This window comes from Symphalangus syndactylus, chromosome 1 (genome assembly GCF_028878055.3).
Source record: "Symphalangus syndactylus isolate Jambi chromosome 1, NHGRI_mSymSyn1-v2.1_pri, whole genome shotgun sequence".
In the NCBI taxonomy this organism is placed as follows: domain Eukaryota; kingdom Metazoa; phylum Chordata; class Mammalia; order Primates; family Hylobatidae; genus Symphalangus; species Symphalangus syndactylus.
This window is the reverse complement of record NC_072423.2, coordinates 87895557-87997209: the sequence shown is the minus strand read 5'-3', so window position 1 is coordinate 87997209 and position 101653 is coordinate 87895557. Positions and strand designations below refer to the sequence as shown.

General features: G+C 43.6%; 3 protein-coding genes and 9 non-coding genes across 12 annotated transcripts; 6 read left to right on the top strand and 6 right to left on the bottom strand.

Moving 5' to 3' along the window:
* Positions 1-6413: 6413 nt before the first annotated feature.
* OSBP (oxysterol binding protein) lies at positions 6414-47096 on the top strand. Its single transcript, XM_055271208.2, has 14 exons — positions 6414-6775; positions 11463-11671; positions 13322-13572; positions 20530-20728; positions 20983-21085; positions 21476-21530; positions 21722-21853; positions 28169-28414; positions 28693-28813; positions 39889-39992; positions 41181-41276; positions 43148-43329; positions 44455-44675; positions 44761-47096. The coding sequence occupies exons 1-14, from the start codon at positions 6414-6416 to the stop codon at positions 44901-44903; spliced, it is 2424 nt and encodes an 807-aa protein (XP_055127183.1). The 3' UTR covers positions 44904-47096.
* Positions 47097-55474: 8378 nt separating this feature from the next.
* On the top strand, positions 55475-55547 carry TRNAF-GAA (transfer RNA phenylalanine (anticodon GAA)). The gene has a single exon. It is a non-coding gene; the product is annotated as a tRNA-Phe (tRNA).
* Positions 55548-61410: 5863 nt separating this feature from the next.
* TRNAK-UUU (transfer RNA lysine (anticodon UUU)) lies at positions 61411-61483 on the top strand. Its single transcript has one exon. It is a non-coding gene; the product is annotated as a tRNA-Lys (tRNA).
* A 1492-nt stretch (positions 61484-62975) lies between these two features.
* LOC129461494 (U7 small nuclear RNA) lies at positions 62976-63035 on the bottom strand. Its single transcript, XR_008650572.1, has one exon. It is a non-coding gene; the product is annotated as a U7 small nuclear RNA (small nuclear RNA).
* Positions 63036-64262: 1227 nt separating this feature from the next.
* On the top strand, positions 64263-64335 carry TRNAF-GAA (transfer RNA phenylalanine (anticodon GAA)). Its single transcript has one exon. It is a non-coding gene; the product is annotated as a tRNA-Phe (tRNA).
* A 1002-nt stretch (positions 64336-65337) lies between these two features.
* On the bottom strand, positions 65338-65410 carry TRNAK-UUU (transfer RNA lysine (anticodon UUU)). The gene has a single exon. It is a non-coding gene; the product is annotated as a tRNA-Lys (tRNA).
* A 4414-nt stretch (positions 65411-69824) lies between these two features.
* TRNAL-UAA (transfer RNA leucine (anticodon UAA)) lies at positions 69825-69907 on the bottom strand. Its single transcript has one exon. It is a non-coding gene; the product is annotated as a tRNA-Leu (tRNA).
* Positions 69908-70282: 375 nt separating this feature from the next.
* Positions 70283-70368, bottom strand: TRNAR-UCU (transfer RNA arginine (anticodon UCU)). The gene is given in 2 exon segments: positions 70283-70318; positions 70332-70368. It is a non-coding gene; the product is annotated as a tRNA-Arg (tRNA).
* A 238-nt stretch (positions 70369-70606) lies between these two features.
* On the top strand, positions 70607-70679 carry TRNAV-UAC (transfer RNA valine (anticodon UAC)). Its single transcript has one exon. It is a non-coding gene; the product is annotated as a tRNA-Val (tRNA).
* A 284-nt stretch (positions 70680-70963) lies between these two features.
* TRNAV-UAC (transfer RNA valine (anticodon UAC)) lies at positions 70964-71036 on the top strand. The gene has a single exon. It is a non-coding gene; the product is annotated as a tRNA-Val (tRNA).
* Positions 71037-88022: 16986 nt separating this feature from the next.
* LOC129488661 (olfactory receptor 4D9) lies at positions 88023-89223 on the bottom strand. Its single transcript, XM_055291191.2, has 2 exons — positions 88968-89223; positions 88023-88735 (listed from the first exon to the last, which is right to left on the bottom strand). Exons 1-2 carry the CDS (start codon positions 89221-89223, stop codon positions 88023-88025), a joined length of 969 nt encoding a protein of 322 aa, XP_055147166.2.
* Positions 89224-99315: 10092 nt separating this feature from the next.
* Positions 99316-100251, bottom strand: LOC129490261 (olfactory receptor 4D11). The gene has a single exon (XM_055293976.2). The coding sequence runs from the start codon at positions 100249-100251 to the stop codon at positions 99316-99318; it is 936 nt and encodes a 311-aa protein (XP_055149951.2).
* Positions 100252-101653: the final 1402 nt, after the last annotated feature.

Sequence of the window (101653 nt, the reverse complement as noted above, 5' to 3'; positions counted from 1 at the left end):
CAGGACTTTATCCTGTAGACCAGAAGGGGTCATTGAGGATTACGGAGCAAGAAACTCAGGTAAGGAACAAACTATTTTAAGAAAATCCTGGCCGGGCGTGGTAGCTCACGCCTGTAATGCCAGCACTTTGGGAGGCTGAGGCAGGTGATCGCTTGAACTCAGGAATTCAAGACCAGCCTGGGCAACATGGCAAAAACCTGTCTCTACAAAAAATACAAAAATTAGCAGAGCGTGGTGGCATGCACTTGTGGTCCCAGCTACTTGGAAAGCTGAGGCCCAAGAATCACTTCAACCAAGGAGGCAGAGGTTGCAGTGAGCCAAGATTGTGCCACTGCACTCCAGCCTGGGCGACATAGAGAGAATCTGTCTCAAAAAAAAAAAAAAACGATCCCTTTGGCAGTTGTGAGGAGAATTCTGGAAGATAGACTAGAGGCAAATAGACAAGTTTAAAAGTGAGAAGAAAGCATAAGAATCCAGGCCGGTAAAGAAAGGGGTGCATAAAAGATCATCCAGTTTTTTGTTACTGACTGGATATAGGGATGAGGACAATGACTTCCTGAGAAAAATAAAACACCAATTTTTTAAAGTTGTAATTATTTCACACATTAAGCATTAACTGAATCACTATCATGTGCCCAGTCCTATCAGTTATATCTCCAAATATATGTGGAATGTATCCACTTCTCTCCATCCCTGTTTCCACCACATTCAACCAAGTCATCAATATTTCTCTTCTAAAAGATGGTAGAAGGCCAGGTGTGGTGGCTTACATCTGTAATCTCAGCACTTTGGGAGGCCGAGGCAGGCGGATCACATGAGGTCAGGAGTTCCAGACCAGCCTGGCCAACATAGTGAAACCCCATCTCCACTAAAAATACAAAAAAATTAGCCAAGTGTGGTGGCAGGTGCTGGTAATCCCAGCTACTCTGGAGGCTGAAGCAGAAGAATCTCTTGAACCTGGTTGCAGTGAGCCAAGATGGTGCCACTGCACTCCAGCCCAGGTGACAATTCGAGACACCACCTCAAAAAAAAAAAAAAAGATGGTAGTAGTTTCCTAATTGCTGTCCCTCTTCACTCTTTTGACTCCACACATCAGCCAGTGATAATTTTAAACAAGAATTGAGGCCAGGCACGGTGGGTCCACTCCCAACATTTTGCGAGGCTGAGGCGGGAGGATAACTTGAGGCCAGGAGTTTGAGACCAGCCTGGGTAACATAGCAAGACCCTGTCTCTACAAAAAATAAAAAGTATCTAGGCATAGTGGTACATGCCTGTAGCCCTAGCTATTTGGGAGGCTGAGGCAGGAGGATTGCTTAAGCCCAGGAGTTCGAGGTTGCAGTGAACCATAATTAATTACACCATTGTACTCCAGCCTAGATGACAGAGCAAGGCCCTGTCAAGAAAAAAGACAGAGAGAAAGAAAGAAAGAAAAGAAAAGAAAAGAAAAGAGAGAGAGATAGAGAAAGAAACAAACAAAGAATGAATGAATGAATTGGGGTCACTTGCCCTAATCCCTTTGATTGCTTCCTGTTGCAATGAAAATAAAACTTGAACTTCTTATGAGATCTCTCAGCCCTTTGGGGTCTTCACTCTCCATGCCTTATGTACCCACCTCAGTTACTTCCTCTCTTTTCCTCCTCAGTCCTTCGCAGAAAAATGACTGATTTTAGCTACAGAGGGAAAAAAAGGAAAAGAAAAAAAAATGACTGATTTATTTCCTTTGCTTACTCCTCCCCAGTCCCCAGATGGCAACTTAAACAGTTTATCCCTCTTTGAAACAGGTTAGGGCCAGGCGCAGTGGCTCAAGCCTGTAATCCCAGCACTTTGGGAGGCTGAGGCGGGCAGATCACGAGGTCAGGAGATAGAGACCATCCTGGCTAACACGGTGAAACCCCATCTCTACTAAAAATACAAAAACAAAAAATTAGCCGGGCGTGGTGGCGGGCGCCTGTAGTCCCAGCTACTCGGGAGGCTGAGGCAGGAGAATGGCGTGAACCCGGGAGGTGGAGCTTGCAGTGAGCCGTGATCATGCCACTGCACTCCAGCCGGGGCAACAGAGCAAGACTCCATCTCAAACAAACAAACAAACAAAAAAGAAACAGGTTACACCTGTTGTCCTCCATATTACTGTGCATATGTGTATAATTACTGTACATATTTTTTCACTACAAATACTGTGTACATCCCTAAGATCCTTTACATTTCATGAGGAGCCAGAGCCTATTTGTACATTCACTACTTTGTCCCTAAGACTTGGCTCAGGCCTGAAGATATATAATAGATACTTGAAAATTTTTGTTAAATAGATGAATATGCTAGGTTGTGTGCTGTCACGGGGGAAACAAAGATGAAATAGATACAGGTTATACATTAGAGAAATTGACCCTCTGGTAGGGGAGATATGATTGAAACATAGATAATTATAAGGCAAGACAATTAACATCACAGGAAACTCTGCAAGTCCTGAGGAAGGGGCATTATGTCTAGCCAGGAAAATTTGAGGAAATTCTGTGGAGGGAGTTCACTGGGCATTTAATGGAGGGAAAGCATACACAAAGGCATAAGTTGGAGAAAGTATAGGGTGAATGTGGAAAAAAACGCGTGGATCAATTTAACTGGAACACAGAGTACACCAATAGAAAAGAGAGAGGCCAGGCGTGAGCCTATATACTTACCACATAGATTTAACAATTAACATTTTGCCATATTTGCTTGATAGGTAGGGAGGGAGGGAGGTAGACAGACAGACAGATAGATGTGTGTGTATGCATTTCAAAGCCACCACTTGGTGGCTCACGTCTGTAATCCCAGCACTTTGAAAGGCCAAGGCAGGCAGATCACCTGAGGTCAGGAGTTCGAGACCAGCCTGGCCAACATGGTGAAACCCTGTCTCTACTAAAAATATAAAAATTAGCTGGACGTGGTGGTGCATGCCTGTAATCCCAGCTACTCTGGAGGCTGAGGCAGGATAATCACTTGAGATTGTGCCACTGTACTCCAGCCTAGGTGACAGAGTGAGATTCTGTCTAAAAAAAAAAGGACTAGAAAGGAGAGGTGACATCAGATTGTCATGGGTCTCATTTGCCAGGCCAAGAATTCTGGTCTGTAATCTGGAGGCAGTGTTAGGTAACAACAGTAGGTCAAACTAGCCTCTCAAAACCTTTTTTAAAATTATTATTCCAAATATACAATAAAAGTAGAAATAATAGTACAGTAAACACCTATATACTTACCACATTTTGCCATATTTGCTTGATAGGTAGGTAGGTAGGGAGGTGGACAGACAGACAGACAGACAGGTGTGTGTGTATGCATTTCAAAGTATTTATCTTTCCTTGGCTGTGTGTGTGTGTGTGTGTGTGTGTGTGTGTGTGTTTGTGTGTGAGTGAGATAGGGCCTCACTCTGTCACCCAGGCTGGAGTGCAGTGGCACAATCACAGCTCACTGTAGCCTCGACCTCCTGGGCTCAATCAGTCCTCCCACCTCAGTCTCCCAAGTAGCTGGAACTACAGGCACATGCCTCCATGCCCAGCTAATTTTTTTGTTTTTTTTTTTTGCTTTTGTTTTTAGTAGAGACAGAGGTTTAACTATGTTGCCCAGACTGGTCTCTTTATCTTTCTTTTTTGCTGAACCATTTCAAAGAGAGTTACCGATAACTCTTCACTCCTACCTTTGTCCAAGTTGTAAAGATGTTTTCCCCTATGTCCAGCATACCATTATTACAATGAACAAATGTAACAACTAACAACATCTGATACCAGTCCATTTTCAAATTTCCCCAATTGTCTCAAAAATGTCTAAAAGCCTGCTTTTTCAGAACCAGAATCCAATTAAGCATTTGATTATATCTTTTTAAGTTTTTTTTTCAAATTAAGAACAATCACCCCTGGCCATTTTTATGACATTGATTTTCCTTGATCTTTATGTCTTATCTTCTATAAAATAGTTGTCTTATAGAATGCTTCACGTTCTTGATTTATCTGATTATCTCCTTGGGGTTATGGTTCAACTGGTTCTTCCAGCCCAGTAAACTGGAGTTTAGATCCAAAGCCTTGATTAGATTCACTTTCAGTATTTTTGGCAAGAAAACACCATTAAGTGATGCTGTATACTTCATGCCGCAGCACACTGGGAACCTCATAAAAATGTTGGTTGTCCAAGGGTTACTGATAACTAAATTGGATAACTGGGTTAAGGTGGGGACTGCCAGATCTCCCCGTTGTAAAAGTATGTTTCTCCTTTGTGATGGCAAGTAACCTGTGAGATGTGTTTGGCAACACAACTCACATGTTTGTAGCTATCTGCAGTTTATCAAACACATTCAAATGCACTTAATCACAACAGCATCCCTGTGAGGTTTTATTCCTGTTTAACGGAAGTGAAAACTGAGACTTGGAGTGCTTAAATAATTTTCTCAAAGTCATAGACCCAGTAAGTAGCAAAAGCAGGAGTCAAGCCTAAATGGATTAACTCTAGCTCAGTTAAAAAAAAATTAATCCCAAATAGCCTACATCTAACAGCAGATTTTATTTTGCTCTACACATTCAGAGAAATTCACTAGTAATGAGCTATACAAATGAACCCTGATAGTAAAAATTGCAGATTTTTAAAGAGTATTCTCTCTCCAGAATTCAATACATACTTCTCTTCTTTTAAAACCATTTTCTAAAAAAGGATACTCTAATTTATTGACACTGGGAAGCACATTGGCAAAGAAAGTCAATTTCTTTTATGGTATTAATAGCTATTTCTATGGCCTGTTCAAACTAGCAAAATGTAACAGATGCTAGATTCCCCAAAGTACAGCGCTTTAGGCTACATTTGCAACAATAGCTTACATCTAAATGTTACATTAGTTACTGAAGTTGTAATCTTCACAAATGTGTGAATAGTCAGCTGATCAAAAATAACAATTTCCTGCTACAAGAGAACGCATAGCAGAAAATCTTCCAACACAAAGATAATGTTTGAGATGATGGATATCCCAATTACACTGATTTGATAATTATACATTGAATACATGTATCAAAATATCAGATGTATCCCTGAAAATATGTACAACTACGATATATGTTTAAAGATATAAAAAAAATTTTCTGTCCAAAGTTAAATATGTACAACTACGATATATCAGTTTAAAGATACAAAAAAATAATTTTCTGTCCAAAGTTAAGCATATACGTGGCACCTATGATGCTAAAACCAACGGCCTTTAGGTCTGGAAGAGACACGTAAAGTAAGGTCCTCGCGAATCTACTTCTGAAGGGGACATAATCAGTATAGGCATATGACAGTCTGGAATCAAGACACAAGGGGTGTGGAGCGATAAAGAGCAAACAGGGAAGGGAACTAGGGGGACCATGGATCCAGGAAGGGACTGGAAAAGCTACTTCTGGGCACCCCTGGAATCTGGGTGACCAGCTTCGAGTTAGAAGGGGGTCCTTCAAGGGAGCCTTAGGCAGGGACTGACTGCCGAGAGTTACTCTGTCCTCCAGGTTCTTCCTAACAAGAAGCTACAAAGGTCTTAATTCAGAAAAACAGAACACGACATCACACCCATGTCAAAAAAACTCTTTTAAGAGGCCGAGTCACTTTCACCTCCCACCAACTTCCCAAAGGCTGAAAGCAGGCGGACACGCCCCCAAGCGCTCTTCTCGTATTTCATTGGTTGCCCCGGCCTGCCCATCTCTCATTAGGTCTCTCTCATTGGTCAGCAATGCTGCTTTCACAGCCAAGGTCTCACAACCAATCATCTCCAACTATTGCCCCGCCTCTCCACCACGTGAGTGGCATAGGTGCCAACCAATAAAAAAAGAAAATAAGGATGTAAAGACGAGACTCCTTCCCTTTTTCCTCAACTCGTTCAGTAAATGGTAGAAAAGGTGAAGCAGCTGATACCAACCACCAATCCATAAGGGCGGAAAAGGATGATGAGAAGAGTGATGGGAGGGGGTGACGTGGCAGTGACAGGAGCATAAACTGAAATGAATGGCGGAAACACCAGCCAATCGGCGATCAGATTGGTCGGGCACTCCGCATTCTCCCGTCCTCCCTGAGCGCTGGAAACTTCAGGAAAGCACCAATGAACTTCCCCAAAAGTCTGATTGGCCTTTATAAGAACCAATCAACGGCGGGTCTGGCGGACGCGTCCCACCCCAGGCTCTCACTGGGTGCTGTAGATTGACAGGCCCGAGAGAAATGCCAATGTCCGCAGGGTCTTCCTCAAGTGACACTCAGCGGCACCAATCGACGTCCTTCTTCCCGGCGGCCGATCCCTCCTCCCCGCGGCTGGCCTGGCGGGGCGGGGACGCTGCGCGACGGTGGCTGATGCGGTAGCCGTGTGGGGCGCTCCGGGCGGCGACGGCGGCTCTCGTAGGCGGTTCCGGTCCTCTATCTCCAGGCGGCGGCGGCTCATGGCGGCGACGGAGCTGAGAGGAGTTGTGGGGCCAGGCCCGGCAGCCATTGCAGCACTTGGCGGCGGCGGCGCCGGTCCCCCACTGGTGGGAGGAGGCGGCGGCCGCGGAGACGCGGGGCCAGGCTCCGGGGCCGCGTCAGGGACGGTGGTCGCGGCGGCGGCGGGAGGCCCGGGCCCGGGGGCCGGGGGAGTGGCGGCGGCTGGCCCGGCCCCTGCGCCGCCGACTGGGGGCTCGGGCGGCTCGGGCGCTGGGGGTTCGGGCTCGGCTCGAGAGGGCTGGCTCTTCAAATGGACCAATTATATCAAAGGCTACCAGCGGCGGTGGTTCGTGCTGAGCAACGGGCTCCTGAGCTACTACAGGTAACTGCTTCCGGGGCGCCGTCGCTCACCTTGTCTCCCCAATCGCTGACAACAGTCCCAGCGCCCGCATTACCACCAGCCGGCACCGCAGCCAGGGTTGCCCCAGGCCCCTTTTCGTCATCTGTGCGGATTGACAGCCCAGGGGTCGGAGCCCACTGTCACGAAAGTGAAAAGCCCCTGGACGTGCACCTCCCCTCCCCTCGGGTTACCCACTCTTTGTGCCTTGTCTTCCCTTCGCTCCCAGCTTTTCCAGTCAGCAGTTGTATGGAGAGCGTCTGTTCTTCCATTGTATTTCCACCGCACATGGGTGCAATTATTAATTCTGCAAGCAAGGCACTGGTGTAGGTACTAAGGGAACACATACAGCAGAGCAAGCCCGAGGCACTCCTCCAAAGGAACTTACAGTGGAAGTCCCAAGTTTTAGCTGTCAGTGCCCAGTCTCCAAAACTCAAGGTTATTCGTAGCTCTTGATGTGCCCGTCCTTGCTCCCTTCACATTCAGACACAAGGACATCACACACACAGGGTGACTTCGGTATTCCGTCCGCTTTCTGTCTTATCTCTCCAAGACTTTGCATATGCTTTCGCCCCTGGACAGCCCAGAATGGAGATGTGCACCCCGGTGCTGCTTTTATTTTTGCTTGCCCCACCTCCTCCTGTAGAAATGATTAAGTGTTTTATCCGGTATTTCTGTGATTTTTTTGGTTAGTTAGGATTAACTTTTATTAAAAGAAGAATCCGTGTCTTTGGTATGATTACTTCTGTTGAACAAGGTTTATTTCGGACTGTTTAATACATATTTATGGTGACTCCTAACCTGGCCATCCCATAGCATGCTTTTGGGCTAAAATGGATAGAGGAGTTAAGAAAGATGATTTGGGGACAGGGCGTAAACATTTCCTGAGGGCTGGACAATGTGTCTAGGTGTTTTATATACAGTATTTCATTACGGTATTTTGTTGACTCCCAACAACAACCCTAGGAGTTGGGAAATATTCCCATCTTACTGATGAGGAAAACAGACTTAGCATGGGCAACTTTCCCAAGGTTTTGGAGGAGTTGGGGTTTGAAACTACTTCTGTTCACACTAATCTAACCTAAAACTCAGGTTAGTGTTAAATGAATCAGTCAGTTACAGAGATAATTGCTTATCAATAGCAAGTAATTTTATGGATCATGCTTACTATGTGTATTTTATGCAAAAAGTATAAAAGTCTCCTTTAAGGGATATTTAGCTTAATGACATTCCAATTGAAATATTTTTTTCCGGAGACCGTCCTCTTTGAGACCCAAAACACTGATGTTGAAGAGCAGCTCACTCTATATTTCTTTTCCTTCACCAGGAATCATTCTGCTACCCAGAGAGGCTGAACAAGTCTCTTTTCCATCAACTCCACTGTATTGGCTCTTAGAGAATTTTGAGGAGAAATTGAAGGTGGGAGTTGGAGGTTGTTGGCAGGAACACATTTTTAGCTGTCCTCTTACAGGGCAAAATGCCTTAGATAGCGCATCCTCACTGCTTAATCAACAGTTGTGAATAATTGTATATTTCATTTGCATTACTGTATTCAGAATTGATTTTAATTATAACCCTTTCTAACTACTTATCCAGGACCATCCATTTAAACTTAGATTACAAATCTAAAATTTTAATTTCCCCAGATTTTTCTCTCATTCAAGTTCATGTTTTCCTGTTATTATTGACCATCATTTTAATGTTTAATTGATTTATATCCTGACTTGTGTCGCAAGTCAATATTAATACTGTTTTTGCATTTTCAAAAATTGTATATCACCTCAGGGCCTTCATATGTGGTCATTTCTCATCCGAGTTCTTACCAGATCCACTTTCCAGGCCAGTTGATTCTTTGATCAGTACTAGTGTTGATCAATAGTGATCTTAGACACTAAAATAATTTATATGTTGCTGTCTCTTTAAGTATTTGTTACCACTTTTAACTTCTCCCTTACAAGAGCTAGTGGTACCTGTCTGACTACATATAAAACTCCTTCCAAAACATACCAAACCACATATTGGGAAATACGCCATAGGCCTGCACTAGTCAACTTAGATGGTCCCACCTATAAACAAACCAGCGGGATCCAGAGTTATCAATCTGTGCACTACCTTCAAAATTGCACTGAAATACTTCCTATCAAGTATACTGGCAGTTTATTTTTTCCTGCAGGATTCTTCTGGTCCTCATCTTCCTCCAAGAATTATTTAGACAAGTTGTCATTCCTCCTGCTTTTCATACCTCCAAAACCTGCAGTTTCTTATATATGCTGTTTCCAAAATACTGTTTTCCTTTTAAGTGGGATTGTGTACTTCCTAGACCCATCCTCAGATGAGCTGTCCTAATAAGCCTTGGCAAACCACTTCCTTTACCTATCCTGGGCTTCCTTATGTACCCAGTTACTTAGATGTCCCATTACTTAAAACCTTATATAGAATCCCAGCTCTCCCAGAAACATTGTGACAGGCCATAGTATTAGTTTTCCTGGCTAGCTTCTAGAGATTGAATTACTATTTCAGCTAGCCTTTTCAGGGAAGAACTTTCTGGCCAGAAAATACCACCTAATATCGTAGTGCCTGAAGAAGCTATCTTGTACCCTGAGAGTCATGTCTTTCCAGCTTCTGCACTAATCATTTATAATCATAAGTGTATCTGCCCAAACCCAAGAGCTCCGAGATCAAGCCTGCCCTACTCCCAGAGTTCCTTGGTATTTTTTAAACTGCTACAGACTTTTTGTAATATGAGAAACTTCTGTAGTTTACAATGATGACCCAGGCAGAAGAGATTCCTAAGAAGTGGTTTCTGAAAAGCTCCAATAAGGAGGAATGTGGAGGAAGGTCCAAGTAGTATACTTGGAGTAGGAAACATGAGCGAGCTGGCCTGTCAGCTGTGCATCTGTAATTCAGCCTGCATTATTCATAATGTAACTGAAGCTTGGGGGTGGGGAGGTAAGAATAGAAAAAACGGATTCATGTTACAGTGTGGCAGGTGCAGGAGATGGAAAATGGCCCAGTCCATTGAGACCCCTCTGGCCTTCCCATACTATTCAAGTGTGCATTTGAGGAAGGAAGAACAGTTCATGTGAGAAATTGAACGACAACAAACCTGTCTTCCAGACTTTCTCAAATATACCAAACCTTATGGGGTGTGTGCCATTTCTGGCATGCAGGAATTCTGGATATGCCAGGTGTGTTTGGCTGCTTGACTCCACTAAAAGGGAAATGGCTCTGCTTTGTACTGTGGCAGTTGGCAAAGGACTTTGACCTCTGTGTTCCAATTTGGACAGGGAAGACTGCAGTCTCAACATGCAGGTTCCTGGGCATAACCAGCGGGTGGTAGGGAAATGACACAGTTTGTGTTAGACACTCAATTGTGCTAGAAGCTTGATATTTTATGTGAAGCTTGGTATTTTATGTGAAGTGTCTTATAGCTTGTCACCAAGTAATGCTGTAAAGTTCAAAAGTTAGTCTATTAATAGAACTGTCAGTCACTAGAGATTGGGAAAATTTTTACACCCAGTTCTCTGAGAGCAGATCTGCTGAATCTTTCCTAGCTATTAATAGATGGCTTAGGAGTTCCCACCAGTAGAGTATGGTGGACCTTAGGAATGAACATATTCCAGAAAGATTAAAACACTTGGTGATTCCTTTTTACTTCCCCAGAGAGGTAGTTATTCTTATTTCGTATCATTTGAACCATAGCCAATATTTAATACTCTAAACATTTAAGGGTGCTTTTTTTACACTTCTGTGATATAATTCTAAGCATGGTGTAACATTGGGCTGAGTTCTTATTTGGGCTGAGTTACAGTCAGGAGCGAGATGGTTTGGTATATATAAAATGGAGCTATTCTTAGGAAATGAGAATGTTGCATGAGGTTATAGGGCAATTTATAATTATAACTTGCTAAGTAAAAGATAATTCCTGACTGCAAAAGGGCATGAGGGAACTTACTGAGATGATAGAAATGTTCTACATCTTGATTGTGGTGATGGTTATGCACTTGTGTACATTTGTCAACACTCATTCAGTTGTACCTTTAAAATTGCTAAATTAACGTTGCATGTAGTTATACCTCAGTATAGCCTATTTCTTTCTTTCTTTCTTTCTTTCTTTTTTTTTTTTTTTTGAGACGGAGTTTCGCTCTTGTTGCCCAAGCTGGAGTGCAATGCTGGGATCTCAGCTCACTGCAACCTCCGCCTCTTAGGTTCAAGCGATTCTCCTGCCTCAGCCTCCTGAGTAGCTGGAATTACAGGCACACGCCCCCACGCCTGGCTAATTTTTTGGATTTTTAGTAGAAACAGGGTTTCACCATGTTAGCCAGGCCGGTCTGGAACTCCTGACCTCAGGTGATCCGCCCACCTCAGCCTCCCAAAGTGCTGGGATTACAGGCGCCTGGCCTGTGAAGCCTATTTCTAAAAAGAAAATGGTAAGAGGGACAGCAAAGCAAAAAAAAAAAAAAATCTGACTCAGAAACAACACTGACAGGCTCTGAAAGGAAATCCCCACTAATTGTTTCTTGAATTTTAGGGACCCGTTTGAGGGACCAGAACTTGCTGATTCCTAAGACTATCATATTTTCAGGGAGCTCAGAGTTATGAAAAGAAATGGAATGTGATAAAGATAAACCGTCAATTTTCTGTTTAAATTGTCTTTGTCTTGTTATTACAGATCAAAGGCAGAAATGAGACATACCTGCCGTGGTACCATCAACCTCGCCACAGCCAACATCACCGTGGAGGACTCCTGCAACTTCATCATTTCCAATGGGGGTGCTCAGACCTACCATCTGAAAGCTAGTTCAGAAGTTGAGCGGCAGCGCTGGGTGACGGCCCTGGAACTGGCCAAGGCCAAAGCTGTGAAGATGCTGGCAGAGTCAGGTCAGGAGCAAAGAACACCTGCCTGGGGAACTTTCTGTTTGCCCCTTTTATGCACAGATTTTGTTTGTCATCGTTATGCTTTGTCATTTGATTATCACCTATTTCCTAGGGGTCTCAAGCTTCTCATCTTCATGCAGTATTTCTGCTGGAGTGATGGTTCTCAACCAGGGTTGATTCTCTTCCCCAGGGGACATTTGGCAGTGTCTGGAGACATTGTTGGTTGTCACAGCTAAGGGAGGGAGGTGCTATGGCATCTAGAGAGTAGAGGCCTGGGATGCTGCTGAACCTCCTATAATATACCAAACAGCTGCCAAAACAAAGAATTATCTGGCCAAGGTTGAAAAATTCTATCCTAGAGGCATGACAGTTGTTCTTTTGCCTTTTAATTGGCTACCTTAAAATTTTGAGAAATAATTATTTTATTGGTGGGTCAGTCTTGGGAATATTATACCTCAGAATTTGGATCTATTCATGATACCTTCTTTTTCTCCTGATACCTTCTTACTTAACTCTTTGTTAGTTAAGTTGAAACAATTTTAGGAGACTGCCAAAAACTGTAAATGTGATATTTTCTATGAAAAATCTTCATTTTGCTGCATTAGTTAACTAAAAGGAGCAATCAAGTTATGTTTCGACTATTCTTCAAGGAAAATGGTAGGATTTTCCGCTGATATATTGATAGTTTAATCATACTGAGCTTGTTTACCTAGAACTGACCAAGATGGTCATCTGCTGACTTTGTTATCTTATCCCCTGTCATTTCCCATACTGTATGTTCATTCATCAGTGAAAGGAGAATTCATTGGTTTGTAAATTGTTTGGTAGTAAGTTATATTTTGACTTTGGCCCCATCTCTCTGTCTAGCAGAAAGGACAGGTCTTTTCTCTTTTTTTTTTTTTCTTGCTTTCAGTTCCGATGTTAGCTCCTCCAAAGGAAGTGACACTGCTAGAAAAGCACTTTGCAGTTACAAAGTGTTGAGTGTGAGAGGTACAACATAGCTTCTGTACTTGACTTATTATTGGAGAGCTATTTAAAGTGAGTTTTTGCGTTCTTTTCATGGTGGCTTTACTCATAAAGTTTCTGAGCTCTCTTTCAGAAGACAAATTAATGGCCTTTTTTGTGATGTGGACTTTGTCTACAAAATGCTAGACTGTGATTCTCAACTCATTTAATATAGGTCCCATCAGTCACCTATCAGATGATAGTGGATTTGCAGTAATAGTTAGCTTGGACTAGATAGGAATCCTCAAGCTAGAGTTAAAGAGCTCAGTAATTAATTCCCAATTCCAAGAGCCTTTCAGCTTTTCCATTCTGTCTTGTAGGTCAGTGGTTTTCAAACTTCAGTGTGTGTCAGTTACCTGGGCAGCTTATTAGAAAGGCAGATTCCTGGGCTTTGCCTCACACCAGCTAAATGAAAGTCTCTAGGGGTGGGCCTAGAGACTCTGCCCCTTTAAGAAGGACCTGGGGTGTTTGTGGTGCAGGTGATCTGTGGACCACACTATAGAGAAACCATCTGGTAATGGCAAGTTTTCAGTGAGTCAGAATGCACACAGCATGAGGAATGTTGGTTTGTTTCTGGACAGAGTAGGTAGGGTTCCAACTCTCACTCCTGGCTCTGGAATCATATAACCTTTCTTTTCATTCCTGCAGATGAATCAGGAGATGAAGAGTCTGTCTCACAAACTGACAAGACTGAGCTGCAGAATACGCTTCGGACCCTCTCCAGCAAAGTAGAGGACTTGAGCACGTGCAATGACTTGATAGCTAAGCATGGCACAGCTCTGCAGCGTTCCCTCAGTGAGCTGGAGTCCCTGAAGTTGCCTGCTGAGAGCAATGAAAAGATCAAACAGGTCAACGAACGAGCCACACTATTTAGGATAACATCCAATGCCATGATCAACGTGAGTGTAGATGGTGTCTGTTGCTTTTTGATTCATTCCCTCTTTGAAACATAATTTTCCCCAAATGCCTAAAAATTGTAATTGATAAAGCACAGAACATTAGGGCCTGCTTCACTGCTCAAGGGCTTTACGTTACATTGTTTACTGCATGAAATAGAACAGGCTGTACAGATTGAATGACTTTCATGCTCTGCTCAAGTGATCAGGAGGTCTTTGCTTCAGCTGGGAATCAGGAGTCCAGGGTTCCCTCACTGACTGCTCTGCAACCACTAGGACATCTGATCAGTATTAGCTGAGTCCCTTAATTTCTCTAGGTCGTGATTTTATTTATTTATTTATTTATTTATTTATTTATTTATTTATTTATTTTTGTCTCATTTCATCTGTTGGAACTAAAAGATCTCCCTGAGTCCCTTCCATTGTCATGTTCTTTGAGCTTTAAGTTAGAGTCATCTCCTTACTTTACTAATGCATTCAGGCATAAAAGGTGGTAAGTGGAGGCTAGATCAGGTACTAGTGAGAACCTTATAATACTTGTTATTCCCATCTTTAGTCCTTGAATTCAAGGATAATTTTGGTGATAAGACAAAATATTCAACTTTGGGCACCTTTCTTTAAAAAGAGTGGTAAAACTTCAGCCTCCTTATGACTCCTAACTTGGGTGACTGTTGTTGGTTTGCAGAACATTTTAGCTGCTTGGGTACAAGACTCTGAGTAAACAGATCACCCCTGGTATTACCGATGTATTGATACGTAAGAAATGAATACATGGTTTAAACAGTGCTGCTTTTCCTCTACTGATTCTCGCCTGGCAGGTTGTTTTAGTTACCTTCTGCATAAAAACATTCAAAGGCATTTCATAAGTGAGAAGGGTACTCTGTGAGAAATTATGCGGGGTAGATTTTTTTTTTTCCTAATTAAATGGGGTGAAATTACCTCTCTAGTGCCAGACTTTCCCATGACCATGGGAAAGTATCATTTTTCTCATTTAACCCCTTTCTTACTTAATAGAAAGTTGGATAAACTTTATTTTAACATCATTTTTCTGATGTGTTTAACACTTCGTTCAGTGCTGTGATTCACAGAAGGTAAAAAGACAAATTACATTCTCCACTTAGGGACTGTGGGAAAATTATCTCCTAGGACTGACCAGTCAGCCAGTCATGGTGCTTGTGTTTCTCATGTCTGGTCATGTATTCCTGGAGACTCTGTGTCTGGTTTTCCAGTCCCCTTGTGATCAGGAAAACTTCATTAAGTCATACAGTCAATTAAATAGTAAATACGTATACTTTTTAAATAAAACAACTTGGCACAATGGTCTCCTGAAAGTGAATGCCACCTTCTATCCAAATCAGGTGAACACCCCAATCCATAATTTTTTTTTTACCCTGATGTAAAAATTTTGCTAAGTAAAGCATCCCTTTATAAAACTAAAACTTTAGTTTCAATTTTTGTCTTGAAAATGTACTCATCTTTGTTCCTTGGGGAAATTCTTCCCTAAGTTCTAAGTGTCCAGAGTTTGTGTTAAAGGGAATGATCTCTTGGAAGTCAGAGGTGAGTTCTGTTTTCATTCTTTACTCTCTTGTTGCACTGCCTGTGCCCTTTTCCTAGCCAGTTATTGCTTAAAATACACTTTTTTATCCCTGTGTTGTTTCCTTTGTACCTTTTAGATGATACTAGCAAGGCCTTAAGTATAATACACATGTTAAAAATTAACATGCTAGAGCATCACAGCTCTAAACGGGCAAAGTTGTATCAAAGGAAGAATATGTTTCACTCAATTACTTCTTTAAAAATTAATTTAATTTTTGATTCGAAGGGCACACGTGCAGGTTTGTTACATAGGTATACTGCGTGATGCTGAGGTTTGGGCTTCTGATTATCCCGTTGCCCAAGTCGTGAACGTAGTACTCAACAGGTAGTTTTTCAACCTTTGGTTCTCTTCCTCCCCACTTTTGGAATCCCTAGTGTTTATTGTTTCTATCTTTGTGTTGGTGTGTACCCAATGTTTAGCTCCCACTTGTAAATGAGAAGATGTATTTTTTTTTTCTGTATCTGCATTAATTCACTTAGGATATTGGCCTCCAGCTGCATTCATGTTGCTGCAAAGGACATGATATTGTTCTTTTTTATGGCCGCTTCAGTTTTCTTGACTGCTTAGGATAGAGCTTTTCTAACTGTCTAAGTGAATCTGACCAGAGAGGTAAATTTGACACTTTTAGTATATTCATCTGCCATCTATTGAGCGTGAGCTGTGTTCCACGAACTGTGCTAGTGGATATTGCTGAGAGCAGATATGGTCCGTGTCCTCAGGAAGATCACTATTTAGTGAGGGATGGAGAATTAAAGGGATCATTATGGACTATGCTAAGTGACTTGATAGAAATGAGCACAGGCTGCTGTGCTATAGCACTTTGGAAGTATTTGGCTCAGACTAGGAAATTTCTCTAATTTCCTCAACTAAATTCTGAAGGAGCAGTGAGAGTCTTCCTATGAAGAAAGGCAAGCTAGAGCTTGGGGCCTGGAGTCCCAACTGCCTCCATGACCTATGTATGTAACTTGAGGCAACCTGCATCCTGTCCAACTGCCTTTATGACCTATGTGTATAACTTGGGGCAACCTGCATCCTCTGTGACATCAATTCCTTATCTGTAAATGGTAATGATACTAGTAGATACTTCAAAGGCTTGTCGAAAGGCTTTTGTCAGATAATTGATGTGAGGCTCTCAGCAAAGTGCCTGACATATGATTGTCTCTGGCAAATTTTAATTACAGTGAGTATTACTAAAAGGGAATGAGGCCAGGCACGGTGGCTCACACCTGTAATCCCAGCACTTTGTGAGGCCGAGTCAGGTGGATCACCTGAGGTCAGGAGTTCGAGACCAGCCTGGCTAACACGGTGAAACCCCATCTTTACTAAAAGAAATAAAAAAATTAGCCAGACATGGTGACTGAGGCATAAGAATCACTTGAACCCAGGAGGTGGAGGTTGCAGTGAGCTGAGATCGCACCACTGCACTCTGTAGCCTGGGCGACAGAGCGAGACTCTGTCTCAAAAATAAATAAATAAATAAATGAAATAAATAAATGAAATAAAAGGGAATGAGGGAGAAGCTTTGATCCAGGTAGTGGTATGGGATACTCAGATCCATCCCTTTCCCCAAAGTCTGGGAACTGCTGGTAATTGACTATTAGTTGAGCAAGGAAGTAGCTAGCATGAGGCTTGGGAGGAGTTAATTGTGAGGGAAGGGGTGCAGATCATACCAACTAAGCTTGGTAGTAGTGGATTAGAAGATGAGACCAATTTTGATGCAGTCATAATTTTTTTCTTTTTTCTTGAGACAGAGTCTCGCTTTGTCACCCAGGCTGGAGTGCAATAGTGTGATCTCAGCTCACTGTAACCTCCGCCTCCCGGGTTCAAGCAGTTCTCCTGCCTCAGCCTCCCAAGTAGCTGAGACTACAGGCGCACACCACCATGCCCGGCTAATTTTTTGTGTTTTTTAGTAGAGATGGGGTTTCACCATCTTGGCCAGGCTGGTCTTGAACTCCTGACCTTGTGATCCACCTGCCTAGGCCTCCCAAAGTGCTGGGATTACAGATATGAGCCACTGTGCTCAGCCTTTTTCTTTTCTTTTCTTTTCTTTTTTTTTTTTTTTAGAGACAGAGTATTGCTCTCTCACCCAGGCTGGAGTGCAGTGACACCATCATAGCTTACTGCAGCCTTGAGCACCCAGGCTCAAGTGAGTCGCAATCCTCAGCCTCCTGAGTTGCTGGGACTACAGGCAGAGCTGCTACACTCAACGTTTTTTTTGAGACAGTCTTGCTTTGTCACCCAGGCTGGAGTGCAGTGCACAATCTTGGTTCACTGTAACCTCCGCCTCCCGGGTTCAAGCAATTCTTCTACCTCATCCTCCCAAGTAGCTGGGACTACAAGGGCACATCACCATGCCTGGCTAATTTTTGTATTTTTAGCAGAGATGGAGTTTCGCTATGTTGGCCAGGCTGGTCTCAGACACCTAACCTCGGGTGATTTGCCTGCCTCGGCCTCCCAAAGTGCTGGGATTAAAGGTGTGAGCCACTATACCCAGCCTCTTTTTTAAATTTTTATATCTTTTTTTAATTTTTATATAGAGATGGGGTCTTGTATGTTGTCCAGGCTGGTCCCAAACTCCTGGTCTCAGGTACTCCTTCTGTCTTGGCCTTCCAAAGTGTTTTACATATGTGAGCTACCATGCCCAGCTTATAATTATAATAACTAACACCTTATTGAATGTTTATTGTGAGCCTAATATGGTTCTAAGTGCTTACGTGTAAAACAACAACTCTTTGAGGCAGTTACTCTATTGTTATTATTTGTTTATGGAAAAGGAAGATGAGGCACAGAGAGGTTAAATAACTTACCCTTATTTGTACAGCTAGATAGTGGGATGGATCTGTGATTTGAGCCACACCAGTCCAACTCCAGAGTATGCACTCTGTACTGTTTCTGAGTATGGAGGATGGAAAGACATGTACAGATTTTTAAAATATTAAAGAAGAATCAATAGGACTTGATAACTGGCTGTGAGGAAGGAAGCAAAAGTAAGAGAAGGATGCCCCTTAATTTTCTGGCTTGGACAACTGGGAGGGCCCTGAAAGTTGGATTGCGGAACATCAAAGGGAAAAGCAGAGACAACATAGGAAACTGATGAGGCTGGGTGTGGTGCTTCACACCTATAGTCCCAGGTGTGGATCACTTGAGCCTGGGAGTTGAAAGATTAGCCTGAGCAACATGGCAGAATCCCACCTCTATATTAACTACAAAAATTAGCTGGGCATTGTGGCTCATGCCTGTAGTCCCAACTACTTGGGAGGCTCAGGTAGGAGGATCACTGGAACTTGGGAGGTTGAGGCTGCAGTGAGCCATGATTGTGCCACTGCACTCCAGCCTGGGTGACAGAGCAAGAACATGTCTCAGAAAAAAACAGAAGGTGATGAGTTCACTTTGGGATGTGTTAATTTTGAAGTTACTTTGAGCTGTTGAATAGGGAGTTGGATATTCTATTCTGAATCTCAGTAAGTGCTGGGCTAGAATTACTGATTTAGTAGCCATTAGCCTATAGGCAGTGGTTGAAACCATGGGAGTAAATATCCTGTTTACCTTTTAGCTTCTCTGTAACAGGGAATAGATTTTTAAGCTTACATTTCTTGCCTCCTTCCTTTATTTATTAAGCAAACTTTATCAGGTCCCTATTATGTACAGAGCAACTAAATTAGGAGCTGGAGATCTATATATGAATAAGCTCAAAAATGTGTCTTTAAATTGCATATGATCCATCTGGAGAGATAGAAAATCAGTCACGATACTGCTGTGCATGTGTAAAATAGAAGTTTGTGCAAAATGCAATGGAAATGTAGAGAAGAGACTGGCTGCTTATGAGACTGGTGGGGAGATGTCACAAAGTAACATTTGCCATAGATCTTTTTTTTTTTTTTTTTTTTTTTTGAGACAGAGTCTCACTCTGTCGCCCAGGCTGGAGTGCAGTGGCGCAATCTCGGCTCACTGCAAGCTCCGCCTCCCGGGTTCACGCCATTCTCCTGCCTCAGCCTCTCCGAGTAGCTGGGACTACAGGTGCCCGCCACCACGCCCGGCTAATTTTTTTGTATTTTTAGTAGAGACGGGGTTTCACCGTGGTCTCGATCTCCTGACCTCGTGATCCACCCGCCTCGGCCTCCCAAAGTGCTGGGATTACAAGCATGAGCCACCGCGCCCGGCCTGCCATAGATCTTAAAGAAAGATTTGCCCTTTCTTAGAAACAGGGGATAGGGATGGACATTCTAGGTAGAGTGAATAGCATATGCTGAGGTAGGCAGGCCTGAAAGAAATCTGTGTCCACGGCTGGGCACGGTGGCTCATGCCTGTAATCCCAACACTTTGAGAGGCTGAGATGGGTAGATGACTTGAGTCCATGAGTTCGATACCAGGCTGGGTAACATGGCAAAATCCCATCTCTACAAAACACAAAAATTAGCCGGCCATGGTGGTATATATCTATAGTCCCAACTGCTCAGCGGGGCTAAGGTAGGAGGATCACCTGAGCCCGACGAGGTTGAGGCTTCAGTGAGCTGTGATCTGCACTCTACTCCAGCCTGTGCCAGAAATCTGTGTGCAAGAAATGGTGAGCAGTTCAGTATGGCTGCATTGTAGGGTGCAGTGCTAAGTACACCTGCCTGGCGAGGAGAATACAAGGCAGGTGATGGCCGTATTGTGAAGGTCTCTTTATGTTCATAACCAGTAGTTAGTATTTGATCCTCATGTTAGTGGGGAGCCAGTGGAGGGACTTGATGTAATCATATTTGTGGGTTTTTTCTCTAAATCTCTTCTTTGATTTTTGAAGTAGGCTTCTAATATTTTTCTTTTTAACCCTTCTTCCTGCACACTGAGGGCTCCTAATTTTTAAGGTCAGTTGTTTCTCTTAGTGACCAAAATAAAAGCCAAATGAGTTTCCCCATACTTGGTCTGCCTCAGTGTAGATTCTCTGTTCTCAGTGTCTGAATTCCTTAGCTTTCAGTCACTTGAGTTTAGTCAAGAATTTGTTGAAAGCAGTTATCCTGTATGTGCTCTCATCCTTCTTTCAGTCAGCAGTTCTCTACTTTTGGTGCAGTTCACATACCTGCTCTTTTTGATGTTGCCCCAAATACTTTGTCTAGGTTTACTGCTCACTTGGCATTTGTTTGGTTCTTGTGACCAGGAAAGTGTAAAAGAACCATGACAACCGTATTTACTTTTTTTCTAGGTTTGACCTTGATTTCAGCATGGAGCTAGCTGTCCCTGATACCTTGGCATAAAAGGGAAAGTCTTTCATTGTAATTTGCCAGTTAAAAGTTCCCAGAATAAGGTTACTCAATGGGCGTGCAGAAGCCTGAGGGGAAACTCTGACTAGTTGAGGTGACACAGTCAACGCTTTCTCCATACAGGCCTGCAGAGATTTCCTCATGTTAGCCCAGACCCATAGTAAAAAATGGCAAAAGTCACTACAGTATGAAAGAGACCAGCGTATCCGACTGGAAGAGACCCTCGAGCAGCTGGCAAAGCAGCATAATCACCTGGAGAGGGCCTTCCGAGGAGCCACGGTGCTGCCGGCAAACACTCCTGGCAATGTGGGTTCTGGTAAAGGTAAGACGCTTAGCTCTCAGGTAGCCTGTTCTAAGGTGAACCAGATGGTTTTCTGCAGTTGATAGGAGAACTCCAAACTCTCCACAGTCAATGACTCATGTGAAATGGAATTGGAACCCATTGATTTATTCTGGATTTTCCACTGCTTTCTACCATTTTTTGCTGTGTTTGTGGTTAGTATTTAAAAGAACTTGCTATATCAGACATTTGGTAAAGATAACCAAAGTCAACAAATGGGGCTTTTCTTCTTGTAGATCAGTGCTGCTCCGGCAAAGGGGACATGAGTGATGAAGATGACGAGAATGAATTTTTTGATGCGCCTGAGATCATCACCATGCCTGAAAATTTGGGCCACAAGTAAGTTATCCTTGATTGTTGAAGAAAATAAACATATCTTCACCACCATTTTTTACCATCATATTTTAACCATCAAAAGGTTAAAAACATTTCAGTGAGAGTATTATAATTGTCAATATTGAATCTGGGCCCTTTTCCCTTTTTTTTTTTTTGTCTCAAGATCTGTTTGTAGAATGGGCCCTTTTTCTTAAGTGAAAAAGTGTCAGTTTTTTTACATAAACAAATTCTCCAGAGATATTTAAATTCATTCCTATGCTAAATGTCATCATTCGATCACCCATCAATAAGTTTATACAGTGTACTTGGCATTCTGCTTTGTAAAGAAATATCCAGGACCAAACTCTAGTTCTGGTCTTTGTTCTAATTCTCCTGTGTTTCTTATCCGTACAGACGTACTGGCAGCAATATCAGTGGAGCAAGCAGTGACATCAGCCTTGATGAACAGGTAACTCTTATATGGGAGATGTCAGAGGTGAGGACGTGGGTTGTGATTCCCAAGGATTTTTTTTTTTTTTTTGTGAAGTGCTAAGAGAAACTGATTTTTTTTTTCTTTTTTTAGCACGGGGGAAGGGAAGGTTATAAATACCAGGTTTTCTGTTCTTTGTGGGTGGTTGAATGGCTTTGTTTTGCTCTCAGTACAAGCATCAGCTGGAGGAGACCAAAAAGGAAAAGAGAACCAGAATACCATACAAGCCAAACTATAGCCTCAATTTATGGAGCATCATGAAGAACTGCATTGGAAAAGAACTCTCTAAGATCCCCATGCCGGTAAGGTTCTTGCACACTGGAGCTGCTGCCAGGAGTTCCTCTCAAGCCTCAGTGGGAAGAGTGCTGATATGACAGCCCCACCCACTTGTGAGGCAGTTTGTGGCATGGTCTTTTTTACCTTTATAGTCATAAACTGTTCCATAAATTTAGCTGCTTTAATTTTGGCTCTGGATCTGATATGTTCCCAGATCACCTAGAATCAGATGTGTATGTTCAGTAACAGTTATTTTTGAGCAGATTCCTATGCTAGATGCACTGGGGACATGCAAAGATAAATAAATCATAGTTTCTATTTTCAAGAAGCATGTAGTTTAAAAGAGACAGACATGAAAACAGGTAGAAAATATTATTTTCTGTGATAGTATTATGGAAAGTACGACACAGACAAAGGCTTAGGGAACACAGAAGCAAAAATCGTTCATTCAAACCAGAAAGATGACCATCCCCATGGCAAGGATGGTGTTTGGGCTGACCTCCCTGCCCCGTCATGTCTTCCTCCAGTCTGTCTACACTGTTGTCAAAGTGATTTTTGAAAAATGGCCAATGTAGTCATGTCAGTCCTCAGCTGAAAATCCTTTACTGGATCTTCATTGCTTTCATCATAGTCCAGATACCTTAGGGGGGCTTGGTAACTCCTCCCCATGGGCGAGGCTCCACCCCACACATCCCGAGTTCTAGTCATTAGGATTTCCTTCAGGCATCCTGTCCTTTCCCTCAGGGCATTTGTACACACTGCTCTTTCTGCCTAGACTTTTGTCAGTTCCCTATCAACACTTGCCACTTTTTTTCTGCTGTGGCTAATACCCATTTCTTCAGGATGCAGCTATAGTGTGTCCTTTTCAGCAAACCTCCTCCAGTGCATCTTGTCAGGATGAAATGTCTCCCCTTTGTGTTCCAACAAGTGTTCCACTGTTGTTGGTGTAAACAGTGTGTATCACTGCTTGTTCATTTCACAAGCATTTTCTGGGTGCCTACTATTTGCCTGATGTTGTGCTAGTTTTCAGTTAGGTATAGAAGATATAGGTTCAATTTATTAAAGAAACAAATTCATGGGGCCAACTGTGGGGTTGGGGAGGCAAAAAAAAAAAAATTCAAAATATGTCAGTTTAAGCCAGGGGTCATCACGCTAAGGCCCTCAGGCCAACTCTGGCTACCATCTAAGAAGCTTAACAGTTTGTGATGTGAAAATTAGATGAAATTCAGTTGTTAACGTCCATGACATTTTATAGGAGCACAGTGATACTCTTTCATTTACGTATCATCTGCAGCTGCTTTCATCCTACAACAGCAGTGTTAAGTGGTTGTGACAAAGACCATATGGCCCTCAAAGCCTAAATATTTACTATCCAGCCCTTTGCAGAAAAAGCTGTCAACCTCTGCCTTAAACAAATGTTGGCTTAACTCATTATTGTGTTCAAGCCCAGAAGTAGGTGGTCCAGGGCTGGTGCCATACTCTATGGTGTCAGGGCCAGGCTTCTTTCTGTCCTGGGGCTCTGCTGCCTTTGGCCTCAGTCCACAGGCCCAAAGTGGCCGCTCCAGTTTGAGTCATCAGAGCCTTATTCCAGCCAGCCGGAAAATGGAAAAAGAGGAAAGGCTGTACCATTTAAGGGTGCATCCTGGCTGGGTGCGGTGGCTCATGCGTGTAATCCCAGCACTTTGGGAGGCCAAGGCAGGTGTATCACTTGAGGTCAGGAGTTCAAGACCAGCCTGGGCAAAATGGTGAAACCCTGTCTCTACTAAAAATACAAAAATTAAATGGGCATGGTGGTGCACACCTCTAGTCCCAGATACTCGAGAGGGTGATGCAGGAGAATTACTTGAACCCAGGAGGCAGAGGTTGCAGTGAGCTGAGATCGCACCACTGTACTCCAGCCTGGGTGACAGAGCTAGACTCTGTCTCAAAAAACCAAGAAGATGCTTCCTGGAAGTTGCATAAATCACTATCACTTAAATCCGTGTGGCTAAAACTTAGCTATATGGCCACAGTTAGCTGGAGAGAAGGCTAGAAATGAAGACTTCTGTTCTGGATGGAATGGCCTTGTGAAAAATTAAGAGTTCTACCAGTTGTAGAAGAAGGGAAGAATGGATAGTGGGGATGGGCGAGTGGCTACAGGTTTTGTCCACAGCCAGCTACTTAGCATACAAAAATACAGAAGGCATTCTCCCTACCCTCTTGAAGCTATGGACCAATGTGTGGTTTCTGCCTCTTCATAGACTGCGTTTCTTGTGATCAGGGGCTACGTCTTGATGGTGTTTGTGACCTTGATGCTTAGCCCTGTGCCTGGCATATATAAATCATTTAGCAGATGTCAAAGTAATTAATTAACTGGGTCTTGGAAAACAAATAGGTTTATGTACAAATAACATAGAATTGTTAGAGAAGTGTTGGGCTGGGTGCAACCCAACACTTGGGAGACTGAGGCAGGAGGACTGCTTGAGCCCACGACTTCAAGACCAGTCTGGGCAACATGGGGAGACCCTGTCTCTAAAATAATAAAAAGTTCGGCTGGGCACAGTGGCTCATGCCTGTAATCCTAGCACTTTGGGAGGCCAAGGTGAGTGGATTGTCTGAGCTCAGGAGTTCAAGACCAGCCTAGGCAACATGATGAAACCCTGTCTTTACTAAAATAGAAAAAATTGGCAGGGCATGGTGGCACGAGCCTGTAGTCCCAGCTACTCAGGATGCTGAGGCATGAGAATGGCTTGAACCCTGGAGGCAGAGGCTGTAGTGAGTTGAGATGGTGCCACTACATTCCAGCCTTGACGACAAGTGAGACTCTCTCTCAAAACAAAATAATAATAATAATGATAATAAGTTAGCCAGCATGGTTGTGTGTGCCTGTAGTCCTAACTACTTGGGAGGCTGAGGTGGGAGGATCACTTGAGACCAGGAGGTTGAGGCTACAGTGAGCCATGATCTCACCACTGCACTCCAGCCTGGGCGAGAGCAAGACCCTGTCTCAAAAGAAAAAAACGTTGACCTTCAGATAAGAAAAGGCCATGAGTAGCCTTAGGATAAACCTAAAATAATAATTAGTTTATTGGGGGCTTGAAAAGAAACCCCACTTGCCTGGAGTATTAGGTGCCTTGAATGGAGTAGTGGGAAAGTGGACTGGAAAGGCATGTCATTGCAGTCTCAGAAATGTAGTTCCTGCTTAGAAAGAGCTTCTGGTGCCATGCGCGGTGGCCCACACCTGTAATCCCAGCACTTTGGGAGGCTGAGGCAGGCGGATCACTTGAGGTCAGGAGTTCGAGACCAGCCTGGCCAACATCTCTCTAAAAATGTAAAAATTAGCCGGGCATGTTGGCGCGCGCCTGTAATCCTAGCTACTTGGGAGGCTGAGGCAGGAGAATTGCTTGAATCTGGGAGGTGGAGGTTGCAGTGAGCCAAGATTGTGCCACTGCACTCCAGCCTGGGCGACAGAGTGAGACTCCGTCTCAAAAAAAACAAAAAACAAAAAAGAAATAGCTTCTGGGTCTAGGTGACTTCTCTGTCCTCCTTTACCATTAGTTCCTTGTTGATCTTGCCTTTAAGAATGTACAGTCCTGTACCTGTTTGCCCGCAGATCAAGTCCTCACCCTTCCCCTACTCTAGGCTGTGACGCAGGAAAACTAATCCCTCTAGGAAGTGTTTTTTCAGGCTTCCGTGGCTACTGGAGTCTGGCTGGGCTTCACTAATGCAAGATACCAGTAGGAGGTTATAGCCGTGGGAAGTCTCTCCCTCTCTGCCCTCTTGAGTGGTGCTCTGGCAGCACCTATGTGGCTCTAGTTTTCACTGGACAAGCCTCCCCTGCCTTGATGTTTTACATTCTCCTGATCCTCCTCTCTTGGACCCTCACCTCTGGGTTGTAGTAATACTACTGCTTCTCCCCATCTCTCCACCCTACCAATGGTTATGGCTTCCTGCTGCTGCTAATCTCTGGGTTGTCTTTTTTTTTTTTGGCTGCCCAATTTTTCATCAGCCATATAGCTCCCTGCTTCCTTCTACTTTAAATACTCAGACTCATTTGTTTCCCTGTTTGGCTTTTGAGTAATAAAATGACCATCATAAGAAGCTTGGCACTTTTGGAGAAACTGGTTGTTGATGGGCAAGGCTGTGTGTGTGTGTGAAAAGCAGTGATAGCAATGTGCTGATTCTAGTCCCATGTACTGTTGGTATGTCTAGTACCACCAGTGGAGTATACTGCCTGTCCCCAGTTTTCCTCAAAATGTATGGAAATGTTACTTCATATTGTGTAAAATTCTGCCACTGACAGATTTTATTGAGTGTAGTTAATAAGTGCCCTCTTTAAAAAGAATCGAGGGTTAGGGCTGTTGCAGCTCGCCACCCCCCTCAGTGTGCATTTGTGTCATCATACTGCTTGTCTCTCAGTGTAGGAGAAGTCTCTCATCATACTGCTTGTCGCTCAGTGTAGGGAAGAGGGCTCTGGAGTATGGCACACTGTTTTGGTAGGTCCTATTTCTCAAAGGATGAGTGTTGTTGGTCCTGTGGCTCTGTGTTCACTGGAAAATGTTCACAGAGAAACATTTGGGATATTTCTCAGAGAAAAAGGCTCTAGTTTATGAATTTTATTTTATTTACTTATTTTTTATTTATTTATTTATTTATTTTTAGTCAGGGTCTCGCTCTGTTGCCCAGGCTGGAGTGCAGTGGCATGATCTTGGCTCACTGCAACCTCTGCTTCCTGGGCTCAAGCCATCATCCTACCTTAGCCTCCCAAGTAACTGAGACTACAGGTGCATGCCACCCACCCTGCTAATTTTTGTGTTTTTTTATAGATATGGGGTTTTGCCATGTTTCCCAGGCTGGTCTCAAACTGCTGAGCACAAGCAATCCACTCGCCTCAGCCTCCCAAAGTGCTAGGATTGTAAGCATGAGCCACCACACGCGGCCAAGTTTATTACTTTTAAAAATGTATGAATGTATAGAAACAAACTGAAAATGTTAATAGTGGTGATCTCATTTCAAGAAAATTTTTTCCTTGATACTTTGTTTTCAAAGTTTTTAACAGTTAAAAATTATATGATATTAATTTCACGATTGAGCGGGGATAGCAAATATTAGGGTAATATGTAGCTCAGAGATTGGTGGGTAGGAGGGTGAACAAAAATGCCAAAAGAGATGGAACATCAGAAAGAAAAGTGTTGTGTTTTTTTTGTTTGTTTAAGTAAAGTGTTGCTTAAGGCCAGAACCATTCACTAAAAAGGGAATTTTTTCTTTCTTCTTTTGTTCTCTGGACTTAGAACTCAGGCTAATAATATTTAGACTTGTTCATCTATATTGTTAATTAAATAAGCTTTATGGACTAACTTGGGAACGTGACTTGTTTTATAGTGAATTTTTACATAGTAAAATCATTTAAAATTTCAAAGTTAATTTAGAAGCTGACTTTTTTGGGGAGTAGATGGGTGGGGAGCAGATGGGTGGGGAGCAGATGGGTGGGGAGCATGAACAATGTTTCTCACTCCTTACCCCTCCACTCCCCAAAAAAGTCAGCTTCTCTTGTTCACTTCTCTGTATCCAGTGGGTAGCACAGGGTCTGGCACACATGGGTACTCAATAAATATTTGTGGAATGAGTAAGTGAATAAATGAATGAATGAACATCTCCCCCAACAGAAGCCCCCAATCCCTCGCACACACACGTAAACACATACATGCTTGCTTTATCCAGTACTTGGTCGCCTTAAGCTGGCTTCAAAATTAGAAAGGCAAGAGCATGCACAACCCCTTCTCAATCCCCATCATGAGCAGTTCACTCCCAGAAACACAATTATCCAGCCTCAGAGGAGAAATCAGAATCCTGGCCTGATGCAGAACTGAACTGAGATTTAGCAATTGTTTTGTCCAGGGTGGAAGCTAACTTTTATAACTAGTCAGGATACAGCTGTACTTATAATTTACTACTGTTTCTTTCATTCTCCAAGAATTTTAAATACCTGATTTCCTCTCTGGGTATACTTGTACAAATACATTGCATTTCTTTTTTTAAAAACTTATTCATCCAACACCTATTTGATGATAGTCTTCTGTGGGCCAGGCACTGATGGATCTTGGGTATGTAGCACTCAACAGAAGAGGCATGGTTCCCATCTCAAAGAGCTTACAGTTAGTGAAATGAAAACAGTGATTTCTGCCACTCACAGACATGAACAGTTGACAAGGAGAATGGGTTGTTTGCGGGTTAAATATTAGCGCTGCTCTACTGAGCAAAGCCCTCTTTTCCCAGTGATTTATTTCCTCAACTGCAAAAAAATTAAACTGTTTCTTGTAGATGAGTGGGCATAGTTTTTATATCTGTTCTTTTCCTTACAGGTAAACTTTAATGAGCCCTTGTCCATGCTTCAGCGCCTTACTGAAGATCTGGAATACCATGAGCTGTTAGACCGAGCTGCAAAATGTGAGAATTCTCTAGAACAGCTCTGTTATGTTGCAGCTTTCACCGTGTCCTCCTACTCCACTACTGTCTTCCGCACCAGTAAGCCATTCAACCCACTGCTTGGAGAGACCTTTGAGCTGGACCGATTAGAGGAGAATGGGTACCGATCCCTCTGTGAGCAGGTAAAGGAGTCTCAGGACCATAATGCATTTCCTTTCTGAAGAAAGAGATGATTTTTTGGTTAATCCCTTGGGTCTTATATTTGCAGAAATTCTAGTCCCTGTCATCCCAGCTTTTATTCTTTTTCTTCAGAACTTCAGCATTGGAGACCCTGGAGGTTCTGGGATTCACCTACTGTTGTGGGTGTGAAGTGTGAATTTTGGGTGTTTCTCACCAATTTACAGGCAGTATCTTTTTCTTTTCCTTTCTGCCTTCTTAATTTGAACCTGATTTCTTCAAGGTGAGTCATCATCCCCCTGCTGCTGCGCACCATGCTGAGTCCAAAAATGGCTGGACATTGCGTCAGGAAATCAAAATCACCAGCAAGTTTCGAGGCAAATACCTCTCCATTATGCCCCTCGGTAAGGTTACTATCTTTGTCAGAATTAATGCTCCTGGAATGAAAGGTTTTCTGGCACGATAGAGGAGGTCACTGGCTCAAGAGTCAGGAGACAGGAGGTCTGATTCAGGCACTGACCCTCGCTAACTGGCTTTGGGCAGGTATTTAACTTTTCAGCTATCAAATGAGTGTGGAGGCCAGAAACTCTTTAAGGACCCATCTAGTCCTAAATTCTTTATCCTCTTAGCTATATTTAATGCATCTCTAAGCACTATTTAGAACACAAATTCTAGCATGCATTAAAAAAAAATTCTCTTAACTGGTGGTGTTTTCTTCCTTACTTTAGCAATCGGGTTCTCTCTGTAAATCAGAACTCATGATCCCAAGGTTAGGTTTCTCAGCTAATCCTTCTGCTTTCTCCTCTCCTTCCTCCCTTTTCCTCTACCTGATGGGTTAGGTATCATTTATGTAATGGCTGAATTCTAGGTCAGTGAAACTTTATTTTAAAAAGATCTTACTTGGGGCTGGGCACAGTGCCTCACCCCTGTAATCCTAGCACTTTGGGAGACCAAGGTGGGCAGATTGTCTGAGCTCTGGAGTTCAAGACTAGCCTGGGAAACATGGTGAAACTCCGTCTTTACTAAGAATACAAAAAAAATTAGCTGGGTATGGTGGTGCACACCTGTAGTCTCAGCCACTCGGGAGGCTGAGGCACAAGAATTGCTTAAACCTGGGAGGTAGAGGTTGCAGTGAGCTGAGATTGCACCATTGCACTCCAGCCTGGACTGTAGATTGAAACTCTTATCTCAAAAAAAAAAAAAAAAGAAAGAAAGAAAAACCCGAAAAACCAAAACTCTTATTAGATTACAAGTTAATTTTGTGTCAGGATCAGTCCTGGGAATGGAATCCTAGTATACAATGTTAGAGAGCCTATACCTTAGAAGAAATCCAATTATTCAAAAAGTGTGGTAGAGCTTCTCAATGCTTTCTTGAACTAGAGCAACCATGTTTGGCCAAGTGTGTACTGAAGAGTAAAAGCTGCTCTACAGAAAGAGATCAAAGCACAAAGCAGTTAGAGAAACCAAGTAGCTCCCAAGAGACAGAGCTGACCATAACTCCCTGAGCTCCTGGTGGCTTTCCATTTCCAGGTTCTAGTCTTTCACGAGGTATAGCTACAGTTCTTAAATATTGCAATATAGACTGCTTCTTTAATGAATTCACCTTTGCTCAGAAACACAAATGCAGCAAACATAGTGCAAACTAGAAATTAGCCAGAAAAAAAGTTCATAAATGTTTTGTAACATATGTAAAGGGAGAAAAGAAATTGCAGTGTTAACCTCTAATTTCATGGTTAATATGCAGAAGGTCCCTAAACGAAAAGGAGACTAAGTGACACATCAGTCTTGATCTTTATCAAGGACCTTTAAAAAGTTTCTTAATGTTTAATTGTCTTTGCAGCTAACAGTTTCAGAAGTATTAGCTTAAGAGTAGTAAATAAATGCCTGGGATGTTAACATCTTATTTGCAGAATTTGGGTGTCAGTGGCCATATTGCAATGTGACATTTCACCATAGAGAAGAGTTTCAGAGGCCCCTTGAGGATCTCTAAAGGGATGAATTACATTTCATTCTATGGATGGTTAGGTACTGTCAGCCATCCATACCTGGGTATTCTGCATTCACGGATTCAACCAACCTTGGACTGAGAGTACTGGGGGCCAGGTGTGGTGGCTCATGCCTGTAATCCCAGCACTTTGGGAGGCTGAGGCAGGCAGATCACCTGAGGTCAGGAGTTTGAGACCAGCCTGGCCAACATGGTAAAACCCCGTCTCTACTAAAAATACAAAAATTAGCCAGGCGTGGTGGTGGGTGCCTGTAATCCCAGCTACTCGGGAGGCTTAGGCAGGAGAATTGCTTGAACTCAGGAGGCGGAGGTTGCAGTAAGCTGAGATCGCGCCATTTCACTCCAGCCTGGGCAACAAGAGCAGAACTCCCTCTCAAAAAAAAAAAAAAAAAAAAGAAAATACTGGGGGGAAAAATAATGATACAAAAAAAGACCAAAAAATATATAATACCTATTTATATAGCATTTATATTGTATTATGTATTATAAGTAATCTAGAGATGATTTAAAGTATATGAGGGGGAGGATATGTGTAGGTTAGATGCAGATACTCTGCACCATTTTATATAAGTGACTTGACCAAATTGTGGTATCTGCAGGGTGTTCTGGAACCAATCCCTCACAAATACCAAAGGAAGAGTATTCATCTAAAAGATAACAGTAAACTTAACTAATAAAATATTGTACATTTCTTCTATAATTTGACTAATCTAGGTTTCTTTGAGGAATGAATATATGAACATGGTATAGATGGTGGATCTAATTTTTTTTCTAATTTTTAGTAATTTGTTAAAGATCTAATTTTTTAAAGTTAAAACATTTCTCTTATCCTAGGGAAACTTCATTTTAAAAATAAATAAGAGGAAAACAAAATTAATTAAAAAGAAAACAATTTGATAGTATTTGCATTCCTATGGTTATTTAAGAATTTGGGGCCGGGCGCGGTGGCTCACGCTTGTAATCCCAGCACTTTGGGAGGCCGAGGCGGGCGGATCACGAGGTCAGGAGATCGAGACCACGGTGAAACCCCGTCTCTACTAAAACTACAAAAAATTAGCCGGGCGTGGTGGCGGGCGCCTGTAGTCCCAGCTACTCGGAGAGGCTGAGACGGGAGAATGGCGTGAACCCGGGAGGCGGAGCTTGCAGTGAGCCGAGACTGTGCCACTGCACTCCAGCCTGGGCAACAGAGCGAGACTCTGTCTCAAAAAAAAAAAAAAAAAAAAAAAAAAAAAAAAAAAGAATTTGGATCACCAGGATCCTATTAAGTTCCTCCACATATCAGCTGCTTAACTGAGTACCTGCCATGTGGCGGGCATGGTTCTCAGTGTTTGGGAAATGTAAGTGAACAAAACAAAAATCCCCATCTTCATGGGGAGATTGAAGAAAGAATTGACTTTGTGATAGGAAGCTGAATATAGAAATCTAAAGAATGGAATTTCTAGACATTTGCCCTGGGGATGGCTGTATTTAACACTTTTTGGCTCAGTGGCTTGGAAGGCAAATAATGCAGTGAAATTTTTACATTTGCCATGGCACTCAATTCTCAGAGAGAAAATCATTGTTAAGCCAGTAGATATAGCTGAAGAAAAATATATGGACAGGGTTGTGAGTGAGTGAGCAGATAGATGACTGGCAGTTTAATACACTGCTCCAGTGTATTCAGCATAAAGTAAGGCATCTAGGGAAAAGTCGTTCAAACTTTTATGTTGATAATTGAAGTGGCATTTGTTGAGTGCTCATTATGGGTCAGCCATTGTTATAAGTGCTTTTCATGTATTAACTCATTCAGGCCAAACAATAATTCTATGAGATAGACACCTTTATTGCCATTTTTTAAACAAAGAAAACTAGGCATAGATAGGTTAGGTTGTCAGGGTCAACTTAACCAGCTAGTATGTGATCTGAGTCAAGGCAATCTGGCTTCAGGGACCCCTGTCATTGTCGCTAGGCTGTACTGAAAAGGAGAGGCTACAAGCCATCAGTTACAATTACAGTGCAAAAAAGACACTGAAGACATCAGCCCAATATTCTCACTGAGGTCTGACAAGATAAGGCAGTTTTAAGGTTATTTGGTAGCAGGACAACTTTGTACAAAATTATGGTTCTGTTAACTCTACTTTGAAAAAGTGATAGCCATGACTGAAGAAAATCTAATACAGACTAATGAAAGTGCCTAAAGATATTTGGAGGCAGTGGCAATGAATTTGAGTCTCCCTATAAAATAGGCTAAAAAGATTAGAACCCTTGACATTTGGAAAGAAGAATGCTTCTAGAAAATATAACTGAAGTTTCCAAATAATGAAGGCTATTGTAAGGAGCAAATATGAATTTCTTTTCTTTTTTTTTTTTTTTGAGACTGAGTCTTGCTATGTCACCCAGGCTAGAGTGCAGTGGCACACTCTCGGCTCACTGCAACCTCCTCCTCCTGGGTTCAAGCGATTCTCCTGCCTCAGCCTCCTGAGTAGCTGGGATTACAGGTGTCCGCCACCGCACCCAGCTAATTTTTGTATTTTTGGTAGAGACAGGGTTTCACCATGTTGGCCAGGCTGGTCTCAAACTCCTGACCTCATGAGCCACCATGCCCAGCGCAAATAAGAATTTCTTCATTGAGTTATAGGATATAGAAACTAGCTGATATGCTTGAAGTTTAAAAAGGTGCGTTTATTTATTTATTTATTTATTTGAGACAAAGTCTTGCTGTGTCGCCCAGGCTGGAGGGCAGTGGTGCAATCTCTGCTTAGTGCAACCTCTGCCTCCCAAGCTCAAGTGATTCTCCTGCCTCAGCCTTCCAAGTAGCTGGGATTACAGGTGCCCTCCACCACACCCAGCTAATTTGTGTATTTTTAGTAGAGACTGGGTTCCACCATGTTGACCAGGCTGGTCTCGAACTTCTGATCTCAAGTGATCCACCTGCCTTGGCCTCCCAAAGTGCTGGGATTACTGGCATGAGGCACCACCACGCCTGGCCAAAAAGAGACATTTAATTAAGACTATTGGCACAGATGCAGTGGCTCATACCTGTAATCCCAACACTTTGGGAGGCCAAGGCAGAAGGATCACTTGGGCCCAACAGTCTGATACCAGCCTGGGCAACATAGGGAGACCCCCGTCTCTACCAAAAAAAAAATAAAATAAAATAAAAAATGATTACCTTGGCAGTCTTTTCCTTTCAGCATTTTGCATATATTATCCCACTGCCTTCTGGCCTCTACGACTTATTTTTCTTTTTGTCCTTTTTCCAATTTTTGTTTCTTATTTTTTTATTTTTATTACTTATTTTTTTCAGACGGAGTCTCACTCTGTCACCCAGGCTGGAGTGCAGTGGTGTGATCTTCGTTCACTGCAACCTCCCGCTCCCAGGTTCAACTGATTCTCCTGCCTCATCCTCCTGAGTAGCTGGGACTACAGGCATGCACCACCACACCTGGCTAACTTTTGTATTTTTAGTAGACACGGGGTTTCACCATGTTGGCCAGGCTGGTCTTGAACTACTCACTTCAAGTGATCCACCTGCTTCGGCCTCCCAGAGTGCTGGGATTACAGGCATGAGCCACTGTGCCCAGCCTCCAATTTTTTAATTGTAAAATACACATAACATAAAATTTAGTACCTTACCCATTCTTAAGCATACTGGTCAGTGATATTAAATACATAATGTTGTGCAACCATCACCCAAAACTCTTAATCTTATAAAACGGGAACTCTATATACATTAAAAAATAATTTTCTTTCTTTTTTTTTTTTTTGAGACTGAGTCTCACTCTCTCACCCAGGCTGGAGTGCAGTGGCATTATCTCAGCTCACTGCAACCTCCACCTCCCAGGTTCAAGCAATTCTTGTGCCTCAGCCTCCCGAGTAGCTGGGATCACAGGTACCCGCCTCCACACCCGGCTAATTTCTGTGTTGTTTTAGTAGAGATGGGGTTTCACCATGTTGGCCTGGCTGTTCTTGAACTCCTGACCTCAAGTGATCCATCCGCCTTGGCCTCCCAAAGTGCTGGGATTACAGGCGTGAGCCACCGCACCCAGCCAAAAAATAATTTTCTATTCCCCCTCCCCAAACCCTGGCACCCACTATTCTACTTTCTGTCTCTATTTTAACTACTTTAATTACCACCTATAAGTGGAATCATATAGTTTTTTTCTCTTCGTGACTGGCTTGTTTCACCTAACGTAATGTCATCAAGGTTCATCCATGTTGTAGCAAATGTCAGAATTTCGTTTCATTTTAAAGCTGAATAATATGTATCCTGTTGTATGTATGTACACATTTTGCTTATCCATTCATCTGTTGATGGACTGTTGGGTTGCTTCCATGTTTTAGCTATTGTGAGTAACACTGCTGTGAACATGGATGTACAAATACCCTTTCATCTCTTTGCCTAAAGTCTTAAGAAAAAAAATGTTTAAAAAACAGCAAATATCTCTTTAAGACCCTACTTTCAGTTCTTTGCAGTATGTACCAGAAATGGAATTGCTGGATCACATGGCAATTATATTCTTAATTTTTTGAGCAAACTACCATACTGTCTTCGACAGTGGTTACACATTCCCACCAACAGCGTACAAAGGTTCTGGTTACTCCATATCCTTGCTAACACTTTTAAAAAATGTATCATAGCTATCCTAATGGATGTGAGGTAGTATCTCATTGTGGTGTGACATGCATTTCTCTATTAATTAGTGTTGTTGAGCACTTTTTTATGTACTTATTTATCATTTGTATATCTTTGGAGGAATATCTATTCAAGTCCTTTGCCTTTTTTTTTTTTTTTTTTTTTTTTTGACATGGAGTCTCACACTGTCATCCAGTCTGGAGTGCAGTGGCGTGGTCTTGGCTCACTGCAACCTCCACCTCTTGGGTTCAGGTGATTCTCCTGCCTAAGCCTCCAGAATAGCTGGGATTACAGGCCCCCTGCAACACACACAGCTAATTTTTTGTATTTTTAGTTGAGACTTAGTTTCACCATGTTGGTCAGGCTGGTCTTGAACTCCTGACCTCAAGTGATCCGCCTGCCTCGGCCTCTCAAAGTGCTGGGATTACAGGCGTGAGCTGCTGTACCCAGCCTCCTTTGCCCATTTTTGACTTGAGTTCTTTAGTTTTTTTTGTTGTTGTTGAATTTTAGGAGTTCTCTGTATATTCTAGATATTAGGAGTTCTCTGTATATTCTAGATATTAATCCCTTATCAGATATATGATTTGCAAATATTTTCTCCCATTTCTAGAGGCTGCATTTTTACTCTGTTGCTATTGTCATTTATTGCACAAAATTTTTTAATGTTCAGGAGGTCTGTTTTGTCTTTTTGTTGTTGTTGTTGCCTCTACTTTTGGTGTCATATCCAAGAAATTATTGCCAAACCCAATGTTGTGAAGCTTTTGCCCTATGTTTTCTTCTAAGAGTTTTATAGTTTAGGTCTTACATTTAGGTCTTTCATCAATTTTGAGTTAATTTTTGTACATGGTATTAGATAAAGGTCCAACTTCATTCTTTTGCATGTGGGTCCATTTGTTCAAAAGACTGTCCTGTCCCCATTGAGTGATCTTGGCACCCTTGCCAAAAATCATTTGACCATATATGAAGGGTTTGTTTCTGGGCTCTTTGTTCTATTCCACTGGCCTATATGTCTATCTTTATGCTAGTACCACACATTTTAGATTACTGTAACTTTGTATTAAGTATCAAAATCAGGAAGTTTGAGTCCTCCAGCTTTGTTCTTTATCAAGATTATTTTGGCTATTTGTGGTCCCTTGAGATTCCATATGAATTTTAGGATAGGTTTTTCTATTTCTGCAGAAAACATCTTGGGATTTGGATAGAGATTTCACTGAATCTGTAGATTGCTTTGGGTGGCATTGACAACCTTAACAATATTGAGTCTTCCAATCTATGAACATAGGATGTGTTTCCATTTATTTAACTTTAATTTCTTTCAGCAATGTTTTACAGTTTTCAGCTCCTTGATTAAGTTAATTCCTAAGTGTTCTTTTTGATACTATTATAAGTGGAATTGTTCTTAATATCCTTTCCAGATTATTTGTTGTTAATGTATAATAGAAATGCACCTAATTTTTGTGTGTTGACTTTATACCCTGTTACTGTGTTGAATTCATTTATTAATTCTATTAGGATTTCTTTTTTTGGTGGAATTCTTAGCATGTTCATATATGAGATCATATCATCTGCAAACACAGATAATTTTATCTCTTTCTTTCCATCTTGGATGCCTTTTATTTCTTTTTCTTGCCTGATTGCCCTGGCCAGAACTTCCAGAACTATGTTGAATAGAAGCAGTGAAAGTGGGCATCCTTGCCATGTTCTTGATCTTAGAAGAAAGTCTTTAAGTGTTTCACCATTGAGTATGATATTTGCTGTGGGGTTTTCATATGTGGCTTTTATTATGGTGAGGTATTTTCGTTGTATTTCTAGCTCGTTGAGTGTTTTCATTCTGAAAGGGTGTTGAATTCTGTCAGATGCTTTTTCTGCATCAATTGAGATGATCATGTGTTTTTTCGCCCTTCATTCTGTTCATGTGGTGTATTACATTTACCAGTTTTTATGTGTTCAACCATCCTTGCATTCCAGGAATAAATCTCACCTGGTCATGGTGTGTAATCCTTTTAATATGCTGCTGAATTCAATTTCCTAGTTTTTTATTGAGGATTTTTACATCACTGTTGGTAAGGGATATGATATTGGTCTGTAGCTTTGGGTTTTTATAGTGTCTTTGTCTGGCTTTAGTGTCAGAGAGTGCTGGCCTCATAGAATGAGATGGTAGTGGAGGAGGTATTGGTTAAGAGATTCAGGCTGGGTGCAGTGGCTTGTGCCTGTAATCCTAGTACTTTGGGAGGCTGAGGTGGGAGGATCGCCTGAGCCCAGGAGTTCAAGACCAGTTTAGGCAACATAGTGGGACTCTGTCTCTACAAAAAATAAAAAAATTTAGCTGGGCGTTTTGGCATATGCCTATAGTCCCAGCTACTTGGGAGGCTGAGGAGGGAGGATCGCTTGAGCCCAGGAGGTCAAGTTTGCAGTGAACTATGATTGCACCATTGCATTCCAGTCTGGGTGACAAAGTGAGATCCTGTCTCAAAAAAAAAAAAAAAAAAAAACCATCAGGCATGGTGGCTCACGCCTGTAATCCCAGCTCTTTGGGAGGCTGCCCCTCAGGGCAGATCACGAGGTCAGTAGTTTAAGACCAGCCTGGCCAACATGGCGAAACCCTGTCTCTACTAAAAATACAAAAATTAGCCAGGTGTGGTGGCAGGCGCCTTAACCCCAGCTACTCGGGAGGCTGAGGCAGGATTGTTTGAACCCAGGAGGTGGAGGTTGCAGTGAGCCGTGACCATGCCACGGGTGACAGAGCAAGACTCTATCTCAAAAAACAAATAAACAAACAACCAGAGATTTAGAATATGTTTAGGTGGAGCAAATATTTCAAAGGCGTTTGTGAAAATTTAATGAAATAATGCATGAGGAGACCATAGCATGGCGCCTGGTACACAGCAAGTGTTCTCAACAGAGTTGCTGTTATTATCATTAATGTCATAGCCTTCATTGTTGTTACCCTTATCTGCCAACTACTAGGGCTACTTTAATTTTTTGTATAAGAAACATGTCTAAACCACAATTAGTGAGTTATTTTTATTAGTGGTTACAGAGAGAACTTAGCGTTATACTTTTACTGAAATTGACTTATTTTTATTTTTATTTTTTATTTTTGAGACAGCGACTCGCTCTGTTGTTCAGGCTGGAGTGCAGTGATGTGATCTTGGCTCACTGCAACCTCCGCCTCCTGGGTTCAAGTGATTCTCCCACCTCAGCCTCCCGAGTAGCTGGGATTACCGGCGCACACCACCACACCCAGCTAATTTTTTGTATTTTTAGTAGAGATGGGGTTTCACCATGTTGGCCAGGCTGGTCTTGAACACCTGACCTCAAGTGATCTGCCCGCTTTGGCCTTCCAAAGTGCTGGGATTATAGGGGTGAGCCACCCTGCCCGGCCTGGAATTGACTATTATTAACTATGTATCTTTTAAAATGTTTGATTATTTTGAATCCTCAATTATCTCTGCTGTGAAACCACTGATTGTGGTATTCATTGGAGACTGACTCATAGGAACAGGAGTCAGCTGTATGTTTCAAGCATTTTATTAGGCAAATAAACAGACATTTACTGCACAACAGGACGGGTTATCCCAAGTTTACAGATGATAAAACCAAGGCCTTTGAAACATTCATAGTGCAATACTGTAATGCAATTCTGACACTACCCACCCAGAGTTCCCGCAGACTCCCTAGGTTAAGGACATAGTACCCAACAAAATTGTCCTTGCTTCAGATGCCAGCAACAAGTTGAAGGCCCTAGGCCACCTGCACTTCGGATAACTGGCTATAAGTTCAGGAGTCCCCACAACTACCTCAGGTTTGATAATTCATTAGAATGACTCAGAACTCAGGAAAGTGCTCTACTTATCATTACCATTTTATTATTCAGGGTACAAATCAGGACCAGCCAAATGAAGGGACCCATAGGGTGAGGTCTGGGAGGGTCCTAAACACAGAGCTTTGTGCCCTGTCTCCATGGAATCAGGGCACATCACCCTCCTGGCACATTGATCTATTCACCAACCAGGAAACTCCACTGAGCTTTGGTGTCCAGAGATTTTAGCAGGGCTTCATTATTTAGGTTTGATTGCAGGATTGAATTCAATATCCAGATCCTCTTTCATCCCCGGAGGTCAGGAAGTTGACCCAATATCAGGTGACTCAAAACCGTGTCTCTAATCACATGGTGGAGCCTGGCATCCTAAGTTATTAGCATTAGCTATCTGGGGCCCACCATGAGTCACCTCATTAGTATAAATTGTCAAGGTCCACCATAAATAACAGAGATATTCCTGTCACTTGGGAAGTTACAAGGGTTTTATTCTTCATTATACAACAGAGGGTCATACATCTAATGAGGACTAGAGCCAGGATTTAATCCAGTTCTGTCTGAATTCAAAGCCCCAGCTCTATCCACTATTCCATTTTTACAATTAAGGGCCTTAGATAAGTGATTTGTTTAAGGTCACACAGCTAGTAAGTGACAATAGAGCCCGGTCCCAGTACAGACTACCAATGTGTGCTCCTTCCATAATGCAATTACTTCCATGATGCATGTTGGGGCGCATTTGACTTGTTTCTGTAAATTTTGCAGTTGTGTTATAGAACACAGCGTCCTAGCTAAGGTATATCAGTTGACAGGGTTTGTCATCATTTAGTTATGTTTTATTCATAGATTTTTAAAAGTCAAGTGAGAAAAATTCAGTCAATACTTCCAACATTTAAGAAAGTGTAAGTCCTTTTTGATTTATTGTTTTATTTCTAAAAGTAATAAATATCAATAGAAGGAAATTAATCCATTACTGTTTGAGGCTGCATGGTGCTATTTTTCTGACATTTGGCTTAATTTGGATACCTCTTTCTGCTTCCAGGTACCATTCATTGTATTTTCCATGCAACTGGGCACCACTACACTTGGAAGAAAGTTACCACAACTGTACACAACATTATTGTGGGCAAGTTGTGGATAGATCAGGTGAGGAAAGGTACCACCAAAGTGTGTGTGAAGTTTAAAAGAATACCTCTTTAGGTATATTTCTGCAGTATTTAGGACATGTGAACTGGTCCCAGAATGTTGCTACTGATTCATCAGTTTCTCCTAAGGAATTTCTCTCAGGCAGTAGCCCTACCTCTACCTCTCCAAGTTGCTGTACCACAAATTATTGTTTATAAATGACCAAATTATAACATTCATCAATGACCATTCTGCTAGGACTGTGTTGGGTGCTACAACAGGTAGAAAAAACAAACATGGCCCCAACTCTTAATCCTTTCATTATTCATCAAATACTTATTGCGAGGCGGTATGCTAGGTCCTGGGGATACAAAGTCTGATGAGATGTCCCTCAAGAATTTATTATATCATTGGAGATATATGACCAATGTGTAGGTTGGAAAATGTGCAGCAACATACACTAATATAAAAGATGCCCTATGATAGTATCTAATTAATTGTCAGTTTTCTCGTAAGACAATGGTTGCAGCAAATTTAGAAAAGAGGGAATACTGTCTTCTGAGCAGGCAGGAAAGGCCTCACAGTAGTTATGGGAGTTAAGTTGAATCTTAAAGTGTGGTTTGGGATTTAGAAGATAGAAAGGAAGGGAAAATGGGCCGGGCATGTTGGCTCACGCCTGTAATCCCAACACCTTGGGAGGCCAAGGTGGGAGGATCACTTGAGCACAGGAGTTTGAGACTAGCCTGGGCAACATAGTGAGACCTTGTCTCTACAAAAAAATTAAAAAAAAAAAAAAGAAAGGAGGGAAAATGAAATGAATCAAATATAGAAAGGCCCACCATATGTAATTTGCAATTGTGAGTAGAGTATTTTGATTTAAGCAGAAGAGTTCACGAAGGGTACTAGTGAGGGATTGGTTTGGAAAGGTAAATTATCATGTGAATTTCAGTGTATGTGCTGAAGGTCAAATCATGCCATCTAACATGTGAGATACAATTCAAAACAAGTGGTCACTTGGTCTTGATCTCAACCTGGAAAACCAAGGTTACATAGGGATTCTATAGCATTCCCAAGGCTAGCTAAGATCTGAATCTTAAACAAGGGATTATTAGAATGTAAGATTGAAAAGTAAAGAATTATGAACCATGGGTTTGGCAGACATTGAATTTATTGAGTCTTAATAAAACTATGAATTTTTTCATTTTACAGTCTGGCGAAATTGATATTGTGAATCACAAGACAGGAGACAAGTGTAATCTTAAATTCGTTCCTTATAGCTACTTCTCTCGGGATGTAGCAAGAAAGGTAAGGGAAGTTGAAATTTAAATTGTTTCACCTAGCATGTATCTCTTAGAAAGCATACTCCTTTAGGACTGGAATGTATATACATGTGGGGTGGTATAGGGGTGTGTACATTATATATAGTGTATGTGTATATATAGTGATTCAAAAAAAGTAGAGGTGAAAGGCTGGGCATGGTGGCTTATAGCTGTAATCCCAGCACTTTGGGAGGCTGAGGCGGGCGGATCGCCTGAGGTCAGGAGTTCGAGCCCAGCCTGGCCAACATGATGAAACCCTGTCTCTACTAAAAATACAAAAATTAGCTGGGTGTGATGGCGTGTGCCTGTAATCCCAGCTACTTGGGAGGGTGAGGCAGGAGAATCACTTAAACCTGGGAGGCAGAGGCTGCAGTGAGTCTTGCACCATTGCACACCAGCCTGGGCAACAGAGCGAGACTCCATCTCAAAAAAAAAGAAAAAGTAGAGGTGAAGGAGAAAGTCATCAAGAAAGACTATATTGTATTACTAAACCAATTCCTTCTTTTTTCTGGGAATGACAATAAGTGAGGAAGTGAAAGTGTCAAGAGCAATGAGAGATTGAAAATGGGAAACACGGCAGAGGTGGGTGGATCACCTGAGTGATCGGGAGTTCGAGACCAGCCTGACCAACATGGAGAAACCCTGTCTCCACGAAAAATACAAAATTAGCCGGGCATGGTGGCGCATGCCTGAAATCCCAGCTACTCTGGAGGCTGAGGCAGGAGAATTGCTTGAACTGGGGAGGCGGAGGTTGCAGTGAGCCGAGATCACACCATTGCACTCTAGTCTGGGCAACGAGAGAGAAACGTCGTCTCAAAAAAAAAAAAAAAAAAAAGAAAGTAAATGGGAAAACACAGAGGAAGGACTAATAAAAGATTTCAGAAAAAAGGGGTTTGATCACTGAGAAGTTTGAGGGGGAGTTGTGTGATACCACCATAATGATTTGTGTCATGAGTTTCTGTGGGAGACTGAAGAATAGCTGGGGATTTAAATCTGTTTATAGGTCCCTGTGAATTTCTTGAGAGAAGAAAATATAATTCTGAGTACCAGTCAGATGCTTTTTCTACATGTATCTTTGATACAAAAGTCCCTGGGAAGGGTAGTGAGGGGAGGGGACAGAGCAAGAAGTGGGGATAGTTAATGGGTACAAAAAAATAGAAAGAATAAAGTCTAGTATTTGCTGGCACAACAGGATGACTATGGTCAAAAATAATTGTACGTTTTAAAATAACTAAAAGAGTATAATTGAATTGTTTGCAACACAAAGGATAAATGCAAATTATAAATATATACACCTACTATGTACTCACAAAAATAAAAACTAAAAGTTTACCAAAAATCCCCATATAACAAAAAATGATAATGAAATCCCCAAGTCATGGCTCAGTTATTTCAAGTAGCAGAAAAAAAATACAACAAAATAATTTGAGGCCAGGCATGGTGGCTTATGCCTATAATCCTAACACTTTGGGAGATGGAGATAAGAGGATTGCTTGAGCCAAGGAGTTCAAGACCTGCCTGGGCAACATAGTAAGACCCTTTCTCTACAAAAAAAAATTAAAGACTTAGCCAGATGTGGTGGCACATACCTGTAGTTCTAGCTACTCGAGTGGCTGAGGTGAGACATCACTTGAGTCCTAGAGTTGGAGGCCACAGTGAGCTATGATTGCATCAGTGTACTCCAGCCTGGGCAACAGAGCAAGATCCCATCTCTAATAATAATAATAATTTGGATGACTCCCTGGTGTTTGTTATAACAGGATCTAACCAGTATTTATCCTAGGACTTCCAGTATAGTCAGGTAAGCTAATTCACAATGAATTCTATATAGCCAAGCCCTGTTCTCTACCCTTGCAGGTGACGGGGGAAGTGACAGATCCATCAGGAAAAGTCCACTTTGCTCTTCTGGGGACATGGGATGAGAAAATGGAATGTTTCAAAGTACAGCCAGTAACTGGGGAAAATGGGGGTGATGCTCGGCAGAGAGGCCATGAAGCAGAGGAAAGCAGGGTCATGCTGTGGAAAAGGAATCCTTTACCGTGAGTATCAGCATGCATGCTGCCCAGATACCACTTTGACCTTGACTGTGGAGCAATATTGAAGGCATTTCTGCCTGCCCTCTCACTTAAGTATGTGAGGAATTGAGCAAGGGAAATTGAGACCTTTGGAGAGAGTAACAGAAGGTTGTCATTGTATGATTTGACTTGTAGCATGCTTATTTTAAGGAAGTTCAAACCAAACTATGTCTGACAAAAAATACTTTGTGCTTTCTAAAGGTCCTTTGGATTGTGATTCAGAAGGATATTTTTCTACTATTTAGAGCAAAACTGTTCAAAAGTGGCTAGAGAAGGAAGGTGCCTACCACCTGTTAACAATTTAGCCTAAAGGCCCATCAGCAGCCAGGTGCGGTGGCTCACGCCTGTAATCCCAGCACTTTGGGAGGCCAGGGCAGATGGATCACTTGTGATTAGGAGTTCAAGACCAGCCTGGCCAACATGGTGAAACCCCATCTCTACTAAAAATACAAAAATTAGCCACATATGATGGTGCGCACCCATAATCCCAGCTACTTGGGAGGCTGAGGCATGAGGATGACTTGAGCCCAGAAGTTTGAGGTTGCAGTGAGCTGAGGTCATGCCACTGCATTCCAGCCTAGGCGACAGAGTGAGACTGTCTAAATAAATAAATAAATAAGAAGAAGAAAAAAAAGCCCAGCAGAAAAGAAAGATCCCTGAGACAATGTATAGGACTTTGGAAACAAGATGGAGGTCACTTATTTCCTGTCATCATCTAATACAGTCAGTTTGCAGTGATAGCCAAGATAATCCCAGAGAGAGTTGAAAAGAAAACTAAGGAAACAGGAGTGAGGAATTTTCATTCAGTAGAATGTTTCCTTCTTTCTAATGAACGTAGATAATTTCAGCTGGGCACCACACAACACCAGAAGACTATGGAACTGAGTGATGCCGGGGAGGGGATGGGGAGGGATCCAATTTGTCTCCTTTAGTTAGGGCAATGTGACATGGTCCTAGATCCTTTTCACAGATCTTGTTTTTGTAGAACAGCCTTGGTGATGTGGCCTTGGCAGTGTACTTAGTTGTTGCTTTTTAAATAGGGTCTCGGCTCTGGGATTACCATTTCTTTTTCTTATCTTCTACTTTTAGGAAGAATGCAGAAAACATGTACTACTTCTCAGAGCTTGCTCTGACTCTCAATGCTTGGGAAAGTGGCACCGCCCCCACAGACAGCCGGTTACGACCTGACCAGAGACTAATGGAAAATGGGCGCTGGGATGAAGCAAATGCGGAGAAGCAGCGCCTGGAGGAAAAACAAAGACTTTCCAGAAAGAAGAGAGAAGCGGAAGCTATGAAAGCCACAGAGGATGGTAATGAACTTCCCTTCTGCTCTTCTTTCTTGATGCATGGAGAATGCCAGCACTAATTTTTTTCTTTCCTCTCTTTTCCTTTTAGGCACACCATATGATCCCTATAAGGCACTGTGGTTTGAGCGGAAGAAGGACCCTGTTACCAAGGAGTTAACCCATATTTATAGGGGAGAATACTGGGAGTGTAAAGAAAAACAGGACTGGAGCTCATGCCCGGACATTTTCTGAAATGGCAGTAACAAAAAAGAGGAGCATCTAATGGAGAAGAGGACAGAGGATGTGTGGGAAAGCTGACAATTGTGACTCTCTTACCAAGTGCTTTCCTCAAGTTTGTCTCTCTTGACCAATCATTTTTTCCAAATCAGTCACCAAAAGGAGATACCAGTGGTGGTGATTGGCTGGTTGCCTTAGCTGATTGAAACTGAAATCGACATACGAGATACTATGTCTGTAAGGGAGAGGTTTAGTGGCCGAAGGTTAGTGTTATTCCACATCCACAAAGTCAAGTATTCTTGGCTCTTCTTTCTCCCTCTGCCCCCATTTAAGATGATGTCACTCACCCTCCCCTTGTAGTATCCTGCTCAGCCAAGATCTGCGTAAGATTATGATTCAGGGGCATTTTGGTGCTGTTCAAAGCAAGAGCCAAATTTAGAAGTTCCCTTAAAAAGAAACACATAAGACTTACCAATGGAGGCATCGTGAATGGTTGCAGTGGAGCTTAGGTATAACATCATCGAGTGTGTTCACATGCAGGGTCGGTTTAATGGAGTGTCCACGCGGAGATAACTGCGATATTGGAACACCTGTGAGAGAGATTGTTCTATAGGGCTGGGATATTCAGAGTTACATTCTTGGAAGTTTCTGTTTTTACCTGCATCAAACACCCCTCTGTTGTTCTCCATCATCTTTAATAGCAACTGAAGACTACTTTGGTCGTTGGTAAGAGGGGTGCATTCTCCTCACAAAGGGGTTTTATGGACTTCCTCAGGCGGAGAGCTTCTGAGAACACAGGCAGGATGGAAAAAGACTACTAGCCACTTTTGCTTTCCCAACCCCCCTCAATGCCATCCTTCATTGTCTTTCTGGCTTCTCTTCTTTCTCCTGGCACAGTACCATTTTGGGTCTGTGCCCCAGTGTGGAGCAAAACATTGCCTGTCCCATTCTGATATACTTCAGAATTTGAGAGCAGAAGTTAATCTGGAACAAAAGTTTTCACCATCTCTCAAGCCCCAAGGACTGGAGCCACCTCTGGAATGTGTTAAATATCTGTATATTATATATATGTAGAGAAAAATCTAATTTTTTGGTTTGATTTTCTTCCCATTAAGAATCTTGTTTTTTGATATCCCTTGTCTGCCTGAGACTCTCACTTGGACACGTGTTGATGTGGATGGCACTCCTCTGCTCTCCATCTTTTATGGGCAGAGAGATTCAAAACCTGAGCAGGATCATGTCTGGCAGTTACTAAACAGGGACTTTGTCCATGGTTTGTATCATGGGGTGCCTACTGCTGTCTAAACTCTGCTCTTCTAATTAGCTGACTCTTGAAAATGAAATCCTAACCTCTTTCCTGCCTCTTTTCTTTCTCTTTTTAGGAAGAGTGTGGATAGAAAGTCCGGAGGGCAACTTCCAATTTAATTCTGCTCTGTCCGGCGCATAGGCTAAATCCCAAAAGAACTTTCTTCCTAGGATGTGGGGCTTAAAGCACTACTGTCATGTGGGGGTGGATCAGATAATTGCTCCTGTGGGGCCCTGGCTTCCTTCTCTGTTTGTTCAGTATTTGTTTTTGTTGTCTTGTTGAGAAATATCACCCCTGTGCAACCCACCCTTGGTTGAGGATCACAAATTGAGGTGCCTTCCTTGTATGCTTTTTGTTAGTATTTTTTGTTTTTGTTCCTTAACTGCTGAGCCTCAGCCAGCGTGGGTCCTGGGGTGAAATATCATTCCAAAGGAAGCCATCCCTATGGGGAAATTGGTTTTACTGGGTAAATTAGTACTTTTATTCCTTCCCCTATCCCTTCCTTCCTAGTTGTGATAAACATGGGAGAGGAGTGACTTTGACTGCTGGGGAATTTCTTCCTAAGAACCTTATTCCCAAAATAAGCCAGGGGTTATGTCAAGGCTTCTTTCAAGGAGGCTCATAAAAGCAGTGACCTCATCGGGGGCTTTGGATAGAGTGAGAATTCTCCAACTAAATTGGACTTCTCTGCTTTATCCCCTTTTCTTCCTTCACCATCTGCACTACATTTCTGGCTTGATCCCCAATCAGATTCCCGCTAATGGAAGAAGTTTAGAATCTTTCAGGTGGAATAAAGTCACATGAAAACAAAACACAACTATATATATTTTCAGTTTTTTTGCCTTATTGCTTTTTTTCCAAAAAAAAAAAAACTACTAAATTAAATAATTTTTTAAAAGTCATATTGTTTGTCTGATTCACTTCTGCTGCTAGGCAGGAAGTGGTGTTGGGGAGGTGAAGGAGAACTGGTCCAATGGTAATTTGTTCTGCTCAAGAATCTGAGAGCCCAGAAGTCCTGGTCTTCGTGAGAAATGGAAAGAAAAGCTGTTCACCGCCACTCCAGAGGGCCATGAGCAGAGGAGTAGTTTTAACAGCCCCTGCTGCTGAAATTAACAGTTATCAACATCTCACCTTAGTACAGGGGAATCGTTTTTAGTGTTTTGGGTACTGGGTATGCTCCACTTCAAAAATTTTCCCTGTAAATTTAATTTATCTTGTCCATTTAGATTCTCAGATTGTTGGCTGTTTTATGTAGGAATTCAAATTCTGTTTTTTGTTTGAGACAGGGTCTCACTCTGTCACCCAGGCTGGAGGGCAGTGGCATGACAGCTCACCGTAACATCCGCCTGCTGGGCTCAAGCGATTCTTCCCACCTCAGCTCCCCAAGTAGCTGGGACCACAGGTGCATGCCACCAGAACCAGCTAATTTTTAAATTTTTAGTAGAGACAGGGTTTTGCCATGTTGCCCAGGCTGGTCTTGAATTCCTGGGTTCAAGCAATCCACCAGCCTCTGCCTCCCAAAGTGCTGGGATTACAGGTGTGAGCCACTGAACTTGGCCTCAAATTCTGTTTTTGAAACAAGCAATTGAGTTTTGATTTGAAGACCTTTGAGAAAACTAATGACAGTGGACATGTTTGTATAAGTTTTCACTGGAAAGTTCAGGTTGAGGGAGGGGATAGGCAAAGTAACCTATGGTCCTGGCGGGGGCTGAGATCAGAGCAAGCACAATTCCTGCCCATGGGAGGGACCTCACATTTGCTGAGCATCTGCCTCCATGTACAGGGTGCTGAAATAGGAATTCTGACTATTCTCTGGCTTGTACATAACAATTTTAAGAAGAAAATGTTGCAATCATTTTGAAGATGAAGGAAACAATTTAAATAAATTCACTCAAGGTCATGTAGCTGGTCAGTTAGTCACAGTGTTGGAATTCAAAGCTGGGTTGAGTTTGTGACCTCTACAGTCCTGTGCTCTGGAAGAAACTCTGGGTTGGAAGGCAGCTGATAATTAAGTACTTTCCTCCTGGATTGTATCACATCATGCATAAATGCACATTTCCATTTCCAGAAGCTAATTAATGTTGATAGCACCATTTCTTTTTTTTTTTTTTTTTTTTTTTTTTGAGGTGGAGTCTCACACTGTCACCCAGGCTGGAGTGCAGTGTCGTGATCTCAGCTCACTGCAACCTGTGCCTCCCAGGTTCAAGCAATTCTCCTGCCTCAGCCTCCCGAGTAGCTGGGATTACAGGCGCATGCCACCACGCCCAGCTAATTTTTTGTATTTTTAGTAGAGATGGCATTTCACCATGTTGGCCAGGCTGGTCTCGAACTCCTGACCTTGTGATTCACCTGCCTCAGCCTCCCAAAGTGCTGGAATTACAGGCGTGAGCCACCACGCCCTGCAGCACCATTTCTTTTAAGGCTGTATGTAAAGAAAGGAGCATCCCTGAAATTCAGTCTACAGGCTCCTTGATTGATCAAGGCCCTCATGTCTGCAAAGTTGGCTCTGATGTCAGGGATGATTTTCTAGCCTGGTTCTTAGGAAGGCCACTAAGTGTTCAAGTCATTTGCCTGACTCCCATTGGCTGGATTTGATATTAAGTTTCAGCAAAGGTTTTTTTCCGGCAAGCTAAAGAATCACTGCAGTAGACCCCTGACATTTGTGAGAGCTGTATCCTGCAATCTTGAATACTACCATGGCATACAATGTACTGCATTAGGGACAATCAAATGTAGCTGAAACATTTAACGATCCCTCACTGAATCCTTTATTATTCTTATTTTTATTTTTTAAGATGGAGGTCTCACTATATTGCCCAGGCTGTTCTTGAACTCCTGGGCTCAAGCGATTCTCCCACCTCGGCCTCTTGAAGTGCTGGGGTTACAGATGTGAGCCTCTGTGTCCGACCCCTCATTGCATCCTTTAATGTGACATGATGGGCTAGGATGTGGATCTTGAGGGGTCTACCATGCTCAGTCATGATTGAAAATTATAACTCAGCAAAATGATAAATTATTTGTTGGGGACCTCTGAATTTGCACAAAAATGTTAAACCTATACATTTAAGGGTCTGCTCTACTTTCAGCAAGATAATTGAGAACCAACCTACAGTATTGTCCTAAAAGGAGGTATAGAAAATCTTTGCAATTCATTCACTATAGTTGTATATTTTGTGCAACTCTAAGATTGTTATCAAAATTTATTATAACTTGCTTCTAAAAGTTTATAAAACTTATGGCCAGGCAGGGTGGCTCATAATCCCAGATTTTTGGGAGGCCAAGGTGGGAGGATCACTTGAGATCAGGAATTCCAGACCAGCCTGGCCAACATGGTGAAACCCCAACTCTACTAAAAATACAAAAATTAGCTGGGCATGGTGGCAGGTGCCTGTAATCCCAGCTACTTGGGAGGCTGAGGTGGGAGAATCACTTGAACCTGTGAGGTGGAGGTTGCAGTGAGCCGAGATCACGCCATTGCACTCCAGCCTGGACAACAGAGTGAAAAAAAAAAAAAAAAAACTTTTACCAAGTACTCTACTGTACCCAGTGGGAAGCATCCGAAGCCTTTCATGGCGCTCCCTTCCAAAGCTCATAATTTGTGGTTAAACTATCCTCATAATTTTTGGCTAAACTCTCCTGCTCACATTGATCCCTCAGGGGAAGGAGACAGGGTAGCCAGACGAGGCTTCTTTAAAGGCAAAAAGCTGAAGGTTTCAGATCTTCTACAAAGAGTATTGCAGAGGTCACATCTAAGTCTGACCAGGTGACATTAGAGGTTGCTAAAGAAAGAGTTGGTCCTGAGATATGGCTAGAGATTTTTTAATTAATTATTAATTCCACATTTACTCTAGCCTGTTACGTGACATACATTGGGGATACAAATAGCAAGAAAGAGCGTAAACAGGCAATTGCAATCCAGTTTTATAAGTGGTGTAAAAGCACTGTAGGGACAACTATTCTGTAGTGAATTAGGAGGGAGGGGATAGAGACATGTCTGAGAAGACTTCCAGAACTAGGAGAATGTATGTGAGCTGAGAGTTGCAGGTTACATAGGGTTTAGGAGAAGGGCAATGTCAAAAATGCTGCATGGAGGAAGATGAAATGCAAGGCCAAAGCATTCTGAGTTCAGATGACTGCATGAATAGCTTGTGTTTAGGGTCAAAGAGAGAGCACTGAGATATGCTGCTGGAGAAAGGTTAGCCCCAAGTTATAGAAGGCTTTCCATACCCTATGGAGAAGCCATGTAGCTCCTGCCTGCAATTCTAACATTTTGAGAGGCCAAGGCAGGAGGATCCCTTGAGCCCAGGAGTTCCAGATCAGCCTGGGTAACATGGTGAGATCCTGGCTCTCTGTTTTTGTTTTTTTTTTTTTGTTTTTTTTTTTTTTTTGAGACGGAGTCTCACTCTGTTGCCCAGGCTGGAGTGCAGTGGCGCAATCTCGGCTCACTGCAAGCTCCGCCTCCCGGGTTCACGCCATTCTCCTGCCTCAGCCTCTCCGAGTAGCTGGGACTACAGGCGCCCGCCACCACGCCCGGCTAATTTTTGGTATTTTTAGTAGAGACGGGGTTTCACCGTGGTCTCAATCTCCTGACCTCGTGATCCGCCCGCCTCGGCCTCCCAAAGTGCTGGGATTACAAGCGTGAACCACCGCGCCCGGCCCCTGGTCTCTGTTTATATTTAAAGGGGAAAAAAAGCCTGGGTTTTTTTTCTTTGCTTTTCTTTTCTTTTTTTTTTTTTTTTTTTTTTTTTTTTGAGATGGCGTCTGGCCCTGTCACCCAGGCTTCCAGGCTGGAGTGTGCAGTGGCACGATCTAGGCTCGCTGCAACCTGCCCCTTCCAGGTTCAAGCAATTCTCCTGCCTCAGTCTCCCGAGTAGCTGGGATTACAGGCCTGTGCCACCAGGCCCGGCTAATTTTTTGCATTTTTAGTAAAAACAGGGTTTCACCATGTTAGCCAGGCTGGTCTCGAACTCCTGACCTCAGGTGATCTGCCTGCCTCAGTCTCCCAAAGTGCTGGGAATATAGGCTTGAGCCACCGCATTTGGCCCAAGAGCCTGGATTTTTGTTTTCAACTAGAGACCTAGTGAAACATTCTTAAGCAGGGTGGAAAATGATTGGAGAGGGGCCGGGTGCGGTGGCTTATGCCTGTAATCCCAGCACTTTGGAAGGCCGAGGCGGGCGGATCACCTGAAGTCAGGAGTTCCAGACCAGCCTGGCCAACGTGGCAAAACTCCATCTCTACTAAAAATACAAAAAAATTAGCCAGGCATGGTGGCGGGTGCCTGTATTCCCAGATACTCTGGAGGCTGGGGCAAGAGAATCACCTGAACCCAGGAGGCAGAGGTTGCAGTGAGCCGAGATCGTGCCACTGTACTCCAGCCTGGGTTAAGAGCTCCCTCTCAAAAAAAAAAGAAAAAAAAAAGAAAAAAAGGAGGTTGGAGAGGATACGAAGATGAGAAATGGAGGGATTCCAGAAAGGATGAAGTAGAATGAAAGCATTTCATGGCTTTCCCATAAAATGGAGGGCAGAGGGAAGAAGGAATTCTTATTTTTCTGACTTAGGAAAACTAGATGGAAGATGGTAGTAAGATAAACAAGTTTAGAAGGAAAGTTAGGTTCATTTTTAATTTTTTTAGAGATAGGGTCTCACTGGGTTGCCTAGGTTGTAGTGTAGTGGCATGATCATAGCTCACTGCAGCCTCCAACTCCTGGGCTCAAGTAGTCCTCCTGCCTCAGCCTCTCTAGTAGCTGGAACTACAGGTGTGTGCCACTACGCCCAGCTTATTTTTTATTTTTTGTAGAAATGGGGTCTCACAATGTTGCCCAGGATGGTCTCAAGCTCCTGGCCTCAGGCAATTCTCCCACCTCGGCCTTCCAAACTGCTGTGATTACATGTGTGAGCCACTGCACCCAACAGGTTGATTTTTAGACATGCTTTGTAAGATGTGCCTGTTCAGAGGTCAAGTAAGCAATTGTAGAAAATGGGTCTTAACATGTGATAGTGGCATTTTTGTGAGAACCGAGGAATGAGAGACTGAGAGAGCCTGCACATAAAATCAACTGGCCAACTTAAAAACACATGTAATATCTTGACCCCATCTGCAGAGATTCTAATTCAGTTACGGGCTAGGGCAATTTTAGACACACACACACACACACACACACACACACACAATTGCCCTAGCCCTAATTGGATCAGAATATCTGCAGATGGGGTCCAGGTATTTTACATATATATGTGTGTATGTGTGTGTGTGTGTGTATCTTTTTTTATATATATACACATATATGTATATATAAATTATATATATGTATGTATGTGTGTGTGTGTGTTATCACACTGGGACCAGGTGCAAGGGTCATGCCTGTAATCCCAGCACTTTGGGAGGCTGAGGAGGGTGGATCACCTGAGGTCAGGAGTTTGAGACCAGCCTGGCAAGTGTGGCGAAACCCCATCTCTACTCAAAATACAAAAATTAGCTGGGGCCGGGTGTGGTGGCTCACGCCTGTAATCCTAGCACATTGGGAAGCTGAGGAGGGCGGGGATCACGAGGTCAGGAGTTCGAAACCAGCCTGGCCAATATGGTGAAATCCCATCTCTACTAAAAATACAAAAATTAGCTGGGCATGGTAGCACACGCTTGTAGTCCCAGCTACTCGGGAGGCTGAGACAGAAGAATCACTTGAACCCAGGAGGCAGAGGTTGCAGTGAGCCGAGATCATGCCACTTCACTCCAGCCTGGGCAGCAGAGCGAGACTCTGTCTCAATAAATAAATAAATAAATAAATAAATAAATAAGCAAGCAAGCCGGGCGTGGTGGTGGGTGCCGGTAGTCCCAGCTACTCGGGAGTATGAGGCAGGAGAATCTCTTGAATTCGGAAGGCGGAGGTTGCAGTGAGCCAAGATCGTGCCACTGCACTCCAGCCTGGGCAGCAAAGCAAGACTCTGTCTCAAAAAAAAAAAAAAAAGAAAACAAAAAGAAAATGAAAAAAAGAAAAAAGAAAAGAAACTGACTTAAGCATAGAAAAGTAAATGACTCAAGAACATAGGCAAGTAAGTGACCAGAAAAGGACTTAAATCCACTCTTTGTCATTATATACCTAGAAACCGACTTGAGCATAGACAAGTAAGTGACTCAAGAACAGGCAAGTAAGTGACCAGAAAAGGACTTAAGTCCACTATTTGTCATTAATATACCTAGCCTATGGTAAGTCTATACTACGGTATTAATTTTCCATAGCTGCATAACTAATTACTATAACCAGTAGCTTAAAACAACACCTGTTCTATCCATTCACGGTGTATCCATTCATCTGAAGATGAGAAGTCCCACATGATGTGACTGGGTTCTCTACTCAGGGTGTCACAAGGCTGAAATCAAGGAGTTGACCAGCTTGAGTTCTCATCTGGAGGAACTGAGGGGAAAACTGCTTCCAAGCTCATTCTTGCTCTTGGCCAACTTAGGTTTCCTGCAGTTGTAGAACTGAAGACAAATTTCCTTGCTGGCTGTCTGCTGAGAACCACCCTCAACTTCTAGAGACCGCCCACATGTTTTTGCCACATGGTCCCCTTCATCTTCAAGTCTTGTGTTTTGAGTCTCTGACTCCTTTCTGCAACCAGCTAGAGAAAACTCTCTGCTTTTAAAGGGTTCAAGTGATTGGTCAGGCTCACCCAGATAATCACATATTTTAGAGTAAGCTGTACTATATAATATCACCTAATAACATGTTATAAATTAATAGGGTGAATTTCATAGTCCCAGGGATTATGCAGGGTTTTGTGGGGCTGGGAGGGTGTTTTGTGGATCATTTTAGAATTTTTCCTACTTCAACTACCCAGGGAAACCAAAAGGGTGAAATTTAAGCTAAACAAATGATAGGCTCTTGAGTCTGAAAAAACTGTAAAGTCACCTAGTTTAGGCGTGACAGCCACAAACATCTCATTTCAGATGTACTCTTTTCTTAATCTTTCTTGAGAACGACAGTCTATACTCATCCTCCATTTTAAGCCTATTGTTTATAAATTCTAAACTAAGGTCATGTTTTTATTTCAAATTATAATGAGCCCATGCTGGCTCCTTATTTATGAAGCAAGTGAATATGAAGCGTTGAATTATTCTAACAGCCTTATGGAGTTTATATAAAACTTTTTTTTTTTTTTTTTGAGATGGAGTTTTGCTCTTGTTGCTCAGGCTGGAGTGCAATGGAACAATCTCGGCCCACCGCAACCTCCACCTCCCGGGTTCAAGCGATTCTCCTGCTTCAGCCTCCCAAGTAGCTGGGATGACAGGCATGCGCCACCACGCCCGGCTAAGTTTGTATTTTTAGTAGAGACGGGGTTTCTCCATGTTGGTCAGGCTGGTCTTGAACTCCCGACCTCAGGTGATCTGCCCGCCTCGGCCTCCCAGAGACACCGCGTCTGGCTAAAACATTTTTAAGTGAATAAATGCAAGAGATGAAAATTATGAAATGGGAGGTGGAGGAGGAATAAAATCAGCATATTAGAGATATTATTAAACCACAGCTTGCTTCTTAGAGTTTGAGGGAAGCCTGACTTAATTCTTGTTTTTTTTGACTATATATATTTAAAAATGAAAAATGCCAAGATGGCATTCCAAAAACTGAGGTATATTTTTAATGCTACGTTTAGCAAATCAGTGCTTTTAACAAATACTGTACAGTGACTCTATGTTTACCTCATGTGGAGGTAGCATTGAAAGGCTACATTTGAAGCCTTTACAAATGGCCTTCCTTACCTCTTCTATGTATCCAGGATTTCAATCTGAAGATATCTGTAAAAATCACAATGTTTGTATATATCTACCTTGCAAAATCCGCCTTTGCACAAGAACAAGTATATTTTTAAAATTTATGACAGTATTGTTTTTAATAATGAGATATAGAAAAAGGTAAAAAAGCCAATAGTTGTCAGTTTGATTACATAGATCATGTTATAACCATACAATCCAATACTGGCGAACGTGGATTAAAAAGCACGACAGGTCTACATAACTGCCATGAAAAAACTCCATAATATGTTTTTAAATGAAAAAAGCAAATTGCAGGGAACTTACAACAACAACAACAACAACAAACCCTGAGAAAAGTGATTTATCACTTCTAGTTTGTAAACAAGGGCCTTGCCTTATCACCTTCCCTTATCACCTTTGTAACATTTGTAAAATGCCTACCTCTAGCTGAATCCATATGATTTTGTTACCATGGAACAAATACTATTTTATTATAATTATGTAGAAAAAAAGAAAAAAAGTGTTCTAGGACAGCCGAAATAGCTCAGCTGGGAGAGCGTTAGACTGAAGATCTAAAGGTCCCTGGTTCGATCCCGGGTTTCGGCAGCGCTTCTGTTTTAGGCGTTAGTCATCACTACATGTGATTTCTGCACAGTTAACAGGGTCAACACCCTGTGGGTTCTCACTCAGGCTGGGGCAGTTAAGGGAAAACTTATCGGCATTTTCCTCTGGGAGGGAATACTGGGGACATATGTCCTACATTTTAAACTGCTCAGTACGAAGTTACGCCTCTGCCCTCACTTCGGACCTGGTTTGAGACGAGCTCTCCCGGAGCACTGCGCATAGCTCACTTTCTTGAGCAACCCTGTCCCCCCGCACCCAGCTTCTCTTCTTTCGGGTCCTAGGCAGCCGTGGGCGCTGTGACCTTTCTCTCAGGGTCAGAGGGGCGGGAGCTCTCGGCCTGCGCCGCCTCCGCCGCCTGCTTGGTCGCGGGCTCACCGGGAATGGTGACAGCCCGGGCCCCCTCTTGGCCAAAGAAGTCCTCGAAAGCGTTCGGCGCACGGGCTTTGTCCAGCTTTTTAAACCATAACAAGGTCCGGGGCCGGGCGCGGTGGCTCACGGCTGTAATCCCAGCATTTTGGGAAGTCGAGGCGGACGGATTACTTGAGGTCAGGAGTTTGAGACCAGCCTGGCCAACACGGTGAAACTCTGTCTTTAAAAAAGAAAACAAAAACAATAACAAGGACCCTAGAACAGCTCTTAGGTGGGGCGGGAGACAGAGATCGGAAGCCCTTTCTGGTTTAAATCTACACTAGGGTTAGAAGACCAAATATAGTACGTCCAATTAATTTTTTTTTCTTTTTCCTTTTCTTTTCTTTTTTCTTTTTTTCTTTTTTTAAGATAGAGTCTTGCTCCCATGCTGAAGTGCAGTGGCGTGATCTCGGCTCACTGTAACCTCCACCTCCCGGGTTCAAGTGATTCTCCTGCCTCAGCCTCCGGTGTAGCTGGGATTACAGGTGCCCGGCTAATTTTTGTACTTTTAGTAGAGACAGGGTTTCACCATGTTGGCCAGGCTGGTCCCGAACTCCTGACCTCAGGTCATCCTCCCGCCTGAGCCTCCCAAAGTGTTGGGATTACAGGCACGAGCCACTGAAACCGGTTTCTAGGCTTCCAGAGTTGTCCATGCTTGTCCGGCATGGGGGCGGAGGTCAGTGGAACTCAGAGGATATGGATTGAATTCCGGTAGAAAGCCTCATTAAGATGATGAACCACAGCCGGGCGTGGTGGCGCACACCTGTAATCCCAGCACTTTGGGAGGCTGAGGCGGGCGGATCACCTGAGGTCGGGAGTTCAAGACCAGCCTGACCAAAATGGAGAAATCCCGTCTCTACTAAAAATACAAAATTAACCAGGCATGGTGGCGCATGCCTGTCATCCCAGCGACTCAGGAGGCTGAGGCGGGAGAATCGGAGAATCGCTCGAACCCAGGAGGCAGAGGTTGCCGTGAGCTGAGATTACGCCACTGCGCTCCAGCCTGGGCAACAAGAGCGAAATTCCGTGTCAAAAAAAAAAAAAAAGCCGGGCGCGGTGGCTCACGCTTGTAATCCCAGCACTTTGGGAGGCCGAGGCGGACGGATCACGAGGTCAGGAGATCGAGACCACGGTGAAACCCCGTCTCTACTAAAAATACAAAAAAAAAAAAATTAGCCGGGCGTGGTGGCGGGCGCCTGTAGTCCCAGCTACTCAGAGAGGCTGAGGCAGGAGAATGGCGTGAACCCGGGAGGCAGAGCTTGCAGTGAGCCGAAATTGCGCCACTGCACTCCAGCCTGGGCGACAGAGCGAGACTCCGTCTCAAAAAAAAAAAAAAAAAAAAAAAAAAAAAAAAAAAAAAAAAAAAAAAAAAAAGATGAGCCACTCCACTCAAGGCAAGGCAATGGAACAACATGAACAACACACTTAGGGAGTGCCTTCTTTTTAGCCAGGCTGGACCATGGAGGGAGAGGAAGGAGATCCATGTGTCACATTCTAAGAACTCACAGTGTGGTAAAAGGCAAAATGAAGCCAGGCATATAGTTTGTAGGCCTGTTTATACCCCTCTCCCCTTTCTGTTAATGTTTGCCAATATGCTAGCTGATATGGGGCTTCACCCCCAAAATCATTGAGTTCTTGGGTGGAAAGATGTATTTTGATGAGGGGCTCTTGAAAATCCAATGGTGATCAATAAGAAGAAACCCCAAGTGATCATCTAATAGACTAGAGAATTAAACTTTGCATGAGGTTTGGTCGAACGCCATTCTAGATGTTACTAGGAAGGTGTTTTTGGTTTGTTTGTTTGTTTGTTTCTTTTGAGACAGGGTCTTGTTCTGTTGCCCAGGGGTGGGGTGCAGTGGTGCCATCACAGTTCACTGCAGTCTTGGCCTCCTGGGCCTCAAGCCATTCTTTGGCCTCAGCCTCCCTAGTAGCTGGGACCACAGGTACGCACCATTACGTCCGGTTAATTTTTTGTATTTTTGGTATAGAGACGGGGTGTCGCCATGTTTCCCAGGCTGGTCTCGAACTCCGGAGCTCAAGTGATCCGCCTGCCTCGGCTTTTCAAAGTGCTGAGACTACAGGTATGAGTCTGAAGGTATTTTTTACATGTGATTAACGTTTAAATCAGTAGACTCCAGGTAAAGAAGATCACCCTTCATAATGTGCCTCATTAAATCAGCTGAAGCCTTTAAGAGCAAAGACTGGAGTTTCTGAAGAAGAAGGAATTCTCCTAAAAACTTTGCTATAGGCCAGGCGCGGTGGCTTATGCCTGTAATCCCAGCATTTTGGGAGGCCGAGGCGGGCAGATCATCTGAGGTCAGGAGTTCCAGACCAGCCTGGCCAACATGGAGAAACCCCGTCTCTACTAAAAATACAAAAATTAGCCGGGCATGGTGGCACATGCCTGTAATCCTAGCTACTTGGGAGACTGAGACAGAAGAATCGCTTGAACCTGGGAGGCGGAGGTTGCAGTGAGCCAAGATCGAGCCACTGCACTCCAGCCTGGACAACAGAGCAAGACTCCATCTCAAACAAAAACAAACAAACAAAAAAAACTTTGGTATAGAAAACCTGCCTTCCTGAGTTTCCAGCTTACTGCCCTGCTGAATTTATTTATTTATTTAATTTTTTTGAGACGGAGTCCTGCTCTGTCGCCCAGGCTGGAGTGCAGTGGCGCCATCTGGGCTCACTGCAACCTCTGCCTCCTGGGTTCCAGAGATTCTCCTGCCTCAGCCTCCTGAGTAGCTCGACTACAGGTGTGCACCACTACGCCCGGCTAATTTTTGTATTTTTAGTAGCGACCGGGTTTTACCATGTTGGCCAGGCTGGTCTGGAACTCCTGACCTCAGGTCATCCACCCGCCTCGGTCTCCGAAAGTGTTGGGATTACAGGCATCAACCACTGCACCTGGCCTGCCCTGCTGAATTTAAACTCAAGATGGCAACCTTAACTCTTATCTGAATTTTCAAACCGTTAGTCTGCCCTACAGGTTTTGGGTTTGCTGACCCCCACAATGTGTGAACCAAGCTCTTAAAATAATCTTTCTCTACCTCTATTTCTATCTGTCTCTGTCCTCCTGGTTCTGTTTCTTTGGAGAACCTGACAGCATGCTTTAAAGTGTTACTTATACACAGGTAAGAGTGAAGAATGAGATTGTTACTATTGCTCTGAGCAAAAGCCAACCACCTTGGGACCAAAAGTGGGAGGCATCTTCCTAGGAAATGTTGGGCCTAGCCTTTGCCCTAAAAAGGCAAGCCCTGTCTGTTTTCAGCCTGAAGAGGAGAGGGGGAATCCTGGTGAGAAGCATTTGGAATTCAAGCTCAGAGAAGAAGACACGGTATTTCTGGCCGGATCACATTTCCTGCATGCCTGCACACTCCTACTCACCTTTCAAGGCACAGTTCTAATGCCTTTCCCCCCCTGCCAGGTGCTACTCTGCCTTCCTTCTAGTCATTTCTCTGGGTTACCAAAGGTCTTGCATATTTCTCTATTAAAGCATTGATTAAAGGCCATCTCGGCTCACTGCAACCTCCGTTTCCCGGGTTCAAGCGATTCTCCTGCCTCAGCCTCCCGAGTAGCTGGGACTACGGGTGCGCACCACCGCACTCGGCTAATTTTTGTATTTTTTGGTAGAGACCAGGTTTCACCATGTTGGCCAGGCTAGTCTCAAACTCCTGACCTCAAGTGATTGGCCCGCCTCAGCCTCCAAAGCACTGGAATTACAGGCGTGAACCACTGCTTTGGCCAAGCTGCCTTCTCAAAGGTGTAAAGGGTAGCAGTATGTATCACCCCAAAATATGACACTCCGGCCTAAGCATTATTTTGCGCTAAAGGCAATTGGGAAGAAGCTTATTAAAATAAAGCTCCATAGCCTCTCCCTATCTGCCTAAAAGCAGGTTATACATTTAAAAAGTCGTTCCTCCTCCTTTCTCTACCAGGAAGGACAAAGGTTGATAACCTAAGACAACTTTAGATCCTTAACAGCTTGGAGACCGGACCAGAGGGGACCAGAGGAGTATATTTAACAAGTTTCAGGAACCTGTCTTTATCTACCATTAATTTCCCATATATTTGCTTTCCCACAATTTGCTGTCCCTGGAGACCCAAGGTCCTTTCTTTTTGCCTTTTTTTGGGACAGAGTCTGTCTCTGTCGCGCAGGCTGGAGTGCAGTGGCGCGATCTCGGCTCACTGCAACCTCTGCCTCCGAGTTCAAGCGATTCTCCTGCCTCAGCCTCCTGAGTAGCTGGGATTACAGGCGCGCGCCACCACGCCCGGCTTATTTTTGTGTTCTTAGTAGAGACGGGGGTTTCACCACATGTTGGTCAGGCTGGTCTCGAACTCCTGACCTCAGGTGATCCGCCCGCCTCGGCCTCCCAAAGTGCTGGGATTACAGGCGTGAGCCACCGCGCCCGGCCTTTAAGGTCCTTTTCCTTTGTGTTGTCACTTCTCCAAAAACGTATTGTTCTTTGTTCACGATGCTGTATAAAATGGAGTTCTCAGCCACACCTTTGGAATTACTCATTCCCTGGGTATGTCCCATGTATATATGAAATGCACATGTTAATACACTTCTGTTTGTTTTTCTCTTCATTCTGTCTGTTGTTACAGGAGTCCCAGCTGAGAACTCAAACTGGTAGAGGGAAGATTATTTTTCCTTCTCTATAGGTGGTTGGAGGTAACGAGGGGAAAGGAGTTGAAAGAAAGGTGACATTTCAGCTAGCGATGGGACCGCACGTACGAGGCCTAGAGGACTGAAAGTTGTTGATGGGATCTGTCAGAAGAAAACAGCTGCGTGTAGAGGGGAGAAGTGGGAGGGGCGGGTCGGCTCCCGAGCTGCGACGGAGCTGCGCGTGCGTCGAGGCCGGGGCCGTGGGGGCGGGGTGGGCCCGCGGCGCGCTCACCGGATCGCCGGCGAGCTGTGGCTACCACCCGTCATCTCTTTTCAGCTAATCTGCTTCGCGCTACTTTTTTGAGGTGGGCACCTGGGATGGGGGCAAGGAATCAGGAAGTGGCGTCTCCTCGGAAGGGGCAGCCTGATGTCTTTAACCACTGAACTGTGGTTTCCGACCGGATGCGCTTTGGGTTCAGGGCTAAGATACGCGTAGGCGGTGCAGACAGTTCAATTCGTGGGCGGCTTTTTCTCTCCCCTGCGCGGTTTGGCAGAACTGAGGGTTCACGTTTGCCACGCAGTCTCTAAATATAAGGAGAACGTGCTTTATTTAACGAATCTGTATTCAGCTGCCAAATAACAAGCTAATCACCCTTCCTCCCCATACTCGACTTCCCCTCCTCCCATTCCTCGCCGGATTTCTGCATCGGAATTGGATTGGATCACACACAAAGGAAGAGGCCAGGAACTCGTTCACCGCTTTGCACATTAGTTCACGGCATAATGGTAACACAGTCTTCACTAATGGAAGCAACCTTGTCACTGTGAGCCCGGATAGCTCAGTCGGTAGAGCATCAGACTTTTAATCTGAGGGTCCAGGGTTCAAGTCCCTGTTCGGGCGGCGTTAGTTTTTCTTCATTAAAAGAATGAGAACCAATTTTAGGATCTTTTGTTTGTTTACCCACTGCAAAATTAGGGAATAAAGTCATGGATTGTGTAAACTGCGACCCCAATCACTTCTCGGAGGGTAAGCCTGGGCCCTCTATGGGGATAGGCCTTTGTGCAGAGGTATACGGGAAACTTCTAATCCATCGCTTTGGGGGCTGAAATAGGCAGATTATTCTGTAGTCACCTGCCGGGCTGCTGTATCCCAACAGCGGATATATCAAAGGACCAGGACCCCCCAGTGACAGCCCCTCTTCGCTCCCCTGTGACGGCTCCTGCTAACCCTCCCTCTTGGGTTCTCTCCTATTGGGTGCCTGAGGAATATGGCTGGGATCCTATACCTTCCCAGCCCTCCTTACTACCTGAGGAAACAGTTTTCTGTACTATAAAAAGGAAGTGATGATCATCTAGAAACTGAAGCCCCAAACTGAGCCGTTCCCCTCGTTAAACCAGGTCAAATCCACCCCTGACTCCCCTCTCAAAAGTGTGATCTGTGATCTGAACACAGGAAGAAGTTGAGGTGGAGACAGCAGCTTCTGTTGGTAGGAGAAAGAGGGTGTGTAAGAGAGAGCGTATTCAAGGGACTGAAATGGGAAAAATGAAATGTTAGTGCTCCCCTACTACAAATTAAAAAGGGAAACAGGCAATCCTAGCACTTTGGGAGACCGAGGTGGGCGAATCACAACGTCAGGAGTTCGAGACCAGCTTGGCCAACATGGTGAAGCTCCGTCTCTAGTAAAAATACAAAAAAATTAGCTGGGCGTGGTGGCCGGCGCCTGTAATCCCAGCTACTAGGGAGGCTGAGGAAGGAGAATCGCTTGAACCCGGGAGGCGGAGGTTGCAGTGAGCCGAAACGGCGCCACTGCATTCCAGCTCGGGCGACAGTGCGAGACTCTGTCTCAAAGAAAAAAAAGAAAAAAAAAAAGGTGGGGTGTGGGGGAAACATCCGGCTCCTGCAGAGGTTTTTAGAATGTAAGGTCATCAAGGTGAGCTAATTTTCCCTGTGAGGTGAAGGGACCAGTTGCATCCCTTGCTTGGCTAATGATGGAACCTTCCTGACTTCAGCCAGGCAACAGAAGAAAGTCGGTCTTGATCTCCTCATTGACAGGATGGGGATGTGGGCTGAACGTATAAGAGGCTGCCCTCTTAGCTGGTGGACTGTGGTGCCCAGTGCGTCCTGATTAGTGGGGAAAGGCCAGGATGGCGACAGAACCCAGTCGTGAGGCAGGGCCTTCACCCTGCCCACAGGAATGCTCTACCGTGGGCCACACAGATCCCAACATTACCTCCTGCTCTCTAAAGCTCAGCCTCCCCAGGAGAAAGAATAATAGCTTCCATCTCATAAGCTTCTGATGATTAAATGGGAGACCAATGCATGTACTGTGCTTAATAGCCTAAAAGCAAGCATTCAAAACACGGCAGCCATTATTATAATTATTGTTTTTATTTTATTTTCCTGTGAAAACCAGAAAACCTGCTAAACAAATTCTGAAAGAGCTGTAACACTGTTACCATAATTCTTAAAGAGCTTTCAGTCTAAGGATGAAACAACAGATACATACTGTAATAGGAAAGGAACCATTACAAAGAAATATGTGCCCAATATGCCCACATTCAGATGAGTTGATTGGTATGTGCTAAAGGGACAGCGATCCTCGCTGCTCCTAGGAAGAGTGGGCTGGGTGGGCGAGGCGAGCTTCTTTATTGAGGAAAGTAAATCACAGGGGTCAGAAGGCATTCCAGGGAGAGAAACAGGTAAGTTTCTCGAATTTTTCTCCTTCTTCCTGAAGGAGTCCCTTCGAAAGCGATCAATTCCATTTTTGGCGATCTCGAAAAGGGGAATCTCTTTACTCCAACCAGTTTCTGAATGAGCAAGAACAGACCAGGCTGTAGCGAGAGGACAAGGGTGGAGAGTTCTGGGTTCCCCCAGTCTTTCCTCCTTTCCCTCCTCCAGTTCATTCCCTCTCCAGCCATGGTGTTCAGCCTTTGATGCTTTGGAGCCTCCCAAATAGTTCGGGGTGATTGGTGGCACATTTGTTATTCATTTAAAATTTTGTATATTATCATATCAATTAAAGGCAGGCGTGGGGGAGGACGGAATTGAATGCAATGCTGTAGATCCCTGCTGGACACACAGTAGGTTCTTAGAAAGGGGCGGTTCTTACTCTCATTAGGGCCCTGGGAAGAGAGAAAGCATGAGGAAGACAACACAATGTGGCCTGGGAAAAGGCAGAACGCGAAAGTTTCCTCACATGAAAGGAATTAATTTTCTCACTGATTGCTCTTAAAACCTCAGGGCTAAAAATAGTACAGTTTGGAAGGTGAAATGAAGAACTAAAAGCCTGGAAGTGGGAGGAAACAGGATTATTATTATTATTATTCTTTTTTTTTTTGAGACGGAGTTTCGCTCTCCTCGCCCAGGTTGGAGTGCAATGGCGCCATCTCGGCTCACTGCAACCTCCGCCTCCCAGGTTCAAGCGATGCTGCCGCCTCAGCCTCCTGAGTAGCTGGGATTACAGGGGCGCGCCACCACGCCCGGCTAATTTTTTTTTGTATTTTTAGTAGAGACGGGGTTTCACCGTGTTGGCCAGGCTGGTCTCGAACTCCCGAGCTCAGGTAATCCACCTGCCTCGGCCTCCCAAAGCACTGGCATTACAGACTTGAGCCACCACGCCCAGTTTCTTTTTTTTTTTCTTTTAAATTTCCTTGACAGGGCGGAATCTTCTCATGTCTTTGCCGAAATAGCTCAGTTGGGAGAGCGTTAGACTGAAGATCTAAAGGTCCCTGGTTCGATCCCGGGTTTCGGCAGAGCTTTTGTTGGCTCAACCCCTTTGAACAGACAGGGCTATAATCCATTTCTTAGCCTCTCTGGAGGCTCGCCTCCCTCCCCAGTCCCCTTGCACGTTTGCACCTACGCCATACACACCCAGAGACGGCTGTTCTCCTTGTCTCTTAAGCGGGCACAAACTAATGAGACGAAGTATTTAGTAAGGTATTATAAGGATGCAAAGAATAAACTTCTCGAGAAATCAGAAGTCAAAGTCATTATGAGGATGCATGATGAACTTAAGCCTCTCAAAGGAATCAGAAGTCGTAGAATGATTTCTTCCCAGTTCCGTAATCACCCTATTTATACTATTGGATGTTAAATGGCAATATGTGGCACAAGATTTTTTACTGAGGTAGTCAACACGCCTGTTCCACAGGCGGAAGGTCTTGGGTTTGATCACCAGTGTAGTCAGCTCTCTGGGGCTGCACGTTTTCTCATCGACGACAGACATGAGGACAGTGTTCAAAAGCATTAGTCTTTACCGCAAGAGACACAAGTCAGGGGCTCACCAGAGCATTAAGAATCTGGTGAAGGACAGCGTCCAGTTGGAGATGTAGGCATCTTGCGTCTTCACGTGTCTTCATCTGAAATATTTCTTGAATCTCAGTTTCCTCATCGCACTTTTAATAAAAAGTGCCTGAAAACATTCCTCGGTGCCAAAAGCTGCAAAATTCTTGCCAAGAATATTACTATTGTGACTCTGACGATGTGTTTATTGATCTGTTTTGAGTATAAAATAAATACAATTTAAAAGAAAAAATATCCTAAGACAAAGCAACGTATAAAGGTTGGAAAAGAAAAGCCTGCGGTTGGAAGAGAAAGTTTCTTGGCATTTTCCACACGTTTCACTTTTTCCGGCAAAAACCCACTAGCAAGTTTTGGTTTCCCTCAAGGAGGGGGCAACCCAAGCAGGTTTCACATAACGTTCCTTTCGCGCAGCCTCGCCCAAATCCATTTGTATTGGAAACTAAAACAGCATCCGCCCGAACAGGGACTTGAACCCTGGACCCTCAGATTAAAAGTCTGATGCTCTACCGACTGAGCTATCCGGGCCCTTGAAAAAAAACGCGTTTGCCTAGTCTATCCATAGGAAAGTAGGCCACGTGGCCCATTCTTTCCCTCCGCGATTACAATTCCGAGTCTTTTTGCTGATTTCTTGAGAGGTGAACCGGCAAAATTGATATTGAGCAGGCGTTCAGCAAAATGGAGTCTTCATTTCTCTTTTTCTCCCATCATAGACGATAAAGACCCAAAAAGTAACCGCCTTCCTGACCTGCCCCGCGCCCTAAAGGGAATTTCCCAGGAGGAATCCTCCCAGATTTAAGACATTTGACCGGGCCTCCGGGTAAACAGCGGGATTTCTAATTCCAGTTTTGGTCTTTGAGGAGTCAGTCCTAGAGCTTCTTGTGGGAGAAGCAGTGATGAAAAATTAGGTTTCCAATAATCGATTAGACATTTGTTGAGTGCATACCGCACTCTCGGAACTAAGCAAGTTCGACCTGTGTCTTCATAACTTCTTTACCATCTCATTTCTTAAAGCACTGGATCCCTTGAAAGAGAATTCAGCTGGGCGCGGTGGCTCACGCCTGTAATCCCAGCACTTTGGGAGGCCAAGGCGGGCGGATCATGAGGTCAGGAGCTCAAGACTGTCCTGGCTAACACGGTGAAACCCGGTCTCTACTAAAAAATACAAAAAAAAAAAAAAAAAAAAAAAATTAGCCTGGCATGGTGGCGGGCGCCTGTAGTCCCAGCTACTCGGGAGGCTGAGGCAGGAGAATGGCGTGAACCCAGGAGCGGAGCTTGCAGTGAGCGGAGATCGAGCCACTGCACTCCAGCCTGGGCGACAGAGCGAGACTCCGTCTCAAAAAGAAATGAAAGGATTTAGGTATATGAACTTATATAAACATATATAAGTTTGCATACACATGGAAGGTCTAAAAAGATAGAAAACAACCTGATAAAATGGCTACATTTTGAGGAATGGCAATGAAGCCTGTGAGAGGACGTTTTCATTATTTTCTTTTTCTTTTCTCCTTCCTTCCTTCCTTCCTTCCTTCCTTCCTTCCTTCCTTCCTTCCTTTCCCTTTCTTTCTTTCTTAATTTCCTTCCTTCCTTCCTTCCTTCCTTCCTTCCTTCCTTCCTTCCTTCCTTCCTTTTCTTTTCTTTTCTTTCTTTCTTTTGTCGCCCAGGCTGAAGTGCAATGGTGTGACCTCGGCTTACTGCAACCGCCTCCTCTCGTGTTCAAGCGATTCTCCCGCCTCAGCCTCCCGAGTAGCTGGGACTACAGGCTCCCGCCACCATGCCTGGCTAATTTTTGTATTTTTAGTAGACACGGGGTTGGTGTCTACATGTTGGCCAGGCTGGTCTGGAACTCTTGACTTCACATGATCCGCCTGCCTCGGCCTCCCAAAGTGCTGGGAAAAATATGATTTGTTATTAATAAAATATTCCATGCTTCTGGGATGGCAGAGGTGGCACCTTAGATCAAAGCTTCCTTTGAAGTTTTTCTACAAAGAGCCAGAAGAGAAGGGTTAAATCACACACTTCCCCCTCCATGCCTCATTGTTTTGGATGGGAGTTGTTGGTATTGAAAAATCACAACTTTGACAGGTACAGTTTTCACAAATGAAGATGTGGATACCTAGGCATCTGATGGCAAGTCTCGGCTCAAGGAAGAAAACTAAAACCAGACCCCTTGGAAAGGAGGTGCCTGTGCCTCGTGAGGTCAGTCCCACGGGGTTACGAGCCTTTGGCCTGTTTCTTTCCAAACCTCTGAACCTCCACTTCTTTTCTTTTTTCTTTTTTTTTTTTTTTGAGACAGAGTCTCGCTCTGTCGCCCAGGCTGGAGTGCAGTGGCGCAATCTCAGCTCACTGCAACCTCCGCCTCCTGAGGTCAAGCTATTCTCCTTCCTCGGCCTCCTTAGTAGCCAGGATTAAAGGCGCATGCCACCATGCCCGGCTAATTTTTGTATTTTTAGTAGAGACGGGGTTTCACCATGCTAGCCAGGCTGGTCTGGAACTCCTGACCTCGTGATCCACCCGCGTCGGTCTCCCAAAGTGCTGGGATTATAGGCGTGAGCCACCGCGCCCGGTGAACCTCTACTTCTTACAAAAGTGCCAGGTACACTGAGTAACTGAGTACAGTAACTGAGTAGTACTGGTTACTGAGTACAGCTTTGAATGAATAAGAGCATGAAGATGCGTTTCCTGTTTTAGGACAGACCAGCTTGATAGGCACCAAACACAGACCAAAAGTCTCAAATTCTTAACTGTATCAAGTGTTAACTGTATGGTAATGGACTGCTTAACACAGGGAAGTAGGCCAGGCGCGGTGGCTCACACCCGTAATCCCAACATTTTGAGAGGCTGAGGCGAGCGAATCGCTTGAGGCCACGAGTTCGAGAGAAGCCTGACCAAAATGGCGAAATCCCACCTCTACAAAAAATACAAAAATTAGCTGAACGTGGTGGCACGTGCCGGTAATCCTAGCTACTCGGGAGGCTGGAACAAGAGAATCGCTTGAACCCGGGAGGCGGAGGTTGCAGTGAGGTGAAGGGTGCAATGAGTAGAGATGGCGCCACTGCACTTCAGCCTGGGCGGCAGAGCAAGACTCTGTCAAAACGAACAAACAAACAACAACAACATAGGGAACTGTTAGTATTTCATTTAGCACTCCACAGTGGTTTGTTTGTTTGTTTGTTTGTTTGTTTGTTTTTGGAAGGTTCTGGCTGATCTTTACAGACAGGGTTCAGGAGTTGCCCCAGAGATCCCTGCTTGATCCTTTCCAGACAGGGTTAGGAACTGGGCTCTGAGCCTGTCTCTGTTGCTGTGCCCACTACAACCTACCTTAAACACCTGTTTAACGAATCTGTTTTCCTCCTAGAATGTTTCTGCTGTGAGGACAGGAACTCTCTGTATATCTGCAATCCCTGGGTCAGTGCCTCACTGAAAGCTCTCAAAAACTGTCCTTGAATGAAAGAATGGAGAATTGAATGAGGGTGATTGGGCAGGAAAGGCTTTTAGTGGAGGAGGAGGGTCAGAATTCGTCCTTGGAAGTTTTTGTTTGGTAGAGAGAGAGGAAGAACATTTCTGTCAAGGACGATGATTTTCATAATCAAATGGAATAAGTTTGTCCTGAAAAAAGCCATTCTGTTGGGCTGCCTTGTTTTATTTTCTCTGTAGTACATTTCGCTGTCTCTCAAATTCTCCAATTTGTCCAGTTGTTTTTATTTATTTTTAATTAAAAAAAGTTTTTAAAAATAGAGACAGTGTCTCACGTTCTTGCCCAAGCTGGTCTCAAACCCCTGGACTCAAGCAATCCTCCTGCCTTGGCCTCCCAAAGCGCTGGGATTGCAGGCGTGAGCCACCGCACGAAGCCTGTCTGCTTTTTTTTTTTTTGGAGACGAAGTCTCTCTCTGTTGCCCAGGCTGGAGTGCAGTGGCACCATCTCGGCTTACTGCAACCTGCGCCTCCCAGGTTCAAGCGATCCTCCTGCCTCAGCCCTCCTAGTAGCTGGGATTACAGATACGCGCCACCGTGCCCGGCTAATTTTTGTATTTTTAGAAGAGACGGAGAGTTTCGCCATGTTGGCCAGGCTTGTCTCAAACTCCTGACCTCAGGTGATCTACCCGCCTCGTCCTCCCGAAGTGCTGGGATTACAGGCGTCAGCCACCGTGCCCGGCTGTGTGCTTGTTTTTAAACCATGTTTTTCTTCTGTCACTTTGTCATGTAAGTGACATTGGGCAGTGGTCTTGATGGTAAGGCTCTTGTATTTTTTGTTTTGCTTTAAAAGAAAACAACAACAGCAACAACAACAAACCTGCATCACCACAACCCCAGTGTTTAAAACAGTACTTGGCACGTAATAGGATCTCAAGAAATAAACTGTCGACTCGGAGTGAACGTTTTTGCAGCACAATGTGCCTCTTGCTCTGTGCTCCCTCACTCCCATATAGCTGAACCCAGATGTTTTCTCTTTTTTCAGACGTTTTCTTTCTATTTTTCAAACCATAGACTGTGAAGCTGTCGCCATATTTGAGTTTTCTGGCAAAATGATATTAACTATAGTTATTGTTATCTGGACGCCTAAGATTGCAAAATGGATTGCCAAGGATTAGGAAAAAAGGTTTTTTTTTTTTTTTTTGAGACGGAGTCTCGCTCTGTCGCCCAGACTGGAGTGCAGTGGCGCAATCTCGGCTCACTGCAAGCTCCGCCTCCCGGGTTCACGCCATTCTCCTGCCTCAGCCTCTCCGAGTAGCTGGGACTACAGGCGCCCGCCACCACGCCCGGCTACTTTTTTGTATTTTTTTTAGTAGAGACGGGGTTTCACTGTGTTAGCCAGGATGGCCTCGATCTCCTGACCTCGTGATCCGCCCGCCTCGGCCTCCACAAAGTGCTGGGATTACAAGCGCGAGCCACCGCGCCCGGCCAGGAAAAAAGGTTTTTGCTCGGAAAAACAACTACTCTTTACCAGAAGTGGGGTTCGAACCCACGCGGATATGAATCCATTGGATCTTAAGTCCAACGCCTTAACCACTCGGCCATTCTGGTAATTGATGAAATAGCATTTTATTTTAAGGCAACTCGGGTAACACTAGGCGACTAAAGTTTCGGAACAATTTAAATTACTTTTTTTCCTGATGTAAAAGAATAATATGGGGAAAAAACTTGGTGACTTTGATTATATTTCCCTAATTTCTTTTATCTCGCCACTAAAAACTGGGGCCACATAAAAGTGAAGGAGAAAAGGCTCGATAGAGGAGCGGGATTCTTAACGCCTTCAAGTGAAGGGACATAACCAGGAACTGCAATTAGCTGCAATTCACATAATTCTGGAAATTTTAAATGGTAGATAGTTTTCGTTTCATCTATTTTATATCCATTCCCTCCGCCTAACTTTCCGTTTGCCCTCCTTCAAACAAAAAGCGACTCTGGTGGGACTCGAACCCACAACCTTTGAATTTCTCTAACTATCTAGAAGTCCAATGCGCTATCCATTGCGCCACAGAGCCAGACACGTGCGACCTCTCCGCGATGAACACATCAGGGGAGGCACTTTCTTTCCACGAGTAAGTGTGGAACCTTTGTCTCTAAAGAGAGCGTGGGTAGGAATTACACTGGAAAGTCTGTAATCCTGGTGAAAGTTTCTCTCTCTGTTCGCGATCGCTGAGCAGTAAATCCATTTCAGTCCACGTTGTTAACATGTCTTTATGCAGAATTGCTAAATCCAGAGAGGGCCCTCTCGCACGCGGTTCCATAGTGTAGCGGTTATCACGTCTGCTTTACACGCAGAAGGTCCTGGGTTCGAGCCCCAGTGGAACCACAGCGTGGTAAACTGTTTTTCTTTTCTTTCCTTTCTTTAAAATGTTTAGTATTAACATTTTGCGAGCCCAATAGTGGGTTTTGCTTCAGGAAGCTGAAGACGCAGACATTTTGACAATGTTTCTGCGCCGTCGTGCTCCTCTGAATACTGAAAAATGAGGAATCCTTTTGAAAGTTTTTCTCTGTGCACAATCGCCGGACGTCAAGTCTACATAACCATTCCCCAGTGCTAAAATGTCTTTTTGAACAATTATTGAATCCTGGGGGATCCCCCTGGTTCCGTGGGGTTCCATAGTGTAGTGGTTATCACGTCTGCTTTACACGCAGAAGGTCCTGGGTTCGAGCCCCAGTGGGACCACGGGGTGTAACCTTGTGTTTTGTGAGCCAGGTGTTGGGTTTTGCACCAGGAAGCTGGCGACGAACCCATGCCTCAGGAATTTCTACGGCTTGTTCCCCGCCTGCTGCATCATCAGCCCGGTTTCTCTTAGCGCTCGGCGCTGAGTCGGCCTCCTCGGCTGCCCCCGTGTGGCGCCTCTCTGCAGGTGCAGGCGGCCTCGCTCCACGGAGGCTTCGCGCGCCCCTGCGCCTGCGCCTGTCCACTGCCTGGCCAGCCTGCTTCTGGGTTCCTGGGTGTTGCCCCTTGGCTCACCTACCTTCTTCTAAACCTTGCTTGGGCCATCTCTAAAAATTGCCACCACTAAGTCGAAGGACATCACGAAGGCCGCCTCTTCTTTGCTGATTAACTCCAAGTTCACTGCCCTCATGCTTAATTTATTTAAATTAAAAATGCTTTTTGAGGCCAGGCGCGCTGCCTCATGCCTATAATCCCAGCACTTTGGGAGGCCGAGGCGGGCGGATCACGAGGTCAGGAGATCGTGTCCATCCTGGCTAACACGGTGAAACCCCGTCTCTACTAAAAATACAAAAAAAATTAGCCGGGCATGGTGGCGGGCGCCTGTAGTCCCAGCTACTCTACTCGGGAGGTTGAGGCAGGAGAATGGCGTGAACCTGGGAGGCGGAGCTTGCAGTGAGCCGAGATCACGCCACTGCCCTCCAGCCTGGGAGACAGCCGTCTCAAAAACAAACAAACAAACAAACAAAGAAGCTTTTTGAAAAATTAATTTCATGCACAGGATTCAGAATACCTCCACGTATTTCACAGTGATGTTTCCGTCCCATCTTTCAACAGTTAGCTATTTCTTTTGTGACCCTTCAGAAATTGTCCATGCATTCACCAGTATACATGTACATTTACTTTAAAAGCCACTTCACGCTTTTTGTACAAAGGTAGCACACATAGGTACCGCTCCCATTTCTTCAACAATATTCTGAAAATCTTCCTATTTCGTTCATACATCTTCGCTTATCCTTTTACTTCCTGTGTTTGAATATATAACAATTCTTTATGCCTTTTGATGAACACTTAAATTGTATCTAGTCTTAGGAACAATGCGGAGCAGATTTCCTTGTTCCTTGGTTTTAGATAGGGCAATATGTAAAACAATCCTAGCAAAACCTTGAACAGGCACTTACATGGGTAGCTAACTTAATGTAATGTAATGACTCTATTATTATTTATCCCGTTTTACAGACGAGGGAGAGGAAGCATAGTGAGATTAAGAAATGGCCCAGGGTTACACCCCTGGTCAGGGACAGAACACAGTATCAACCCAAGCAAGAAGAGTGTTGCCTTTATGTCTTAGAAAAAATTTGATTGATGGCTGGGCGCACTGGCTCACACCTGTAATCCCAGCACTTTGGGAGGCCGAGATGGAAGTATGGCTTGAACCCAGGAGTTCGAAACCAGCTTGGGCAAAAAGGTGAGACGCCCTCCGCAAACCCGTCCCACCAACCTCCCTGCTAGTCCCCAACAACCCCGCCACAGCTCCTTTCAAAACAGCTTGTATCGAATTACACTCACTCCAATATGAAAGCCCTTGTTCTTCCTGTCTCTCTCAAATGAAAATAATTGAATTTTGAGTCAGCTGGAAATGGTTTATTTTGTGTTTTTTATTGTGAGTTAGGTTGGACTTTTTTTTTTTTTTTTCTTTGTTTTGAGATGGAGTCTCACTCTGTCGCCCAGGCTGGAGTGCAGTGGCACGATCTCAGCTCACTGCAAGCTCCGCTTCTCGGGTTCACGCCATTCTCCTGCCTCAACCTCCCGAGTAGCTGGGACTACAGGTGACTGCCACGACGCGCAGCTAGTTTTTTGTGTTTTTAGTAGAGACGGGGTTTCACCATGTTAGCCAGGATGGTCTCGATCTCCTGACCTCGTGGTCCGCCCCCCTGGGCCTCCCAAAGTGCTAGGATTACAGGAGTGAGCCACCGCCCCCGGCCACTTTGGGGTTATTTTAAGGGTTTATTTCCCTTTTAAACATAGATGCCTACACTTCAGGGCACTGTCTCCAGTGGATGGTGTTTCTTGAGTTTTCTCAGAGCACACCGAAGAGTGGGCTTCCCACAGTATAATTAATTGAAGCATATATATATATATCAGTGTATTCATATAATTCTTATTAAAACTTTCACTTTGCAAAATGTTACATATTCTATGTTCCTCTTGAAAATTTACTGAATTCTGGCCGGTGCAGTGGCTCACGCCTGTAATCCCAGCACTTTGAGAGGCCAAGGCAAGTGGATCGCTTGAGGCCAGGAGTTTGAGACCACCCTGACCAACATGGTGAAACCCCGACTCTACTAAATATTAGCTGGGTGTAGTGGTGCGCGTCTGTGGTCCCAGCTACCTGGGAGGGACCGAGTGAGCCCCTGGAGGTTGAGGTTGCAGTTAGCTGAGATTGCCTCACTGCACTCCAGCCTGGGTGACAGAGCGAGACCCTGTCTCAAAAAAAAAAAAAAAAAAAAAGGCCAGGCGTGGTGGCTCACACCTGTAATCCCAGCACTTTGGGAGGCCGAGGAGGGCGGATCACAAGGTCAGGAAATCGAGACCATCCTGGCTAACATGGTGAAGTCCCGGCTCTACTAAAAATACAAAAAAAATTAGCTGGGCGTGGTGCCAGGTGCCTGTACTGCACTCCAGCCTGGGTGACAGTGCGAGACTCCATCTCAAAAAAAAAAAAAAAAAAAAAGAAAAAAGTATCAATATTGATTCAATTGTTAACAAATGAGGGATAACTGTGGTGTTGGAGGGGTGAGGAGGTATATGGGAACCCTACAGTTTCAGTTTAATTTTTCTGTGAATCTAAAACTGCTTTAAGAAATAAAAGCCAGCCGGGCACGGTGGCTCACGCTTGTAATCCCAGCACTTTGGGAGCCCGAGGCGGGTGGATCACGAGGTCAGGAGATCGAGACCATTCTGGCTAACACGGTGAAACCCCGTCTCTACTAAAAATACAAAATAAATTAACCGGGCGTGGTGGCGGGAGCCTGTAGTCCCAGCTACTCGGGAGGCTGAGGCAGGAGAATGGCAGAGCTTGCAGTGAGCCAGAGGCCGAGCTTGCAGTGAGCCGAGATTGCGCCCCACTGTTGCCTGGGCAACAGAGTGAGACTCTGCCTCAAAAAAAAAAAAAAAAAAAGAAAAGAAAAAAAAAGAAAAAAAAAAAAGAAAAGCCGTGCGTAGTGGCTCATGCTTGTAATTCCAGCACTTTGGGAGGCCGAGGTGGGTAGATTTCTGAGTTCAGGAGTTCCAGACCAGCCTGGGCAACATGATGAAACCCCGTCTCTACTAAAATAAAAAAAATTAGCTGGGCGTGGTGGTGCACACCTGTAGTTCCAGCTACTCGGGAGGCTGAAGCACAAGAATTGCTTGTACCCTGGAGGCGGAGGTTGCACCGAGCCGAGATTGTGCCGCTGCCCTCCAGCCTGGGCAACAGAGTGAGACTATTGTCTCAAAAAAAAAAAAAAAAGATATTAACTTTTAAAAAGTAGATAAGGCAAAGGATAAAACAGAGTACAAAGTAAAGAAACACTCTTTTTAACTTTTATTGCCAAACATCACTTCTTGTAAATCCTAATTTAACTCCTCCCGCTTTCCACTCTGTTTTAAAAAAAACATTTAAAATAAATACCACTTTGGGTGCTGACAGGCTTCTGGATGTCTTTTGTGTTTTGCAAACTGCTTAAAATGAAATTGCCCCTTGCTTTGTTAAGGTATAACTTACGTACCGTAAACTGCACATATTTAAAGGGTACAACTTGAGTTTTCACACACACACTTACACACACACACACACCCCTGTGAAACTGACACTACAATTAGGATAATGAGTATCTCCATTATCTCCCAAACCTCATGCTCCTGAGAACTGCAGAACTCTCGGCATATAGCTCCGTCCAAACCCCTGAACTAGACCAGACTCTCACATGGCTTCTAGCAGCATAAGGCTGTGTCCTTAGAATGACCCCATCCCCCCATTAAGTGCCTGCCTGAGTAAGCTCAATACTGCCAGGAGAATTTACGGTTTGTTTTACCCAAACCCTGATGATAGGCCCCTGACCTCCCTTACTTATAGCATTTACCAAAAATGACTTATGATTGTGAACATGTATCTCTTAGAACTCAGAAATGTCTTTCTTAAGGACCTGGAAGCCATTCCTTTGAAATGTAATTATCAAAAAGGATGAAGCCTCTGTCTTCCAGTCTCTGCGGGAGGGTGGAATCCTAACTTTGATGATTGCCAGCTAGCAGACACAGCTGGCCTCATCGCATTGACACTGACGAACCGTTTGCAATTTTTCACTTCTCTGACTCTATTGAGACCTCACACTCGCCCATTCTTCATTCATTCTCCCTGTAAAATGCTCGAATCACCTCTGCACGAATCACAGTGGAGCCCAGCTCATTCCCCTACTGTCAGTAGTTACTGAATAAAATCTGTTTTTGCCGCTTTAACTAATGTCCCACTGTGTGTATCTTTGATGTGCCTTTGTATACTTTCCCTCCATGTTCTGCCCATACTGAGGCCAATGTCTGGCCCTACTGCTAACCACTGAGCTTTCTGGATTTCACAGTCCTTTACCTCTCATTGTTTCACCAGAGCACAACTTCTACTCAGCTAATTTACCACCTATGATCTTCCCTTTGAAGTTCAAGCAACACAAAGCCAATTTTCTGGGCTGACTCCCAATTAACTATTAATCCATCAGTAACTCAGTGAATGTCATCATTTTCAAACATTTTTAAGTTTTGAAAGGCCAGGTGTTTTCTTCAGAGTAAATATTTAAAAGTATTAAGAAAAATCAGAACACAAGATAATGCATACAAGTTTTTTTTTTTTTTTCTTTTGTGTTGAACTATAATCAGAAGTAATAGGGTACAGAGAAAAGACACCATCTTGGAAGTCACGAGCTTTGGATGCCAACTTGCATCATAGAGCAATGGTAGAATATTTATTTTTTCGAACTCCTGCCTCAGCCTTCCAAAGTGGTGGGATTACAGGCATGAGCCACTGTGCCCAGTCTCGAGAAAGATTTTTAACAAAGTGTGGAAAGAAGGGAGGTCTTTGTTAGCCTGGAGTTAGCTATAACATTCAAAGAATTAGAAATTCCTAAATGTAAAGAAGGAGCAAGCAGGTTGAAACAGTCAGTATTTTGTACCTTAAATCACAGCGGAGGGCTCCTATCCCCAGGGACTTCTGTTAGAAGGAAGCAACCTGTTAGTGCCCCTGAGGCTCAAGGGCCTCTTCTTGCCATTCCAGGATCGAGTGGAAAACTCCACCTCACCCCTGCAGATGCCATTTTGAATGTAAATGTGATTTGTTTGTTAAAGAGATTACTTGGCACCAATATATTCACAGGTCAGGTTTGTCTAGAAATAAAACCTTAGTTTTGAATGTGGTTTATGCAGCACTTCACTGGTACCTGTATTATGAAATTCTAAAAAGATGAAATCTATGACAGACCTATATTAGTACATTTGACTCAGGCCCAGGGGTTCCAGTTCTGAGGAGGCCTTGGTCTGGCTGGAGGATTAAAATTGGATTTCTCATGAGGCTAACGGAGCTTAAGCCTTGTAGCCCCTTATTTGTGGAGCCCAAGGCCCTGGGAAGAGCCCTAGCAATATGCTCACATGGTCACATGTTTTTGTAGAGCTTGCAATAGTAAAATATTATAACCACAATCAGCTAGGGCTCCTGTTTCTACTCTGAACTCTCTTCCATCACAATTCTTTTTTTGGTGGCTTTAGAGAGGTCACAGGCATTTTGGGGATCTAGTTAAGGTGAGGTTGAGTTAGGATACACTTATTTTGGATCTAGCAGCATGCATTTATGTGATTTGCAGTCACTTCCGTGTATTAACGTCAAGATTTTCATAGGCCAGTAAATGATAGAAGTAGGATTAAAATTGAGCTTAACATTCATATGCTTAACAATTAATCAATAAGCCTTGGGTACCTTTGCTTAAAGGTATGCTAATGTCTTCCGAGTCAACTTTGAGCATTTGACCCCAGTACCTACCTTCCTACCTGGCTCCAACACTTTGCTTTCCTTTCTTGGTTTTTCTTTTTCCTTTTTTGGTTACTGCCCTGCCCATACAGTGCTGTTCCTCCAAATTGAAGTTTGCTGGACCATGTCTGTGCTCATGCTCTTCCTCAGCCCCAAATGCCCTCAACTAATTCTATTTATGCTGGTTCTTATTCCATTTTTATTACTTTAAATTGAAATACTAGCAACAGGCCAGGTGCAGTGGCTCAGACCTGTAACCCTAGCACTTTGGGAGGCCAAGGCAGGCGAATCACTTGAGTCAGGAGTTTGAGACCAGCCTGGCCAACATGGTGAAACCTTGACTGTAGTAAAAATCTAAAAATTCAAAAATTAGCCGGTATGGTGGCAGTCGCCTGTAATTCCAGCTTCTCGGGAGCCTGAGGCAAGAGAATCGCTTGATCCCGGGAGGCAGAGGTTACAGAGAGCTGAGATCATGCCACTGCACTCCAGCCTGGGTGACAGAGCGAAAGTCCGTTTAAAACAACAACAACAAGGCCGGGCGCGGTGGCTCACGCGTGTAAGCCTAGCACTGTGGGAGGCCGAGGTGGGTGGATCACGAGGTCAGGAGATTGAGACCACCCTGGCTAACAGGGTGAAACCCTGTCTCTACTAAAAAACACAAAAATTAGCCGGGCGTCGTGGCACATGCCTGTAGTCCAGGCTGAGGCAGGAGAATCGCTTGAACCCGGGAGGTGGAGGTTGCAGTGAGCCGAGATTACGCCACTGCACTCCATCCTGGGTAACAGAGCGAGACTCCTTCTCAAAACAAACAAACAAACAAACAAAACAACAACAAAATGCAATACCAGCATCAACGAAGGTAAAATAAAACTGAAAACAAGAAAGATATTGATGACTATGGGATTGATGAGTATCATCAATTCATGGAGTGTTTAAGATTATTCAATGCTCTGGCTGGGCTCCGTGGCTCACGCCTGTAATCCCAGCACTTTAGGAGGCAACGGCAGGCAGATTGCTTGTGGCCAGGAGTTCGAGACTAGCCTGCCCAACATGGCAAAACCCTCTCTCTACTAAAAAAGCACAAAAATTAGCCAGGTGTGGTGGCACACGCCTGTAATCCCAGCTACTCAGGAGGCTGAGGAAGGAGAGAGTTCTTTGAACCTGGGAGGCAGAAGTTTCACTGAGCTGAGATCGTGTCACTGCATTCCAGCTTGGGCAACAGAGTGAGACTGTCTGAAAAAAAAAAAAAGCCTTAAAGTAAGTGATCAAAAGTGTTAACAGATCTCTTAGAAATAAATTAATGTTGGAGATTTCTATATTGTTTATACACATATATGTGTGTGTATATATCCCATTGTTTGAATACATAGCAATCTCTATATTATTCCATATTATTTGAATATATAGGTATATTAATATACCTATATATTCAATCGCATCAATAACCATGTGCAATCAGAAAAAAATAGTAAAAATACTTAACAATGGATTTCTTTTTCTTTGTCTCTTCAACTGAGGGTTGGCAGTTAAGGGCTATCTAGTCTACATCTGACTCTAGAACATATTTATTCTGCAGTATCCAAACTGCTACAGATACATACAAAAATCTAGATTATTTGCACGACTCCAGCTGTGTTTCTCATACCTCACATAGGCGGGTTTATAAGCTGTTATTGAAAAGACCAATACACGTGATAAAAAAAGAAACAATTCAAGGATCAGGGTTAAACTCAGATCCAGAGCATATTTAAGAACCAAGGGATGTGTGAGTTATCATACTTAGGGCCATCCAAATGCAGGTGGGGAAGGGGAGACAGCAAATCTGAATTGAGCTATTTTTTCTGGGTTCTTTGCTTGCTGCAGCTCATTTAGCTCTGACAGCAATATTTTGAGGTAAATCCTTTGTTTTACAGATAAGGAAACTGAGCTAGGAAAAGATAAGTTATTTGGTCAAGGGTATACAGCTAGTAAGTGGTGCAGCCATGTGGATTGGGATGATTCAGAATTCCATGTGGGTTTGATTGGAGATCTGCAGAAGAGCTGAACAGAGGCTCCTAGATTTCCTGCAACCTCTGCCTGTGTTAGGTGCTTGGGACAATCCAAGGTCACTGAATTGGGTCAGGAAAAATTGAAAATGAGAGGTGTTTGATGTTCCTTGGGCTCCACACATGGAAGATTAATATATTGGGAAGCAGATAAAATTTGCAGGTGGGGCCGGGCGTGGTGGCTCACACCTGTAATCCCAGCACTTTGGGGGACCGAGGTGGACAGATCACTTGAGGTCAGGAGCTCAAGACCAGCCTGGCCAACATAGCGAAACCTTGTCTCTATTAGAAACATAAAAATTAGCTGCATGTGGAGGCACACGCCTGTAATCCCAGCTACTTGGCAGGCGGAGGTGGGAGAATTGCTTGAGCCTGGGAGGTGGAGGTTGCAGTGAGCCAAGATCATGGCACTGTACGCCAGTATGGGCGACAGGGCGAGACTCTGTCTCAAAAAAAACAAAACAAAACAAAAAAAACCCAACAAAACAACGACAAACACTTGCATGGTGGGATGTGTGTGTGGTTCAGTAACTTTAGGTGAAAGAAAAATATGAGGCAGATCTAAAAATATTCTATCATTGCTTTCTGTCTTAAAAATGGGACGAATGGAATCCATTCATTATGTGAGATTCTGTAAAGAAGTGAAAGTGATCAAATCACCAATTCAATTGAAAAATGCCAAAATAGTGCTCTTCCATGCATAACATTTATGCACAACTAAAGATAAAAGATAGAGAGTGGAAGGATCAGTGGGAAGCCCTGTGAATGCATGTGTCCGTTTGCAACAGGAAAGAAGAAAACAGAGAAGTAGAGTTTATGAGTTTTCTCTTGTTTTTGTTTTTGGCAAGAACAAACTGAGGATCCTCCAGTTTGTTCCTTAGAAATATGCCTACGTAAATCCATTCAACTAAAACAGGGAATTTTATAGCATCTCCAACCTGGAGAACCCCTCGACTCTATTGTCCACAAAGCATATATTGCTCCCTTTCTCTTACCAAGTTGACCTGTCTATGCACTTCAAGTCACCTTCCTAATATTGAACAAACTAATTATTCTGCTCTGAACCACTACAATTTTTAGCTTTAATGTATGTGATTCTATACCTATCAAGAGCATCATTAGCATTCAATACATTTCTAAGTAATCTACAATAATACTTCAAAATTGGCTGTGCGTGGGTGCACCTGCATAGATAAACATTTAGACATACAAGCACACACCACAAAGCTCTAACTTAACGCAATGTTCTCATTTAAAGCCCCTACCTCTAATCCCTACCCAAGAAGCAGAACTGGCCATTTGTTCTGACTTTAGGAGTCATTACTTGTCAAGGACTATTCTCCTTTAAGGCAGACCTGCATCTGAGGGGTTGGTTGGTTCAGTGTCTTCTCCCCTGCAGGCTCCAAGAATCGCTTCTGCATGGCTCCACCATACTGCCCCACAGTGGGCCTGCCATGAGTACCAGTCCATTAGTCTCAGAGCCAAGGAAATGATCACCAAAGGGAATATATTTTTGGATGTGGCTTTTGAAGTTGAGCGGCCGGACTTTCCTATTGAGATGAAGTTCCACTGGGAGTTATTAAGAAGTCAGACATATACTGGTAGGTGTGTGCAACACACATATTTTGCTTTTGGAATTCTCCCAATGTAGGGGATGAGATGAATCCTTACAGACTGTGCTTAGAGCCCCAAGCTTTGCCTAAAGAGGTCATAGGGGACAAAACGGGAGTCTATCTTCTTAAGAGGTAGGAACTTAGGAAAAATGAATAGAACTCCTAGTATTGTGTGTTTTATCCCATCCTCTTTTTTTTTCTAGGCAGATGATTTGCTTGTTGTCTTTTTTTTTTTTTTTTTAAATTTGGAGATAGAGTCTCACTCTGTCGCCCAGGTTAGAGTGCAGTGGTACAAACTCAGCTCACTGCAACCTGCGCCTCCCAGGTTCAAGCAATTCTCCTGCCTCAGCCTCCTGAGTAGCTGGGATTACAGGCATGCACCACCATGCTGGGCTACTTTTTGTATTTTAGTAGAGACGGGGTTTCACCATGTTGGTCAGGCTGGTCTCGAACTCCTGACCTCAGGTGATCTACCCACCTTGGCCTCCCAAAGTACTGGGATTACAAGTGTAAGCCACTGCACTGGCCTGCTTGTTGTCCTTTTAATGTAGATAATCAGAGGATTGTAAAGTCTAGGAAACGCATTTTCTTCCTTGTTTTCCACCAAACTTCTCATGTGAAGAGAGGAAATATACAGACATATGATGTGTTGGTACTACTCATTCACGAAATATTTAATTGTGATATATTTTTTGAATACTCATCATCTTCCAGGCCTGAGGGTTCCGAGGTCCTAAAAGCAAATAATTTCATTTTTTCCCCTCAAAAACTCTTGATCTCAGCTCACCCCCAATGTAATTTTTGAAAACTCATCTCTGAAAACTGAGAATAGCCTCCAGCAACAGCCACTAAGGAACTGAAGCCCTCAGTTCAACAACTCATAATTCTGCCCCACAGTTGTATGCGTGAGTTTGGAAATGGATCCTTCTCTAGTTGAACCTTGAGATGAGACTGTGGCTCCCAGCTGACACCTTGATGGTAGCCTCTGAGAGACCCTGAAGCCCACAACTTAGCTAAGTTGTGTTAGATTCATGATCCACAGAAACTGTGACATAAAAAGTAAGTTGGTTTTTTTTTGTTTGTTTTAAACCACAAACTTTTGGGGTAATATGTTATGCAGCCATAGATTCCTAATATAACACTGAATGAATAATCTGTTTTATTGAGCAGGAACTATGTTGAAAACATTTTCTTTCAGACTTGAAAAACAAGCAATGCAAAAGCAACAACAAAACTCTGTAGACTTCTCCAGAGTAGCACTTCGTGATGGAATTTTGTGGATGCTTACACGTGGGTCCTGTGGTTCTGACTATACTAGCATCTTAGAAACTAAGCCAAAGCAATCTGAATCTTCTTTGAATTTCTGAAAGAAGACCCAAATGTCAGCATCACTCCTAAACTAGGATAACTCCTTTGACAGTGTGAATATATAGATGCATTTATTTGCTTATGAAAAAATACTGCAGAAATTTAAAAGAAGCCTTCCTTATATAGAAAAAACATAAAAGATGGTAGGACCAAGTTTACATGATCTATGTAGGTTAAGCTAGAATCAGTTTAATATTTAATAGTTTCCTAAGACAAGGCCTTTATCTAAAGCAAAATATAGATTAATCCAAGTAATTATTTGATGTTATATTAAAAGAGAAGTATATTTATCAGAAGTATATGACATCAAATAATTACTTGGATTAATCTGTATTTTGTTTCAGGTAGAGGCATCTTGACGATGCTGAGATCACCAGAATAACTTGGTGTTCTTTTGCTTTCCTTTCCTTTCCCTTCCCTTCCCTTCCCCTTCCCCTTCACCTTCCCCTTCCCTTTCCCTTTCCCTTTCCCTTTCCCTTTCCCTTTCCCTTTCCCTTTCCCTTTCCCTTCCCTTCCCTTCCCTTTCACTTCCTTTCCCTTCTTTTGGAGTCTCACTCTGTGGCCCAGGAGTACAGTGGCATGATCTCAGCTCACTGCAACCTCCACCTCCTGGGTTCAAGTGATTATCCTGCCTCAGCCTCCCAAGTAGCCAGGACTACAGGCACCCGTCACAACACCGAGCTAATTTTTGTATTTTTAGTAGAGGCGGGGTTTCACCATGTTGGCCAGGCTGGTCTTGAACTCCTGACCTCAGGTGATCCATCCACCTTGTCCTCTCAAAGTGCTGGGATTATAGGCGTGAGCCACTGTGCCTGGCCCAATTACTTTTCTTCACTTTATCAGATTGTTTTGCATGTATTTTTGATACCTTGTCTCTCACCATAGATTTATCTCACTTGGGTATGTTGCACACCTCTAATTTCAAATGTCTAAAACTGATCTGATCATTATCCAGAGCTGAATCCTTCCTTTCCTGTAGCTGGCTCTATCACTCTCCTTGTCCAAAGGATTCTGTATCTCTGAATTACTCTGACACTCTCTCCACTTCTCCAATTAGTCCAAAGCAGCTGCATGGGCAACTTTTGCTGGGTTGCTGTCATTTGTGAGATCCTACACTCAGGAACATAAGCTAAGATTGTGCGGAGTTTTGGTCACTTAAAATTCTTCCCAGTTGCAAAGGTCTTGTTTTCGGTAAAACCAACAGGGAGGTAGGAAAAAAGGTATCGTTGCAAAAAGTACTAGATGGTGAGGGGAACAATGATACTGGAACAAGGATGGAGCCACACAGGAAGTGGTGATTCGAAAGCTGCAGCTGGATCCAGCTGAAAACTAATTTGTGCCTATATTAGCATTTTCATACTTGGGGAAAGATATCCAATATTGGAAAATAATTCAGAACATTTTTGAGTGGTAGAAATAGAACACAGGAAATGTCAATCAGCAAAGAAGATGACATTGATTTCATTTTTGTTTAACTTTTATTTTAGGTTCAACAACAACAAGCATGTGTAGGCTTGTTACATGAGTAAATTGTGTGTTGCTGGGGTTTCGTGTACAAATGATTTTGTCACCCAGGTAGTGACTAGAAGGGCAGGGTTCCATGAGATAGAATATTAGGGTAGAGTGCCCAGAGAAGATTGGCCAAGAAGACAATCTTGATAGTGAGCACAGTACCTAATAGGTAGTTTTTTGACCTCACACTCTTCCCACCCTCCTCCCCTCAAGTAGGCCCCAGTGTCTATTGTTCCCATCTTTGTGTCCATGTGTAAATCAGTGGTTAGCTCTCACCTATAAGTGAGAACATGCGGTATTTGATTTTTTTGTTCCTGCTTTAATTTGCTTAGGATCATGGCCTCCAGCTGCATCCATGTTGCTGTAAAGGACATGAATTCATTTTTAAAAATGGCTGCATAGTACTCCATGGTGTATAATGTATCACATTTTCTACATCTAGTCCACCATTGATGGGCACCTAGGCTGATTCCTTGTCTTTGCTACTGTGAGCATACAGCTGAATGTGTCTTTTTGGTAGAATAATTTATTTTCTTTTGGGTATATACCCAGCAATGGGATTGCTCTGTCAAATAGTAGTTTTGGAGAACATTCGTTGCTAAAGGAGCTCCTGCATTAATAAAACTTGTTTACAACAAGCCCATGAAAAGTTTGGGAATAAGTGAGAGTTGCTTTCTATGACGATTGTCTTCTTGGCCAATCTTCTTGGGGCACTCTACCCTAATGTTCTATCTCATGGAACCCTGCCCTTCTAGTCTACTGTCATCCTAATCCCAGGGTTTACCTTTATGATTTCTCTCTTCCTTTAAGTTAAGAAAAATTTCCCCCCATCTCCTTCATTTCGGTTTGGCTCTCTGTGTGTTCTAAGGGTCTAGTTGTCTTTCCAGCAAACTTTTTCTTTTTTTTTTTTTTTTTGAGACAGGGTCTCACTCTTTCGCCCAGGCAGGAGTGCAGTGGGGCATTCATGGCTTGCTGCACCCTTGACTTCCCCAGGCTCAAGTGATCCTCCCAGCTCAGTCTCCTGAGTAGCTAGGGCTACAGGCGTGTGCCACCATGCTCTGCTAATTTTTATATTTTTTGTAGAGATGGGGTTTTGCCATGTTGCCCAGGCTGGTCTGAAACTCCTGAGCTCAAGCAATCCACCCTCCCTGGCCTCCCAAGGTGCTGGGATTACAGGCATGAGCCAGCACATCCAGCCCTGTAGCAAACATTTTTATGTATTAAGAGAATCCTTTTAAGACAAAGTCTTAATCTTTGTAATGTAACCCAATTGTGATTTCTTAGCAGTGAATCTTACATGTGGAAGAGATCACTAGAGTTTGTTCTTCATATTTTCCTTCTTTCTGGGAGCAGAGTTTGATTTCATTCTCCAGGCTCCGTTGCAGTTAGGTGAGGCAATGTGACCAAGGGCTGACCAATGCATGTGGTCATAAGTAGTTCACACCACTTCCAGGACTGTCCCATAAAGACACACCCCTCCCTTCCCCATAATTCTTAATTTCTCTCCCTTTCTCTATCTGCTGGATGCATGAACAGGATTATGAGGGTTTAGAGACTGTGGAGCATAAGACAGCATGAGCATATTCAGGTGAGGTGTCTCATGCCTGTAATTCTAGCATTTTGGGAGGCTGAAGTGGAGAGATCATTTGAGTCCAAGAGTTTGAACCAGCCTGGGCAATTTAGTGAGACCTCATCTCTATGAAAAAAAGGATACAAAATTAGCCAGACATGGTGGTGCATGTCTGTAGTCCCAGCTATTCAAGAGGCTGAGGCAGGAGAATCGCTTATTCTTAATTCTCTCTCTTTTTCTCCATCTGCTGGATCATGGACAGGATTCTGAGGATCTAGAAAATGTGGAGCCCAAGACGGAAGAAGCCTGCATTTCTGAATGACAGTGTGGCACTGTGCCTTCTTTCTGCAGACCAGCATTGGCCTGTGACATGAGCAATAAGTAAAATTTGTTATGGCTAACTACTTAGACTGTGGACATTTTTGTTGCAATGGTTGGCCTACTCTGATTGATAAATGTGTGCCAGCTGCTGTGGCTTGAGCTTTATCATAGTGGGGAACACGGTATGGTGAAGTCAATAGATCTTAGCAGAATATCAGCTGGATTGTCAGATAAATCTTCTAGCACTATCCCTGTCTCTTTCACAACAGAGACTGGCAAATTCTCAGGTTCACTAATTAAACTATCATGCTTTTTATACCCTTTCTTTACCTTCTAATAGATTGAGTGGCACAGGTAAAGGAGTGGTGAGACCCCTGTGTACAGAAACAATGGGAAATTTGGATCTGGCTAATCCTGCTATATAAGGGGGAGTCAGTTGCTTCCCATGCGAGAGCTTGGCATCTGCCTTTGCTCATTTTTTTCTCAAAATCAAAGGAACTGTCCACAGCCTCAACAGTGATTCTTCTTCTTCTTTTTTTTTTTTTTGTTGAGATAGAGTCTCGCTCTGTCGCCCAGGCTGGAGTGCAGTGGCACGATCTTGGCTCACTGCAACCTCTGCCTCCCAGGTTCAAGCAATTCTCCTGCCTCAGCCTCCCTAGTAGTTGGGATTACAGGCACTCACCACTACACCTGGCTGATTTTTGTATTTTTAGTAGAAATGGGGTTTCACCATGTTGGTCAAGCTGGCCTTGATCTCCTAACCTCGTGATCCACCCGCCTCGGCCTCCCAAAGTGCTGGGATTACAGGCGTGAGCCACCGCGCCTGGCAACAGTGATTCTTCTTTATGAACACTCTCACTAACAGCTTTATTTCCTTCTCCTAGGAGGAAATTATGTCCTTGAAGTGAATTGGGGATCCTCTCTCCTCAACAGAAATCATGGGCTTGTATTGTTCAGGTGGTCATAAATAGAGTTATTCTTTCCAACTTTTCTTTTAAAGGTCCAGTACCAGTATTCACCCTAAGAGTGTATTACGCCATGGCTGCACTGAGTTCACTGTTACACAAATGTGGCACAATCTCGCCTCATTTTCTTCCTTTGCACATGCTGGTTTCTTTTTGTCTTTTCTTTTCTATTTTTTTTTTTTTTTGACAGTGTCTTGATCTGTCACTCAGGCTGGAATGCAGTGAAGTGAACATGGCTCACTGCAGTCTCAATCTCTCCTGCCTCAGTCTCTCAAGTAGCTGGGACTACAGTCGTGCACCATCATGTCTGGCTAATTTTTATTTATTTATTAATTATTATTATTATTTTTAGACAGAGTCTTGCTCTGTTGCCCAGGCTGGAGTGCAGTGGTGTGATCTCGGCTCACTGCAAGTTCCGCCTCCTGGGTTCATGCCATTCTCCTGCCTCAGCCTCCCCAGTAGCTGGGACTACAGGCACCCACCACCACGCCTGGCTAATTTTGTTTTTGTATTTTTAGTAGAGATGGGCTTTCACCATGTTAGCCAGGATGGTCTTGATCTCCTGATCTTGTGATTCACCCACTTCGGCCTCCCAAAGTGCTGGGATTACAGGCATGAGCCACCGTGCCCGGCCTATTATCATGATTTTTTTGTAGAGATGAGGTTTCACTAAGTTGCCCAGGCTGGTCTTGAACTCTTGGGCTCAAGTGATCCCTCCACCTCAGCCTCTCAAAGTGCTAGGATTATAGGCAGAAGACACCTCATGTGGACGTGTACATGTTGTTTTCTTTGCTTGGATTGTTCTTTTCTTATCTTTTTCCCCTTGAAAATGTCTATTGGCTGTTAAATGTCTTTGGAAACTCTCAAGTAATATTGTGGCTACAGTTTCCCTAGCACTTTATTTATTTTTTATTTATTTTTATATTTTTTTGAGATGGAGTTTCGCTCTTGTTGCCCAGGCTGGAGTGCAATGGCGCAATCTCAGCTTACTGCAACCTCTGCCTCCTGGGTTCAAGTGATTCTCCTGCCTCAGCCTTCCAAGTAGCTGGGATTACAGGCATGCGCCACCATGCCCGGCCTATTTTTCTCTGTATTTTTAGTAGAGAGTGAGTTTCTTCATGTTGGTCAGGCTGGTCTCGAACTCCCGACCTCAGGTCATCCGCCTGCCTCGGCCTCCCAAAGTGCTGGGATTACAGGTGTGAGCCACCACGTCTGGCCTGTTTATATTTTTTAAAAAGTATTTTAGGTTATGCCTCCAGGAAGGTGACTACATTTAATCTTTTTGCAGCAATCTGAATCCCAGTACTTTCAGGCATATAGTGTATGCTCTATAAAAATTTGTGGAATGAATAATTGAATGTGAGTAGGGAAAGACTTGAGCGGATTTTGTCTTAAAGCAGTATCATCCACGTGGTCCCCAGCGTATACAATCAAATAACTTCTTTTAGGACTCGATGGTGGCCATAGGTATCTCTTTATTTTGGGCATGAACATGCTCTTTTCCCATTTTGAGAAAGTGAAATTTAACGTCTATCTTTAAATATGGGTACTATCTTATCCTGGTTGAATTAAAAACCTTTTCTGAATGTCCTAGCCGTTTCTTTAGTTTCCTCATGGCCAACTTCATTTCCTGATGTCTCAGTGTGTAGATTATAGGATTGAGCAAAGGGGAGATGACAGTGAAGGTGACAGAGATGGTGGTGTCTGTGGGGAGGGCAGTGAAGGGCCGGGCATACACATAGATGCAGGGCACGAAATGCAGGGTCACCACAGTGATGTGGGAGGTGCAGGTGGAGATAGCTTTCCTCCTGCCATCCCCAGTGTGAGACCGCAGCATCATCAAGATGACCGTGTAAGATATGAGGAGAAAGAAGAATATAAACCAACTGATTAACCCATTATTTGGAATCATCAGGAGCTCCAGAGTGAAGGTGTCAGTGCAGGCAAGTTTGAGGACCTGGGGGACATCGCAGTAGAAAGTGTCAAGAACATTGGGTCCACAGAAAGGGAATGGGAGCAATAGAGAAATTCGCGCTATGGAGTGGACAAAGCCCCCCACCCAGGAAGCCACGACGAGGCCTGTGCATTGCCCCCTACTCATGATGGTCATAAAGTGCAGGGGCTTGGAGATGGCTATGTAGCGGTCAAACGCCATCACAGAGAGAGAAAAAACGTCTGCTACCCCCAGAAGGTGGAAGAAGAACATCTGAGTGACACAACCACTGAAGGAGATGGTTTTTTTTTTTGAGACGGAGTCTCGCTCTGTCGCCCAGGCTGGAGTGCAGTGGCGCAATCTCGGCTTACTGCAAGCTCCGCCTCCCGGGTTCACGCCATTCTCCTGCCTCAACCTCTCCGAGTAGCTGGGACTACAGGCGCCCGCCACCACGCCCGGCTAATTTTTTGTATTTTTAGTAGAGACGGGGTTTCACCGTGGTCTCGATCTCCTGACCTCGTGATCCGCCCGCCTCGGCCTCCCAAAGTGCTGGGATTACACTCTGATAGATCAGGACCTTAGGAGCTGTGATGGAGGAAAAGCAGATGTCAAGAATAGACAGGTGGTAGAGCAGGAAGTACATGGGCGTGTGAAGGTGAGATTCACAGGTAACTGTAACCACGATGAGGAGGTTTCCCATTAGAGTTGTCATGTACACCAAAAACAGGAAGATAAATAAGACCTGGCTCAGTTCTCGGGACTGAGTAATTCCCAGAAAGATAAATTCTTTCACTGTGGTGTAATTTCTCTGATCCATTGAATCACAAATCCTTTATCAGGTTCATCTCTGAAAGAAATAATAGTGCAGTTAAATAATATTGATATGTCCTAAAATCTAGTGTTGTCTTTTCACTTACGTTTTGGCTCAGAATTAGGAGGAAGTTCTTTTTCCTATGCACTCACTGTGTCTGCAAGTCAGTATGCCACCAGTGGATGAAAGATTACCCAGGTTTTTGATTCAGTCATCCAAGGAGACAAAGTTCTCTCACTGCTGCTGCTGAAACAGAGGTTGCAAGTCCGTGAATCTATTCAATTGTACTTTCACTATAAGATCTGACACTTAAAATAATAAATAATAGGAAGGAATCTGAATATATGAAGAATTTCTGTTCATAAAAGCATCATTATGAGAATTCAAAGATGACCAGCAAATGGAGCAAGATATTTACAATACATTTATCTGAGAAATGACTCATGTTCAGAATATATAAAGAGCCTCTACAAATCAGTAAAAATGCTGGACGACCCAACCTCAAAATGGCAAAAGATTGAAACCAATACTTCACAAAAGGGATATCCAAATGCCAATTCAACTTCATTAGCTATAGCAATAAGCCACAATATACACGCCAGAATGGCTAAATTGAAAAAGATAAAAGCTGAAAAGATGAAAAAGTGGTGGTGAAGATGTGGAACAGTTGGAAATCTAATACACTGCTAGTGGGTGTGTAAAACTGGTATAACCACTTTGCTATTTGATTATCTCTGCTAAGACTATATATAGATATAGTTTTATATATACATAGGAGGATATCTATATATCTACATGTATGCTGATATATCTCTTTTAAAGGATCTATCTGTATATCATTACCTATATATCTCCTAAGGACATATTTCTACTTCTAGGAAATATGTACATATGTTCATCAAAAGACATGTCCTAGAATATTCATAGCAGCACTGTTATTTTTTATTTTTTTTGAGACAGGGTCTCACTCTGTCACCCAGGCTGAGTGCAGTGGTGAGCTTATAGCTCACTGTAGCCTCAAACTCCTGAGCTCAAGCGATCCTCCCACCTCAGCCTCCCTAGTTGTTGGGACTTACAGGTGCCTGTCACCACACCTGAATAATTTTTTTCTTTTTATTTATTTTTTTATGCTGGAATAATTTTTAATTTTTTTTATAGAGTTGGGGTCTCCCTATGTTACCCAGGCTGGTCTCAAACTCCTGGCCTCGGGTGATCTTCCTACTTTGGCCTCTTAAGATTGATTACAAGCATGAGCCACCACACCTGACCAGTAGCACTGATTATAATTTCTTCAAACTGGAAAATGACTCAGAAATCCATCAACAGTAGAAAAGATAAATAAATTGTGTTATGTTCACACAATATGATACAGTAATGAGAATGATTTACACTATACGTAATAATATAAGTGAATCCCACAAACATAATGTTGTGCTAAATAATCCAGGGACCACAGAGTATGCACTCTTCCATTTTATTCATATGTACAAAACTGAAGGGAGCCTAAGGGAGGCTTCTGGGTGCTGGTAATATTCCATTTCTTGATCTGGGTGCTGGTTTACACCAGCAGGCATATTCTGCTGGTGTAAAAGCATTCACTGAGTTGGCCCGGCGTGGTGACTCACGCCTGTAATCCCAGCACTTTGGGAGGCTGAGGCGGGTGGAGGCCCGGCCAACATAGTAAAACCCCGTCTCTACTAAAAATACAAAAATTAGCTGGGTGTGGTGGAGCGCGCCTGTAGTCCCAGCCACTTGGGAGGCTGAGGCAGGAGAATCACTTGAACACAGGAGACGGAGGTTGCCGTGGGCTGAGATCTCGCCACTGCACTCCAGCCTGGTGACAGAGTGAGACTCTGTCTCAAAAAAAAAAAAAATTCATTGAGCTGTACATGTATGTGCGTTTTTCTGTATGTTAGCATTATTATACTTCAGTATGAAGTTTTAAATAACAAACATAACATTTATCATTTATAACACTTTAATCTCATGTTTAAAGAATGAATTACATTTAAAGCAAAATTTAATGGACCACTCACTTTTGTAACAGTTACTTTTATACTTACATGGTTATAGTCTTCACCAGCTATCATCTGAGAGTAAACTTTTTGTTGTGTTGTTGTTTTTTTGAGACAGGATCTCACTCCCGTTGCCTAGGCTGGAGTGCAGTGGTGCAGTCGTGGCTCACTGCAACCTCCGCTTCCTGGGCTCAACTGATCCTCCCACCTCAGCCTCCCCAGTAGCTGGGACTACAGGTTGTACCACCATGCCTGGCTGTTTTTTTTTTTGCATTTTTACAAAAAGACTGAGTTTCACCATGTTGCTCAGGCTGGTCTCAAACTCGTGGGCTCAAGTGAACCACTTGCCTGGACCTCCCAAAGTGCTGAGATTACAGGCACGGGCCACTGTGACCAACCCAAGAGTTACCGTTTTATTTTTTACTCACGTATGGATTTGAGGTGTTCTTAAATTTTTGTGTTACATAGGTGACTGTGGTGTCCACACATAGTTCTTTCTCTGATTCTGGCTTTAATTTCTCTATTTCTTTTTTCCATTTTACTCTTCTAAACTTAGGGAAAAAAGTCCTTAAAAGACTATGCTTCCCTAAGCAGCACTCTTTCTTTTACTCACATGGAAAAATAAGAGCTCTCTTTCCCATTCCCTTGGTATTTATTCAGATTCTCTCAATCACCTCCCAAGGTATTTATGTCAACAATATGGGGTGGCAAGAATAAATGTTCAGAATAATCATCACAGATTTCAAGTCTCCAGAATCCTTGAAGGAAGAACTCCCTACATTGTACTTACCAGGGCTGGAAAGTGAAGGAATCATCCAAGAAGGTGCCTTTGGTTAATCTGGAATGCAGATACGTATTTTAGTAAATGACAGCAGCCCACTCTAGGAACTTTCTTTTGGATATTGCAATGATCAATCAATGGTTTTCAAATCTTCTGCTCAGGATACCACTGTGACAAGCCTAAGAGTGTCCCATATCACCTGTCCTCTCCCTCCCTCCCCTCTTCCTTTCCCCTGTTCTTCAGTTTTTTCCTATATTCTTTCTTATTTCCTTCCTCTATGTATGATTTCCATAACACTAAGGTGGTCTTTTTGAGGGAAAGGTGACTCAAATATAGATTCTTTCCTTAAGAAGTTTATAGTTAAGATAGAAAGATGGGCTGGGTGCGGTGGCTCATGCCTGTAATCCTAGCACTTTGAGAGGCCGAGGCAGGCAGATCACCTGAGGTCAGGAGCTCTAGACCAGCCTGGCCAACATGGTGAAATCCTGTCTCTACTAAAATACAAAAATTAGCTAGGCATGGTGGTTGGCGCCTATAATCCCAGCTACGTGGGAGGCTGAGGCAGGAGAATCACTTGAACCTGGGAGGTGGAAGTTGCAGTGAGCCCAGATGGCGCCACTGCACTCCAGCCTGGGTGACATGGAGACTCCGTCTCGAAAAAAAAAAAGAGTGGGTGGGGATATGAATAAAGAAATACAGTTTCACGTGTCTAGCAATGTCAGAATAAACATAATGAGGATTTCTTAAAAATCATCCGAAAGGCTGTAATCCCAGCACTTTTGGAGGCTGAGTCGGGCAGATCACGAGGTCAGGAGATCGAGACCATCCTGGCTAACACGGTGAAACCCTGTCTCTACTAAAAATACAAAGAAAAATTAGTCGGGCGTGGTGGCAGGCACCCGTAGTCCCAGCTACTTGGGAGGTTGAGGCAGGAGAATGGCGTGAACCCAGGAGGCGGAGCTTGCAGTGAGCAGAGATTGCGCGACTGCACTCCAGCCTGGGTGACAGAGTGAGGCTCTGTCTCAAAAAAAAAAAAAAAAGGAAAAAAAATCATCCCAAAGGGGACCCTTTTTTGGAAACAAGCTTATCAAGTATCTTGGACAGAGCCTGCAAACTGAGGGTTCCCCCCATACCCCAGCATCCCATTGAGCGAATTCTTCCTCATTCTCTACATTAAGTTGACTTTCTAGGATGCCACACATATCATGGTTTTCTCTTTTCCAATTTTGAAAATCCCTTACTCTTGATTGAATCCCTAAAACTTTTACTAGAAGCGTTATTCATATTCAGTGGTACATGAAGTCACAGATAATCTTGTCATTAAAACACCTTACTCAGATCCTCCAAAATTTCATTCCCAGCCAAGAGGCAAAACTGCATCTACTAAACACAGGAATTACTGCCTTCAAAGGCTGTTTTTCCAAGGCAGTCATCCTCCTGAGAGCTGGTGATGTCAGCACATTCTCAACTACCTTTAATAAACTTTGAACCTCAATGTCCCAACTAAAATACAGCCACATTTCCTGAAGCCGACCGTCTTCCTATATTTTGCAAGCCACACTTTCCCTCTTTCTAATAGTGAAAAACTACCTCTTTTCTTTGCTTCTTAAGAGTCTTGGCTTCTATAGGAACATTCTACACATTTGCAGCATTTCTCAAAATTAAGCACGAACAGCTTTTCAGTTTCAGAAGTTCATAGGCACTAACACTAACTGCTGGTTTAATCTTTAAGTGGGAAATTGATCCACTTATGCCCCAGCTGCATTTTAGAAGAAGTAGGTACTGGGGAACTTCTCTGTTTAATGTAAAGCCTACCTCAAAGTGAGTGATTTTCTTATCTTCTTTCCTCAGATGGGAAAAGGCAACCTCAGGTAATTACAGTATTCTGACTCTTTTCTGCCTTACTACGTTTTGGCCACCTGTATTAGTCTCCAGCCACAGCCCAATATAGGAATTAGCAAAGGGAATATTATTAGGTATGAATGTGGAAGCTGAGTGGCCAATATAATATGCTACAATACAACTCAGGAGTTCCTTTGGGAGTCATTAAAATGTCACCAAGTGCTGTCTTGTACTCTCTCTCTTTTGTTCTCTCTCCCTCTTTCTCATTTTTTCTCTGTTCTCTCTCATACATATATGCAGAGGCACCAGTGCACTCAGGACATACCCTTTCCTCTAGAGGAAGCACATGAGACAGTGCATTTTCCTCTTTGGCTCAGGAAGATAGTGTTTTGTTAAACCACACCAATGACTGTGCAGTCTTCCTCTTGACCAAAGTCACTTTGCCTGCAATCAGCTAGGAAATGAAACTTAAATAAATAAAAAAGTAACAATGAAAAATTCAAAGCTCTGTGGCTACTGTCAGAGCAGCTCTCAGAGACTGTATAGATTTATATGTGCATTTTCTATTTATTTATTTATTAAGATGCAGTTTCGCTCTTGTTGCCCAGGCTGAAGTTCAATGGTGCCATCTTGGCTCACTGCAACCTCTGCCTCCTGGGTTCAAGCAATTCTCCTGCCTCAGCCTCCCAAGTGGCTGGGATTACAGGCGCCTGCCACCACACCTGGCCAATTCTGTATTTTTAATAGAAGTGGGGCTTCACCATATTGGTCAGGCTGTTCTCAAACTCCTGACCTCAGGTGATGCAACTGCCTTTGCCTCCCAAAGTGCTGGGATTACAAGCGTGAGCCACGGCACCTGGCCACATTTTCTGTTTAAAGCAACATGTACATTGTCCCAGGACATTTTTTTTTCTTTGAACAGTGTCTCGCTCTGTTGTCCAGGCTGGAGTGGTACTGTGGCATGATCCCAACTCACTGCAACCTCTACCTCCTGGGTTCAAGTGATCCTCCTGTCTCAGCCTCCTAAGTGGCTGGGATTACAGGCAGAAGCCATTATGCCCAGTTAATTTTTGTATTTTTAGTGGAGATGGGATTCCACCATGTTGGCTAGGCTGGTCTTGAACTCCTGGCCTCAAGTGATCCACCTGCTTCAGCTTCCCAAAGTGCTGAGATTACAGGCATGAGCCACTGCGCCCCATCAGCCCCCGGAGTTATTTTAACCTACATCTCTGAAATGTATAGCTCACTTTAGGTACAGCTCTTGATATTCATCAACTCAGTTACTTCATAGTTATTTTATGTTATTTTTTCATGTGTACCCAGAGATATTCACTATGAAAACATTTGATTTGGGGAGCACATACATAAAAGAGCAGTTTGAAAGCCACATGTGTGCCCAGAGTCAGTTGACTTTTCTACAGTTCTTAGCAGCAGAGCTTAAAAAATAGTGAAAGCATACAACAATCATTTCACAATATATATGTATAATAAAACATCACATTGTACTGTGCACTGTAAATATATACAATTGTTATTTATTGATGACAGCTGCTTGGGAGGCTGAGACGGAGAATTGCTGGAACCCGAGAGGCAGAGGTTGCAGTGAGCCAAGATCGTGCCACTGCACTCCAGCCTGGGTGACAGAGCGACTCCATCTCAAAAAATAAAAATAAAAATAAAAACTAGGCTGGGTGCGGTGGCTCACACCTGTAATCCTAACACTTTAGGAGGCTGAGGTGGGCGGATCACCTGAGGTCAGGAGTTTGAGGCCAGCCTGGCCAACATGGTGAAACCCCATCTCTACTAAAAATACAAAAATTAGCTGGTATGGTGGCGTGTGCCTGTAATCCCAGCTACCTAGGAGGCTGAGACAGGAGAATCATTGGAACCTGGGAGGCGAAGCCTGCAGTGAGCTGAGATCATGCCACTGCCCTCCAGCCTAGATGACAAAGCAAGACTCCATCTCAAAAAACAAACAACAAAACAAAACAAACAAAAACTAGTAAAAACTAACTTAAGTGGGAAAAATGCTGCTCAACTTGTGATTTTATGTCACTGCCAATAAGTGTTTGTGTGATCAGATGCAATTGCTTTTTCTGTCCTGAGTTATTGAATCAGGTTATGTTGCATGTTTAGACACGGTCATGAGGAAGTCAACGGGACAATGATATGCCAAGAGTTCCTGGGTTCTTGATCTCTTGGGATTATGTTTCTTAATCAGGCCCTATAGATCTGTGGAGTCATCTGATTCTGATATAGAGATAAAAACTTGATCTGAGTGAGTCACAAGAGTTAGGAAGGAAAGAAAAGGGCAAAGGATGGATTTGCGTGAAATGGGCTATTAAGTGGCTTGTAGTGTGTATTTTTCATAGGCAATTTCATAAAGAAAAGTCTAGGGACTCTTGAGACCAAAGCTACTTGGGCAAAGGTAGCAAGACCCTATGAATAGTGATTTGGCAAGTGTGACTTTTTATTAGAATCTGTTTGCTTGCAGAAGTAAGTTAATATTGTAAGAAGTTAGATTTTGTTGATCAGGTGACAGGAAGTGGCAAACATTTGAGCCAGTTAGTTCATGAATGCTTATAGGGCCAGGCCAGATCCAATGAGGGACTTAAGTAAAGTTTGTCTTCAACATTCACTATCCTTCAACATTCGTTATCCTTTGGCTAATTTACTCTCCTTGGGCTCACTGTTGCATCCCATGGGGACTGTCCTCTTGACTACTCTATAAGCCAGGGTTTATTTTTGACCCATTATCTTCTTTTGATATTAAATTCTCCTGTGCTGTTTCTCTCATCAGCTTCAGGGTGACTTTTTTTTTTCTTGAGACAGAGTCTCGCTCTGTCACCCAGGCTGGAGTGCAGTGTCACAACTTGCCTCACTGTAACCTCCGCCTCCCAGGTTCAAATGATTCTCCTGCCTCGGCCTCCTGAATAGCTGGGATTACAGGTGCCCAACACCACGCCTGGCTACTTTGTGTGTGTGTGTTTTTAGTAGAGATGGGGTTTCACCATGTTGGGCAGGCTGGTCTTGAACTCCTGACCTCAGGTGATCTGCCCTCCTTGGCCTCCCAAAGTGCTGGGATTACTGGCATGAGCCACTGCACCTGCCCAGGGCGACTCTTTAAGCCTTATAAACAACAAGCAAACCTATTGTCACGTTTTGATAATAGAAAGCTAGACATTTTAACATGATAGATGTTTTGAACTCAATATACATTTTCATGTTTTCTACTCAACCAGTTTTTTATCTAAAAATGAGGAGTATGGGTCATATGGGAGAAGGGTGTGACAGGCCAATGGGAAACAGAAGGTGTGTTAGGCAAAGCAATAAAGGTGATATTAATAATGCCATTTATCTTTGGTTGCATATTTATTCTCTGCCAGGTATCATATATTTCATGTATACCATCTCATTTTGTCCTTTACAACAACCTCATGAGATGGATATTATAACGAGAATCTTTGTGTAGGTGAGCTAAGACCTTTGGAGAGAGAGGTGAAATAACTTGCTCAAGATTGCACAGCTGGTGGATGGCAGAGATAGGATTCATACTTAGGTCTGTATGATTCTGAAATTAGAACTTTCATCCACCATGCTTTACTGCTCTCCCAGATAATAACACTAGCCTATACTGCCTCTTCACAAATACTAGAAGTTTGAAAAAATAGACCGAGTAGAGCTTTTTCTTCTTTAACTCTCCCATTCTCTCTCTTTCCAGTGAAAAGAAATGTGAATTCTCTATGGTGAGGCTAAGGCAAAACTGACCCTTGTAAGGCTGCAACTGGAAAATCGGTCCTTTGATGGTAGAGATAGATTGCTTCATCTGTGTGGTTTCTGAAGTTTTGCCTTTATCCAAACTCATCATGAGAATGTCTGGCATGTCTAATTCTGCATTAAGATACATACCTTTAGGCCATGATGAGAAATCTTCCCAAGCCTCATCAATCTTGATAGGAATCCAGGAGGATAACCATTATGTTCCTATGAAGTTCTCAGTAGCTCATTAGCCCACTTTAGTTTAACTCAGCAGAGGCCAATTTCTCCATCTGCAATAGGCCATACATACCCACATATATGTACGCCAGAGGCATTGATCATGAGATCCTTCCAGAACAGGATTATAGTTTGGTATAGACAGGTCCAACAATGTAATAAATTTCATTCATGTGGTGGAAGAACAATGGGTTGGGCATCTGAAGATGTCTCTGTAATTAACTTAACATAAGACCTTGAACACATCACTTTATCTCTCTGGGCTGTTATTTCCTTATCTTCTGAAAAAAATGTTGGACTTAATCATCTTATCTGCCTGCCATATAGCTGTCTTGATTGACATAAGGTTACTTGGTCTTTGGAAAAATAACAGTCAGTTCACTCCTATAACACTAGTTACTTCACGCTGCACAGAAGCTTGGGTTATCAGTTATCTACTAACTTAAATAGGAAGACAAATTGTTCGTAGTGAGTATAGTTGGTTTGCTGACAATGTATCTGATTATGTAAATGTGAATTCATGGGAAAAATTATATAAGGTGTCCTTGGTGATGAAGAGCTGAATTTGTTCTCTTTTCTTTTCTTTTTTTTTTTTTGTGACGGAGTCTCACTGTGTTGCCAGGTTGGAATGCAGTGGCATGATCTCGGCTCACTGCAACCTCTGCCTCCCAGGTTCAAGTAATTCTCCTGCCTCAGCCTCCCGAGTAGCTGGGACCACAGGCGCCCGCCACCATGCCTGGCTAATTTTTTGTATTTTTAGTAGAGACGGGGTTTCACCGTGTTAACCAGGATGGTCTCGATCTCCTGACCCCGTGATCTGCCTGCCTCAGCCTCCCAAAGTGCTAGGATTACAGGCGTGAGCCACTGCGCCCGGCCTCTTTTTTTTTTGAGACGGAGTCTTGCTCTGTCACCCAGCCTGGAGTGCAGTGGCGCAATCTCGGCTCACTGTAAGCTCCGCCTCCCAGGTTCACGCCATTCTCCTGCTTCAGCCTCTCCGAGTAGCTGTGACTACAGGCGCCCGCCACCACGCCCGGCTAATTTTTTGTATTTTTAGTAGAGACGGGGTTTCACCGTGGTCTCAATCTCCTGACCTCGTGATCCGCCCTCCTCGGCCTCCCAAAGTGCTGGGATTACAAGCGTAAGCCACCACGCCCAGCCTTTTTTTCTTTTTTTGAGATGGAGTCTTGCTGTGTTGCCAGGCTGGAATGCAGTGGCACGATCTTGGCTCACTGCAACCTCTGCCTCCCAGGTTCAAGTAATTCTCCTGCCTCAGCCTCCTGAGCACCTGGGACTACAGGTGCACACCACCATGCCCAGCTAATTTTTGTATTTTTAGTAGAGACAGGGTTTCACCATGTTGGCCAGGATGGTCTCGATCTCTTGACCTCACGATCCACCCGCTTTGGCCTCCCAAAGTGCTGGGGTTACAGCTGTGAGCCACTGCGCCTGGCCTGGATTTGTTTTCTATTCCCTTTCAGAAGGCACGAGTCTTCTCTTCACTCTTCTCATGGCTGACTTCATTTCCTGGTTCCTCAGAGTGTAGATCAAAGGGTTCAGCAGAGGGGAGATGACAGTGAAGGTGACAGAGATGGCCTTATCTGTGGGGAGGGCAGTGAAGGGCCGGGCATAGACATAGATGCAGGGCACGAAATGCAGGGTCACCACAGTGATGTGGGAGGTGCAAGTGGAGATGGTTTTCCTCCTGCCATCTCCTGCCTGAGACCTCAGCATCATTAGGATGACTGTGTAGGACACAAGCAGGAAGATAAACCACAGGGTAGTGACCAGGCCATTGTTGGAAATCATCAACAGCTCAAGAGCAAAAGCGTCAGTGCAAGCGAGTTTGAGGACCTGGGGGATATCGCAGTAGAAAGTGTCAAGAACATTGGGTCCACAGAAAGGGAGAGGCAGCAACAGGGAGATCTGCACGATGGAGTGGACAAAGCCCCCCATCCAGGAGGCAGAGATGAGGGCAGTGCATCGCCCTCTACTCATGGTGGTCACATAGTGCAGGGGCTTGGAGATGGCCATGTAGCGGTCAAACGCCATCACAGAGAGAGAAAAAATGTCTGCCCCACCAAAGAGGTGGAAGAGAAATATCTGTGTCATGCAGCTTGTATAGGATATGGTCTTTTTCTTTGACAGAAGGTCCAGCAGGACTTTAGGAGCGGTTATGGAGGAGAAGCAGATGTCAAGGATGGCTAGATTGCAGAGCAGGAAGTACATGGGGGTGTGAAGGCAAGACTCACAGGTCACAGTGACTATGATGAGGAGGTTTCCCAGCAGAGTCGTCACGTACACAAGACATAAAAAAAGAAACAAGACCAAACTCAGGTCTTCGGATTGAGTAAGTCCTAGAAATATAAATTCTTTTACTCTGGTGACATTTCCCAACTCCATTGAATCATGTTTTCTCTTTCCTGAATATCTTGGAAAAAATGATGTTATTTCAGAAAGTGTTTATTCTCTCTTAATAGATTCAAGTATTAGGTCTGAAAACTTGTGAGATATTACCACCACATGAATTACAATTTCAAGTTTATCGCCAATGCATGTAAAATGACATCTTATTACACAATCATGCATACACTTATATAAATTACAATTTTAAAAAATGTATAAAAATTCATAAAAATAATGTTCCAGTTATTCAAGATACTTAGAACATTATTCAAGATAAACAGAGGGGGATATTAACTATTTAGAAAGAGACTATTGTGGCATGGGAAATATAAAAATGGGATTAGTTTGTTGTGTGAGTAAGGCAGTGCTTACTTTGTGTGACTAGAACACCTTGAGTTTCAAAGGGCTGAGGATTTTGTTGTTTTTTCCCAGACTGGATGCTCCATTTAAATGGTTCTAAGAATGCCTGTCTGCAAAGAGGCCCCCCACTGGATTGAATTGTACGGAAGCAGCACCCCTCCCTTCTTAAATCACAAACTTATTTCCATGAGAAATTATAAAATGTTTAAGCCGTAAAATTCATTTCTATTGCTCTATTCTTCTCTAAGGGGACGTCTTTGTTTCTTTCTTTACTTTCATCTACTTTAGGTACTGAACCCCCTGGGTAGTGAATAGCTCCTTAGCTATGGAAATAAAAATGGTACTCAGAGCTTCTCTTCTGTTGTTTCAATTTCTTTCTTAAAAAATAATTTTTGTCAAGCTATCATTGACATACCATAGACTGCACATATTTGAATTCACACTTCGATAATTTTTTTTCTTTTTTTTGAGACAGAGTCTTACTCTGTCGCCCAGGCTGGAGTGCAGTGGCGCGATCTCAGCTCACTGCAACCTCTGCCTCCTGGGTTCAAGTGGTTCTCCCGCCTCAGCCTCCCCAGTGGCTGGGATTAAAGGCACGTGCCAACACGCCTGCCTAATTTTTGTATTTTCAGTAAAGACGGGGTTTCACCATATTGGCCCGGCTGGTCTCAAACTCCTGACCTTGTGATCCGCCCACCGCGGCCTCCCAAAGTGCTGGGATTACAGGCGTAAGCCACTGCTCCTGGCCGATAAGTTTTGACATATATACCTGTGACACCATCTCTATAGTTAAGAGAGTGAATATATCTATCACCCAGAAAATGTCCTCGTGCCCCTTTGTAGCCTGCCCCCTTTACCCTTCCTTCTCCAGGCAACCACTGATCTGCTTTCTGTCATTATACATTAGTTTGTATTTTCTACAATATTCTATAAGTGAAATTCTACTATGTGTATTTTCTTCTTGTCTGCCTTCTTTCAACCATGAAATTCATCCATTGTTTTGTGTGTACTGCTATTTTGTTCCTTTCTATTGTATGAA

Excerpts from the sequence above, each read along its gene's own strand:
- OSBP (XM_055271208.2), top strand. The coding sequence starts at position 6,414 with ATGGCGGCGACGGAGCTGAGAGGAGTTGTGGGGCCAGGCCCGGCAGCC. Across the intron at positions 20,729-20,982 it reads CAATGTGGGTTCTGGTAAAG|ATCAGTGCTGCTCCGGCAAA; the intron begins GTAAGACGCTTA and ends TTCTTCTTGTAG. Across the intron at positions 28,415-28,692 it reads ACCGATCCCTCTGTGAGCAG|GTGAGTCATCATCCCCCTGC; the intron begins GTAAAGGAGTCT and ends GATTTCTTCAAG.
- LOC129488661 (XM_055291191.2), bottom strand. The coding sequence starts at position 89,223 with ATGGATCAGAGAAATTACACCACAGTGAAAGAATTTATCTTTCTGGGA. Across the intron at positions 88,736-88,967 it reads TAAGGTCCTGATCTATCAGA|AGCGAGACTCCGTCTCAAAA; the intron begins GTGTAATCCCAG and ends CCTGGGCGACAG.
- LOC129490261 (XM_055293976.2), bottom strand. The coding sequence starts at position 100,251 with ATGGAGTTGGGAAATGTCACCAGAGTAAAAGAATTTATATTTCTAGGA.